Source organism: Hyalella azteca, unplaced genomic scaffold (genome assembly GCF_000764305.2).
Source record: "Hyalella azteca isolate HAZT.00-mixed unplaced genomic scaffold, Hazt_2.0.2 contig3147, whole genome shotgun sequence".
NCBI classification, from domain to species: domain Eukaryota; kingdom Metazoa; phylum Arthropoda; class Malacostraca; order Amphipoda; family Hyalellidae; genus Hyalella; species Hyalella azteca.
Window position 1 is genome coordinate 174,208 of NW_025933399.1, and position 144,179 is coordinate 318,386.

Consider the following 144,179-nt stretch of genomic DNA (forward strand, 5'->3'; position numbering starts at 1 on the left):
GTCGCACATGAGAGCACTCAGCATGCAATAAAAAATCTATGTGATTTATCGCTGCCCAATATCAACAATTAATAGACTTATGGTTTCCGATCAAGTTCGCATTCTTCATCTTCACGCTCAATATGAAAATCATACTCCAGCTTTGTACATCATAACAGGATTTATGCGGCCAAATTGTGAAGATTTTAGGAATATTTTCCCACATCACTTACATAGCAATTATTTCATTCATATTGCAGGTGAATCTCGAAAATTACAACAGAGTCATTCACGGGTGAGAATTGAACTACATGAAATCCATGTAAATATTTGTCTAGTTAAGTAAGAGACTAGCTTTCACATGGATCCTACTTGCCTTATGATCTCTAACAGCAAGGATGCAGAGAAGAAAATACTACGCAAATGCATACGGCAGCGGAAATTACCTAATGCAATTACTATTCTTCGATGAAGACAAAATGCTAATGTGAAGAAATTAAACTAATGCAGTCAGTGAAAAAAATTTCTTCCAAAAAACTCATAAACAATAACCGATCCACTGTCAAAATCACGACGCACGAAAAAAAGTAAAAAAATTAGTACAATTATGGGACATTACACTCATTTTTTAAAGATCATTTAACTGTTACATTACCAAAACACTCTCATTACAGCTCTTTTGATCATTGAGGGATGAGGACTGTTCTTGAACTTCATTCATCTTAGAATTAAGGCAAATTATCAATACGCTGTTTACTTTTCAATTCCGAACAAATTCGTGAAAATCATGATTGATAATACAAATTTCTCGTGAAATTCATATGTAATACGTCTTGCATGAATCATAACATAAGGCATACACTCTTGTTCATGTCTGAGGCATACACTGTTGTTCATGTCTAAAAAACAAACTCAGTATTTTCTCGAGCCGCTGATCGAGGCAAATGCTAACGTAAGCACTGCAATGGCGAGTAATAAATTCCATGTGCGTGACGCGCAGGAATGCAGCGACGTAACGGCTAGGGAACGTGGCTGTGGGGGCACAGCTTGGGTGGAGCTGCGATGCAGGCGGCGGTGGCAGGCTCAGGGTACACTTTAACTGTAAAAATATTATTGCATATAGGAATTCTCAATGAGCAAAGAAAACTGATTGCGATTATACCTTTTTATGTCAAGGCGCAAATTGGTGGGGAGAAATAGTCGTGGTAAAAAGATCACAAAGCCGACGTTGAGGAAGCTAAATTACATATTAAGCAAGAAAATTGATTTTTGGTTTATTTACAGAAAATATGCAAAATCAAGAAAAACGTAACAGTGCATAGTCGTAAAATGACTGAACGCGTACTGAAATATCGTTATGAGTACTGCAATATAAATAATGCAATACCGTGAAGCAACAGCGCACCTACAAAATCAACGGTCATATGAGAGGCAGTGCGTATCGCAGGTCAGCTCTTGGTAGCCGGTAGAAACATCGGCGGATCAGAGGCGGCCGGCGCTAGACCAGCTCGTGGCCATCGATAACCGACTTATGGTGCACTCAGCAACACATCACTCATCTTTAGCAGGGCTCTGAACGCGCCTGATATTCATGTGTATTCATGAGGTCATTATATCGCTGTCGACTTCTGTTTAGCGGGGCATCGGAATGCCATTGAGTGCTTCTTCACAAGAGCGATGCCCGACGAAAAAGCCCAAAATTTACGACCAGCCCCGATGGGCTGTAGCACAGCGGGCTTATAGAGTATAAGGACGATGAGATAAAAATGACGGCCCATTATGAAGTTGCACGACTGTAAGGATCAAAGTGAGCAAAAAATATTAGAGAACCATTGCCCATATTTTTGAAGGTGGAAATAAGTCTGATTGTGAAGCGACTCCGTACTTCGTTTCGCTCGGTTATCTTTACAATGCATCGTCCATGGAGGAGTATGGAGACCATGAATAATGATGCAATGCATCGGGTAACGCAAGGAGGAAAATAACGTAGAATATAGGAACTGGTACACAAAACCAATTAAAATACAATATTTTATATCTATTGTGCAGGTTTTTACTTTTTGGAATATGAAGGCTAAATAGGGAGTAAAGTGGCCGCCTTATTGAATTGAAATGGCCAATCATTGCATTACAGAGAACTGGGTTGAACTGTTCCCCACACTTCCAAATAGAATCTCATTTTGATAGTCATCATTTAAAGTACCGCTTTATTTCAACTGGAATTAGCTCATATTCTTACATATCATCAGTGAAAGTCAGGCTGCGGGAACCAGTGCATATAAGCGAGGAAAATTTAATGAGAAGCGTCAATATTTCTGGAGTTGCGTTTAGCCGCAGGTCTCGCACATGGCTCTGCTACAGGTGACGCAACTGAACAACTTAATGCAGTAAACTGAAAACAATGATAGTAAACAGTCAAATTGAGGAGGATGAGGAGTGAAATGAAGAGTATGATCACCAACTCGGATCACACGATAATAAAAAATGACGATTATTGACGGCTGATCAGGAAAATGGAGGAGCGTGATCAGCAAGCTGAGAAAATCGAAAAGTAAAACTCAACAGCAAGATCAGTAAAATGAAGAAAATGATCCATAAAACTCAAAAGTCACAATGAGCACAGCATTGAAGCAGGACCAGCCTAACTGAAGAAGAATACTCAGGATTATTGCTGAGGTCACCACAGGAGCAGCCCCTGCTCGGCATGGCAGCTCTGCCACACAAGAGAGCGTATCGGCAGCCACGCTCGCCCCATTAGGCCATTAAATTGCAATAAAAAGCAACATTGCAGTGAATGATCCATCAGGTAAAAAAACGTAAAATGCTTCTATGGAATGTCGCCGTCACGCTGAGAACGCCTAACCAAAGAAGGGCCCGCCGTCCACGCGATGCTAAAACTCTTCAAATTGAGCAAACAAAAGAAAAACATTTCTTTCATTATTAGATAACTGCCTATATCTATCCCAAGTGAAAGAAAAAGGCAGTTTTTCCATTCTTTATTCGAGAACTGTGTGAGGCCAATTACCCAGAAAATCGATTTATAGAAGTTGCTATACCGATGATTGAATTTGATTTCTATAATATTGACTTTTTCACTATTAGTATCAGTAAATCAGACCATTGCATGTTTTCAGTGTGTGTGAGAAAATCCAGGGACTACAAATGAAATATCAAACCATTTTCAAACAATCAAAATTGAGCACAAACGGAGTTTCCTCTCAGCTCGACTGTCCCCCTGAGGGTACTGGAGCTTAGAGTAAGTTTCGTACCATGGAGAGTAGGCGTCAAAATGGTAGTACCATGGAGAGTAGGCGTCAAAGCAATAATGTATTCGTACGCGAGTCGTACAACAGGCGCACCGTCAACGTTCATAATGCCATATGATAATTTAAATTAATCAAGTTATATCAAGAAAAATATAGGACGCTTCTGAATGATTCAAAGTAAGTAAGATGAAACTACATCTTATTTACTTTCTTATCACTTACTTATCACACTTAACTTACTTTCTTACTTCTACTTAAGTATAGGTACATCTTATCTTTGAAAGATTGAAAGTAAGATGCTCAACAGGAAAATTATACAATGACGTTTATACGGGATAATTACAAAAATAATGGTGGTCTATGATGTCCGGAAAAAAACTTGAAACGCCGATTAGTGAATGTCAAGTCGATTACTCACTGTTAGTGAGTAACCATCATCACTGTCACAATACTGTGGTTAAAAATTTGATTGATTTCGTAACCTGAAGTTTGTTCTTCAAGTAACATGTTCAAAAATAGAAAAACTACTGAAGAAAAATGTGCAACAACATTGAGATATTAATATCCCTAAGCATTCAATCGTATTAAAAAGCCAGCGTTCATGAGCTGAACCTTCATTTCAAATTGAATTCGGTATTTTTTTTCAACAAGAATTCAAGACTAAGCAGCATGATCGAAATATATTATCCGAAAGAGCAAAAAGAAATTCTTACCCGAGTGCTTTAAACAAATTTTTTTCATTATGATTAGTCTTCTACTAATTTCAGATCAATTTTACAACGCATTGCTAGTGAGTAGAGAAGTCTTCATTTGGGGGGGTGTTTGCATGCACATTTATACTACGCTTGTAAATTATTTTAGTTACGCTTCCGAAAATTCATTTTCTACGTATGGAGTTTCTACCCTTATAGAAAATTTGGATGAATAGCGATATCAGCACAAACTAAAATAAATACAGTTGAATGAGTAAAAAAATTAAGCCCCTACTTTAGGTTTTGAAAAATTCGTTGTTTCCACGGGAATAAAATTAATATACTTCATACATGAGTGTGCTTTCAAAGTTGTAATATAAAAATCAAACGATTATAGCGCTTCTCAGTCTCAAGAGAAGAGATTATCCTTAAGAAAAAAAAAAGGTTCTCACTAGTTCAGCTTCAGTCTTCAGTGCAACGTTATACAGCATTAAATATACAATACTAGGGATACTATTTTTTCTCGGGCTTGCGAACATTAAAACAAAAAAACGTCAAGAACGGCCTTAATTCTGAATAATTAACGAACGACCTAAAACTCGAGAAAATATTACGCTTATATCAGAAGCAGGAAATACACTTCTGACGTGATAAATTGAAAATTTGCACCGAAGAATATTACAGCATTCAAATAGGAAGAGTAAACGCCTGTTCCATTAGGTTTTCGTTAAAAGCCGATCATCTAACCAAGCGCGACCTTTATGAGCACTCGAAACTGTCGTCAGTATCTTGACGCTTGAACGTTCTGAAGACTTGCGGCACCAGCGTCAAATCTGGTCGCGGACTCTTTCATGCTTCAGATTTTTATGCAAAGAGCGAATGAAATAAAATAATATCAATGTTACCAGTACCATCACAGGGTTGTAAGTAAAGGGATAATAGGGTAAAAATATATTCACGTTATCATCTATTGAATGGAACAAGCTTCCAAGGATTCTAAAAAATACGGTATAGGCATCAAATGTTGGATTGGAGACAAACTTCTAAAAAGCCGGACGTGGGAGCATAACATGACTGCATGCCGGCCTATCTATGAGTAACGAGAAGTAATGCGTTTATCATCGGGCATTGCTGATAAAAATAAACGTAGCAATACGTTCACGAGGAGCAGAAACGTCATAGGTATTTTGTCCGCCTTGAGATATCAGCTGTATGATAAGAGAGTGATAAGCTCGATAAGTGAGCGATAAACTCAAAGTGAAGCGTCTGATCGATATATTCTGCTGACATTTTTAAAAAATGCGTGTAAAAAAAAGTAGTAGACAAAAACAACATATTCCCATTCCAACACTCAACTATAAGCCTTCACTACTATAATTGAGCGATAGATATTTATTCATGTTATTAGCGAGTTCATCCACTGAAAATAATACCCAATTACCCATAATATAATACGAGTCGAAGAGGCTAAACGCGATTCAGGCAAGGTATTAAATAGCATGAAATAAGCAATCAGAAATTAAAGGTGCTGCTTCAATTACACGGCTCATTATCACAGTCATTATTGAAATCATTCGCTCATGCGGGAACTACTAAATGATCATGAATTTTAATACAATTACTAATATGATCGAATCATGACCATGTACATTTGTCCTTGATGGCGAGCGTTTGGAATTCAATTATTATTAAATGAAAGAATGGTTGACCATGACCGTGGATGACGACGTTTTAAACTAGCCACAAATGTGTAAGGATGGCAAGCATGTCTCGAGATATAACTCGCTCTTTAATACCTACTATTATAAAGCTTTAGTTCGAAAGCATTTCTATGATCGCAAGTTCCTCGATAACCACAAGTTCTGCGACAGTCTAAATCTCTAAGACAGTCATATCATCAAAACCATAGTTGATAGTCAACATTTATAAAAAAATTATCATCGAAGAAACAATTATCATAAGGCACGGATGGCTGCAATAACTACAGAACAGCACGGAACACAGGCGATGCACAAACCAATTTCACTGCGTAACACCACAACAGCAATAGCAAACATAACATAAAAAGATAACATAAAAAGTTGGTGACAGTGAAAAGAATTAATTGAAGGTGGAGGCCGTTTCCGGCGATGCGCTCACACGTACGATCGCTCACGCACCCTCGCGGTAAAACGTGACAGGCGCCGCGGAGCGACGGTCGGTCCCCGCAATGCATGTAGCTAACCTAGGATGAAGTCTGGATCCTGTTTATAGCCAACATTAAAAGTTATTTTCGCTCTATCAATGTCTTTTGTACTTATAGTTTTCCTTCACTCCCTCCCAACACTCGCCTACTCCTTGCCCTCACCATGTGACCGTGAGGTCACGAGTTCCAGGTGCATACAAGACCGGCACTCACCTGAAGAAGAATAAAAAGCATTAGGATTAGCGTGAAATTAAATTTAATACCGTCTCTAACATATCAATTATGATTAAAAATGAGAACTGTAAAATGATGGTTGTGCCCTTTAGCTAGCTCTGTTAATAGAAGATGAAATATCAGGCTCTAAATTACGATGCTCTAAGGTACAAAAATGACCTCGTTCGAAAAACAAAAAAAGTTTTTGAAAAAATCAAAGCAGACCAAAATATTTGAATGGTTTCGATAAAAATCGTACTTGGTTTGTATGATTAGGAATTAAAATGGAGAAATTCAACGGAACTGCAATAAGCCTAGAGCCATATAATATCAAGGCACAGATTTACAACATCACCAAAGACCAGTTTCTGAGGATTGAGCCAAGTTTCTCATGAAATAAATTATTTTCTACAAGATTATATTGATATAAATGTCAAGTTTCTCATGAAATAAATTATTTTCTACAAGATTATATTGATATAAATGTGCATAGTATTCTCGCATTGAGAACAGGACTGTGTTAGATGGTGTTTGTGTACAAGCGTCGTTGCCATGACAACAGGAAGGGCAGGTAGAGACTATACATGCTGCACTGAATGGCATGTGCCGGGCATGCAAATCTTTTATTCCAACAAGAACGTTGAAAATTCGAACATTCAAGACAAGTAAACTCACTCCTTTATTCCTAATTAACAGTATTCCTAATCGCACGTTCGAACCACTTTGGAAAGATAAATTTTCCCCTGAACAGACAACTATTCCTACGACAGTCGCTCGCTCCTTAGGTGATTTGCATCAATTCTGATTCTCGACAATTGTTCATCAAGACAAGAGGTTGAAAATTAATTTGTGTTGAAATTTGTACAAGACCAGCCATAAAGTAAAACCTGCCATAATAGAACTTCTAAATTGCATCGTTTAAACGTCCAAGCTGCTCAAAATCAGGACGACTTAAGTGCTTATTTAATGTTTCAAATCTATTAAGTCTTGTATAATAATCGCAGAATTAACTAGATCTGTGCGGTTAGATAATGATTTCTACAGAAGTTCTGAACGTACAATGAATAACTACTTAACTAATCTGAATATTTTCTTAATAGCATCTTAAATATACAAAGGAACGTCAAGTTTTAAGCAGTGCGCAAGACAAGATTATTTTCAAAAAGCACCCGACGCGCGTTGTAGGCAGCATCTAAGCGGACGTGAGTGCCATCACTCATTTTGTAGACTAAGGAACCTTAGGAATGGACTAAGTAAGAATAACGATAATAGCAAATGCAACGTTAGGACCATGAAAGAAATATGATCGTTGATAATATTTTCGTAAGTCACAATTTACAGCTGTTGGGAGAACGAGATGAAATTTTAGCAACGACCAGGCACCATATATTAGCAGCTGGCGGGTGAGAACTGGTCTCGAGTGACGTCATCCGACACCAGTCCAGGGGTAGGATCTAATTTACCAGCAACGGTACGGCCCGAATTCAACGCGTATTCCACCCTATTAAATTTCATTATAATTAGCCGTGTACAACACCACCTGATCCCCTCTAACGATATGCACCCACGAGGCCACGTCACCATCGAAAAAGCATCATCATCCTCGATCGTCAACAATAATTAATAAGATTTATGCAGACTAATTTTTCAGCATAAGACACATGCACTTGGTCATTGTACGTTAATAAGTGAATGGGAATTTTTTAATTATCAGTGAAGTGCATTGCCGCAAAACCACACCTGTAACATGCAAATGTCACCGGGACAAAGTATGCAAGTACATTTCAAAATAACATTAAACAATTTTCACAATTCATCATATAATTTGAGTAGGTAAGTGGCTTAATTTTGGCTTGAAATTAAAAGCTTCATATGTAAGATTCCGGATCCAAAGACTCTATACGCTTGAGTTCTCGCAATGATCTCTCACCTCTGATTTCTGGAAATGTCCTTCGCCTGTGCGACAGTAAGATGTCATCTCAATGATATGCCGCGCGTGCAAGACGATACACTGACATGTCACATGTAGGCACAAAGTTATCAGAGTAAAATGTTGTGAATACGGGGCTATATACACACATACACGCATACCAGAGTTTTCAGAGTAACTAGACACAACAAATCTATCCGAGCAAAATGTCGTACGTGCGGAACTATATAAACCATAAACACATGAGTTATCAGAGTGATATGTCGCGTGTACGAGACTAACCACACCAGTTATTCCAAGTCCTGAACGAGTCTATAATACTGAACTTCGTCAGAAACTAGCATTGTTGAGATCGAACACAATGCCAAAGCCTTGAGATGAACAATGCTCGGAATATAAGCGGTACGTTGTTCTCAATGGTCGTATAAAGATTTAGTGTCTTGAACAATACCGAGAAGCCATGCAACTCACTTCCTTCTCCTGCAATTTTAGTTTCAGTATTGTCTGTACTTCGATGCTTTATAAATTCTTTCGACGTCCATGCACTCTTAATCAAAACGTATCTATTTATCACGCATCAAACAAATTATGGTACTTCTATTTAAATTATCACGTATATACTATTGTCCATTAACAATAATCGCTGCACGTAGTGTTACGTAATACATGTTGTTCTGTTTAGCCAAAACAATAATTCTTCTACGGAAATGAATATCTGATTTTTCATTGCTTCCTTTTTTATTTAGGGTGAAAATTTTTTCGGGACATTTTGATACAAAACAATGAATAGCTTAACCATTGTTTCTTATCAATATATAGTGTCTAAATTAGCAAAGCCTCGATAAGTCAAAAACATGCTAATAATACACGATGCGAATGATTCCGCAAGAAGATTTTCAAAGCATCAAGTGCAATAAACGCGCTGCAGAGAACATGAAAACGACGAGCCGGTTTCACATTAATTGATATCAATATTTGAGATGCTCAAAACTCATATCTATGACAACAGTTACATTGTACGGAGCACTTCGTCCAGCTCACTGATAACAATCCCAGAGATAACACACAGCAACAGAAGAAAAAGGAGAGATTGTGAATACAACATACAGCCAAGGATACAAATAAGCTATTCATTTAACGGATTCAGTAGGAATAATAACTTATGGCACATAAGCAACAGTGTTAATTTTTTTCATTGTGAAGTATCAAAATATTACAAACAAACCTAATAAACGCAAGAGTATAGATAATTATACTCCACACTGGTTTTCTTTACGATCAAGCATGCACTAACACGAACACGAGCGATGCAATCACCACTTTAGTTTTCCATGACAGTTTATTTTCAGTTTCTTCAGTTTATTTTCAATATAGCCGGGGCACGGCAGATTCTTAGAATTTTATGGCAGCCGTTTCTATTCATGTTGGCATCAGCCGTTTTTGCTGATGTGTTACGCTTAGAAATGGAATGGCATGGATAACATGAACGAGGTCTGAAAAATCAAGACATCTTTACATCTTTTACAATAAAAACCAATATCTCTGCAAGTTGGTTAATAATTAACAATTGCGAGCGTGAACCGAGGATTCTAGATAATAGTAAAATTCTTGTTTACCAAGAGAATTTCCGCATACGGAATATGTGCCCTGTATATTGAACCCTGGAAAAGTTTACCATAGCGTTAAAAGCAAGAATTTTTTCCGGTCAATACTCTTCCAAAAAATAAATAGAGAATTCACGCTGGAGACGAAGGTGGTATGAGGTGTAAAGCCATAGAAATATGGCCTTCGAGGCGGACAGAGAGCGAGCAGAGTATAGCCAGCAGCGCCAGCACTAAGCGCCCGAAGCAATAGTGACGGGCGTTCTCAGCTGCGCCCGTAGCAATAGTCGCGCAGACGGGAGTTCTCAGCTGCGCCCGTAGCAATAGTCGCGCAGACGGGAGTTCTCAGCTGCGCCCGTAGCAATAGTCGCGCAGACAGGCGTTCTCAGCTGCGCCCGTAGCAATAGTCGCGCAGACGGGAGTTCTCAGCTGCGCCCGTAGCAATAGTCGCGCAGACGGGCATGAACTACTCATAACTTACATGCGATCATGAACGAAGAAGAATTGAACTCCGCGCCCCAAAGCTTATATCAATCGGGCAGTATAAACATAATAAGGGCAGTACAGAACCATGGTTTGTATCAACATGAACGGTTCATATTGAGAGCACAGCATAACATCGGCCCAGGACCTTGGCTGCGGTCAACATGAATGGCATAACATAGCAGCAGCAAAGTATTCTGACTAGTCAACATGAAGGGTTCACATGAAGAGCACAACATAACAGCAGCCCAGTGTTATTACTGGTCAACATGAAGGGTTCATATGAATGGCACAACATAACAGCAGCCCAGGGTTATGGCTAGTCAACATGAAGGGTTCACATGAAGGGCACAACATAACAGCAGCAAAGTATTCTGACTTCTCAACATGAAGGGATCAGATGAAAATCACAACAAAACTTCGGTCCAGGAACGTAAAAAAACTCCTATAAAGGGCACCACATATCAGCAGCCCAGCAGTAGAAGTCTCGACTTAGGGTTGACAGAGCGATGGTCGAGAAGCAGAGTTACTGGAGAAGAGCCACAGAGTTTCCGGCACAGACGAGGCATACCAGGCGGGGGCGGTGCCCCCAACCATCAGGGCGGCCTCGCACTGCATGCCACAAGCGTCCGAAATTATAAGACAAGCTGCAAAGCTGCATGCTTAAACGGCTGCGGAGTTTATCAGCAGTGCCAAAACGTCGTAAGAAACGAAGAAAGTATCTCATCGATGCACTGGTCACGGAAAATGCGCGTACTAGGAGGAGCGTACCTACTATCCCTCAATGAAGATTAATGTTTAAGCATGTGTGGAATTCAGTTATCACGGGAGCTGGTTCATTCATAAGTACAACAAGCAAGAAATAAGCAATGCAAGTTATCGTAAGACAATTACTCCAATGATGCCTTGACCACAACGATCACAATAACAGCATCGAACAACAGCCACACGGAGCACCTAAGTAGCCCCAAGACGGCAGTGCCAGCCCATTCCATGACGTCACACGCCACATCCGGGACATGACTTCACATGCCACTTCCTTAACGTGACGTCACTCACGACTTCCAGGACGTCAGCAGCAATGGCATGAATTCCGCGGCACGCAGCTACACCGGCAGCGGCTGAACGAGTAGACGATGCTGCAACATCAGGAGCAGCAGCAGCAGCAGCAGCTATTAGAGTCGACAGAAAAAGAAGTAATGAAAATTGAAGCAACACCACAAGCAACGGTGAGAACAGCACCAACAGCGACAGGAGCGGTTTCACCAATAGTTTACCTAATAGAAACGGAATGGAAACCTAGTAAGCCAAAGAAGCAGCAAACGGGAGACTGGGAGAGGCTGTCAGTCTCGATAGATCTGATCGAAAGTTCAGTTTTAAGGTTTCCTGTAAGCAAGACACGAACATTACGAAAATCGGTGACTGACCATAATAGTCTAATCTTCAACACCGCCGCTAATATACTATATACTACACTATACAGAGTGGAGGAGCGGCAGCAGAGGCGAGAGAAAGAGCAGTAAAAAGTATATAAATAAAATTACAAATAGAAGCCGCACAAAAAGACGTAGTAGCTAGAAAAGGACAAAAAAAAAGAACCGCAAGAAAAAGGCGTCCGTAACACTGAACCGTTCTCGAAATGCTTCAATTATGCCCACGCTTCGCAGCGTTCCATGATATGTGTGGCAAATTGGCAGCACGCAAGCGACGCTCGTCGCATTCTCACCTCAAGGTCGCAAACAGACTTGACCTAGCGATGTTCTCAGCAGCAATAGACTATAAGGCAGCATGCCTTCAAGTAATATAAATATTTTAGGCAATCGTCAGTAAAATCAAAATTGACTCAGGTTAGAATTGCAAACTAAACTGATCTGTACGAGGGAAAAACCTTAAGAAATAATCGCATTGTGTTCAGTCCAACAACCAAAGTGTCAAGACCCGTCAAGAATTTCCTTCAAGTTCTTCCGATGTTTATGTCCAATGTCAACAGGAGTTTGAGGTTGGCCGGTTCAGTTGTGAAACTGAATCGCAAATAACCGCTGGATCTGAGATGCAGCTCTTATTTCATGGACGAATTATCACCCTTAACTGTTGATTGTTGCTTAAAAGCACACGTAAAGAATTATCGCCATTGGCGATATTATTATTAGAATTATCGCCATTGGCGCATTATCATCATTGGCTGATGTAAATAGGAATTCCTAACTATTTTTTATAGTAGGACCCAGATGTAGCGAGCATAAACGTAAACAATAAGAAATATTTTAGGGGGTAATACATCCGGTCGCTGGTACAAAGGTCGAAATATTTCCGAAACAAGGAACACGTCATCAAATTATGACGCTGGCCAACGTTCCAAGAACATCAAAGGTCCCTTCTAAAAAAGACGTCGGGAGACGCTGGTCGCGTCATGTCGGAATGCAGCGAGCACTCGTAACAGCGCCACGTCACGACCAATCAGCAGCCGCCCTCGCTCAAACCTGGCACTCGGCACCAGCCAGCCAATCAGCGTCCAGCATGACGCGTCCTGAGTCACGACCGTCCCAGCAAAGGGAAACTAGGATAAACAAAGCAATGACTTCCAACAAAACCACAACTCGATCACGTTAGGGGAAGAAATCATGAATGTCCAAAATCGTTCCAGATGAACTGTGAAAATCTTTAAGCAGTTATAAGACCCAGCACAGATGAACGTCTGAATGGCAGGACCAATAATTTAAAGCTGAAACTCGAACACAAAGAGACAATTCAGCTGCTATTGTCCCTGATTATTGTAAGCAAAAAGCCATACTTTTCAGAACTTAGCAAAGATCGACGATGAATTAGAATGAGAGGACACATCTGTACGCGTGAGCTATGATGTGTCCGGCCAAATCCTCTGGCAAGGGGACGACTGCTGAAGGATATATGAGAAGGTGGAGGACCAGAAGGGAAGAAATGCTCCCCCGCACACTCCTATACAATTGACCACTTTCCAATGACATATAAAGCAATCCGTTCACCACGATGAATAATTATGTCATGTATCGTATGTAATCTAATATAGTTTTGTGGCTTTGTGGAAAATAAAAAATAAAGAGAAAAACATTGGCACGATCATCAGATTCGATTCAATTTGAGGCTTAAAAATGAAATGAGAAATCTTTATTAGTAAATTGGTGCAGCGAATTTTTTTCAATTTTAAACATGGGAAAACGTTCACATCAATCGTCAATAAATTCAAAAAGCGCAATTCAAGAGACAAAACACAACTAAACAATGAAAAATGAATATTTAATGTAGTTAAATTGTTTCATTGCACATAAATTCAACTATATATATTTTAAAGGCGAATTGGATTATTTTCCATACGTAGTTACTTTTTCTATGAAAATATAGAACTGTTTCTGCTTTTAGATTCGTCAAAATTTCAATATGTTCAAATTATTTGAGAAATTGAGTTACGTATAGAAAATACAGAATTCAGATGAAAAACTTTTGAATGATTATATTATATTATATTACTTTAATCCCATCTAAAAATACATAATTCGAATTAAAAGAATCGTAGACAGACCAAACTTGGCCTAATTTTGGGCCCTCCACTAAGACACTATACAATGTACACTATACTGTACTATATACTGTATTATTTCTACTTTACTAAACTAAAAGATGTGGCCGACGCCAGCTAACGCGGGCTGGAGTAGCGGCACGAGGCTGGGACGAGAATCGTGCAGACGGAACTGTTGACCAACGAGCACACAATGAAATGAATATGTCTTATTGTCCAAATATTGACACACTTTCTGCACGTAGCCCTGATACACTCTTAGTGCCGCGTCAATATGGGTCAAGATAATCCACATAGCAGATGAGGACAAACAGTGAATTTCGGAGTAAATCACTCATCATTTCATACGAGCCCGAAGAGCGGCATACCGCACATGATATGCGCAGTCAACATTGAGAGCACTTGGGGCCATAGTATAGCGACATTATCGACATATGTAATGGATCTTACCATGTGCATGGGAGACGTTCTGTGCACGCTACTCGTGGTCGAGAGGTGAAACAATCACTATTTTCACGCTCAACTACCATAACCTTTACAAGTGTAACTATAACGATTGTCGAAGGGCTAATAAGTATTATCTAAACTCCAAAACAATGACTATCATGAGCCTAATAATGCTCGTAAAAAGCCCGACAATTATAACTATCAAAGAACCAATATTGCCTATCATAAGGTACAATAAAGTTTAATTAAGGTTAAAATAAGGCTACAAGAAAGCACGGCAGTGCAGGTCAGTCGTTCTCATCACAAGTAACGGAACGCAAGGCGGCGGCGGGAAGCAATGGCGAGAAACGTCCGGCACAGAGGAAACTTGCCCTGAATAATTAGCGTTGTTGTCGTAGGAAGAAAGTCTTGAAGCTAAATTATGTTAGCAGGTGGAAAAATAGCAATAACATGGTTCAAAATGACATTTCTAATTTTTTTTCATTCTCATTTTACACATGAAAAAAATTATTTTCGGTAGCCTATAGAAATGAATGAAATTTTGAGTCTTGTATTTCATCATTATGCATTCTAGTTTAGAAAAAATAGCAACAATTATTTATTATTGTTGGTGACTATTCCAAATCATTAAAAATACTTTTGACCATCCAAACAAAGTCTAAAAATAAATAAAACGGCATTTGTTTTAGAAGAAAACAATCTTTATTGGACCGAGCTGGTTATGCACAGTAGAAAAGCCGACGACCTGACAATAAATAAACACTCAAAAAATCTATGGAACATCAAAAATGAAACAACGAGCCATCCTGCAGCTAGCGATCATTTCCTGTATCAAATAATTTAATTGCTTTCAAATTACCTAAATAAATGTAGGTAATTCATTCAAGTCGGTAGAAAGTAAAAGATTCTTGTCTTGTAGTATACACCAATATTAGCTTGGTGTTTCGCCCTCAGCCTTCTCAAAATTCAATCAATCTAAATTCAAGTAAAATTCTATCAATTCTAAATTAAAGTAAAATTCAATCAATTCGAAATTCGAATAAAATTTCAATGTTTACAGCTAATCTAAAATTAAAATACATCTTGGAATACAACAACTATAGGACGATTTTGTCGTCAAGCTTTGAAAATTAGAGCAAATGCCACAAGCGGAACTTCAATTATCTTCAAGTATATATGCATTGCATGCACGTGGAGAACGAGACTGATAAGCCGTATATACAACGCCACGTGCTCACCAGTTTCCCGCCACACAGCACAGCTACATACAACAAATCAATACGGTCGCAGTTACAACAGCAACACAACAACAGCTGTTGAGGTTACTGGTACATGCGGACCAGCTGCCTCCTCACAACCAGGGTTGTGCTGCTTGTGCATCACACATCGTGCACGTGAACTCGCTTACAATTTACTTGATATCAGGTTGAATCAACTCTGCTGAAGTATACTGAGGAGAGTATGAGCATATTTAATGCAATAAAAACTGGCTTTATTTGGCTAGTGTCCATGGCAATTTATGAACAACTTTCTCTCAGCAATGTAAGGTCTAACGTCTAATGACCTCGCAAGTTCTAGTGTGCAAGCATGAATACGTATTAAACTACGAAAAATATTTATATACCTTATTTCTTGAATTTACTCCAGTCGTTGTTCAGGCATAAATTTTTTCGTATCGCGAATGAATAGATTTGGTTATTAAAATTAAGTAGAAAAACACATTGATATTTCCAGGAGAACTAAAAAACATTGATCTAAGCTGTCAGAGCAAGCTACAGAAGTTTGGAGCTCGCAATAACTAATTGAAGGAATAAATAATTCAAGTAAAGGTCACAGTCTCGCGAGACCAGTGGACCTATTTTTCTCCTTGACACGACGAGTCCGATGATTTGAAAATCACTAATCAAGATGAGTCAACTACGAATAAGAAAGAATCGGGAGTACGTGTTTCCATTCAAAAATAATCACTATACTATAAACTCATTGCTTAGAGAATTTAATATGTCATGCGATTTGGCGAAATATAAACCCAGGTATTATTGTTTAAATCTGTGTCACTGGACGCACTGTGTTCTTTGCACAGCAAAAAATGTGCACAAGTGAGAACGACATCTCACGGCAAAACGCTTCCTTTACTAATGTCATAAATACCGCAGGCCCAACCGTGAACCCTGCGAGCAGAGCATGGAAGACCTAACTCAATATTCTAAACTTATATTTTACAGATACTAAATCAATACAGACAGTTAGTCCAGTGATTTACATCTTAACTTACTTGAGCAATTAAAGAGTGGCAAAAATTTCCGACAAAAAGACGGAGCCGGACCGTTTTAGAGAGGAAATTTGAATGTATATATTTCGCATTATTGTTCAATCGGCGTTCAATTTATATCGTTCAGTCTTTCAGTCTTTGTCGTTTTTCACGGTTATCAGAACGTTTAAGTTTTTGCTCCCTGGTTTCCAGCCAGCGAATCTGATTAGTTGCACATCAATCTACAGAGACATCGTTAGTGCAAAACCAAGCACTTAAATATTTTTTTATATCCAAGGCGACAGGGTCAAATCAACAGTATTAGTTACATCGAGTATCAAATATTCATAAATTTTAGTTAAAAACATCCATTTTTGCTTGACTTCCAGAGAACAAACTTTTCGCAGCACCCAACCGTACATAAAAACGTTCTATTGTGAGCGCTATACATAGCCGCAGACGCCCAGGTTTGGTCAATAGCGAACACAACGCAAGATCAATTGGATAAAAATCGATGCAGAACAATAGCTCATCACGTATGTTTGGGTGCGAGAGTGTGTGCGGTCGATGGGGAACGTGTCGAAGCAAGGGTCAGATATTCCCTTATACAGGGTGTTTGCTGGGCTATTACACCGGATGACCAGATAAAAGCAACCCTCATTAAAACTTGATAGATACATCATATTGATCGCGATGCGGGTAGTCCATAATCGATACCTTCAAGGGTATACATTGAACGGAATAACCCGCATTGACAACAAGCTGGGCATGTATGTTGCAACGGCTGATATTTTACACTTGAAAGAACCATTTTGGTGCAATAAAGCGAAAATCACAATACCAGCAACATTCCATTTATTACTCCGTGAAGTTCAATTTCGATTAGAATGCAATACCGGCATTCTAATTGAGGTTTTGCTTTATTCATCACCTATTAAACCATCAATAAAACAAACACAAGCTCGTCTTGTGTAAATGTGCCCACGACACATTTGTCACAAGAATTCATCAAAACCACAAACTTAAGCCGTAATCACAACAAAGGGTGAAGATATTAAGCATGAACAACTTGCTGAAAAGCTTGGAGATTCTGGAAGGAGAGCAGATAATGTTAAAAAACAGCGCAGGATGAGGCACTTGCGTCTATGCGACCATGCAGGTCAAAAATCGAGAATTTCTCTCCGGCGAACATTCGCGCAACAGACGATCATATAGGCGCGGAGCGCCTACTAAATTACTTACTAAATTACTAAATTAGTCAAGCTTACGCTTATAAGTCGATATTAAATGAGATCGAATTTGGATTGCGTGGCGGAGACGTTGTAATAAAATCGTATTTCCATTGGTTAATCCAAGTTAATAATAAGATCATAAGAGGTACAAGGTTCAAAGTACTGAAAAATATTTTTACAGCTCACTACAGTGATAAACATCGGTCTAAACGACTTGTTCTTCATAAAGAAAGTTTCCAGTTGGATGATACCCGAAGTCTGGCAGTAATATATCTGATGCAGCTTATAATGATCGCTGTAATTTCTGCGAGGCTGGCGATATATACAGTATTCTCAACGGCGCAAGATGCAGCACAGTTTAAGCGTGCATGGGCCATCGACGGTAGCAGCAGTCACAAGACCGAGGTCGGAATATCAGGCCGCAATTACCTGTATCTATGATACACTCATTGGCTTCATAGAAAGAGATGGATTTGCATACGACTTCTTCATTGTTCTCAAATTATACCTTGATTTTTGTGCTATCAGTAGAAAATATCAGCATTTTCAGCCAGTTGATAATGCAGAAAGTGATGCGCTTTTTTTTAAATGTAGGTTTGCTATACAAGAGCGGCATCATGTTTACACCCATGCTACGGTGTTGACCAGCAGCTTCGCTAGGCAGGGACTTGAAGACAGCCAAGTCCGCAGCACTAGGTAATGTTCACCACATGGTAGCGGGGCACTACCCAGCTACATATGCTCCTGCAGGATGGGATAAAGCAATCAAACTTTAACGGTTAAAGCCACTGCACCACGCGCGGCAATAACACATTATTTTCAAAGAATTTTCAATTTGAATTTAATTTCTTATTTCGTTTACTTCAATAAGAAGATAAAACCAACGAAGCAAGAGTCGCACAAATTCAAATTTTTTGTCCACGTTATTTCCGGACAAACACGGCCGTTTTTAAGGGAAGCAACTGGCACCTGAGCCGCACGTCAGTCACTCTCAGTTTCCGCGGCACTCAAGTCCGTGGCGAGTTTTTGCTGTGCGCTCATGCGACGTAACGCCTCGAGGCCTAAAAACCTTGCCTCGTCACGACCGTCGCACAACAAATTGCCTATAACAGCAGCCGCTTGCCTATGCCAGACGTTGGTGCGTGTGTTGCTCTCACACGTAAATTACTTAAACTTTATTCAGTAATATACACCATCCTCACTCACCCATGAAAACTTTTCCTTACTCAGTTGTACACATCAACCCTCTTAGCAGTATACATCACCCCTACTCAACAGCATACATCACATCACTCAGCAGTACGGTATACATCACCTCACTCAGCAATTTACATTACCACACTCAGCAGTGTACATCACCCCACTCAGCAGCACGGTATACATCACCCCACTCAGGCCTCAGCAGTACAATATACATCACCCCCACTCAACAGTACAAATCTGCCCCACTCAGACGCACTAACGCTGAGCCTGATCCATGCGTCAGTCACACAGCCCAGCAGAAGGAGGAAAGACTGCAACAAGGCACGTACGTTACCCCCACCCAACCTTAACCCTCCCTCCACTCGCTGGCACTTGGAACTCTACCGCACTTCCTGTGTGCTGCGAGAGTACCCTGCTCTACCCCTGCTCCCCAGCCCCTCCCTCTGCTGAGAGTATCAACACAATGGGCATCAGACCCGTACCTTCCCGCCTCTTCCGCCTGTCAGCCTCACAGCACCTCTGTTCTACAGTGCTGCCTCCAGAACGCCCTGGTCTCCCTGAGAACCCAATCCTCGTGGATGCGATTGTCCCTGGTAACAAGTTGGCCGGCAAATCGGTGGCCGCTGTTTGGCCAGGGTCCGGAATAGCTGAGATGAGCTCAAGTATATAATAAATTTCGCCTTTCGCGTTTGAATTACAGTTTTGTTTGCGGGTTATGTTTTTCACGGCGAAAAAGCTGTGTCTGTACACAGTTTTTACGTAGAGGGGTTAACATGTAAATCTTTTCTTGCTTACGCCACACTTAATTCAGCTGACAATACGATTCGCATAATTTTTGCACACTTTGCAAGGTATATATTCACTAAAATCTTCATTCCGCTCAGATGTGCTTCAGCAGTTATGTGCAACAAATATTAACATGCCCTACTTCGATACTGGAAGCAGCAGTTTCGTGTGGGGAAAATTATGTGCAAATTACATTTCATTTTAAATAGCTTATAAACTTAGATTTTATAAGTATCAATGTTGGTATAAATTAACAATTTGTTATAAATTATGCACAGTAGGAGCAACAAAATGTATTAAAACGATTCAATCAGATGCAACCATCGTGAACGCTTCTTACGTCGACTGTTATGTCTGCAAATAAAGCCACATAATATAATTCAGAATGATAACACGGCTCAGCTATCAGAACTCGCAAGTGTCAGGCTTAACAATAGTGCATGTCAAAAACGAGCCACACACAATCAGGGAAAAACACATCAGTATTGTGCCGTGAGCCGGAAGATAAAATGCCAGGAGTCCGGAAGTAGAGGCGAATTAATGGTGGAACTCTGTCAACCTGAACCTTGACGCATGCAGATGGCATGCGTTATACTGCACGGCTGAAGCACACGAGACATGCGCCACGATTAGCAGCTTCATGCAATGCATAACTCTTTATATTGTAACAGTTTATTCACTAGAAGTGTTCACATAGAGCTATTAAAATTCATACCATTTCTAACCCAAGACACTGTTCGCTGAATGAGGTAAACATTGTTGTAGTTGCTATTCATGTGAACATCATAGTTAGCGTGCAAGCGTTGCTCAAAGCTGTACTTGTAATGATACTCATTGCAGACCGGTGGTAAAGAATAATGTAGGTTTCACGCCATAAGTATTTAATTTCTATCGTTATTACCATGGGCTGAAGATTAAACATTGCAGATGAATACAGGGTTGTATGAGAGAAAAATATTTCGTATTGCAGGATATAGGTTCATGCGAGAGTTTGATATTTAACTGAACTCTCACGATACGTCACTTACATGGTGACCAGACCATTCCGGGCCCATTGTGGCCGTACACAAAACATGACAGCACAAAAGACGGCTTACAGCGGCCGACCGTTCAGGCCAGCGGTCGAGCAGTGATGCACTCACACACTCTTGCTAACGAACAGAGAATTTTCCTGCATGTCAAAGCTAGCCGCAAAACAATAGCTATAACTTCCTTCCTCATCCAATACACAATACAATCACACAGAGAGACAAATGTTTCAAGTGAACTCGGATACAAAGTCGGTTTTGTGCTCGAGTTTTGGAAGGTTTAAACCGAAATTTCAAATATTCGTGGGGAAGTGATCAATCTACCGCTAACTCGATACAAATTTTACATGAAATAAAGTTAAAAAAGTAAATATATAACCAGTCATCGGCATAAATCATCCATAATTTTATTTTTATGGCAAGCGGCCACGTACAAGGATCCACATTTTTGAGCCAGCGAATTCAAAGCGAAACGTTAGCTGCCTCAACCTATACATAAAGATTTAATTAAAAAATTACTTTATTACTAGCATAGGGCAAAAAATAACAGCCCAATTATAGGGAGCGTGTCATTGATAAATAAAATTGTTCGTCAAACAAAGATCTTCACGGAGATGAGAAATGGGACACCGTCGATGCTAGGGAAAGTTAGGCTTCCCCACGCACGTTTCCCCTCGCTCGCCTCCCCTAAGTTCAGTTTCCTCAACATTTCCCGCCAATTCAAAGTGTCAGGTTGTACAGAGAGTACGGGTTGTTTGTTTCTGTTGGTTACACTCACCATCACGACCAAATTAACTTGATACTTTAATGACGAAAGCGCGTTCAACTCAACGTTTTTGTGATAAACGCACCGAATAAGATTTCACCGTGTACTAAAATAGACGCCTGACAGTTGGACTTCAACTAACTACCGATGACCATAAGATTGGCTTGTTGTTTTAGTTTTAAAATTTCCGGGTCAATAGCGTTTGGAGGACCATGCGAATCGAATATGCATATTTTATGACTGCAGAATCGCAATTGAAAGTATTTCGTTTTAAATCGCAGCTATACGTAGTAGCGTTTTTAGCGGTTTTTCTTGGCGTTTTTAGTCAACGGAAGACCAAAGTTCACACGCACTCCACTCACCTTCATGGCACAGCCAGGCTCAATTGACACCTGTATAACAATGGAGTTTTCTTGTCAAAAAATCAACGAAGAACAAGCGCGTTCTCATAGAAAATTAGAAATTAAACGTAGATAAAAAGGTATGTTGAAGTTCAGTTCAGACATATATTGTCATAAGAATTTTGCGATTAAGTATAATGAAAAAGGGAATGATAGCGCATATATGATACACAACAAAAACTAAACGCTAATGTTTTATGCAATTGAAAAATAATAAGAGTAATACCTACTATCATTATTTAAGCATCCGAATAACGTGCGAATAACTGCTAGGCGTTCGCTATAGCATTAATATGAATTTTTAGTCGGTCCTCAAGCATCCATTCAAAGATAAAGCTAAAGAATAGTAATTTTTATATTTAAGCCATACATATGAACGACATGATGGCATGTAATATTAATTGCATAGAACTCTTTGCCCACCATACAATGTTCATTGCTATACAATGCTGAGAGTTTCTTGTTTGATAATTGCGAGCAGTCGTAAATATAGATCACTGAATGCAGCAAGTACACATATTGAACGGACTAATAACAGTTAGGGCACGACTTGAATACCAGGAAACATAGGCAATTAAGGTAAATACTTTCGAACAAGAGACAGAAAAGGCTACCTTAGTAATGAAAAAACACTCAAGACGACAGAACCTCCTATAGTTCAAACAAGAGAAAGTGTGGGACCTTGAAATAAAGCATGCAGAGCTGCGATAACGAGTAGACACTTATTACGAAGATTACAGGAGACGGAGGCAGGGAGGGAGGAAGGGGCGACCGAAGCCTGAATAAAGAGGTTATTGAGACATTATTATCGGCAGACGCCTCTGCAGTGACGGCTCTATCAGGACAGCTGCGGTGCCTCTGGCGGCTCCAGCCTCGGGACCAACTAACTTGCTCATGAGACGAAGGGACTCGATAATCTTAAGAATTAAATAAGTGAAAATATCGCCCCAAAAAAGAGAGGTAAGACTTCAGAAAAGTTCTAGCTCAAGTTTTAAATTCTATAGAAGGAATAACCTGGCGTTGGCGACGATACCTCTGTGAACGGTATAGATATTGAAATTGAAAATAATTTAGTAAAAGAGAAAGAACAAAGAAATTATTAGGAAATATAATTGTTTCATAGGCATCGGGGACGGCGTTTAGTGTAGGAAACACCTTGTCAAAACGGAGTTCATGGACAAATATGCCATAAGAAATCTCTAAGAGTTGTCTATTCTTATATGAGAAAAAAATGACGGCCATAATTAAAAAAGATAGTCGACTATAATACGACGAAATCGATGTATGAACGATATACTGTTCGCACGTCATTAATAGACAAAAACTCTACCTTATATGATCATCTTGGATTCCTTCATATTGCGACGACATCAGCTCCAACAGGAGTATAGTCAAATGGGGTAAGACAGGATCGCAGGCTTCATGGGGTAAGAAAGGACCAGCCCATGGCGTGCATTCTAATTGCACTGAATCTAATTTGACAAAAGAATATGTTTGAGCAATCATTGCCTGTCATTTCAATGTTTGTTTCAACCCTCTTCTGCAAATAATGAATTTCTGGCTAATTTTTAAAGAAAACCTATGTAAAGAAGGCTCACAAAATAGTTAACCCTGTTTGGGAAATAAGCTCTGTCTAATGACAAAACATTTTTTGGCTTGGTTTGTGAATGTAGGCAGGTAACCTCAAGTAATAAGCAACATTTGAGACATACTAGGCATTCCTACCTTCTACCATCACTGCCTGACATGTATTCTAAAATAGGGTAAAAAAGGACCAGACATGGGGTAAGACGGGACCACTAAATGATCCTGTTTTGCCCCACAAGTGGTCCTGTCTTACCCCACAAATGGTCCTCTCTTACCCTACAGTTTATCAAAAATAGTTTTTAAATGAATATATTATTGTGCTGTACATGGAGTATTTTGATCGAAATTTTTATCTTCTGCTCAAACTTCATTATAACTTGTTAGCTGTTTTAATTAGAGAAATTTAGTGCACTATTTTAAATTGCATCAAAGGGATAGAGAAAATAGGGATGTCTCTTCCCATTAGTGAGCTGCAGAACTATGTGCAACATTGGTTGGGAGAAAAGTCGTTGTGTGAAACATGAAAAATAATTATGATCACAACTCTGTGAGAGGGCATGAGCTATGTTTGAAGAAGCGCACCACAAATGCAGTTAGCAAGAAAACATATGATGTCTGAGACTCAAGTTATTATGCATTGCTTTTATTACCAATTTGATAAATTTTTCAGACAATTACATTATGACACTAATGGAATACGTATACATGAAGCATTTAGCAGTGCTCTACAATGAACCAAAGCCAACCCACTATTACTATGCTTAACAAAGTTTTCTCATAACAAAAACTTCAATGTGACTGATATTAGAGTTGACTTCCTGCAACACAAAACAGTAACAAGTGGTTGTTTAATCAAATAATGTGTTTCTAGATAGATAATATTGAATATCAGATTTGTACTTTCATGAAAAACTTTGTAACATAAGATTTACCTGTTGGTCCTGTCTTACCCCATGCCTGGTCCCATCTTACCCCAGTGGGGTAAGATGGGACCAGCTCACTTTTTTCAATCTGTACAGAAAACTATGTTGAATGCAAAATGTCTGAGTTGTAGCTTAGAAGCCCATTGCATAAATACACCTTGTGATAGGTTTAGGGTTTTTTAGTTATTCATGGTATAGATGCTACAAGCTTGTTAGTGATTTTGGTCCTGTCTTACCCCATCTGACTATATATATATGGTATAAAGCCGGTCTAGTGAACATCATTCATACGTTTTAAATTTTTAAATATGAATGATAAAATTAAATAAATGAATTTAATTTAAATTTAGTTTATTCGTCTAGGGACGACGAATTGCACAAAGATAATTAAGTGAGAATTAATTCATACCTGACGAGCGCCTAAGCAAGCATGAACACCAGTAACTTCTAATCCGACTGAGTTGAGAATAAATGGAAACCAAAGCGTACTAAGAGTACGCTATAAGTGGGTACGTACATATAATGAGGAGTGTGAAGAAAATCTCTTCAATCGACCGCACGAAGAAAGTGTTCCTACAGCTGCGAATAACCTCTGTTCATGCAAACAAGAACAATGAATAAGTTGTTGTTATTCGAGGGTCGAAGTAATGTTGAGTCCCACGCACAGCACGAGAGGTCAGTTTTGAGTGACCGAGAACAAGTCAAATCTCATCTTCACGGAACGCCTACAACTGAATCAGGCCTGTCAATAAGTAAAAACCATGAACCTCTCCGCGTAATGTCCACGACGAATTTCTTTGATCGCGTGTAAAGAAAAGTCCGCGTGTTATCAAGAGCAAAACAAAGCGTAAGAACCATTAAGTGATCCGTCCTTGGAAGCAAGTTAGGACGGGAAAGAACTATATAAAACAACCTGCAATTTTGGATCCACGAGACACTTGCCCAACATAGATTTTAGTGGCATTTATAATTGTTGACTTCCGTGTAAAATTTATAACAGTTAAATGTACTCTTTAAGAAAAAGCTCATAACAGAATACCTATATGAACACAAGCTTCGAGATGAATATGAGCTTTGAGAACTGAATACACGCTTGAATAACAGAATATATTTACACGCTTCGATAATCGTGCCTGCCCAAAAAAATATTTGAACTACTTCAGAATGGACTTGAGTCGAGGTCAAATACATCGACAAAAAAACATACCGACAAAAATGGAATCATTCCTCCCACGCTTCAATGACGCAAAGAATTGTGACACAAGTTGATTTTCTGGTAAGATTTCAGAAGGGCAGCTGCACATCCTTTCCTATATAGGCCAAATAACACGCACTTTCATTGATAGAATCTAGTGGCGATGAGACCTGCATTGTGAAGTTCAAATTGTGACACGAGAGAGCACGCCAAGAAGGACTTGATCAACAATGTCGGTCAGCTTATAACTCATAGGACATCAATGTGTAATGAACTTTTCCTATTCCGGTAGGTATACGCATGGTCAATGACTTCGATCTACCTCAAGTCTGGTACGTAGGTATCTACGCCTTCATTTTTCAGTAAAAAAAAACATTTGTACAGTTGAATCCATTCATATGAATCGGCGAAAATTTTTATAAAAGTTTGACCAGAAAGTATGGTGACTGGAAAAATACCTTTGTGGGTGATATCACCAAGAGAAAGGGTTGAGGGCGCATGGTTATTGTGCAATTCATTCACTCAAGTAGCACTTAAATTCATAGAAATCGTTTTTTTTTTCAATGCTGAATTTCGCCTGCGTGGATAACTCGACACATTGACGACTGTTACAAGCAGTGTCATTCACAAGCAGGAACATCCCTGTTAACGCATGCACACTTTAGACATGGAGGGGTAGACTCATTACCCTATACATGCGGGTAATACTTCATTAGGTTTGTATGCTAACAAGTTATTAACAAGAGTAATATTAGCAATAAATATCACACAGTAATAGTTTACACAGAAATAATTATTAAATTATGCTTTTTCAACAAATTATCATCCCTTGCAAGATACCACAATTAATGCGTGGCGCTAATGACCCACTATACGAATATATATATATATGTAGCTCGAAGCAGTACTAATGTTAATGTGAAGTTGATTATTACCATATTCAGTATTTAGCAATACGCACTGTACTCGTGTAGATATTATAAAGCAGAGCGAACCCTAGCTGCAATGGAGGTCTGGACTTGAAACTAATATGAGCTGCGTCTCAGATCACGCCGGGAACGTAGGCGAACGTGACCAGACTACTAAATAAGTGGCAGGTATTGTAAAGCACGAACACACAACACTAACTTTCAATTCTTCCAACGAACAATACCTCAAATGTTGTCTTCAATAAGGTATGATGAATCAAAATAGGTTAATATGCGTTCTAAGATACGAGATCAACACATCCGATGTAATTTACCATTTTGTTTTACAACTAAGTATTGATTTCTCATTCAAGCAGATTAGATGTAAAATAGAAAATTTTCAGACATATTCGAAGTTGATAAAAAAAAGCGAGGTTCCGACGTTAGCAATCAACTGGGATTCAAACCATGACTTCATTCATGCCAGCAACGCAATGTTCAGCACAACTTCTTGCGAGTTACGATAGTTACAAAATGCAGATAGAAACACTTGTAAATAAACTTAAGACTATATAGAAGCCATAATATAAGTAGTATCTGAGACGCGCAGTCTTCTCTGCAGAGAACTTATAAGAAACGAATGGGAAACCAAAAAATGTCGGTTTGAATAAAAACTTCGGCAGGAGCAATATTTTGTACCAACGAATTAACGTACGTACCAAATTTAGCATATGTGCTAGCCCCCGAAAACACTACGGTATTCCTCTTAGACCAATGCACGACCTGCGCTAAAATCAAGAATAATTTGAGGCGTGAGTTGTAATCCCCATACGATCGCGTCATCTCCATAGCGCCTTACACGAGTGATAACTCATATTCATCGGTTTCAACCGGTAAACATTGAACAGAACACAAAATTAACAGTGGCCAATATTGAAGCACAATAGCGCACTCTCCACCAAACGTTATTTTTATTTAGTATTTTAAACCTACAGAGTAAATGGAAGCATCACCGGGGTCCGCAACCCCGCAGACCGAGTTGCCTTCTAAGGGATGCCTTTCCTGACTTGGTTTTCCATAACTCCACTCGTAAATAATATAGCAGTCTCAAATTTTGTATGTTATTCCAGCTATTTATTTCCAAATGTTTTAGATTAAGATACACAGATAAGCATATAGGAACTTACCTTGGCCGTGGCTTTACAGTAGCGGGTCGTGGCTCGCTGCATGAGGTTCTTCACCAGGAAGTCTCCTTCACCACACGGCACCACCACGCGCACCGCACCGAAGCATACCGTCACCTTCATGGTCGCAACCATCTGGTACCGTGGTCACCACACTACGCCTGGTACCGTGGTCACCACACTATACCTGGTACCGTGGTCACCACATACCTCAACAACACATCACTTCACAGTTGGCCACGGTAACTATGTTTACACAACAGCTCGGCACTTGGGTCTGATGTATCTAGTCCACACACATGTTTGAGGACCTGTGGGTTGATTTCAGAACACCACGTCCGTCGAATAGAAAAATATACACGTTTTATTTTCACGAATAAAAAAATATACACGGTTCCGGAAGATTAATGAAAATTTTTATAAACTTCATAGATTAGATATAACTAAGAAAGAGATGCGAGTGTCATTACTTCACAACACCTGTAAATTTACTCTCAGTGAAAATTCTCAATGCGTTCTGAATATTTATTCATGCCAGTACAGATAATAAAATGCAATGTTATTATCGTGTTTATTTACACGGTCTCAACACACGCGACAGTCACGCGTTAATACGACATTCGTTCAAACTTTCTTGATGGTCTATCAGTTTTTTGTTATGTATGTAGTCGTCTGCCGTTGCACTACCGTACCCAGAATCTTGCTACTTCAAAAATACTTAAAATATACGAGAACACTGCACAAAGAATAAAAATTTTCAGTTGAGAGTCAAGAAAATTCCAATGTTAAACCACACAGGACTTGAAATTATTGTTGCAATTCTTATTTTAGCAGAGAAAAACTATATTAACCTGAATACTGAATAGGTATAAATTACTTGTTGCAGAACAAATCCCGCGCACATTCTATAAAGGGTATAGTCGCCTTACATGTGGTTAAATATTACATGATATTGGAGCATATCTCCTCGAAGCCACCGTCTCTCTGGGAGACGTGCTCCCTGCTCAAACTCATGTCCCTCCACACGCCACTTATCAGTCACTATCACACCTTGTACACAAACGTCCCGCGGCCTATAGCAGCGTAGTCGTCGTTGGGCGAGCGGCATTGCGTGACGGCAAACAATGCTATTGCTATATAATAAAAGCTCGTCAGAAAATAACTTCTGTATCTTCTCATGAAGTCCTTAGTATGGCAGAGTGCATTTTTATCAGAGATTGAGTTTATTAATCGGCTGTAACGCTGGAGCGGTGTCCAGTCTCTCCGTCCATCAGCCGCTAGGTCGACCTCGCCGTCCGGGATGCTGGTCAATAACTACCATGCATCTGTTATTAGTTACACCAGATGCATCACGATGCTGCTGCGCACTTAATTCTTGCTAATGGTATTGGGGCTGAGGCAAACGATGAGGAATTGAACGCATGAACACGCATCCTGCAACGCTCCCTCACACTGCTCATGGCACTGCAGCGCTCCCTCACACTGCTCATGGCACTACAGCGCTCCCTAACACTGCTCATGGCACTACAGCGCTCCCTCACACTGCTCATGGCACTGCACTGCTCCCTCACACTGCTCATGGCACTGCAGCACTTCCTCCCACAACAACTGACGCAATGATGTCACGTCGCACTTTCACTGCTCCAATATCTACCAGCCGGAATTATCGGAGCTAATCGCAGGGCGGGCGTGAGAATGGCAAGACAAGCAGTCTCCATGTCACTACACAAACCAAAGACTGATACCTTCAAGCGGTGGTGAAGTAAGTGGCTTTCAACTTGACGTACACGAGTTTCCGTTCACCAAGTTTCAGATGGTCGAGTTTGAAGTTCTGCTCATCGAAGCTCGAGTTCGTCACGGACCTCTAAATGACTTTAGTTAAGATGCGCATTGTTCAATTATCAAGCGCTGTTAAATAGTATCGCCATCACGTACACTGTTTGAAAAATTACCGTTAAAGGTATTACCGGCGTTTCAGTGGCCGGTAGGCACGTGGAAAGAAACACCGTGTCGCCGTTTTTATTCTAATTTAACACTAGAAATCCTTAAAACATCTGATAAAAACGGCGAAACAGTTTATTTTCACGGGGCCACCGGCCACTAGAATGCCAGTGGGACCGTTTTTTCACCGTTTTTTCTAACAGTGTACAATGCAGCCATAGAATGCGACAAATATCATGCAATTTAGGTTATGACCTTCAAAAGTCGCACCTTCTAAGTTGTCATTTGTTTACGCTCAAGAGCCTTTGCTCGCACAGCAGTGCTAAGAAAAAACACTCACATGAGGAAGAGTGATCAATGAAGCCACGCTCACCCAAACATTTCTCACATTATTCACTGCTGACCTAACAAGGTAAATGACTCATAGGACTTCTTCAACGAAAATAATTTAGCTTATCACGCTTTGACAAGACCAATGCAGCTGCCATTGAGGGGCAAGCGATAACACTTCATGACACTTGTGATTACCTTCATTTCCTTATCGTTCCCATCGATCACGTCAGTGATAATATGCGAGGCATGAGTAGAACTGTGACGTTGCACCGGAGAAAATAATGGACGACGTATTTGAGGTTAACCCACAGCTGCCTTATTTCAGTCAAAGTACTGGTGAGGGTGGAGACGGACTAACGAGAAAATATTCAAGCGGAAAACGCGTAAAAAATATAAATTTAAGGGTAAAGTAAATGAAATGGTGTCCCGGCAAAACGAGTGTCAGATATGTAAATAGTCCTTCAGTGCTCGAAGGTCCTTCGATCACATTAGAGTTTCGTGAAATTTTTGTTACAAGAATGGCTGGTGGTTTAACGGTAATAATTGACATACCGCGTACCCGAACAACAGCAGCAGATTTTTAATAAGTGTTTCGACGCGTCGGTTGATCGGACATAAATATGTTGGTAGAAATATCAGCAGCGACCATATCAACAAGTTGAGCAAAAGCTCCTGAAATCAAACATCTTAGTAAAAACCAGCATTATCCGAGACGTTGCAGAATGTCCAACCCGAGTCTTTATCTCGCGTATTATTCGCAATCTAGTAGACAAGTAGACAATACGCGAACGTCTTACTTCAATTGAAGTGCGTAATCATTTTCCCCTTACACGGAAAATTTTTCCATATTATATGTTATATATATTTTCCATATTATATATGTTTTATATAATTTTTTCCCATATTATATATGTGATTAATTATCTCAGTTCTCAAGGTTATTTCTACAAATTAAAAATAAACGATAGCACACATCGGAGTGCGTTGATCATTTGATTGAAGAAAAAAAAAATTAGAGCTTCGATTTCTTAATGTCATCGCTTAAGGCGCTTATCTCCCTAGACCTCAATTGTGGTGGTGCAATTAGTGATGGCAGAGAAAAAAGTAACAAACAACACAGAATATTTACAACGAAAAAAGTAACAAACAACACAGAATATTTACAACGAACTGAAAACGAAAACGATAAAATTATTTTATTAACCTTAGAAATTATGTTGAATTAAAAATTGTATAATATGTGTTAAGGAATAATTGAGGATACGGAATAATTCGAGCAATACTTGCAGCAATGCAAGCAGAATATTTACAATTTGTACATTGGGTGATGACATGTGGGCGTTCGATTTTCTGCTAGTTTATCATTGAAAAGCCAATTATAAATACTAATTTATAAATACAATACTAATTTTCAAAATTTACACATACATTTTGGTAAGCGGAATAAACGACGAATGTCAAGATAAACCGTACGAAAAAATCACGGTAAACGGTCGAACGGACGAACTGGTAGATAGTAAAGAAGTCAATAACCTGAATAAGCCATGAAAACGATAACCTAATACCTAATAGAGCAAATATCGAACGTGGCCGTGTTAATAGTAAGACTAAATATCACTCTCATCAATTCATATTAAATTTTATTCGATTCATGAAATAAAACTATTATTTCTTTTCTTAATATAACTTGAGCATGACAAGCTAACTTCGGCAACGACTTTCTCGCACGGAGTAGGCAGCGCGGGTGCACAAAAACTTGTTTGCGAAATTGCGGTAATTGGCCGAGCTGGAAGTGATTCCCGAATGTAAACAAACCGTGAATCTTCGATCGATGGTCACAGGAAAGCAATCAATGAAACTACATTTCAAAATAATTTGATAGAACTGAACCCATAGAGGCATAGGGCAGGTAGCCATGTTCATTATCCAGCCTGACTGCCTGAGCCGTCTGACTCGAATCGCAAGCTGCGTTCCAAACAGCAGTGAAAAATTAGAAATTTGCAATAAATTAACAATTCGACATTTGGAATTATATAAATTACAAAACAATTGATGTAACACAAGACTATTATTAAAATAATTTATCAGTATATCAAGTTGCTGAAATCCCAACGTTTCAGGTACTGCACTTCACACCAAGTTGATCGCACCTCCGCCCACCAAAGCTTAGGGGTAACTGCCTAGACTGGAGGTGTGTTTGTGTACGGTAGAGACACCTAGCGGCAGTCTCGTCGAGATCTCTCACAGGTAATCTACTCCCCAAGGCCTTCAAATCATTCAGACAACTAAATTTACAAATGATACACAAGCAAAAAAATTTAGGGTCTAAATTTTTTTCTTCAAAGAGGCGATAAAATGAGAAAACCTATCTATTATAGTCACACCGATGTAGGGAAAACAACAACGACAGAGGTCAATTGAATACAAGTCTCCTTGCAGAATTGAAATCTCCATCGGAAAGACCATTATAGTCATTAGATTACGCGTCAATCTTGATTTTGAGAATTTGCAACATGAAGTATCTGCCGTAATAGCGTGCTATTCTGATACTCATGAGATACTGCTACATATATTATGATATTATATCGAATTTATATTAATCGTAGTGACTGCAAAGTTTCAATTCGAGAAATCGCTTCTGAAATGACAAGGTTCTACGTTTTGTACTTGTGTATAGCGTGCGGTTTGCAACCAAGTGCGATTAATAGGAGTCCGCCGCTGATTGAGGAGAAAAAAAGATTTGGTGCGGAGGGAGCTGAAATTATATAACAAACTGAAACGTTTTAATAGCAAATTTGCATTAAATTTAAGACTGCGCACTCTATTTTTTTTATTCAGGCAAACTGCTGACTAAATACAGAACCATTAGTTCACTGGGACTAAAAAATGAACTATTTTGAAGCAAAATTTTTACATGTATCGAAATGGATATTTAACACTAAATATATATTAAAAAATCAATCAATAGTTCAATATTTTACAATCAATGGTATATTTTGGTGAACAGTCGATTGAAATATTTGTACAAAGCAATTATAATTAGGTGTTTTTTAAAAACCTTTTATGGACATTTTGACTTGATTTTCTACTGTTTTTCAAAGCAATTTTGACTACATGGCAATAAAATGCAACAAGCTGTTTGAGTTATGTTTATTCAATCATACCATGTAATTATTATTCCATTTGTTCCTTTAATTTACATAATAAAAAAAATTCCACGCCTTAAAATTTATTCTAGCTGAACTTCCCTTAATATTGTGACTAATTATGTTCTGTATGGACAGTATATAGTTTTTAAAATCACTTATCTTTCGTTAAAAGAGATTCAGCACATTACTATTACACATTTCAAGGTTCAGCACATCACTTGTGTATCATATTTTATGTGTTAATTGGTTCTCCTTCAGGTATTCCAACTCATTCTGGTATTCATCATTATATCTCATCCAGGTATTCACTAACAGCGATGATGCCAGCTGTGGCTGACATTATTAGCTGATCATCCAGTGCTACGGTCAGAATAGAATAGAATAGAAGTGTCGGCATTGAAGAAATAGGCTCGTATGGCCTGTTGCCGATTCTTGAACTTTTCGTGACTTGATTCACAAGGGATCCGGTCTTTGGAACCCGATCTTTCCATAACTGACGATTGATTGAGATAGCTGCTAAACTTATTGCCTGGTCCGTAATTTGCTAGGCATTTTAAGACTGAACATATGCTCCTGCATAGCTTCATCTAGTCTGTTTTTGAAGATGTTCATACTCGGAGCGTCAACGATGCTATCAGGGAGGCTGTTCCACATGTCGGTGACTCGATGCGAGAAGAAATGTTGTCGCATGGATGTGATCCAACGCTGTTTTTTAGTTTATAGCCGTGACCCCTGGTGTTGTTTCTTGTTTCAAATTCTAGTAATCCTTCTGGGACCTTGTATAAGCCATGAGTATACTTGTATACTTCAATGAGGTCACCACGCAGACGTCGATAACTGAGGCTTGGAAGGCTAATCTTTCCTCATACAGGACTTGCCTTCCAAGCCCGGAACTATCCCTGTTGCGCGTCTTTGAACACTCTTTACTAAATTTTTGTCCTTTTCAAATTTCGGTGACCACACGACGTTTCCAAACTCTAGGTTCGGGCGCACGCCAGCAACAAACAACTGCTTCATCGCTTTTGCATCTAGGAACTCGAAAGAGCGCCTGATCAGTCCAAGTCGTTTATTGGCTTTATTAACTTGACCTTCAATATGCGTAGAAAATTTCAACTCATTGTCGATATTAATTCCTATATTTCCATTGTCGACTTCGACATCATCACTCTGTCGTTGCAACCGTGTCTTCTCATGCTGTAATCTTGCTGTTCATTATTCTTGCCAAGGTGGATAACTTTACATTTATCAGCGTTAAAACGCAGCTGTCATCGGCCCAGTCAACCAGCCTGTCAAGATCACCTTGCAACTGTACTTTTTGCGACGTATTCCTCACTGTATTATAAACTTTTTTGTCGTCAGCATACATCAAGCAAACGCTAGACACAGCTTCTGGCAGATCGTTTATAAACGCAACGAATAGAATAGGCTCGAGAACACTTTCTTGCGGGCACGCCGCTGCGCACTGAAGCCCATTGACCCCATTCTGATACGGACCAATTAATACTGACACGTTGCCGCCTCCCTACTAGAAAATCTCTGATCCATTTGAATACATTACTCTCAATTCCCAAAGACTTCAATTTACGCAACAACCGCTCATGTGGGACACTGTCAAATGCCTTGGCAAAATCGAGGTACACTGCATCTACTGGCTCCCTTTCGTCCAGCAGGCGGGTCCATTCGTTCAGAGTCGACAAGAGGTTAGTGGTGCAGGATCTCCCGGCAATAAAGCCACGTTGACAGTCTGATATTAGATTATTAGCAGTCAAATGATCTATCAATCGATCCCTCACAACAGATTCCATTACCTTGAAAACGACACTTGTCAAACTGAAAGGGCGATAGTTGCCCGGGCAGCTTTTGTCACCTTTTTTGAACAATGGTGTCACTTGAGCTTCTTTCCAGTCAGCCGGCAACATTACCAAAGATGATATCAAGGTCATACCAATGATGATATCGTATTATTGTGTTGCCTTGCATATCAGCTTTCAACTTAGAAATATATCAATTTTATCCGGTTTTACATATAACTTTAGAGTTAGGTTTTCCCTAGTTAGAATTAAAGGTTTAGTTGAGAAATATAACGTAATTCGAAATTTCTCAATTTATTTCTAAAAAACTGAGAACAGATTGATTTTCAAACGATTTCTCGACGCGGAAATTTGAGTCAAATTATAAAATATATCGCGAACGAACATAAGTCATCGGGAACGGAATTCTAACTACGATAGCTGGCGGAAATTCCTACATTAATATTTTGTGATCGCCTGGTCCATTCACTTAATTAACACTCCGTTGGTAAATAATTACTTTCGTAACGATAAAAACACGAAATTTGTACTTGCTGTCACGATCAACGTACATTAAAAGGTCGTTTCCTTAAAGAGGGTAACGCTTGTCAGAGGTTCTTGGCATTCCAAAAATTCATTAAATTGTATGTATATGTGAGGAAGAAGTCATTGAAGGTTACGCATGTAATTTTTGATGGTCTATCATTTGTTATTTAAAATTCAGTCTTTTTAGGATTTGAACACCATACTTTATATGTTTTAAATAACTTAATTTTTTAGGTATTTGTAAACGTATCTGTGAGGGTTCAAGATAATTTGGCTCAATTTCATATAGAAAAGAGGCAATCTTTATTTTTGATGCAACGTCTTCGCGCTGTGATTTATAAGTTTTGCCCAATGGTTCATATCCATGCTCGCTCTTCTCAAAACAAAGGTCTATGGCTCATTTATACTTAGGTTTAACGAAAGTAAATCCGAGTACTGATTTTAACGGTGCTGTATACTTAGCAAGCGATCATGACGCTGCCTCAAAATGTTTCTCAATAAATGTACCTTCTGTATCGGGTTATTTACTTTGCGTATCGAGCGTATACGCGATGCGGTAGGATGCACTCAGACGAGAATAGCGACCAACCTCACGAATGACTAATGAGGCTTCGCCAAGAAAAGTACAAGAATCGGCGACAGGCCTATCCAGGCCTATATTTCAATGCCGAAGATACTATACCACTATGCTATACTATACTATACTATACTAGCTGAATCTTAAAGGTTTCCCACGATCTCTTTTGAGATCATCGATCATTTCTATAGAAGCTGTTGACGTAGATGTTTTGAACTGAAGAGGTTTGATTACTTCATTTCAGGTGCATAATAGAATATGAAGTGTGAGAAAATTTATCCATGAATTAAGATTCTGTTAATTCAAGCGATACTGAAAAATTAACAATAGTTTTTAAGTATGAACAATTGTTCAATCTTGTTTTGGAGCAATCACAATCCCGTTTGACGCAACTGTTACCGTTAGTAAAGCGTTGAACAGTAATTGATTTGGATTGCCTTAAAACTCATATGTAAATATCTAGCAAGTTATAGTGCGTTTTCACCTTTAAGTTTTCTTTTAATAAAAAAGCTGTCTTTACCTAATTAACAACGAAGCCATTTATTCACAAGACACTCCTGTGAGTGCTTCGAGTTTAGAGCGCTAAGTGAAAAAATATAACAGTAAAAAACGAATTACAGCTCTTGCAGGATTGAGAATAAATGGCTGTTGTGGATAAATTATTTCGTTTTATCCACGTCAAGATCGGTGATTAGTCAAAGTTATGCGTGGAAAATATGCAATGAAAAGTAGTCCGTGAGAATCGTTCCGGAAATTCCAACCAAAAACGCCAGTGTTATTTAAAAATGGTTAAAAATATTAATAACGTAGAATAATTTTTCATCAGTGGTAATGGCAATTGTAGTCACTACAAGTCTGGGTTCAGTCATAGTTGAACTATATAAGGTTGGCCCATGGTTGAACTATATCATGAGAAGAAACTCTTCACCAAAGCACGCGACGTCTGCACAGCTCGCGGCTTTCATGAGCTGATATTATAGGTATATGGTTGAACTATTATATAAGGTTGATCCACGAGAAGTTCCGTCTTTCAGTTCAGCTTTCTTGTTTCATCACTGAAATCGAGAAACGTTAACAAACCCGTCGTTCCCATGACGTATTTTTTGACTGGTTTGATCGCATTTCGGTGATTGGTTAATGCCCGTGACGTCACTGAGATCATTTCCATGACGGATTGGTTGACTGGTTTGATCGCATTTCGGTGATTGGTTAATGCCCGTGACGTCACTGATCTCAGTAACGTCACAGACGAACAACGAACTCCATCTGCAAAAATGAGCCAAGTTTTAGCATTTAGCCAGTGCCCAGCCGCCGCAGAAGGGAGCGCAGCCGTGCACCACCAATTTTGTGCACCAATAAGCCCTGAATCGAACGCTTTGGATCTCTCCGGATATCCACCAATCAGCCGTGCACCACTCGGCTTTGTCCTCCTCCGGCCTTGACCACCACCTGCCGTGCACCACCAGGCCGCGGATCGAATCTGACTTCCGGGAATCATTAAATTACGTAATTTTACGTTCACCGTAAGGTTAGGTTTCAGATAGCATTGTTCTGTTCCAAAATTTATCGTCCTTCGACAAGTGGCCGTTCGACAGAGGGCTGGTTCGACCCACGGCCTAGATACGGACGGCTTGAAGTGTTGAAGGCTACGTTCCGGAAGGCAGGAATCATGCTGGTCCATTACATCCTTTGGGGTCCTTTACGACACCTGAAAAAGAGAAAGTCAGTTGCGTTCACGGCGAAAGCACGTGTGTTATATTGCGTTCTCTAAAGTAACCGGTGATTCATTGTGAGCCAAACTTAATACTTATCATATCCACACCTAATAAATATAATTTTCAGTGAATTCAGCCTGCTCCTGGAAAAACTCAACTGGCTTTCTCCCTCAGACTCAGAGGTTTGTCAGTCCTTTTTTTTTTTATTTTATTTATTATTATTTTTTTTTTCTTCTCTTAATCTTTGTTTCCTTTCTTTTTGCTCTTATTTCTTTGTTTTTTTTTTCTCTTTCTGAATTTATTTGTTGGTACTTGGTACTTGGTAGTTGGTTGTTGTCTTGTTGACTTTTGTCAAGCCGACCTTGTCCGTCCTTGGTCTGACTGTCTGACATGGAAGAGTCCAGCTGTCTTACTGGCTCAGGCTTTGGCCCGCCCATCACGCCCGGAGCTGGAGAATTGAAAGATGGTAAATCTGGCAATGGTACTGGTCATGAGAAAGTGAATTTGCAAGTGGATGGTGATGATCTAATCAGTGATGCCATTTTTATGGAGGAATCTGACTGTGAAAGCCTGATTGCAGCAACCCTGAACCCAATGCCCTTGGCTATGGAGGCTTGTAGTTTTGGTCAAAAACGCAGAAATCGGGAAAAGAGTTAAGAGCGGATCAACTGAGAGTCTTGGTGGTGGGAGGGCTAAGCGCCCAGCTCCAGCTGTGCACAGACAGCAAAATTTGTTGAATAGTGCTTCCAGTCAGGCCATTGAGACCAACCTAGCAAATGTGAAACTACCAGTCAATGCCACCTAGTCTGGAAAAGTCCTATTTTTGTCTGAAATATCGCGGCTCTAAACCTCTAATATCATATAATTTCAGTAGGTATGAAATCTCGCGGCTCGAATGTCATAAATTTTTGTTTGATTGAAAAATCGCGGTTTGCACTTCGCGAACATGTCATTTCATAAAATTTTCAACTTTCGCAATCCGCATTGCTTTACCGTTTCCGCCAAAAATATCTTGCAGAAAAAACATAAACATCGTAATGTAAACAAATAAACAAAACGTTTGTTGAAGATCGCGCATNACTTTACACTGACCAGAGGAGGGAGTTTCGCTCAAGTTTGGAAGCTTTATCATTACCTTGGACACTCATCTCGGCTCTTGGTGGGGGAGATATCCCACAACGACGAAGAACTGCTGTAATACGTCATCTTGGACAATACCTGCTGAGATGCAGCATGGTGAATACCCTTTGAACACCCTTTGAAAATACTCAGTGCCTAATTCTCTTGTCTCTTCTACACAATAATCACCGGTTGGTGAGCAACAGAAACCCAAATTGAAAGTAAAGTGGCAAGATAATACAAGTTTTCAACAAAGAGTTGTGCTCAGGCTGGGAGGTGTTATATATTCATACCCGAAGTCTTAAAATCAATTATAAAAAAAAGACACCTGAAAAAAGACATCATCATCATCACCATTACATCCAGGGCAGTTGTGGTCTTCGACAGGCGACCCGCCCAGAAGATATGTTGGTCTGAATTTTAGGGTAACGGTTGACAACGGATGTGTGTAAGTTTTTCTGCCCATTTATCGATGTGTGACGACGAATATTTAATTGAGATTATTGCATTGATAGTTTAATTTTGCATTGCTTTAATAGTTGAATCCGTCAAATTACGCATAAAACGGATAAAATGCCCAAACGCAGGAAAAAGGAACAAGGGGATGCTGCTTCAGTATCATCTGACTGCTCCGAGACTAAGGGTACGCACACAGTGGATGTGGAAGCAGGTTTGCCCGCGCGGGCAACCTGCTCCAACCTGCCACAAGAATGAACATAGGTCATAGGATAATAATGTAAGTGTTCACAGTGAAAACCTGTATGAATAGGCTTCTGTATTCTATGGTTTCAGGCGCCAGCCTGAGCAGGTAGGTAACCAGCACGCTGGCAATCTGCTTTCACTGTGTGCATACCCTAACCCTCACTCTCTAAGCCTAATCTCTCTGCAAGTGCAATGCCAACCTGGTCTCAAATGCCGCCTCTCAGCCTCAATGACACTGTCACTCCTACCTAGTACAGAGGTTGAGGTACTGATGACATGGACGACTTACATGTTAATGACACAGATACATAAATAATCAATGTGCAATTCTATAGGTTATTCAAAAGAACCTGGTCTTATGTCATTTTGAACCGATCAACGCTTCTTTACGGATCGATCGTAAAACACACCTGACACCTTCACCGGCAAAAGCTTTCACACTTCTGAAGAGAGGTGAGCTGACAGCTACACTGGCCGTGGGTGGGCCTTATTTGAATTTGAATGCATGCATCGATTTGAAATCCCATACGCATAGTATATATACCAAGTCATAGAGCCTAAATTTTTAATATCTATGTAAAAAATGTACGTTTCTGCATGGATTATAATGCTGTTAACATTAACAAACTTTGAATTATCTCTGATGCAAGAAATACTTGCTTAAATAATTTTATTTTCAATATAAGCGACTGGATGCAACAATCGGTTCGCAAGAACCAACATAGCCCTGAGCCCCTGAACAACAGTAATTTCAACTGATGTTAATTTCTAAATTAAAATGTATTTAGCCAGTATTTCTTGTATCAGAGATACTTTCAAGTATTTCAATGCTAACAGCATCAAAATCCACGCAGTCTGTGACGCAGAAACGTAAACTTTTAATAGGTTTTACACTGAAATTTACGCTCCTAGTCCAAAGAACTGAGACCGATTTCAAATCAAAAATGACTAAATTGAATCCATCGCGCTTTCTGGCACCTTCTCTCACAGCTGATTGCAGTTGCAGTGCATTTTTTTAGCTTAAGTTGCCAATACGTATTTAATGTAGTTTTCCGTAGTTCCGTTGGTACAAAACTTACAGAACAACGTTGAATTATTGATCGCTAATTTCTTGCATTAGGTTAATTTTTAAGATTCAAATTAATCATAGAAGTTGTATCTCCATGATTCCATGCTGAATTAATATTACGAATAGAAGGTTCACATACAGGCTACAGTGATACAGATGCTAGCGCTTGCAGCGGCAATAAAATGAACTACTTTATTCTTAAGTATATTTACTATAATAATAACAATATATTATTCTGCTAACTGCTTAGGCACAGTCTCTCAAAATGTTCCAGCATATTTTCCATTACTAATTATTTACATTTATTTGTTTGTGGTGCAGCAAAATATTGCATTTTTTGTCACAGTTGATGTACCACGTGTTCTTGTGTTGTCTGACTTCACCGCAGGGGTGCCAAGCTAGCTGAGCTGTAAATAAACAAATGAAAAATGACCAACAAATGGCGCTTCTACTAGCTTCGATCGGTACAAAACTAATAAAAGTATTTAGAATTATTGATTGATAATTTCTTGCTTGAGTAAATCATTATGATTTAATTTCATCCTAGAATTTGTAGTGTGTATTTCCATGTTCTTCCACTCTTTATTTTCTTCCTTTATTTTTTTTTCATCCACACTTCTTGTCTCCTTAATTTTTTTTTTGACACAACTAACCCTTTACGCCCTGGCATGATGAATTCGTCACACCAGGGACTAGCTACCTTTTCCAACAATTTCACATTTTCTGTCATTTTTTCGAAAAATTTACATGAATAAAAAAAGTCTTAGATTTATTTTTTACATATGTGTACCAAGTTTCAAAGTTATCTGTCAGTAAATAACCGAAATATAATTTCCAATTTCCAATGGCAATGTCCAATTTCTTATGGAAATTCTATTTTGGTTATTTACTAACAGATAACTTTGAAAGTTGTTACACGTATGTAAAAGATGAATCTAAGACTTTTTTGTTCGTAGGAATTTTTCGAAAAAAGTGAAAGAAATTCTTAGAGTGAATTCTTAGAAAACTGCCAAAAAGGGGGTACTGTAGAAATCTATCTCCTATGATTTTCAAGCTACAACATCGAGACGCATATCATTCGGTGCGTAAGGACCATATCTATCAATTGGTCCTTGCTGTTTTTCGAAATTCTAATTTTTGTGGGTGGGGTGGGCATTTTTCAAAAAAAAATTATTTTTCCCCCACCCTTTCGAATTTCCCCTCCCCTTTTTTCAAAATATTTTCAAAACTTTAACGAAATTGAAAAAAAAGCTTTGACCAATCTCTAGATCTTTTATTTGTGAATCTAATGGTTTATTACTCATTGCTGTAGCTTAAAAACTCTGGGAGGAAATAGGTTTGCAGTGACAATAAGTGTGAATGTTCAGTAGAGCGCGACAAAGTCCCGAGTGCCTTGAAATAGGCATTCAAGGTGACATGGATGCAAGACTAGACATTACTGGAGCCAAAATTCAGTCAAGGATAGTGGGAACGACTGCATGAGCACCATCCTACACGACAGCAGCCGGGTAACTAAAGATCAGCGTCTTCAGGTTGCATATTTATGTGCCCAACCAGTAATTTTCGCCTATATTAAATGTGAAAGAACTCCCCCACCCCTAACACTTTCACGAACTGTCGTCAAGGCATAAATCAACGTTCAGAAATGATTTTGGTACCATTGGATAGGTCAGAATGTCAGCTTCGAAGTGAGACTTAAAACCGAAAAAGTGAATTTTACGATTTTTGTCCCAGAAATTCGGGGCGTAAAGGGTTAATCGTATTCGTAGTAAAATTATACTTCGTTATAAATATTAAATTTTAAACGTTTTTTTTAGAATTCTTAACTTTGAATTTAACTTTAAATAAATAAGTTATCTTTTTTTTTCTTTATCTAAAATTCTGGTCACGTGATTCCTGTAATTTTGGAACACACTTACATGGCCTAGGCAATACGCATATCGCATGATGTCGGCCATGGCTTTAGAAATGCCGTGTGGCATCATTATAAATTTTTAATATCTTAATGTAGAAATAGAAAGATAATAATAGAATAGAAAGCTATTCTTTTTATTAGAATAGAAAGCTTTTATTATTAATAGAAAGCGCGTCGGCGAGTGGCAGGAATTTCTCCCTGTCCCTGATGAACCTCAACTCCTCAAGCATCGTGTCCAGGTCCCACCGTCCCGGCCTTCATACTCCCTGTTGAAGAGGACAAATGTAAGTGCAAACATACTGGGAAAATGTTGCTTAAGGATTGAGAACCGCGAGGCTTCCAATAAGGTCATTTTTATTTTATTTCTCTATCAGGCTCCTGACGCTCTTCACAAATTAGGGTTGACTTTAGACCAGTTGTAAATGAGACTTTCTTAATTTGAAGCTAAACCAATTATGTATTAAGAAAGGGTGGAGAGGACTAATGAGAACTAACGTTTAAAAAGTAATTGCAGATGATCTGCGGGACGAGGTGCCTCAGTCGCCGTTGGGGCAAGCATCATGGTCGCCACACCACCACCCCCCTGTCGGGTCGGTGGCACCCGTGCCTCTGCGACCTTCCTACCGCAACACCCCCCCCCCAGCTCAGCCGGACCGGGCGATGCTTCTGCAAACCGATAAGTACTCAATAAAATTCCCTGCCACCATGGATACATTTGACTGATTTGAGGGCTTCCTGCCTAGGCTGGGAAGCAATAATAACCTTCTGAATGCCATTGATCAATTTGAATCTCAGCAACACGCATCCATGCAAACCCCTAATCATCCTGACTCCAACAATAAAGTAATTATCATAGAACCTGTTGCAGATCCTGATGGCCTTGGTGCTCGCCCATTGAGTAAGTTCTTCTCTAATGATATTGCTATTAGCACAGCTCTGGCTAAATCACCATTTGGTCAAGTGGGTATTAGCCACTTCTCTAAGAACTCCAGACGCCAGCTCCTTATGGTGACAGTGAAAGAGGATGCCCCTAATGATCTGACTCAACTTCTATGCATAACTAAACTTGGCTCATGGAGTGTGAAGTGTCGTCTTCCTTTGAACCAGACAATGTGTTCTGGAGTCATTGGACCATTTGGGGAGAACATATCTGATGAGGAACTAACAGCTGCTCTTAAGGAATCAGGGCACAAGGATGTGAGCGCAGAGCAAATACTGAAAGGAAAACAAGAAACTTGGACTTCCATGTTCAAGATCAATTTCCCCTCCAGGGCTCTAGCACTTTACCCGCATACCTCTATGTTGGATATCAGCGGTTCAAAGTTAACCCTTTTGTGGCTGACCCATGGCAGTGCTACAAGTGTCAAAACTTTGGGCACAACGCCTCTAGCTGCAAAGGCCCTCCACGATGTGTAGCTTGTAGTAGCGCCCATAGCGTAAAGGATTGCCACCACAATGGGAGCCCAGTCAGCCCACGCTGCTGTAACTGTGGTGGTCCACACACAGCCAACTATGGTGGCTGCCCTTGGATGAAACAGGCAAAGCAGCCAGCAAGTGGAAAAAACTCGCTCATGCTCTAAAATGTCTTACAGAGAGGCCTTAAAACTAGTCAAAGCTTCTGCTCCACAAAACTCAATTCAGCAGCTAGGTTTGTCAGCCTCAAGGACATTCAACATGTCCTCCACCCCTGCAAACCAAAATGTAAAACTCATGAGCAAAGTCACTGGTCCTGCCATCTGTACTGTGGGTACACAGACTGACAGACCTCAGATGTGCAGATAGGGCCAACCCTACAGAATGTCCCAGTGAACTACTTTATTGAACTACTCTCCAAGTTGCTGTCCTTATGTAAACCAAATGACAATACTGACTTTCTTTCTGTAGCTACCAAACTCACCAGAGATACCCTCCACCTTGAACAACCCTCTGGCATCTAGACAGAGCTGGATTCTACTCAGAAATCCAGTCATGGACCCTACCATAGCTTGGACAAGGTACCACTATTGGATCTCCCCCTCAGCTCAGCAGATGAGGCAGTGACTGAAGCCCTGTTACAGCCATCACCTGTGCTGGGAGCCTGTCCATGTTGTAGGACTGTAGCAATGAATGGGAAAAACCCAGGGATGGAGGCAGCATCAATGGATGAGGTTCCCCTTTTGAAACGTCCCTTTGTCATCGCAGAAGAAGATATGTCTGAAGCCACGATTCAGCCATCACCTGTGTTAGGAGCTCCTCTACATTGTGTGACTGCAGCTGTATATGGTAAAAGCCCAGGAACAGACCCACGGGCCTTGAGGGAAAGAAGCAATCACCACCCATTGGAAGGTAAGATTAAGCCAACCCCAACAACTAAAAATGCACATATTACACAATCTTCAAAATGTCCATCCAAAAAGAAATAAAAGTACTTCAGTCAGTTCAGTGGAACTGTCACAGCCTCCGAAACAAGCTGAGCAATTCCAAACTACACCTTTACACTACTAAGCCAGTAAGCCACACATTGTTTGCCTGACAGAGACTTGGCTTGCCACATCATATGAACCCTGCTTTATAAACTATACAGCCATTTACAAGCATAGAAATGCCAACCATGCAGGTGGTGGTCTTGCTATCCTTGTCCGCAGCGATGTTCCTTTTACTGGCCTTGCAATAAATCCCTTTAACCAAGGTAAACTAAAATTTTTAGGGCCAACTGTTTTTCTGCAAGGAAATAAACCCATGTCAGTTCTCAACATCTACAACCCAAATGAAACTGTGACCCACCAAGAATTCACACACTACTTTGATCAACTGGCACCCTCTTGCGTCATTGTTGGTGACTTCAATGCTCATAACCTCCTATGGGAGCCTGGCAAGGTAGCTAATGCAACAGGTTGAAATTTGAGTCAGTTCTTGCAAAACCATCCATAGCTCTACTAACCCCATCTCTGCCTACCTACTTCAGCATTTATCACAACTCCTTCTCAACACTGGATCTAACCTTCATAGCTGCTGACCTTGTCACTTTATCAACAATTTACACTGTGGATGACATGGGTAGTGACCACTATCCAGTGGTCACCTGCATTGGAATTGAAGCCTCCACTGTGCAATACCAGACACGTCCCTCCTGGATGTTTGGTGATGGGTCTTGGGCTGCCTGGTCTGCTGCTCTCACTTAGCAAGGCATACATCCAGACAACAACATAGAGGCAAGCAATCACAACATTACTCATGCAATAATTTCAGCAAGCTTGCAGTCTTTTCCTAAGACAAAAGAGATCATCACTCCACGCTTTAAGCCTTTAACAAACCCTGGTGGAATCAAGCATGTGCTGATGCAGTGGAGGCCAAACGAGCTGCTAAGCGTGCCCTGATTGCAATCCCATCTCAAGCAAACTTAATTAATTTCAAGCGCTGCAAGGCAGTTATCAAGAGGGAGGTCAAGCTTGCAAAAAAAGCTTCCTGGACTAAGTACTGCAGCTCCATAACCTCAGATACCCCTATTTCAGAAATATGGCATAAAATAAAGCAACTACAAACACCTTTCCAAAGAAAAACTCAGCCCTTCATTTTGTCAGACTCCTCAATAATTTCTGATTCCCCATCCAAAGCTAATGCACTAGCCTCCCATTATGAAGAAGTGCTATCATCGCCTGTGCCAGTTCCTTATCCAAGATTTGTAACCCTTCCACTAGCAATAGCCCTGAACGAGGAAGTTAATTCCTCCTAAATGCTCCATTTTCAGCTGCACAAAATGGATTCTTGCATACATTCGCTGAGGAGCACATCCCTTGGCTCTGATCAGGTGCACAACCAACACCTTGTTCATCTCCCTCTAGATTTCTGCATCTGGCTGATAGGGATATTCAATCAAAGTCTGGAAACTGGCACTATTCCACAAATTTGGAAGGAAGCAGTGGTCATCCCCATACCTAAACCTGGCAAACCACTCACATGCACTTCCTCCTACAGACCTATTTCCCTTCTGTCGTGCATTGGAAAGCTAATGGAGTCAATGATAAACAAACGTCTCACTTCCTTGAGCGGGAGCAGGCCCTGCGCCCTTCCCAAGGGGGATTTCGTTGCCATATGTCGGCGATTGATCAGGTAGCCAGACTGGAAGCTGCTATCCATCGTGCTCTCCACACAAGGTCTGCATTGCTAGTCTGTTTTGTAGATCTTAGCAGTGCTTTTGATGGGGTGTGGCATACAGGCCTCCTTTATAAACTTAGTTGCTGTGGAGTACAAGGCTCACTTTTGAGATGGTTTCATGCCTATTTGAGTGAAAGGACCTTTAAAGTCTTCTTTGAAGGAGAATACTCCTCCTCTAGACCTATCAAAATCCAGGGTACCTCAAGGTGCAATACTTTCCCCAACTTTGTTTAATGTGATGATGAATGACAGGCCCTCTACTCATGGAGTCTCAGTTGCTGAGTATGCTGATGAAATCACATTTTTTGTTAGTCACCCAAACATCCAAGTAGCCACTAATTTACTTCAAGCACAAATAGATTCATTTGTAGACTGGACACTCAGATGGGGTTTAAAATTAAATCAGGAAAAAAACAAAATTATGTGCTTCACCACCAAAAAAGTTTGCACTCTTCTCATCCGAGCCAATGGACACAATCTAGAATTTGTTCAGCAACACAGGTACCTTGGTGTTGTGCTGGATGCACCTTGCCTCAGATGGAGGCCTCATATAGAAATACTGAAAACGTCATGCTTGCCAGTACTCAATCTTCTGAAATCCATATCCCACAGGCATTGGGGTGCTGATTGTCAGACACTTGTAAAGCTCTACTCCATAGCAAGCTTGATTATGCCTCTCCATTCTATGCATCAGCAGCGCAATCGCACCTATCCAAACTGAACGTGCTCCAAAACAGTAGCCTCAGAATTGCTACAGGCTGTAGAAAAACTACTCCAATCACTACCTTAGAAATTGAAACAAATATTCCTCCCCTTAAAATCCATAGAGATCAATCAATGTGCAGATATTATTCCAGGCTACGGCAGCTCCCTAAGTGCCCAGCCACCAACGAGCTCATCCTTGCCAGGCACTCCTGTCCAGAAAATGCGCCCTGCTCCTTTGTTCTCCATACCAGGGGCAATATTCAGCAGCATTGGCCTCCCTTGTCCGCGCTTCATTGCATCCCCTTTGATTTCACCTCTGCCTCCATGGTTCAATGTTGACAATAATATTTTCACCAATTTTGACAGCATCCCAAAGTCATCCCTCTCACCTGCTGCCATCACGCAAATGTTTCATGATCTTTCCCAAAATAAGTACTGTACGCAAACTGTGTGGCTGCCTACACAGATGGGTCACGAGTAGAAGAACCCACATGCTCCACATCTGCTGCTGTGGTAGTCCCATCCAGGGGAGTTTCTCTCAACTGGAAGCTCTGCCCGGAAGTACAAGTATTGGAATCAGAACTATTTGCTATACAGGAGGCTCTCACTTGGGCCCAAAATAACCTTCTTTTGGATGAAAAATTTGTTATTTTTACTGATTCACAAAGCTCATTGTTTCTGATTAAAAATAGGAAACCTTAACACGACTTGCCGCTGGTTTTTAAAATTCAAGCCAAACTGTTGTCACTGAATTCTTCCCATGCAACGATGCTCCAGTTTATTCCCAGCCACTGTGGAATACTTGGAAATGAAGCAGCAGATCTTGCTGCCCAAGAAGCACACACCCTCCCATATCGTACATTGACCACCCCGAGCAAGGAGGAGTTGGTGAGATCGATAGATGATGCAATCTCTGTTAGTTGGTGCACATCATGGCATCAGGAAATGAGAAGATCTGGAAAGGGGCTCTTCATTGCTCAGGTTAAGGACAATCTAGGCACATGGCCGTGGGCCTCACACCCAAATCAGGCAATTGAGACAGCTGTAGCTTGCCTACGTACGGGTCATGCTGGTGTCCAATCACACCTGGCTTGTTTTGGCTTGGCTCCTAATCCACTCTGCCCCTGTGGCTCTATGGAAACCATTTACCACCTTATTTTTGAATGCACAAATCATTCTGTGGCCCGCACTCAAATGTTACATAAGCTGGCAGTACTTAATGTCACCCCAACTTGAAAAATCTCTTGGGAGGAGGCGCCTTCCCACTGACAACCCAGTCAGCAATTGTTGAAGCTCTTGCCTCATTCCTCTGCTCCTCGCATGTAATAAACTCCATCTGATAACCATTCATCTGTTAACATTATGGTAAATGTAGTTACTACCGTAGACAAATTAACACTAACATATGTTGGAACTAACCTAGATCAATTCATATCTCCCCCTCAGACTGCCATTTTTGCAGTCCCTGGCAACCAGCAGCATTCTCAGCAGTTTTCCAAGGTATTTTTGTTCTGTCTGTCTGCCTCATGTAAGGAATGCTGCTGATTCCAACTTTTCATATCATGACCCCCTAATTCCTTCACAACCCTGCCTAGACACCACCACAACACCACCCTCATCACCACACCACACCACCCTCACTCCACATCACCACCATCATTCACTTGGCTGGCAGCAGCATGAATGATGGAACTGAATGCTAATAGCAGTGTTAGCATTGATTAGGCCATTAAAGATACACCTGTTACTGATTCTAAACATCACAGATAAAATTCTGTTCAGACCTTAACCTTCCATATGTAAGGTTCAATAACTCCATAATAACTACAAAACTTTCAATCTTGCTATAAATTTGTGGTGCAGTTTATTTAAAAATATATTATTTCTATTGAAGGCTGGCATTCTGGCAACAAAAGTGCTGTGATTACTTGACGGGCTTTTATGTTACACATTTGAGGCTTGTTAGGTATTGTTTTGATTGTGAATTTTATCTTTCCAGTTTTATTGAATTTTATTTTTATCTATGATCTATCAAAAGGTTACATAAAAAATTCCATAAAAAGCAAAAATACAGTTTTACAATTTTACAGAATTTATCAATATGTAGCTGTTAAAATTGTATTCTATGCATTTAAATGAATGTAAGTATCATAGCTAGTTGCTAATTTTCTAACAGAGTACTGTTTTGCCATGGCATGGCTTTGGCTGTAGTGCCAACTGCCTTAGTTTGCCTACATCTCATAAAAATATACATTGATACAGGCATGGAATATAAATACCTTTTGAGCCTCAACTAGAGCTTTCCCGCCATTTTTGGAGCCATAAGATTCCCCCAATATAAATTACCTACTATCTTGTTGTTTACTAAAATGCCCAAATTGGCAGCAAAATTCCAAATATATTGATAATTCGTCACTTTGGAGCTGCAAGATTTTTGTAGTAAATAGGAAAATTCCAATCCTGCCCTGATGCCATTAAAATAAGATCCTTAAGTATAGACTCTTATACTTCTTAGCCCTAAAGACCTAAAACTAATTGATATTCAATGCAAGATCTGTGCAGTTTATACATAAAAGGTTTGGAGTGATGTAGTAATATTTAGAAATTGGGTTACATACTAGTTGTTTTCAGTGATAAATAAAAATGCATTGCCTTATATTTAAAAATTGCTAAAGCTCTATGTGACTCTGTTCCATTTGATGCACAGTTTGCAACCAATAATTGTTGAAATGTTTAATTAAATAGCCCATTTTTTATTTCAGATATATCTAGAACTGTTTTTGACACTTAAGACAACTATTGTTGAAAAATCAAATAATGATTGAATTTTCTACAGATATAATTCTGAATAAAAACTTCCCAAAACTATGTATATTTTGTCACTGTCTAATAGTTTTCATTTAATATATTGTAAAATCTTTAGTTAGATTGCTACCTCCGTCATGCAGCTATTGCGGCTTTTATACAGACGACCTTTGCCTACTATTTTGAGTTTTGTATTATTACTTTGGGTGTTTGTTTCAAGTGGGCTCTACCAGCATTTTTTTGCACTATCATTTAAAACTGAGTATAAACACTGGGGCCCAAATATGCCTTTACAGCCGCTTATACAGCAAATCAAGGAGAAAATCCCACCTGATATTTTGCCTGTTAATGAATTTAAACACAAATTCATCTATGATAACAAGCAAAAGTGTGAAGTGAGAGATAAAAGTGAACCTATCACATTTTTATTACTAGTTAAGAGTGCATTGAAGAATTTCAATGTCAGAGATGTGATTCGTCAAACTTGGGGATCAGAACAGAGATTCTCAGATGTGATAATAAGAACTGTGTTCCTTTTGGGTGTTGAGCCTGACGCCCAACACTTGCAAAGACGTTTGATGCAAGAAAATTCTCAACATAAAGATATCATTCAAGCTGATTTTATTGATGAATATTTCAACAACACCATAAAAACTATGATGGGTCATCATTGGGCTTATCACAACTGTCCTGATGCCAAGTATTTCTTTTATGTTGACGATGATTATTATGTATCTACAAGAAATACATTACGCTTCTTAAAAGACCCAATGAATTACCCTAAATATTTGTACAGCTTCATTATAAATACTGATAAGCACTCTCAAGAAGACCTTTATGCAGGCTATGTTTTCCCTTCTTCTCGCCCCAAGCGTTGGGTGCTTAGCAAGTGGTATGTGTCTTTGGAGGAATACCCATATTCTCACTACCCTGCCTACATCACGGCTGGAGCATATATATTGTCAAGAAAGTCCCTAGAAACTCTCTATTTTGCGGAACTCTATACAAAATTTTTCAGGTGAGACAATCTTTAGGCATGCAAATGTAGGAAAAACATTTTAACCTTGAGCTTAATTAATGTGAACCCTAATATTGTACGTTATAAATGTACCTTTAACTTTGGTTGTTGAGCATAACATTCAACAGCCCTAACTTAAAAGTGTTATATACTTCTTTGAAGTGGCTAAATGCTTCATTTGTACATGGATTATGATTACTTTTTATTTCTCAGGTTTGATGACATCTTCATGGGTATGTGTGCCAAGAAAGGCAACTTGCACTTGCTGCACCAAGAAGAATTCCACTACCACAAGAAGACATATAGCATTGAGGGCTACAAATTCACCATAGCATCCCATGGTTTTAAGGACCCTGATGAGATGCACAGGATTTGGGAGGAGCAGCGTTCTGTGGGAAATGCCTAAGCTATTGTTTATTCCCTGTAGCCCAGAATTGTTCTAAAATAATTATTTATTATTTTAAATTTATTTGAAATATAGCTGCTACTCAAATCTCCTACTATGATGATGCCAGAGCCATCAAATTTTTGTTAGATCAGACTTGGAGTTTTTGTTTCTGATGTGCAGCTCCTAAATTTATGACATTCCAATATTTATTTTGTATATTATTTATTAGATATATTCGTTCTGTTCTCTGAACTTCTCTCCATTTTGTCACCACATTGTAAGACATGGCAATTCCCTGCACTGACTTTAGTCAGTGCAGGGAATTCAGTCAGTGCACTGACTTTAGTCAGTGCAGGCCTTTTATGGCCTTAGCTTACATTCTTTGCTTTCTCCGCACAAGACTTGATACCATATGAAATGTGATCAATTCTATTTGAAAAAATAACTTTATAACTTTTCAATCTTGGCTAAAAAATGAAATATATAAAACAACACCTAATGAATTAAACAATTAAACATAATCACATTTATGTTGAGGAAAGCTACCTGGATGGAGAATTTGAAGAGTGACTCTGTAAATAATTGGCAGTGTTATCCTGTGCTGATGACAAATGTGATTCACTATTTCCTGCTATTACTTGCTGCAGATGATCTCCTTGCTCAAGTATTCTATGATTAAGAATGTATAAATATAAATTATGAACCAAATTAAGCATTAAAATCAAATCGAATAACATTTGAAAGACATCATTTCAAATATGAGTTCATATTCCTTGATAGCTTATTTATGTGTGGATGCAGTTTTTTGTGTGTAAGGTGTAAGGTATATTTTTCCATATCTTTCTGTTGAATCAATTCCTTCTAAAGAATCACTTTTGAAACATGTGCATTTCTTGATGTATTTTTAATGAGAAATTATATTGGAATTACCGTAACATTTTCAAGTATATGGGTATTGGGATGCTGATGCTTCCTTGATGCGTACAAACGTCTTTAAATACTGTTTCATTTTTACTGGTTAGTATTTGCAGCTATAATTTATAATAACGTATTTAATTTTTGACTAGTCCTTATACTGTATAGTGTATATACTAGTCAATTTTGTTCATGTTAGTCTGTAGAGAATTTATTCCTGCTACATTGCCATAACAGCTTCTACATTCCGTTTAGCATTCCCTTTGATAATTTGATTCTACCCACACATTTCATTATGCGCATTTTCATAATGATATCACATAATATATTGTATAACTTGTATAACATATCGTATAACATATTTTTCATATTATTATATTATGTCAAGTTAAATCTTAATGTTTTTTCGGATTTGATGTTCTTCAAAGTCATACAACTTGCTTGCCTACGACGTTCTCGGCAATTGGTTGTGCGTGACCGTGTCATTCTGCCTCTAATTTAATCATATGATTACGAAATTATTTCAAGAAAAGCAATGAGGTGGTCGTATTAGTTGGTAGAGATTTGTCTGTGTTTTTTAAGCAGGTTTCATTGAGGACCAGAGAATTTGCTTTACTGGTAATTTTTTTTTCAATAAATCAAACAATATTTTTCGTTTACACTGGTGAATCAAAAATCGGATTTACCAGCGATTGATTGATGATTGATTGATACATTTGAAACGTTGTTGATGAAATAAAAATTTCCATCGGTACCCTTATTTTTGATTTAACAGTACTAACGAAAAATGTTGTCCGATATATTGAAAAAAAACTGAGAAGAAAATTGTCAATAAAAAAATTCTGTGATCTTCATTGAAATCTGCATAAATGAACAAATTCTGCTAACCTACGGTTTACTAATTTGTGTGTGTAATTTTTTTTATCATTTTTGCTCGTAGAGATTGTAAAACGAGTGATAATAATTTGACTATTACGTTTAAAACACTAGCATACTTGCGATGAATTTATTCTTTAAACCTAGTAGAGATTGATTCTCTTTGATCTTCAAATTGAAGAAAAACTTCAGATGAAGGATGAATATTTCTAGGAATCCAATTCCTATGTTGCCCATCGTAAATAATTGTTTGAATTTGGAACGTATTTTCAAATCAATTTGTGGTTTAGATAACAAAATCACAGTCTGATACTCCTCGTGATTCATGTCGAATTCAATTGAGATGTTTCCATTTAGTTAATTCTAATTATAATTTAGTTAATAGTTAATTCTTTGGCAGCAAATGAGCGTACCTGTCTAATTGCTATTCATGTAGTTTTAAACAAAATCATAGTCTGATACATCATACTCCTCGTAATTGATGTCGAATTCAATTGAGGTGTTTTTATTTAGTTAATTCTATGGCAGCGAATGAGCGTACCCGTCTAATTGCTATTCATGTAGTTTTAATTTTTGTCATAGCATATTTTAAAGTATTTGTCAATATATATGGCAAATATCGTCGCTGTGATAGTTCATATTGGCCGTGTTTGCCTTTGCAATTGAGTTACCGATGTTGAATTTATTTATTATTTTCGTACTGATCAATGACGAAAAACCATCCAACTCCTTTGACTATCTGCTTCCGAGCAAAACCTCTAAGGTCTGAGCTAAAGCTCGTCAAAAGCACGAATGAAAAATAAACCAGGAGTACGCCGACTTTAAAAGTAACCACACTAATCCATTTATTTATTTTGGAATTGAATAGCCATAGAGTTACCGCGGTTGTAACGCTCCTGGCTCACCGAGATTGTGCTGCTTCAGAGTGATTTAATGTTCTTCCTAAATCACCTTGCACATGTTATTTAAAATCATCATGTGATAGAACTTCATTGAATACAAGCCTTGTCAGCAAAAATTGTTATTATTTTCACTTATCAATGTTTTAGTGATACTTGAAGCAGTTATTTATACGAAGGATAGTCGAATGTTCCTATTTTGTTACCCGTTTTGTATTTTTTTTAGTATTTTAAATGATTTGATAAATACGATCCCCCTTGTTATTAACTTATTATTTGGATGAAAAAGAGAAAGCACTGTAAACGCTTGAGTACTTCTACGTCATCAAGCGAACGAGTTGTCTTTTAATTTACTTGTCTTCTCGTTTTAAATTGTTAGCGTTTTCTTATTAGAGTTTGATGCTTATCCTATTATTGAAAGTCAAATTTGGGCTATTTATAGGTGTAAATCAGATTTTGCTCCGTTGCGTGATTAATTTTAGGTTTTCATGTTAACGTTATATCGTGTGGCGTGTTTGGGATTGGTATTAAATAGTACAGTTTGACATTTTTATGTAGCTATCTCCTGTGATTAAATGATGTGAAAACCATGAATTTTTTTTCTAAGCCCAACTTTTGTACATAAAAGTATCGAAATGCGATAACCCTCGGAAATTCTTTGTTTAACCTATGAGCATTTTTCTTGATAGTGTCTTCATGTGATGCTAGCATTTTTTATCTCGGGTGACTGCAAATGTTAGTAAAACCGAAGGTTAGACTGAATTTCTAACCAACGTTTAAGAGTGAAGTCGATAATTTATATTGCCAGTCGACCTCTTGACTGACCTTAAGGCTTCTTTGTGATTACCAAACTTGTTATAGGCTATGTCACGTAATTATCTTAGTTAATCAATTATTAATTGTTTTAATTATCATGGTATCTTGGAGCGTTACAAGTTGTTCATTCGCACGGCTGGGCACGTGTACAATGACATACGCAAGAATGAAAGGATGTCATGTCTGTGGATTGGTCCTTTATAAATGAATTTATATATTGATTGATTATGCGGTAAGTAAATAATCCTTTGTGCAATGCTACTGATATTATTGATTTAATAAATTATTATTGCATTTCAGTATTTATTTAAAACTAACTTCGAACTAAATAAGCATTTGCGCATCATTTTTCATCGGCAGAAAAAAATTTCTGATTGAAATTAGAATAATATTTTTTGGGGCTACCGAGTATCTGCTTTTGAAAATTTGTTTCCTAAAATGTCGTCAAGCAAGATGATAAATATCTTGCATTCTGTCTGTGAAAACGACCAGTCAAACCATAACAAACCCGTAGAGACACGTCATTGATTTGTCTCTCGTAGTCGTAGACTCATAAAATTTCGAACATTCAAAACCTAAATAATTGGATAGGATTTGAGTGGACCGTATCGAAAATTCGTGATATTTATATATGATTAGAATGCTATGTTTCAGGTAGCATAAATGGTTTTAAACTAAAGGTTCTGTTTACTGTTTTTGCATAAAAATGTCAAGGTCAGCGTCCAGTTTAAGGAAGTTAATACATCAAATCAGTCATTTATTATTCGCTAAGAACTTTGTTGTGTCACTAAAATTTATGCTGCTATTGATATTTACTTGTTGTGAATTAAACAATCCCATATGGGATTTTTAATTTGGCTTAATGGCCATCAAATATTTCTCTGAAAATAAAGTGTGGGTGCATCTTCTGCCTATGATTTTCATCACTGTGATGTAAGTATGGGTTGAACATTCAGTCAATTAATGAAATTTATGTAAATAAAAAGATTTTATTGCAAAGATGACAGAGCAAAGCTGAGAAATTTTTAGACTTGCCCTTTTTGTGTTTTTGAGCTTCATAATTATAACTGCAGGATTGGGAAATTAACTAGCTACCTACTTAGTGAAATCTTATTAGGCTATTCTTGTATCCTTGGGGTTTTTCTTGTATTCTTGTGTGCTTATTCTTGAAAAGTCCTTCAAACTCAAGGTGAATTTTTTTTTATCTATTTGGATTTGGAAATAGAATCTTTCAAGCCAATTGTGCACTTCTGTTGATAATCGGATAAGCAGGTTATTCATCTAGCAAGTAAAGTAGGTAGGTATAGCTGGAAAATCCCATCTCCAAAAAAGAAGAAGAAAGCTTGAAGAAATGGAATCATGGCCCAGATATGGAATTCATGGCTCAAAGAAATAGAATCATGGCTGGCAAACCCATAAAAAAACAGCTTGAAAAATCCAGATGCGGCTTGCCAAGTAGATATATTCCATGCCATGCTTGCAATGCATAATATGAAAGGAATGAGTAGAATACTAGAATTGGCCAGAATATCATATTTTTTGTCCAATTCATGGTCATGATGGTTGGCTTCTGTAAGTTTTGTACAATTTGTCCTTTTCATGCTTTTGGGCCTGACTAGCTATGAGACATTGAGACTATGAGTAGCAATGTAGCATAGTGGCAAAGAAAAAATTTTTTTTTGCCCTTCCTAAATTTCATTTTCAAGTCCTACAAGTTGACCAGTAAGTATATTGGATACCTCATAGGGTAAACGCGGTATATTCCGACACTTTAAGGACGCATCGAGAAATGAAAAACTATAATAAAAACCGTATGCGTTACGTAAGTTCTGTTGCCTCCACATGACTCTCAAAACACTTCACTACGCGTCAGCAACGATGAAACGTCACAAAATGTTGCCATATTTATTAAAAAGCCTTTAGAATGGAAACCTACCAAATCCCTATATTCCGTCACTTTGTGTGGCAACATCCGACACGTGGTGAGTCGTATTGCGTCAGCGCTTCAAATTTAACTGATACGTATTGCCGACATCCACGTGTTTGAATTCCGTTTGCTGTGTGAGCTGTATTGGGATACAACACGGCTTTGAATTAGAACACTAATGAATATTGAACACTACTTAATTACGTTTTAATTAACAGCTATTAGGCTTTTAATTAAGCAAATTTTAATTTTTGTACAAAGCTTTGAATGATCTGTGTGTGTCCAATTCAAGTTGTGTCGGAATTAGTTTTCATGTGTCTAAATCCATTTCTCAACTTCATCATCTATTAATTTATTTACGACTTGAAATAAATTCAGCGAATACAAGTATACTTAAAGGATTCCTAATACATTCACAGACATATTTAAAAGTCTCAAACCATAATATTCTTCCTATAAAAACAGTTATTCACTATTTGGTAGAGCAAGGTCAACTGTCAAATTTGACGCATTTTTTGATGATCTCACCAGGTGGCATGCATTGTCTCTCTTTGGATCTCAATATTTTCCCGCTAGATGGCCAAGACCTAGTGTTTTGGCAGTATTTTGAGGCGCAAATGTATGACGTCACCATTTCAACCATCAACAAACGCATGGAACTAAAACAAAGCTTAATATAAAGGAAAAGCTGGAGAGGTGACGGAATTACCTACGATGTCGGAATATACCGCGTTTACCCTAAGTAGATCTAGAAATGAAAAATGGGCTGATTCCAAAAAAATCTCTAGTTAGCCACTATGAATTTAGCATACCAGTAAGTGAGTAAAGTATCATGAATATTGGATTATAGCATTATCATATAATAATATATATATAATGGTTGTATATATAATATATATATAATAATATATATAATATCATTATATATAATATATATATAATGAATAAAATTTTGACTCAATCTGGATATAGTAAGTGAAGTGGCTGCTGAAAATCTTGCATTTGCCGCTATGACTTGCTAATGTCTGAGGAGTCTATCTAATATTTGACATGCTTTTCTGAAATTCACTTCTAAAATGATTTTTTCATGGGCCATTTTGATAAATTGCATGCAAAAATTTGCCATTTTTCTTATTTTCTATTGAAGATTGGAAATGGCCATGGAAATAGGTGAAATTGTCTACAAAACTATGAACATCTTTTGGGGTGGATTTTATTTTGGGTTAGTCAACCATATAATTAAGATACCTTTAATAAATGCTGATAATGCTGATGTTCTGTATGTATAAATAATATATGGGAGCAGATTTTTTATTTCCTGCCTTTCAAAAATTTATTCCAATGGAAGTGCATTTTAGCATGAAAATTTGATCATGCACTTACATTAACTATATAAGAGCATAAGATAGGAGTTGATTCATTTAGTTGGAATTTTTTGGCTCCAAAAATGGTGAGAAAGTTCCAGCTACAGCTCAAGCACTTGTATTACATAGCTGGTTATAGGCACGTGCCATTCTTTGATTGTGACTTCTATCTTCAGCATCCCAAAAAGTCCAGATTCTTTTACATTCACTTTAAAATAGGGCCAAGCATAGCATAGTGGTAAATGAGACTTCTCAGTTGCTGTTCATTTGAAAACAATCGCCAACTTGTCAAAGTTCAAAAAATTTAATTTTCATTTAAATATTATGGCCCTGAATGATACAGAAACACTTGTGTTCATTGACAATTTTACACAATACTCTTGACTAATTTCCTCAGTACAAATTAAGAAAAAGGGCACTTTTTTTGCTCATGATTTTTGAGAATTGGCATTAAAACATTTTTTTGAGTGGTGTTTTTTGGAAATTTCTGCCTATCATTCCATTTTGCAAAGCAGGTATGGACAAGGCCTACACACAATAAGTAAAATGAATGCCTTACAGACTGCTGTTGCGGGCTTTTTTGTCTGAAAATTATTTCATGAAAAGATTTCCAAACCTTATGGGTGTGGACATGTCTTTTTAATCAATAGTTATTGATAAAATTGTTAAAGGGATTTGGCATCATCATTTGGACTCATTTTACAGATGATTTTTGCCCCATTTTTCAGTTATATGAGAGTCACTTTTATGAGCAATGTTTTAAATAAGTTATACAAAAGAATCCTGCAACAGCTTAGTGAACTAAAAAAGAATGACAAGTAAATAATCTCATTTATATATCAATTTACTGTATAAAACTTCTTCTATATTACAGAGTCATCAATGGGCAGCTGCGCTTGGTTGAATGTGCTCCCTCGTTAATGAAACAAGATGAAGCTCACAGTGCCCAATATAGAAAAAATATCATAACCAATTCTGAGCCTGATGTGGGACTAGGTTCTGCTCCAAATCATGATGAATATGTCATCAAAAACATTCAAGAGCCTCAACAAAAATCTTCCAACTCTGAGAGTGGTGCAGCTCTTGAAGGTTCAGATAACCATGTCACAAAATCTGAAATAGCATATATTATTCTTCCCAATGCCCATGATGATCAAAACAGTAACATCAGTCCCACCAAAGTTATGGAGAATAATTTCAATGAAGGAAGTGAGTTGGAGAGTGTATATGAACTACCAAAAACATCCTCTCCAGTAAATGTGGTCACAGAGGCTCTGAAAAAGCTTGGCTTAGATATATCTTCTGCAAATATCAATGAATATATCAATCAACATGGACCAAGCGATACAACTGCAGTTGAGTCAGCTTCTTCTGAACAAAATAATGCTGCACAAGATGACAGCTTCGCAGGAGAAGATGTGAGGAGCAAAGCAGTTGAGCAAGCTTTGGTTCATGCTGTAAACAATGAAATATCTAGAACAAACGAACCGACAGATGTTCTGGCTATAGCCAGGGATAAAGAAGATGCGACTTCTAATGAATCTAATGTGAAATTTGTGTCCCAGCCTCAAGTCACTGTAGAGCAAGAGTTTGTTGTTGAAGAAAAAATCTCCACTGCAGGCTCCACCAATGAGTCTTCTTATGTTATTGATGAGGTAAGATTTCAATAATTTTCCTCACGTTATGTAAGAAATAGGACTCGTACAACCACAATTGTGTGTTGCGTTTATCATTTGAACGATGCATGATGTTGGCACCCGCTAACTCCCGCATTAACGTACTAGCTGCTAGCAGTATTGATGTGTGCTGTTAACACGACGAAGTCCGTCATTATTCGATTCATTTCATTCATGTTCTCACGTTTCATTTTTCAGGCTCGTGACCATGAAGAATATAAAGAACAAGAGGTTGGCAGGGATAAAAATTACCAGCTACCGGACAACCTACACAAATATATCGCTGGTTTTGAGAGCCTTGAATCTCTAGAGGCGACTTCGACCTACGACTACGAGACCGTCGAGACTCGACCAGATGCTGACTACAGTATTCCTGCTGGTGACACACAAACTGACAGCGAGCAGCGTGAAGTCGAGACGCATCCTGAGGAGGGGTGAGTACTCTTTTCTGCATGTCTGTATTGAGTGTGCTTCATTATGTCTAATTTGCTCCAGCTTTTCCGTATAGCTCTAAAACTCTTGTGATGTTAGTGTACTAGAATTATCAATTCTATCTCGTATTATGCATATTACGAGATAGATTTTATTATTCTGTTCTGGGAGTGTTAGGAAATAGATTTGTTTGCGTAGTAATCGAGTTTATATATTCTTGACATTTAGTCTTCTCTAGTGATTAGTTGCTAAGGATAAATGCGGTTAGGTTAGGCGCCTTCTTTGTTCTTTGCGATTTCAAAATGTTTTTTTATACATACGTTTCACATCCGGTGAGTAACCCCAGTTAAGTTTTACGCAGTTACAAGTAAAATACATAAATATAGTACATAAACAGTACAGCATATACATATATTTACAACGATATGCTGCTTTTCAGGCCCGCTTATTCCAACGCCTTCACATATCACTGGTATCCGGCATGCAAATTAGCACTCGAATTATTCTATTTATTATGCATGAAAATTAGCTCTCATGTGTTCTGTCTCATAATTTGAGGTCCCGTGTAAAGCTTTATGTCAGTGATCGAGGGTTTGAAAAATACCGTCCCACGGTCCCTGATCGATCTTCACACTCTTATGTGTGAATGTAAGTCCAGCGCTTCGTGCTGCATCCCGCTCATGCTGCCCTATAGCTTTGAGTAAACTCTACTTTGGGGCGGTGAGGCGTTGATCAATATTGTTGATCACAGCTGATCAATATTTTAGTTTTCGACAGGAGCATCAGGGCGCGAAAAGAGATGTCTGATTACCACCAGACCACCAGGCCTATCAGGTCTAGTACAGTTTAGTGTTCAATTTTCGAGACCCTGACCCAACAAGAAATTTGCTTGGCCAACGATCCATTTAAATCCTGCCGATGCCGCTCTCCACCGACTTTTAGAAGCTGAAGATTACAACAGCCGCAATTTAAACGCAAATTCTTCGATTTATTATTTTTGTATAGCCACTCCAATTAGTTTCTTGTGCTTCTCTGAATTAGTTATTAATGAACTAGTTTCTCTCGTATTTCTTAACGCAGTAATTAAGTCACTGCGTTTCACGATCTACAATCCATGCAACATTAACTTTATTAATGCGAGCATTCTTGAACGTCAGTGTCCTAATTTATTCAAAAGAGTAGGAATACAAATTGCATCTATCGCAAAAAGAGTAGGATTACAAATTGCATCTATCGAAAACCGGGTAATGATTTAAATATTCAAGCTAACGGAATTTAAAATGTTTCCTGCTCATAGATGTTCGAAAAGCAATAATTTTGTGGCACACACTCCTGCTGACACTCGAAAGGTTTATGAGCGCAATTGGTGCCGTCTGCCATCACAGCTGCAGTCCATACGCAGGAAGTATCTCAGTCAGAATGAATGTCGACCTAAAAATCGAATTACCTCTGTTTATTACCAATACCATGCTGTTAGAATTCTCCCTCTTATTTTCTGACCAAAATGTTTATATAATCTATCACAATCTGCATTTTCCTGAGAGAATACTCTAATAAATACGGTTGCGAGGGCGTATTATCGTGATTGTGTTCTGAGGGCCATGAGTCACTTATCTAGATCAACTTCTGAATTAAAAACAAAACATTCGTATATACTATATCACCAGATCACAGCGTCGCCTTCCCGACCGCTCCGAACTTGTCCTGCATCTGCTCAGTGCTAATGAAATTTGGTGTCACTCAGTGACCTCACGGTTCTCGGCAACGTTTATTTTTTTGCTTGCGTCTTTTACTCCAGGCTTAACTGAAACTGCGACTTTTTGCCTAAACCACATCTATCCAGTCTGTTGTGTTATGGAACTCTAAGGTTATCGTTATTGAAACTTTTATATACTATTTATTTCCGTATTCACTATAGAGGTCATGACGATCAGTCGCACGTGCATCTGTGCTATCATTTTTGTGCGTCACATCTGACGTGTAATATGACGTCATGCCTCATCGAAAGGTCTTGCTCTAGCCCAGTGTAAACGACCATATTTTAGGCTCTCTTGTGCATTGATTCATCCACCGAGAAAATACCTGGTTATATTTTATTCCAATAACGTTCGAAAGTTGGTGGATTCTGTCATTGTTATAACATCCACAGCTACTTGCGCAACTTGCATTGTATCTTTAATTCTGTATTGTGTTGAACCCTTTGCTGTTGAAATCATCGAATTATAGGTCGTAGTTTTGTTGACGCGATTCTTTTTTTCGTTTTGTTAACACGATTATTTTTTCGTTGTCGCTTGTATTCTGGTTTAACCTTCCCCCTCAGGAGGGTCTTCTGACGCGTGTCTGTGCTCGTCAGAAGCCCTGTGGGATTTCGCGCTCTTATATGGGGATTGTTCCTGAGCGCCCCATCGCTGAGCTCGCGGTGTCTGACTGCGGGTCTCAGTTGTAGGGTTAAGTTATTATGTAGGTAGGATTCCTTACATTAAGTTATTATGTAGGTAGAATTCCTTACATTTCCCTTCTCTGTCTCTATCGTGCGGGCGGCCGACGTCCCGTGTAAGCGACCTCTTGTTCGAGTGTCTTAGTTTCTGTTGCTTTTCACCTGTCCCTCCTTGTCATTTCCTCACATTGAGATGCTAACCCTGCTGCCTTCGAGCCAGCTTCAGCGGGCTGGACAATTGAGATCTTCCGCCCCTTGTGGGTGATGAATAATTTTTGATTTGAGAATATTTCGATAACTGAGACCTGCCACCTCTTTAGTGATGTTCATCTTCACTTTCGGTGCGAGATTGCTAAACAGCTGAAGCGTTAGTAAACATTTGGCCACTTAACTAACTGGTTTAACCTCAAGACGATTATGGCTCTCGGTCTAATTTCTGAGTCAGATTGTTTTCATAAACAACAGCATTTAGGATGCGAGCAAGGTATGAAATTAATACACTCATATTATTGCAAGTAAGGTATTTTAGTTTTTGCTGTGCATTGGAAAAACTGACAATCCTGTTTGTATGTCATCAGGTTAATTTCTTCTTATCTAATTTTTAAATTAACTGTGCAAACAGATGTGCTAACTATTCTAGAGAATTAATCTATGCTATGATTATTCACATGAATGTGGATAAAATGTTCGTGCCAAAAATTCACGAGGTTAATTATTTTTTAATTCGCTGTAAAAACGAAAGATATGATCTTCGTATGAAATGCAGAGCCTGACATCACTTGACCGGAGATATTTGCCCACGTTGCAGTAGCTGTGAAGTGAAACTCGACTTCGAGTACCTATATGATAAGTAACCAGTTCGATGAACTGTTACATATTCTCATGTTATTGTAGCAATACGGAAAATCTAACTACTCGTGAATTAACGGTCTTGGTAAAGAATGTTTAAATTATATTAAATTTTACAGAAAGTCTTTGTGTTTCAAAGTATAGCTTAAATATCCATGCTGACCAACCATTCTCGGTAGATCAACGAAAATTTCATGCAGAACACCAGGAAACAGTTCGGTTGCTATTATCCGTAATTATCCTGAATACAGTGCAAAATACAAATAATAACGTATAATAACGTTTCTTCAACCTTTTTTGACACATGATATGCATTTTGAACGAACAGAAATTCCTGTTGACTTGTGGTGCGTGTAGCTTGCAGTTGGTTGTGGGAATTACTGTTTCTTCTCCATCTATATCCTTAAAAAAGAGCTGTTCAAGAGAGGCCTTGTTTAGGTTGGCAAGCTGACATGTGTGCTTCTGTCAGTCGCAGCCATGACCGATCACATCGTCTGCCAAAAACTGACACTTCAGGGCTCGGAACTAACACTTTATGACCGTGACCATCGTCTTCCGTCTTATTCGTTTCCCACTTCTTCTATAAGCATGTAAAGTAACGCTCGTTTGTAAAACAATCGCAAATAGTTAATTCATTGCTGTAAAAACATTTTTGTTGCATTGAACGGTTATTATAAATGAAATATTTTTGTATGCCACCCTCAGCGTGAAACAAACGTGACTGGTGTTAGTTTCACATTTGACGGAGTGCGAAACATGCAGGTCGGCTTATAAAACATGCTGCGTTGCCAAAAAATTATGAGGAAATTTTTATACTGAACTTCATGAATAGTCAGTCTTGGGTCTTCCATCGTCCCTGATTCATTGTACTTACACCTGCAGCTTCGACTAGATAGTCATGGACAACGTTGATTCAAAACATTGAAAGGGTTTCGAAACTAGAATGTGTGCGTGAGCAGAGAGCAACGTATAGGCGACGTTCTTGGAAGAAATTCTATTGATTTTGTTATCATTGACTGTTGGGGAAAAACTTTATCTATGCCCGATGTGTGTGTGTGAAGCCGCAGATGCTTCTTCATTCAAAAACGGACTCATCTGACGAGAATGCTTAGAATTTTCTCGAATGAGATCGTTGTCACCTGACTATTTCTTGGCCAGGAAAAAAAGTAATACAATTCAATTAAGAGTGTTTGATTCGCTCTCATAGGTGTGATGCGTTTATTTCTATTAAAATTGACACAACTGCTACTCTATGATTAAATTTGCAGGCAGGATTATTTAAGCATGTGTGCAATAATTGCTTAAGAGTTACTTCCTGAACCGCCGGCAAACAATTTGAATTGACGTCTTCGCGGTCGACATTTTGTCACCCGAAATGATCACCAATACTGAAATCGTTGGAAAAGTTCTTCTATGCATTTGGCCAAAGTGCCAATTCGACATTGAAATTAATTTTCCTGTATAAAAATTCATCTGAAAATAGGTTACTTTAGGTCGTTGCAGTAAGACAGTTACTGAAACGGCACGGTTTTTGCATGTAGTACGTGTCAGTCGTGGCACCGCATGTAGGTGTGTAAGTAGGTGCAGTATGAGTTGTATGTATTATGCACGTGTACATGTTGACAACATGCCGAAACTGCATACAATTTTTCATCTTGTGATATTAACAGAAGTTTATGTCCAATGTCAACGATGTTGTGTAAATGAGTTTCATTTGATAGTGTACAATTTTTCTTAGGCTAACGAGTGATGCACGTTTGACTATGTTAACATAGCTCGTTTCTATGCAGATGTTCAAACATGCGCTTCATCACCCCCAGACGACATGTGTCTTATAGGTGTACAGAGCTGCTGTTGTTATCTTATATCATATATAACTTAACTGTTTATACAGATGGGCCGCCGCACTTCAGTGTTTCCTGACGCTGCTCTCCTATAAGCAGCTGCAGAAGAAAATTCTACCACACTGCCTTATTAAACTGTGGAAGCTAGTTCTAATGCTATGCGATAGAAATCACCTGTTCTATGCAAAATGCAATGTGCGGAATAATACTTTTCGGTTCGAAAGCATATAATTTACAATGGATATGAAAATTAAGGGTGGAATATCATCTGTGTTAGTATATTAAATTAATTTGATTGAAAGCCGCGCAATGCTTGCTAAAAGAAGAACTAACAAACATCAGACATGGTAGTGGTTTATTATCTAGGTGACTTGATAGAATATATAAACAATTAAACATGCTTGAATTTGAAATAATCGTTTTCGTATGAAACGGAAATGGCTGAAGAATATTTCACATTTTGTGATGCTATACTGGTACTGCGTTGGTGTGTGTAAGGCGAGAATATGCCAACGGTTTAGGGAAAGCATGTGGCGTTTGTGGTGGTGATGGTGGTGTATGCTAGACTTACGCCACGTATGGTCAACACCACCACCCGCATCACCACCACGGCCGGCATCATGTAGCTGATGCAAGAGTTTGCTTAATAGCCTGCTAGGAATATAGTGGAATTATCGGCACCTAATCAACCGCCTCTATTCGCTTCTTGCAAAGTCTAATCGCTTTCTCTGCTTCGTTTATTCGACTAATTAATCATGGACGTTGTGCGCTTTAATGAAAATCTACATACATTTCACCAACCGATGTCTCGTATGACCCTCGGAACAATGCACATAAGACATGCATGGCGTCGTCATGCATATATTTCATTGTACCAAATGCCTGTAATGCTTTCCTTTGATTTCGCTGAGTGTCTTTGGCCTTGTATGCTGCACGTTTACAGGTGTACAAATGCCTTGCCTGTGTTTAGGTATGTGAAGTCAAGTTTACGTTAATTCTAATCATTATGCAAGGTCATCCTGATAACAATAAATTCGATCTTGTTATCATGATGGTTTCAGTGTAATCTTAACGCAGTGAGGATGAAAGTATCAGCGAGTCGGCCAGTTGAACGCAATATAAATGGCTCGAGCGAAATTAAATTCCTTCTGTCATGGAAAATAGTACTGATATACTTTTTGACAGCGCCAGCAATCTATTTTGATGACAATTCCACTCTTTCTATAATTTCAAAGTATCTGCTACTAATGTTGGTCAACATTGTTTTGGTTCAGACGGCAGCACGCAGCATATCCTCGATCCTCGTCCTCGTATTCAGTGGCGCTCAGGGCGCCGTTGAGTGAGGTAGTGATGTGTGAACGCTGAACTTGAGATCGTTTTGGCGCCACAACCACCGGTGTGAATTTTTTTTTTCTGATAGACAAGCTTCTAATTAGGAACTCGTAAGCCAGCTTTTTTAGATGGGTGTCTAGTCCCGTTTTCCGAGATATGTTTTTGAATCATTTGCGTTCGCTTTCTGAAGTTATTTCATTGTATCATTCATTACCAATTTACATTATATTTGTATTATGAAATGTTTTTTTTACGTAAGCTCATCCCTTCTATGGATTGTAATCGTTAAAGGAATATTCAAGGATGTATTAGCGAGAGATACCTAACTTTGGTCAGAGCATCTGCATATAGAGCTCAAGTGTAGACATTGTGTAGTAAAATAGTATATACCTGTAGCCTTGTCCGCTGTAATTACTAGCGGTTGAACAAAATTTGCCTCTAGTGGATGTGTAACTATGAATGACAACTATGGTAGGTCACCAATAGGTCGAACTTGCGATCACCGTTTGGATGTTTGAAATTATGGATCCTGTCAGTGCACCGAGTGTTTACAAGGGAGTAGAATACCGCAAGTCTGTGCCGTGCATTCGGTAGTAAACCTCTGGTCACACGTCATATCAATTGACCAGGTGTAGTTTTTAATTTCAGAAATTAACTCTTCAGGAACTTCATGCGCGAGTTTTATATAGAGCTTTTATATTGTTACTTACAATCTATTCTTGCGCTATCTGCCTCATGATACACGCAAAATTTCGATGATTATTTTGATAGCTGTGGGGATGTTTTAATCTACAATCGGCTGTGATGAGTTCAAGAGTGAAGTGAAGATTGTAAAAAATGTAATTGAAAATGCAGTTGATTATTGTCAACAATGTCATCTATGTTTATCCGAACATTTTGTTCGCTGGGTGTCGCAGAACAATTAATATTCTGACCTGCGTAAATACTCTAACAGATTTTAAACGTCGTCACACGGCTTTTAATTTAAGTCGACGTCTCGTCGTTTCTGAACATCTCATTTGTTGTGAATTTTTAATGGTTGATCTATAGTGTCATATTTTTGTGAAAATTTATGAACTGTTCACCGAGGCACAAAAACACGTGTGAAAAACCGTACTGCGAGGCAAACAGCTCCAACGGTCATTTCTGTTGTTGTATGTGGCGCCTTGTCATTGATGAATTAAAATCGGAGTGGGCCGTGTATTCTGGGACACCTAAAAACCAATGTTATTTAAACTTTTTTCAGGTTGAGAAACTTTAGCTTAATATTCATAAAGATAAGCACAGGATGAAGATAAATCTCTTGTACATTGACTGAAGCTTTCTCGTATATCATATCATCTAAGCAATTGCGATTTCGTTGATGCGCACACCGAACTCACTTGTAAATTCTTGGGCAAAGCTCTGTAAGAATAAAGCGCGGTGAAAATAAAGCGCGCCAGAACTGTGGTGTAGTGCGCCGTCCCTGAGTTATCTGACCGAGCCGCTTGCTATGCTCTTGTCAAAGTGTGGACAGAATGCGACGTTTTGCATGAAGAGAGCGCGACGCGCGGGCAGTCGGGGCGTGCGGTCGCTCCCGTACCTGCAGGAGCAACGGGCCTGGGGGACAGCCTTCTTGCAAGGACTTGGCACCGCAGCCTTCGACTTGGGGGTCATCATCATTATATTTTAGTGAGTAGTACTCGTATGTGTCGTAAGCACCATTATGTTTTATTGAGTGAAACCTTATGTCTGAGAGCATCGTAATGTTGTAATTAGTGAAAAGCCTATACTGTGGAGCAACGTATTATTGTAGTGAGTGTAACACGTGTGTTGTAGAGTATGATAATATCTGTGGTGAGGTGACCCCTGACTTAATAATTTCTTAGTAACATAATGAGTGATAACATAATATTTCATTCGTATAACCCAGTTCGCTCGTTGTGATGTAAAGAATAACTACGGCTCTGTCTCAGCACTCGGTTAATTATATATCGGAAAACAGTGGAACATCTAGTTCCTAAGTAAAAGTCGGAAAATAACTGCTGTGGACAGTTCACGTCGCATTTCTTATGTTAATAATAGCTCGCGAAGCTGTCAAGCAAGACACAAGCTCTGCCGCCCTGCCCACTCGTATGTATGCTACCGCTGTTGTCCACATACACGGCGTCTCTGCAGCTCCCAGGGCCTCTTTAGAGCTTGCCAAGGTCACGCTTGCACTGCGTCTTTAGTTGTGGTGTGCAGCATCCAATGTCGGGATCTCGTCTCAGATCACCTTGGCAACATGGACAACACCAACTTTGTTGACAAAAATGGAGATTTTTTTTCACTGGCTGGTTGCTCAAGAGGTTTACCTTGAACATAACCTGCGTTAACCGATACAAGTTGATGCGGGCGAATGCGTCCTCTGGTCGCTAATGCCATTCTTAGCTAAATGAGTAGATTATATTTACTTCAGACAATCGAATCTTAATTTAATTTGGTTTGTGTATATATAGTCTATAGAATGATAGAGTAGCATTAGTCTCCCTCTTTTGTGCACGCTCAAATAAATTCAGACCAAATTGGGAGTGTCTTTGAGTTTTCTAAATCTGCATTCCCGTAATGTTAAGAATTACAGCAGGTTTGAGTAGTAACATTACGAGTAGTAATGTTTAATTAGAGTAGTAACATTACGTAACATTACAGCGGCAAGCACGGTTTTGGCCGCATATTGACTGCTGAACTCCTGCCTCACTCTTGGCTACTCCGTTCTCGTCTTGTCTGTACGATGAATGGAGTACAAACAACAGAAGAAAATCCTGCTCGAATAACAAAATAGAACAATATACGCAATAAGTTATATTACAACCCAATAACGAACGTATGTGCAATCCAATAACATTTTGTATGTGCTTGCGTTGTTCACTGAAGGCAAAAATTTTTATCATTTGTATTGGGAACCGAGCCCAAAGTTGTGTAATTGACTAGTTGTACTGTCGTTATGGATGATTTTGCCTTGCAGAGGATATGGGATGCTTACATGCATCAAACGCAAGGTCGCGAAAAAATGCACCTGCATGTGAAGGTTTTTTTTTTTTGTCGGTCAATACTCACTTCGTTAATGCAGTAGAAACGACGACTATTGAAATTCCAATAATATTTTGAAATACGTAATTATGTTCTACCTGTATATGCATGCAAGACTTCCTTCAGTAATAAATAAATTGAAATATTCGGATTTTTGATGGATCGACGTTCAAAGTTTTACTTGGCGCTGGTGGAGAATTCTGTATTTTTTTGTCATCTCACAAGAACGTGAACGAGCGTGACTCGTTATTGTGGTTTCTGTGAAGGGCTCCCCCTGCTTTGCCAAGCGTTCTCTTTCGCAATTGACATTGTTAAAAGCTCGCGGTCTTTTGTGACACTAGTTCGTTTGCACGCTTCGTTGATTTAAGTCTTACACCAAGCACGTGACGTCTCCTCGGCGTTGTCTGCATTCTCTTCTGCAAGAATGCAGTTCATGTGCATTCTTCTCTGCAATTCTACTCTAAAATTCACGATCATGCAATTCTACTCTAAATTCTAGCTTTTTTGCTCAGCGGTCGTTTTTTTCTGTTTTCCAGTTCATATTTCACAATTTCTGCACCGCATTTGACGGGTCTATTTTTTATGTAATTGCTTTATCAGGTGATCAAAGCCTGTTGCACGCAGCGCTCTGCCAATTCTCGCGCACTTTCTGTGGGGGAATTTTTGTCCTCCGAAAAGTTATCGGCCCTGACGACCGATTCGGCCATGTCAGTCAAGCTCTACTGATTTTTTTGTTGGTTCGCTCCATTAAACTCGAATTTGTTGGCATTTATTGTATTCAACTTTGGTGGTGTGTGTCTACTAATCATTCGTGATTTTGTTAATACGAGTTGTATTGAGAGACCTATTAATTTCCCATATATTGGTTGTTATTGACTTAATAGTAATTTTTATGACACAAGAGTGTGTCTTTAAAAATATGACTTTTTGTTAGTTCTTTGACTGAGGACGCATCTGGTTTGTCTTGGTTTGCGCCAGCGCCACAACCTGTCTTAGATAACAAAAATTCTTAACTTCTTACTGCATTTATATCTCTCTTATTGGACATCAACTCAGTTCAGTCTCGTTGTGCTTTGTCGCTCGAAATATTTTTCCGTACTGATTTGCTCCTAGTGTTATTAACTGCTATCTATCCTATTTGATTTTAGCACTCTAAATAAATTATGTTGTACGTTTATTTTAAAGTGGCAGAATCACGGCAACTTTCACTCGTTGATAGCTCAAATAACACCGGAAAAGCACAAAAATTTATTTATTTAAGATTAAATAAATTATTTGTATTGAAAATTTTAATATGTACCTGCTAATATTTGAAAGTGCACTAGAAATTTCGACCGCATTGCATCCTTTGCATTCTAACGTAAATCACAGCTGCAAAATAAGGAGATCGTGACGGGAAAATCCGTCACGTGAGTTGTTGCGACACTCAACACATGCAGCGGCAGTGCAGCTGTGGCGACACCTGTGTACACTGGACGCAGTTAGCGGGCATGTGGCGCCACGATATGGCTTCGCGATGCCCACACATGCTCGTGACATTTTGTCATTTTTTATAAAAATTGATTTCGTTATACTCATGCGCATTGATTATACTCGTGCAATAAGATACTTCAAGGCATCATTTTTTCATCGTATTAGTTTGACTGGTTTCCTTTTGCGATACGGTTCTGAAAACATAAATTACGTTACTACTTTTTTTATCGTAAAATTTGTACGTTTGTTCCGTTTTGATTGTTGTATTCATGTATAGTACTCTTTTGAAATTAATGTTTGGCTCAATACTATAGTCTCTGGAAACGACTCGATCATGTTGGGGTGTTATAAACCTTATATACGGTTTATTGTCCTTACTTCAAATTTGCACGTCTTCTTGCGTAATTCATTCCGGGTTCCGGCGTTGTTGATTGTAAAAGCCATGTGAGATGAGTTCGCATATCTACGATGCTTAACTTTTACGGATTAAATTCGACGAATATTGGCTGAAAAATTTTGTGAAACCGTCATGAATTTTGTACACTTGTCCCCTGAGCTACGAAATGTTTTGGCGCGAGTATTTAAGTCTAATGTATTACCTGAAACATGTTAATATTCAGTAGAATCATTTGAATGAGAATTTCATTATTGGTTTCCATTGAAAATATTCTGGTAGCATTTAATTCATAGGTCTTGCTTATCCCTGATCAGCTGAATGTGATTACCAGCCAATCTCATCATCAATGAATTCATTAGTTATTCACTCAGTCATCGATCAATGGCGGTATGCAGATTTTCTCAACTCAGTCGAATATTCCAACATTATCGAATAACGAACTGTGTTTTCACGAGGTTTCTTGGCTGGCCAATTGTCCTCCTGATTTTAAGCCAATATTCTATAACAGATACGTCGATGACACCTTTCTAATTTTTAAACATATTTTTGTGCTTTCAATTGTACTAATTTGTGACTTTCTATGTAAATTATAGATTCTACGAACTGACGATGGAGCTGGACTCCGAAACGTTTTCCATAAAGATATGAACATTTGTGGTTTAATCCTTGCTTTTAAATTTTTGGTTAATATGCGATTTAAGCAAATAAGTGACATCAATTCTTTAGAACGAACTATGTATTGCAAAGCTCATTTTCTCAAGAATGTTTAATTTTCTAGGATTGTCGAATAGCGAACTATGTATTGCAGAGCCTGTTGCCAGCTGAATTGAAAGTTGTGCTGGTTATCTGTTTTAATCTTTTATTCTCATATTGTGATCACGGAACGTTTAATTGGCTCGATCCTGTAACGCCGCGCTCTGCCAAACCCACCGCCGGCCTCACTCACAGCCTGGCTATCTTGTTTTGATGCTTCTTAGCTATGATTGTGTCTATAGTAAAGATTACACAACGACTCGGTGCGTGTTACCTCTACGACGTAAATTTGCTTTAAGTGCGTATCGAGCAGTTCTCGTTTACACTCATTCGAAAATATCGCAGCCATTTATTTCGATACTGGTCTGTTACAAGGTTGCGTGACCTATACGTTGTTTGCAAAGTATGCACATCAGAAAGATGACAGCGTAAAGGGTTTTCAACAGAATCGCTCAGGTATGCAGCATACGAATTTATTTTTTTGGTCACTCAGATATCTGCACATTGCAAGCCACACGTGCTGGACGCAAGTGAGACACACACTTGTACGATCTATTTGGTCATATTACGTAGACCGTATCCATATGTGCTGAGCGCGACTGATGTAAAAGCTTTATAGGAAGTGACAACATGTTTGCACCTTATTTTAATAACTCAATAAAAGTATTCTGTTGAAACGTTCTGCTTTTCGTGTTCTCGTGACACAACCAATTATATTTTATAAATTTTTATACTTATACATTCTCATATCATTAGAAATTTTCACATATGCACGTTGTTTTAATTGCACAATACAACCTTATCATGCTATGTGAGATTGCATAAACTACCGCTATACGTGATTGCATAAACTACCACTAATAGGATTAATTGGAAAATACCGTGCCCTGTTCGTTCAATTACCAAGTTTCATTCCACTAGTCACATACTTTCCAGGTGTAGATTCTTCGATTATCTAGCCTCTATGCCTTTTAATCGCCTATAAAATGATGTTTATTTTATACCATAGCTATATCAGTATATATTATATAATTATACATAATATAATTATTATAAATTATAATTGTCTCTAGATGCTTCTTATCCAACGGTGTGGTCTTCCCTGCAACGCCATGCACCGAGTGGGAAAAAGCTCCAAATGAATGTCCTTGTCTTGATAATCCTGCGTACAAATATGCTATGGTGATGCAGCATGTAATCAACCTTGTCGTCCTTACCACTAAATAGTTTGATTTTTAGTTTCACTATTGATACTACAAACATTTTATTTATGCTAAAAGCAATTAATCTGGCAAAAGCTGGGATTTATGATTTGAATGCTTGTGCCTTATGGCCTAACTATCTGCTTATTATATATTTCTTTTCATATATACGTGCCGTGAAAAGTAATCAGCAGATTAGTTTATACCTATTTTCGATGAGATGTGATGTCGAGATTTATCTTCAAATTTGTTAAATCCAATATTTGTTTCCCTTCATTAGATATAAAATATGAATCAATTTTTGTCTGCGTAGGGATGTAAGATTCGTACATTTCTTGCACGCTGCATCTATAAAATGCTGAAATTTTTTACTCGGAAAATATAAAGAAGACGTTGGGGGAGCTGTCATATTATGTATTATGTGCTAAGAAATTATTCAAAAGAGTTCATAGCATTTGATTTCTTTTAATGCAGCCATAATATGGAAATCAACCCTTTTAATTGTTGTCAATTTTAGGCGTCGATTTTTCAAATCAGACTCGTGCCCGAATTACTAGGCACATTTAGTCTCACATCCGTAATCAAACACAGTTACTCTCAGCGAGACTCGCTGCCTCGTTGCTTCCGCATCTGCATATATGGCTTCTACGTAGCTGTCGAGCTACTATTTAATGCTTAAAATCGAACTGGACATGCGCATGATTTCTCTGAATGGCTGTTCGTTTGGCACACGTGCACCTGGTGAAGCCCTATGTTCTGTCGTACTGCATTTTGCCAAGCTTCACTTTTCCACGTTTAAATTTTACCTAATCTTCTGTAAGAGGCTTTCAGCCTGTAAATCGATGCCCTACCTTGCCCACGTAAAAAATTACAGTTTATAAAACTTTTATGCGTCATTTTTGAACTTCAATTCAATGTGCATAATAGTATTTTTGGTTGCTGAAATAATTTAGTAAATTCACAGCAATTCTGTAACTTTTAATAAGCTTCCATTGAGGTTGAACCCTATAGACTCATCAAAGTGTTGAGTGCGAGCCACAAACATCATATGCAAATTCTTTTCTGAGTGTTTTAGACTCGCTGTGTTTTACAGCGTTACTGACCAAACAGTCTGCGAAACGGTGGGCTTGGCGACCTCATCTGTCTATTTGCGCTGTGCCTTGTGAAGTTCAATTGGATCCTTACTTGGATACGCTTATGAAACCGTGATTGTTTTGGCTGTTGTATAATCTTCGAAAAGTAGTCCACTTAATCCAACTATATTAAAAATCCACTTTTGAACCAACACTCATTGCATACTGCAAACAACAATACTTGCGTATATTCTATGTCTTGAAAACTTTTTGTGAACAATTTTCCCAAGAATATGACGACACGAGTTTTTGGTTAATATTTATAATATGACAACTAAATTTTATATTAAAATTCATAATATGACAATTAGACTTTATTACGCAGCATTGTCTTTTCTGAGCAGAAGCAACACGTGCTCACAACTTCAATCTAATAAAAATTCACTTATCCTGCAGTATCGCTCAAGTGTCCCGCCTGTTGGACGATGCGGCCCTCACTTCACGCTCGCCGAGGATGCCATCCTCGAGTTCCTTCTTCCCGCTGTTCGCAGAAGATGGTTCAGCAAACTCTGTCCGGTCGGGACAGGACTTTGGTAACAGAAGTTTTATTGAGACAGAACAGTGGGACGGCGGCACGATGACGCTAGACACGGCTTCTTTCCCTGCGGTGGAGATAACAAAAGATTCATCTTATGGCAAAACTAAGCCTAATGGCCATGGAAGTTATGATCAAGTCCAAAATCCTAGCGAGGATAAAGGCTTCGATGGGAAGCCGAAAATCATTGTAGACGAAAAAACGACATACGTTGCTGGGGCCAAAAGCAGAGAAGAAGATGAGAGAAATTTAGATGGTAGAGAAATAAACACTTTTCTAGATGAAGGTGCTAGGCTTACTAATGCTCAAATCGAGTCAAGCATTATAGATAAGTTATCATTAGGCAATGCTGTAGATGACATTGAACAGCTTGTAGGAAATCATAAGAGCATAAGTGCTACTCCAACCTTTAAAAATGATTTGTATGAAAATACATTAATTATTTCTGCGGACGGTTCGGATCCCGCCGTAATTTCTGGTCGTGACGCAACTGAGGATGTTTTAGTAGGAAAGCGAAATACCAAAAATGAATATGATGTCGTGTACGAAACTCAACACCCAGGTAGTATCTCTATTTTAACAACCCCGGTTGAGGAGAAGCTGCAGCTAAGCGATACCTCTATACTAAGTGATAGTCCAGATTCAGAACCCGGAATTCGTATTGGTTCCGACTCTTTCAAAGATTTCTCCTTTCATAAAACTGATTCGCCTGCAGATGAGGCAGTTGAAATCATCGTCAAGAATGGCAGTGAACAAGTTACTGAAGTTCACGGTCATGGTGCTGTGATTGCCGATGCTATTCGTGATGATGTTACCCAGAAATTTGGTAAAGAAGGGCAGATTCATTTCAACGAAGATTCATTAATTGATGTTGAGTCTATTGCGAACGAAAACTTACAATATCCCGGTATTATAACTGAATCTACCGTAACTTCTTCTAATGAGTCAGTCTCCAGTAACGATCAAATTATCGAGGGAAACATTCAAGTGAATTCGACAGTTTCAGAGGCTCCTCCCCTCCCGAGCTTCAGATCAATGTTTGGAAACATTTCTGATGATTTACTAAGGAATCAAACACACGAGGACAAGGTTCGTTTTATCAATACGAATATCGATGAAATCGAGACTAAAAGTAATGCTAGCAAAGTGTCGAATGAAAGTCTCACAAATTCTGAACAGAAAAACGAAGAAAGCAATGAATCTACCGAAGTTCATGGATTGTCAAGAAATGATAATGAAGTAGAAATGAATGCAAATGAATCTAAGAGCTTAACAGAGGACGAAAAGTCTCTGCAAGACGGAGGGACGGTCATCGATGCAAGTGAGGAGAGCGATGTAGAAAAAACCACGGAAGGAAAACCGAAAGACTCCATTGAAACTTACAGCCAGTTTGCTGAGAGAGTTGCTATGGAACAGATGAACGATGGTGAGTTTATCACCCTCTATCATTATGTTCAAGTAATTGAATTAAATAGTGTTCAATTAATAAACTAAATGATATGAAACTAGAATGGCTTGAGAATATTTTATTCAAATCATATTTGTTTATATCAAAAATTGGTGATTTGTAATGGTGAATAGGTATACATGGAATGGGATTTAACAATTACAGGGATGGACCTATGCCACTTTAAAATATTACTATATCGGAACGTCACGCAGTTTATGTTAACCAGTTTGATTAATTTGATGAGATGTTTACCCAAGCTTGATGTCGTAGCAGGGAATGGGCAGAGCGGCAGCGCTACTGGTGCAGGTGGCAGCGCCGTCTCTCCTAAGGTGCCGCGCGTCAACCCCGGCAAGAAGTACAGCAAGAATTACGCGGCGCCGGACTGCGGCAGCAAACTGCTTGCTGCTAACCCTGAGGCCCAGCACGCCGGCAGTGTTAGTGCCTTATTCGTCACTAATGATATTAATTACCTCGAGTAATTGATCAATGGTGTCCAAACTTAACATGGCTTTATAGCTTTCTTATGATAATACTTGATTATACTCGTGATGCTGAGTATTGTCTGCCTATTGTATTCAATTTTGTTAAGCTTGGATTCTCGGTTTTGCTTGCCTATGATTTTGGTATTTTATTTTCGCTTTTATGTTTCAAATCATGATTATACTTACGTACACAAAGTTGTCTCGTATAATCGAACAAGCTTGAGTGAGAAATTGGTATCATCTCATTTTGTCTTCTATTGGAAATCATCTGAACAGGTACCGTCGAACGCTAGTTTTTGTGTTTTACCTTTTCCGTAATTGTAAATTAAACGTGGATCTATCAATTTCCAAAATTAAAAATTTTATTGTGATGGTGGGTACATTTGAAGATTTTTATTATTATTTTGTTTATGTATTGCAGGTGATCAAAAGGGATCGAGATGAATACCTCCTGAATGACTGCAAGAGCAAAACTTGGTTCATTGTTGAGCTCTGCGAGAGCATCCGACCGAGCAGGGTAGGTGCTTCACGATGCTTCTGCTGTCCCATTATTTAAGTGGGCATCTATGATGTCCAGATTTTAATGGTGTTGACTCGTATTGCAATTTCAACAATAATAAGTAGTGATCTCACGCCTCCAGTCGATACACGTCATTTAATTTTTATCTAATTGGAAAATATTAACTCATACCGTGAATAACCAAGCTTCACTCACTTTGAAGCGAATGAAAGACGTTGAAACCAAAAATAAAATTTTAGCGAACATCGATTTCTGTAACCAATCCGTAACCGTAACTAATTTGGGTACTTTCAAGTAGTTGGAAATCAAAGCGTTATGTATGATATGTAAACATTTCTTAAATTATTAATTAATAATAATATCTGTGCAGTTCGAGATAGCAAACTTTGAGCTGTTCAGCAACCTGCCGAAGGACGTGGTAGTTTATGGCAGTCAGCGCTACCCTTCCCGTGACTGGACGCTGCTAGGGGAGTACGTGGCCGAGCCCTCCAACCGCGGGGTCCAGGCCTTCCCAGTCACAACTGAACCCTTCTTCAAGTACATCAAGGTTGGTCAAAATTTGGCTGTTATGTTATTCTGTCCTGTCTGCGAGCTGTCGCATCAGCCGAGGCTCCGCATAAAGACCTACAGTGATCGCTACTACTTGCGTTTACTGTATAGCAACTCTATAACTCAAAAATCGTCAAAAGGCACTTGTAGAAGTTCCAGTTTAATAACTTTATTCAAGGAGCTGGTAGACAAAGATTGATACAATTTGGCACAGATTGACACAAGTTGAAATAGATTTATAATTTGCAGGTTTGTCTACGCTCACAGATTCAGGATTCGCTTATTGGACTTTGGGACTAATATCTAACGTAAATCTGGTAGCAATTACTTTACAAGATTAAAGATTGCATATCACAAGTGAGATATCATGTCCTTTATTCAGAGCCACGTGCCTCCATCAACTGACTACTCTAGCTACGTTCCCACCAACAACTCACATTTCGTGTTTACTAGCTTGAGCAAGAAGAATAAGTACAGATAACAAGGAAACTGGCTTTTTAAACCATACCGTACCAATTTCGTAAAAAAACTATTTTATAGCTACTAGCCTCGTCGAAATAAGCGATAATAGACTCACTAGACTTGTGCACAATTAAAGGATGAATGGGCGGAAGATCATGTGGTTTCTCGGAAAGTATTACCTTCAAATTCATCAAAACTTGTTATGGTACTCGCTGGTACTTGCATAATTCTGACAAACTTGGACGATATGACTCTGAACAGTGAACACCATTTGTTGCCTGCTTTTCACATTGCTTTCTTTACTATGTACTTTATTTCTATTACTATCACAGGTGGAAATTTTATCGCACTACGGCACAGAATATTATTGTCCCATATCGCTGTTTGAAGTCTACGGCGTTTCCGAGTTTGAGGTGATCGATTCTTTGGAGGACGGCAGCGAGGAACTCGAAGAGGAGCATGTCGAACAGACACCACCTAAGAAAGAAGAAAATAAAGGTTAGTGCGTAATTGTAATGAAGTTCGCATTTCAAATTAAATTCTATGTAGAAGCGTTATGAAATTGAAACCAAAACATTTTTGTAATCAAGGCCTTGAATAAATTACTTGAAAATCGTTTTGTTAATATGATTTGGTTGTATTACAGAGCACAGCATGCTGCCTACGGTGCTGCGATCGATGCTATACAACGTGCTAGGAGCGCTCAACAAAGCTCCTTTCTTCAGCATCGCGAGTAAGAGCAACCAGACCCCAACTGTAGACGAGTGCACCTCCCTGGACCCACGCTACAAAATAGATGAGAAAAAGTGCAGCCTGGCGCCTACCATCAACTGGCACCTCGGCTGCTACGATACTGAGTATAGGTACCTCCTTAAAATGTCTCTCATAAGCAGCACTGTTCAGAGCCGCGAGTTCTGCAAGTCGCTGGTGGATAATTTGTGTACTGAGAAAGGCAACGAGGAAATGAAGGAAGACGAGATCAGGGAAGGCAAACATCTGTTGAGCGGAAATCAAGTTGATTTAAACTATGCATGCAGCAAGGAAGCATGTGGCAATCACTATGTCTGTGTGATGCTTTGCTCCCATCATCTCTTGGCGATGTGCCATATAAAACACTTCAATCTTGCCACTTCTGCGGCTACAACAAATTCTTCCGTCCCATGTGAAAGCGCTAATGTACCCAACAATAGATCTGTGAACGGTAAAACTACAGATATTCCGGGCTTGATTTCGTCCAATTTTGAAATCAAAGATTCCGTTATTGATAAGACAAACGGTAAAAATAATTCGAGGGCTAAAGATCTCAAGGACAGCAAGAATAAAAGTCACCAACATTGCTCCAAGACGAATACGAACCAAAGTAGTGATGTTAAAGAAGAATCTGTTTATACAGAAACTCTCAATGAGGCTAACGTGAGCAGTGATAGTAATGTGACATTTGATGGAGAAGCTGTCGAGGAAGCAGAAATTGGTTTCATTTCTGATGATAAGAATAAAAAGTCATCTGGGAAGAAAGAAAAGAAAGTGGAAGGTTCCAGCTCTGATAAAAAGCAAACAAAAAGCGAATCAAAACGTGATTCATCTGTGGATTCTAAGCACAATGGCAATGGGCATCGCAACGGTGACAATGGGTCGAAAAACGGTAACGGATCTCCATTACCAACAGTGGAGCAAGATCCTCCTACTGTTATAAAAGACGGAAACGGAGGTAACGTGGCCGCTGCTCCCGTCAACAAAGAATCCGTCGTGGTTCGACTGTCGAATAAAATTAAGGTTCGTTTCTTTCGAGGCGCGATTTTTTGGTTAATTGTTATTGTTCATCAAAAAGTAATTTGTTCTTGACTAGCCTGAAACTCTATTGCTGTACCAAAGCGAATAAAACCAATGTTTTTACCACCATAGTTTGTACCTAATTCCTATCTATCCGAAGTCGTAAACTGAATATATGAGGTGATTATTCTCATGCCTCACTTACATTAAGAACTCATGATGCTTAGCTTAATGCTGGTCTCGCCGACTGTTGGCACAAATATTTGCCATTCAAGCACGAAATTGTTGTTATATCCCAGGTGCTGGAGCACAACCTATCCATCAACTCGCAGTACCTGGAGGAACTGAGTCAGCGCTACAAGCAACAGATGGAGGAGATGCAGATGCAGTTCAGCGCTGCCGTGGCTGCTCTGAACGCAACTCGGCCACCGCTGCCTCAGCACGACAGCCAACACGAGCTGGTGCAGCAGCAGATGTCCGAGCTGCAACTGCAGATGCAGCAGCTCGCTCAGGTTAAGAGCTCATCATATTCAAGGCTATTTAATTACTGAGACATTTTTGAGATTCAAAATGTTTTAATACGAGTCCTCCGGTTTTCAACTTTCATTTGTTTTCTTTGCGATTGCTTATATTTTCGTTGACGTTTGATTTTCACTTTCCATCATCTCACGCGGTTATCCGATTATTATTTTAATGATGCTGTCGTTGACAGATGGTGTCTCAGCTTGCCATCGAGCAGGAAACTTTCTCTTCAAGCGTCGTCCAACAACATCTTTTCCTGATGTTCGTTGAGGTAACATTACTACTCATCACATTCATCATCTGCATGCGACGTCAGCGGCGACAAATGAGTGACCATTTGCTCGTCAGATCTCCCAGTGAACTGCCTTTCAGCTCTCATGAGGCGCTGCATTTCAGGCCAGACTCGCCTCGCTCATGCCAGCAGCAGACACCAAGTTTGAATCAGAAGCACGATCATTTCTTGGCGCTGCAATGGGCTAAGAAGGACGAGGTGGAAGCTGCTCGTGTCTTGTCTATAGGCTCCTTTGAGAAGAAATCTATGGCGTTAGCTAAGAAGGCTTTGACGAACACCATTCAAAGGAGTGGTTCAGTCGACGATAGAAGTAAACGTAGGAGGAAGAGAGACCGACGCGCTAGCATGCATAATCTCAACGTGGCTGGTGAGTTGATTTCTAAAGCACCTGTTTTGTAATGGACTTATTCTAACTCGGCTTCAAATTTTATCTTCATCTAGTGTTTCTTTGTTCTGTAACGTCGTAATTTCCACCCTCGTTATCTGTTAAGTTCTGCATTTAGTAGCATATGATTAGTTCTATAATGAATACATTAGGGGTTTTTGATCTGAAGTCCTAGTAATTGTTGCCGATAAACAATTTGAGTTTAGTAGCACTAGGCACTTGATTAGATTTTATTTCAGTTTATGTATGAATTTTATTTATTGGACGCCTTCTAAGGCGTTTTAATTATAATAATAGATATCAACAGTTCGTTGTTATGATCGAATTTCTCAGAAAGTACAACGAAAAGTTTCCTGTCGAATTTCACTTGAAATATATGTTTGCAAAAATTTTCACTTCCATGTTCTCTGCGCAGGTCCCTTTCGAGACTTGCTGCGGGATGAATCCTGTGCTCCTTCAGCTAAACGAAAAAAGAAGAATAAAGCAAAATCTACACACGATCCTTCATGTCATAAAATCGAAGCGTCACTATCGAATGATGTAGGTTCAATTGTGAAAGGAACTACGGAAGTTAGTTATTCAACAGAAAAACAAGTTTCAGACGATAAAATGTTAATGAACTCTCAGGAGTCGTGGACGTCAAAAGTTGAAGGGCAAAGTTCATCGCCTTTGAAGACTTCATGTTTTGACTGGATTTGTGAGAGCAACAAATGCGGCTCGAGTAAGGCACTAAACCTTCCGGGCGAAAACTCTTTTACAAATTTATACATTGCAGTTGAAGATAGTGCAATTTTAGCTGAAGCTCTAGAAGTGGCACTCAAGCAGGGTAAGAAAGTCAGCAAAGAAACTCTCACTCGCTTATTACTTGCTAAAATGAGCAATGAGAAACGGATTAAACTTGCAAAGGAAACCAGGCGAGAAGCTAACAGAAGAAAAAGCCTAAACAAATCTAGTGCCGGCGTACTTTTCTCTTGCGAAACTCACCTAGACAAGAAAACAGGCTGCAATAGACCGTCTGAGGCGCCTAGTGTAGGCACGGATGACTGCAGCGTTCAACATTTGAAGACAAATCACCGCGGAGATTCCAAGAAAAGCTATAACGACAGTTGTAATGCAACAGTTTTACCTCGTCCAGCTAATTCATGCCATCCAGGCATAGGCATTGATAATCATTTGATGAGAATCAGTGAATGCTCCGATTCGTCAGCAATGCTTAACGCCAGCTTCGATGCTGAACTGTTGAGCGATTCTTCAGAGTCACCGCTTCACGCGGCTGTCTCCAGGAGGCTTTCATCTACGGACTCTTCACTCGCCACTCTTAGCTCTGTGACTGAAACGATTCGTGATGCTGATCTTGAGGCCTTTTCGACTGCTTTATCAGAAATGCATCCAGTTAAAAATGATGTTTTGCATCCACCTCAGAAATTAAACGCTGGGGAATGTCTCGTCAATCCAAGCAACGCGGCAGCTATGAATGGACAACGCAAGGCAATGTCCATCACTAATGGAGATGGTCGGCATCGCCATAATAGCCAAGTCAACGGGTTCACAGATCATGATTTACCAGCAGCGTCCGTTAATATGAACGCTCATCAGCCAGCCGCATCAAAAGAGAGAAAATTAAGTAGAGATAAAGCTCAAATCGAAACCCAGAACTCGAAGAAAAATCTAGCACACAAACGAACTGGTAGTGATGGAAATATATTTTGTAAAAAGAAATCGCACTCATCAGCACAGCACACAAAAACTACAAGTTTCAGTGCAAGTGATAGAAAGAAAAACAGGAAACTGAAACGCAACTCAGGCTATGGCAGCGTAGACGACAGCATCTCATGGCAGAAAGAGAGTTTATTTACCAGTCACGATACGCCCAAGATGGGAAGTTGCGGCCACTTGGCCTGCAATGTGTGGGGAGGAGAAGATGCCTTTAGCTCCTCACGACGCGGGGATGACTGCAAGAGCTCCATACGAGCGGGCGACGTACGCCACAGGATCGTGCAGCAGGAAGAGGAAGGCGAGCGGTGACCGACAACCTGCGACGGCGGCCGCTGTGCGCTGTGTGCGCGTCTTCGTTGCGTCATCGCGACTACGGCCGTTGCTTTTCTCTTCTACTGCCTCGTTTAAACGGCTCATATTTTTGCCCCTTCGGTTGATCTTGAGATACATTCGAGTTGTCCTTGGTAGCGGCGTTCTTTTATTTCTTCTTTATTTCCTCTCGTCTGTCACGTCACTCGAGTTATCCTCTCGCGGGTGTCATTTCTGGATGGCTATCTTGTTTCATTTAGTCATTTTTTTAGTTACTCGTCACTTGTGTTCCGACAACTACTATCTTCATCATTAGCGACTATTATGGCAACGACCTGCCCATACTTCTCAATTTGTGATTCGTATTTTGCTCGGAAACCTTCAATTTTTTTCCAATCCGCCTCCAATCAGGGCGCAATTTATACTTACGTAGAGAGTGTCATTTCTCGATTATTTTCGTTGCCCAAATTATTCAGGATACGCTTCTTGTGCGAAGTTTTCGCAAGTCTTTCTTTACTCGTCATTAACTCTAATTACACTTCCGGAATTGTCGAAAGCACGCTTCTAAACCTCGATTTAGTTTAAAGTTTTTCATGTCCAGAGTCAATTTTCTATCAATATAAAACAGATTTTGGGCGCGAGATTTTGTCGTGAGATTTTAAGTCTAAAGATTAGGTTGGTTATGCTCGCTGATGAATTGGCATCATTAAGAGCATTTATCAGTCTACGAGAGTAAGTCTTTCTGAAACCAGTTATCTTGAGCGAGGTTACGTGCCTGATGCAACATGACCTTATTTGGACCAAACTCTACTTCATTCGTGGGCTCTTCCACCTACTCGCACGTTTCGCTCTACTCCATTCATTTGTAGTTCATGCGAAGTTCATGCTCACCTTCCCTCAATGGAATGTTGTTCGAGGATGAAACGACCTGCATTATATCACGTCTATTATCTTCTTTGTATTGCAAGTAGCCGTACACAGCTTAATTTCTGGTGATTGCCCAGCTGCTACCTCGCGATTTTCAAGGTGCGATGCGACTATTATTTCACTGTTAAGCTTCACCTCCAGTTTATTGGACGCATGACTTGAAATGTTTCTGAAGGTTTTTCTTCTTGTAACTATGTGATAGTGTATGTAGAGATTATTTATCACTATATCTTATTTTCAAGTATCATGGTGCTATGACGTCAGAGGGCTTTCCACTCTTCGTAAATTATGAGATATGTAAGATATAGACAAGAACGTTGTTGTATTATTAAGGAAGGCACTCCGTATGATGGAAATCTCAACGAGTGAAGCAAGTTGTTGATTTTCTCTTTTCATGTGAAGAAAGAAAAATTTATGAGTTACCCATGGAGAGAAGTCGCTTCGCTATTAGGAGGCTTTATAATTGTAATTTCACTGCGATCCTTCTTCAGAGGAGCTTGCCGTGAACGGAATCTTTAACTGACACTCTTGCGAATCTAATAAATTTGAGGAGAAAAAATATCGATTACAAGGAAAAATATTAATTGTGCTGCTCAGCAAATCTTCATCAAGATTAAATTATTTCAATTTGTGTTTTAGAGCTTACATATTTTGTTGTTGTATTGTAATTTGCAAATAGTGTAATAAAATGATAGATTTTATGCATGTATTCAGCGCCGAGGATCCCACATTAAAATTCACCAAACGCTAAGCCGCTTGGTGAAACGAATATGTGGTGAAAGATGTAGTACTCGTAAATAAGTGCATAACATGACCAATAACGACATTCTTAACTTTCCCACAATACCGAAGATATTACATCTGTGTGAAGCACTATTTGCTGGTCCTACTCATTTTTTTACTTGTCGAGGCATCTCGAATGAATTATTTTTTTCGCATTTTTTTAATCTGCGCGAAAGTGATCACATCCTTAAAGGATCTCAAAAATTCCATATCGCACGCTTAGTAATTGATTATAAGTTTGCTCTTATCTATTTGGTTACTGCGTTGTTTAGTTTTATTTGGATGAAAAATATTACCTGATAGAGGACGAACCTCCTTCGATGTTTCATTTCGCTCACATAGTATATTATGATTTATGAACGCTACTGTCGTGTGTCTGTGTTAGAATTACTAAGCAAGCAATTGACGTACTGTACTTATTTACATTCCCTAGTCATTTCTTATGTTAGTTTTTTTTCCATGTCCACTTCATAGCCAAAATGCGAGCACCCTTTACTTGCTGCTGATTTTGTTTGCTCTTCATGAGAAGCATTTCGGCATTTTCTTGGTGGTGCTGTGAAAATTACTCCGGGAGATAGTGTGTTCTAAGTACCTATTGACCTTCTCCTTTTTACGGAGTGTGGGGCAGCGATATTTATGTCAGGCGTGAACAAATGATGTGAATGCATTTAACAAGTTGACGATATTAAGCCATTCGGAAATAGATAAAATGGGATTCATAAAGCATGAATTTGTAATGTGTATTTGTGGACTACGGCTGTTTGACAGCGCGCGTTTCCTATAGGAAACTGAACAAAAGTGATAGGAATTATACCAGGATCCAATGAGATAATCTAATCTAATAAATTAGTTTATTTTAGCATTAGGGCACAATAAGTTATGTGTTCACAGGCAATTATTCGAGGAAGGCATTTGTGTGGCGAGTATCTAGCATTAGAGCAGAGAATGCATTATCGTAGCTAAGCGTGTTATGTTTCCTGCTTTGTCTTGTCATTACTAAAACATTTCGTTGGCTAGACCCTCGTTCACAGAATAATTTTTTATAAAATATTCATTTATTTTCATTTCAGGTCATCACTACTATATTTATTTTTTAATAAACTTGACCATGTTGATACGTTTTCATTCTCAAACTATTTTTGGGCAATTAATTTTTCTACAAATTAGCAGCAAACTATTTGAAACATCCCTCCTTGAAAGTTAAATTTCAAAAATCTTATACTTAGTTCTACGCTACTTAGTTCAGTTTTCAACAATTATATTACAAACGGCGGATGATAAACCCCTTCAAGACTGCATTTAAATGCAAGTTACTACTACTACTATACATTTCATATATCGACCACTTTGACAGAGCTCACTCGTAGCGCTACCACGATAACTTCAAAGAAGTGGTCCCGCTATCGCGAAACACAGATAACCGACGTATCATCGAACTCGAAGACGGCAGGAGTATGTATTTCGAAGAAAAATCGATAGTTTATTACTAGGTCTGCTCAAGTTTATTTTCATCTCGTGGAATCCTGCCATTGAACAATACAAACGTTCATACCAAACCTTATCCTGCCAAATATGTCAACCCGTCTCTATTATATTGCAGCCTTCAAATTTAAGTCCGCTAATTTATCTATATACTTATTGATAACTTTATACCGAAAGCATTGAACACAAGCAAGAAAAAAGAAGCAAAGCAGTAACAAAAAGCTGCGTTATCTGAGTGGCACTTACCTGAAGTATGTGACGCAAGTCGACGATTTTATCACGGCTACACCGGCTAAGTGTTTTCACGGTTTCCAAGAAACTGTCGCGCAAGCTCTACTGTGAGCTGCAGATTGAGTGCGTGGAAGACCAGAGAACTCTTGCTTCTCTCTGAAATATAGTTTTCGCTGGTAAATGAAAGTCTTCACGCAGATTCTCAGAAACGGTAAAATCATAGACAGTTCCTGCTAGGCATTGAAGTTGTACATCAAATAAATAATTCATATGTAAACAAATTCGCGACAGATTGTTTCATAAAAAAATTGTGAATGGCTATTCATTGCGCAGTGATCCAAGACAACAATGAAGTATTTCTGAAATACTGTTACTCGGCCCCCTCTGAGTTTTCCAGGGCACCCAAGTGGCAATTATTCGAGAAATAAACTAAATGTTAATCAATCGATTGGTCCCGGAAATCGATTGAAGAGTTTAGATAATCGTCCCTATACTATCACAAGGTTTCTGACGAAATCCAGATAGCGGCAGAAACTGCTGGCCATGTCGTAACCCTTACTAAAAACCAATTTAAGCCTTGAAGATGGTAAACAAATGATATACGAATAAACGGAATAATCAGGAAACTTCATACAGCCACTCGAATCGTCGTATATGTAAAGCTCAATATTTATTGATCCTAAATTGCTTAAATTTTTGATCGATGAAAGTCTTTACTTTTTCGAACAAATCATGTTCGATTTTTTTTCTACCAACTAAGTGTTAGTATCCACAATTGTTTACAACACAAATATTTACATCGAGATAATTTTTACTTAATTTCCTACCTACGTTACAATCTTACTAGAGCATTCGATAGGCCTTTCGACGGTTCGGTGGCCAGTACAGGCATAAATTGGTGTATAGCGAGCGGAATAATTTACGTGAGATGCACGTCGAGTTGGAAAAGAAACAACGGATGGACATAACATCATACACATGTGTCAATGACGATAGTCGGCAGCTGCTTACGAACGTGGCAGCTGTGCGATGACAATATTGCGGCTTCGAAACGGGAACGTTTGCTCGCACACAAGTCATCTTAAAGACTTGCCTGGATTTTCAAAATTGCCTAAGCCGCTTCATAAAGCCTATCTTTAAACATAGCTAACAGCAATGCATTTTCAAACAATTGCTAATGACGAAAATCAACACCCGGACAAACAATTTGCAGAGCAATGCCATGGCAGCCATGCATAATCACGAGAATAAGCATGGCAATTTGTGAAAATATATCCCACTACATAACAAAGAAAATAGTTATATTATCAGCAATTCGATGATTGATGTACGCCTTTGAAGATTTCCGTTGAGGGATGCAATGAAGGTACAAAAAGAAAAGACGTAAAATTTGCAAGAAGTCGTGTACAAGAATTTCCTACTCGCAAATTGCAACCTCTATATTGCATGGTCTACTACCCTAGTAAACTGACTCATCTTAACGTAACACAGTTACAGCCTATTGAAGGACTAACAATTCGATGTGATAACCTGTTCCGTACGTCATAAACTGAAATACATGAATAGATCTCTAAATTAATCTATATTTATGCACCAAAGACAACTTAATTATGTTTAATTAATTTTCTCTTAACTACACGACATTACATTAGTGGAATTTATTCGACACCTCTGTCCCTTTCCATATGAACATTACCTGCAACAATAAATTGATGAAAATTTTATTTTAATAATAAATCTGTAAGCACTGGTTAAAAACTTTAGGTCTCTGTTGATTGAATATTTTAATGTTGTTTGGTATCTGACATTGGATCATTTGAAATAAATCCGTAGAAGTTTCACCTGCAAAGTTTGAATCGTATTCTTTTTTTTCTAATTTTGTCTTCTGCACCACGAAAGTAGAGATAAACTGGATAAATTTAGTTTTGTTGCAAACCAGAGTTGTTGGCGCAAAAAAGTTACTATTAACACACCTAGTGTTCCGCCAAGAACGTTTCGCTATTCAAATTGTTGAAGCGACTCATAAACCGCAGCCGCCTCTCGTTTTGCTACATGCATTGTTAGGCTGTTGGAACGGACGATGAATTCAGGGGATATATTACTCAAGGAAACAAAACTACTTAACCGTTCATTACAATACTAATACTTTACATTACTTGTTCATGGGATGTGAACTAATTGAATTTTATGTACAAAATGAGGCTTGTCTCTATTTATTAGACATTCGTATCCAGTTCCAGAAGCATACAGCTTACCTCTTTGTCCACGATTTCAACTGAACTTTGTCTTTCAAAGGATGATTCCAACTTTGTCTACCGTCGTTAATGGTCGTGGTATCGAAAGCCTAGTAACGAGAGTTACCGTCAGCTAGACGAAGGATTACCTCCTTTTCGTTAATCTATTCGTACGCAAACATGATTACCATCTATATGTACCATTGTTAAGCGGTCCAGTTGAGCAACGAACAACATTTCACTCCTATAAAAAAAGTTAAAGGGCATTGAAGCTACGAAATAAAAAGTTATTTGATTTCTCTTATACGAATAATATTTTTTAATGCACCTGTGTATTTTGATCGATAATTAAAATAATAGAAGCCCTCTCAGTGTTTAAGTTTGTAGTTGTAGAATAGGGGTAACGAAAGATTTCGTCACACACTGACGGGAGTTCTACTCCAATAGCCATAATTCTGGCAGCTAAATTCGTATCTGAATTAAATAATTAAATAGCTTTATTTAAAGCAGCCTCTCCCTCGCGTTAGCCAATGAAATCATCAAAAACCTGCTTGATATGATTTTCTAATTTTAAAAGCATTTTATGCGGATGCAGATTAAATTTAAATTCTTAGCCCTTAAAATTTTCAACCTATTCGATGTATAGCACTTGAAACTTTGTTAATTCGGAATCTAACTGAAGACGTGATACAGGCATTCCTACATGGACTTCTTCAGAGAATACCGACGGAATTTGGGAGACGTTGATGAAGAGCGAGGTGCATCAAAAAGATTAAAATATAAATATATCAACGATGACGGCATGATGCAATGATGTGCGACTGTATACGTGTGAACTGTTATTGCTCTGACTCTTCTTCTCAGAAGTGTTAGGTTCTAAGCTATGTGGCAATTTCAGTGGCATATGTGTTAAATATATATGCGTTAAATGTACCTAGCTGTAGGAGACAATTTTGAGTACTCTCTCAATGAGATATCTTTAGCCGATAACGAAACTATCGAACGACGGATATAAATTAGTAATTTCAGGGATGCCGAGAAATAGATGCAATCATTAATTTTTATAAAACGAGATATTACAAAATATTTCCAGCTCCGTTAAATTGTAGGACTTTAATTTTATTTATTCGAGTCTATTAAAGGAGAGTCAAACATCAGCTCAGCCGGCGAGCGCTATTCTAGGCCGTGACCAGCGCATGAAGAATGGAGAGGCCGTTCTGCTCCTGCAGGCCAATATTGGACGCCTGCTTGCAGGCACATGGGCGAATACTTGGCGTCTGAAGGAAGTGAATATTGGACGCTTGCATGCAGCCGTACAGGCCAATATAATTCTGCAAGATAATTTAACAAGGTTACCCATTCATCAATCAAATTCAATCAAATACGCATTACATTACATTCGTCAATCAAATACGCATTGGAAATTATTTCATAAATCAAACTTATAGTGTGAACAAGACGAAGAGAATACTAAATTCGTTTAAGGTATGAATTTTAATTACCATATACTCAATTTTGGATTTATATCATTTCGATATTCCGTGCACTTTGCCTTTATAATTACTTTTCCTTTGTGCACGGCGGAATTCATGCACAGTCTTCCGAGTAAATCATACATTCAAATATTCATTCCCTATGGAATTACCCAAATCACAGGACTATATATAATTAACTAACTTGTATGGTTCCCATGCTATTCAGGAGCAGTCGTCCCACTGTGCGCAGTTATATGAGTGTTTCTTCTCACCCCTCAATTTACAGTCTCAGGTTGACTCGTCTTCCAATCCTGCCCATCATCTTTACTCGATCACGGCGCGATGTACAGCGACACAATGCTACGGATATTGGCTAGCGCATTGTAACTATAGTGCTCCCCTTGTAACCATTAATCCAGACTCCGCTTGATTTGTGGATCTAATACAACCGTTGTATAAATTATATCTCAACAATGATTTTGCGTCACAAGCAGGTAACAAGATAGATGTTCTAGAAAGCAGTTAAAGCCCGTTTCAAGTTAATGATCAGTTGACGTCTGTAAATAAATATTCAAGCTTTACTAATCAGAAATTTTAGTTCAGCATAGCAGAAGAGATGCAAAATCGATGCATTCGTTTCTATTCTTCTGAAAGTCATTACTTTATACAACATTCAAGCTAGAAATAGGCAAACTTTCAATGTTAAAATTCTAGAAGCATTTTTTTAATACTGCACATCATAATTCACTTCACAAATCAACTGCCAATATCGCCGCTGCATTACAAAAACTACTCATATTGATCAACGCAATTCATTGCCCTAATAACTTTGCAAGATGCTGGGCATCGGAAAGGGAATTTAAATACCTCGCACAACTTAAGGACAGGCGCACGTGATACGGCAATGAACACACGTTGTAAGACATTTTTGACAGTAGCACAGCTAATAGTTTGGAAGAAACTAATAGTATTCTGTGTGAAACAGCGAGCCTCACCAGCACATGAAGCGGGTACTCTGCCATAGCACTAGTATTCATTGTATTTCATAAATAGTTATTATGCAACGCTTCACTCCATCCACACACTCGACCAGCAAACCGTCAAATTTTATAGAAAATCGTAAATTCGACAATCAATCACAATTCAGGTACTAAAATGAACCGCCCGTAAGGACATCCGTGAAACTTCTAATTAATAATGTCGAAGCTATGATTGTGAACACTTGAGTTCGTGCGATTCGTAGTACGGAACTGCAATGTTCAGGACCGAAACCAAGGATGGAAAACATGCGAAGAAGGAAAGTATATTAATGCCATTATTGTACACATCAACTGAAAACGGTATTCATGGTATAAACCAGTGGTTCCCAAAGTGGGCGATATCGCCCCCCTAGGGGCGATGAAAAGTTTTTGGGGGGCGGTAGGGAAGAAGAGGGCGGTTGGGGGGCGATAGGGGGGCGACAATCCGAAGTCAAAGTCAGAAGTTAAAAAGTTTGTTTGACGATTTGTACACAACACGTGCAGCACATGACTCCCAGCGATGGTTTTGTCACACAGATCTGTTTTAGCCTCTCCTGGGTTTACGTCTCGACGGTCTGGGACAAATTAACGGCCGGACTCGCGTCCGGTCTCACGNAGACCGGCGGGAGTGTGGCCGGCCGACCGTGACGCGCCTTTGACTCACATCAGCCAGCGTCAGACCGGCGGGAGTGTGGCCGGCCGACCGTGACGCGCCTTTGACTAACATTAGCCAGCGTCAGACCGGCGGGAGTGTGGCCGGCCGACCGTGACGCGCCTTTGACTAACATCAGCCAGCGTCAGACCGCCGGGAGTGACGACCCCTGCGCGGCCGTCATGGGAAGCCAGGGGCGGCTGTGGTATGTGAAGCATGCAGTCAACTTCTGTAACCCAGGGTGACGGGGTGGGGGAAGGGTTCCCGGAACCGGGCGATTGGAATGAAACTTGTGCTCACAGAATTGCGCTTACACACGTCGCGAGAATGCTATGGTCTGCCAGAATAGGTGTGCCTAAGCCACCAAGCACACCGCAAAATTTATGTTGGTGGCATTAGCCTTTAGCCCCACGACCCATAGCAACAATAAGAAGACCCAGACGATACAAGAAAAAATATAACTCAGTACTCACTTCAGTGAGTGACAGAGAGCGAATTTTCTCGTTGACGAAAAGTCACGTACGGACAGACAGACGGACGGACGAACGGATGGACATGGCGAGCACAATAGTGAATTTTTTCCATAAGTGAGAAAATGCGCTAAAAAGTGAGTGAAACCCATGGAAACTATTAACAAATAATGGCTTTATTCAAATGTTAATATTCCTATTTCATTTCATTTTCTTATTTCTCTTAATTATATATACTGAAGTGTAGCATTATAATGAATAGGTTTCACTAACTCGCTTCACAAAGCTTTCAGACAAGTCGAATTAATTTTTAGAAAGTTGGAAGATGAAAGCCTGATTCAATTCAACACCTCACTTAATTCAGTCTTATACTGCTATTTGAAAAAATTTTCTGTAACCCACATGAATAAAGTGCGAAGAGTAATGGTCATAATACAGATGCAAGTGAATAAAATGCACACAAACGTTTCAAATTTACCTCGTTGCACGAGGTTATTTTTATTTTCTGCTAATAAAAGTGCGTAAAATAGAAACTGTTGCCACTAGAGTAGAGCAATTGCACAAACTAAACCTGCTGCCAAATATGAGGACGAGAGCGTCGGTCTGACCGCGAGGGCGCACGTATAGAGAAGGTCACCTTCTAGACACTGACCTGCAGCAGGGCCGAGGGTAATGACCTGCAGCAGGGCTGAGGGTAATGACCTGCAGCAGGGCTGAGGGTAATGACCTGCAGCAGGGCTGAGGGTAATGACCTGCGGCAGGGCTGAGGGTAATGACCTGCAGGAGGGTTGAGGGCAATGGCCTGCGGCAGCAAAATGCACATCCAATATAGGCATGAATAGACAACATATATGATGCTGGAGGCAATAGCAACAACTATGCCTCGACTACAAGTTTCCATAATCCACATTTGATCTCTAAAGTATTCAAAGCTTCAGTGGGAAAATCTCTTTACTGCACTAATTTACAAACTGCACCGAAATGGGTGCTTAAATTTCAGACATCGCTGAATTGATCAAAAACTGATCAGGCGCCTAGACGTGAGTGCCGAGCAGTCTAACTTGTGCGCTAGGCGATCTGTGAAAACGATACATTTGGGTAAATGATGGATATTTGAATCTGGAACAAAACTTACTTCGTTACTGAAGTGATTTTAAGTATAACTTTAGTATATCCTTGGTAAAAATACAGGGTATAGGACTATAGGTTAATTTTGCAACTGTATCGAGAAAACGAACAAAATTCATTATTAGGCCTTTTGCGTTTGATCAGATTTTTAGGGTTTTCGGAATCAAACACAAAGTCATAATAACCAAATTTCATGAAAAAAAAAACTAAAAATGTAAGCTTATTACGGAAGCCTCAGTCTATGACGTGAGTTCAACCATTACCAAAGGTCACAATAACAACTATGATATAAATGCAAGATCGTGTGATCATGAGTCCGATACAAGATCCGATGGACAGCTCTTATTCCGTGCGTGATGTGGAGCTGTGTGTGTGGGTTGTGTGTGCTGTGTGTGGGTTGTGTGTGCTGTGTGTGGGTTGTGTGTGCTGTGTGTGGGTTGTGTGTGCTGTGTGTGAGTTGTGTGTGCTGTGTTTGGCTGCTTTTTTTCGTGGGTGTTGTGGGGACTGTAGCAGCTGGGAGTAGTGATAGTGAATTGAATGCTGGGGACTGGGGTACTACTGAGGGAGTTGTAGGCACTGTTTGTGCTGTAGGGGCTGTAGGCAGTGCAGTGAGGGCTGTTGGTGCTGTGGCTGCTGTGGTGTCAGCATCTTTTCAGCAGTCGGGAGAGCACCAGGAGCGTTCATCTTCACCGTGTCCCACAAGGCCATAAATATACCTCGTAAGCCGTCCTCCTAACTTTAGCCAGCTTAAACTAAAAGATCTTAACTCTAATAAAATTTCTGCGTTAAATATTTATCTGTTATAATATCTGTGCTGTGATTGTGAAGCTGCAATTACCGTGAAGAGAGGTTTCTCTCTGAGATTTCTGAATAGGATTGACGTGAAATTATCCATTAACATTACTATATGAACTAAAACTATTGCTGTAGGTTTCAGCAGTTAGCATAATCCTTTATACCTAATATTGTGAATAAGGTTGCTTTATGAGGTTCGTGAGAAACGTAATTGTAATAGCTCGTGAAATTCGCGATATGCCGAGCGATTGTAACACATTTCCCCCGCCACTTCAAAGCTTGTCTTATTTTGGACAGACACGTCTTTAAAAAAAAACCTTAACTCCAAAAAGGCTAAAAGTCCAATTTCCGATACGGCAAGTGTACATGTTACGACTCGGTGTTGGCAAACTGTATCCCGTGACACCTGTCACTGCATGTCATGTCTTGCCATTCACAGCACTTGCTACCTCGCACCCAGCATGTGGACGATCGACAACCACAAACACCTCATTATCGCGCTTCCTGTGATGACAATGTTTGAATTTGAGTACCTGACTCAGCATATGAACAATGGATCAATTAATAGCAGCGTTTAAATATAGAGCACTGCAGGTGAAGAGAATTTGCAAGTCATTTTTAACGATTACAGGCTGCGGTCCAAAGAATCGTTTGCCCTAAAGGCTCAAACGGTCACGTAACGACCGACTGATAGCAGATGCTTCTATTCTATTGAGAAACAATTCGACATGATAATTTCTACTCTCCTATTCTGTACAATTCGTCCAAAGATTTATTTTCTGGCGGCACGGATCAATATTAAACTGCACTCATTTCGTTTTGTTACTTCTTAAATTGTGCTCACCCAGTACTGTATTTGTTGAGCTGCACTCGCCCAGTATTAGTATTGCTGTTTGTTGAACTGCAGTCGTCTATTTTTAGCGCATTTTCTCATTTATGAAAAAAAAAAACGCTATTGTGCTCGCCATGTCTGTCTGTCCGTCTGTCTATCTGACTGTCCGTCCGTCCGTCCGTCCGTGACTTCACGTTTTCGTCGACGAGAAAATGAGCTCTCTGTCACTCAGTGCAGTGAGTACTGAGTTATATTTTTGTTATTTGTTGAAGTGCAATCGATAATTTTGCCATCTGTTGAACTCTGTTGAACTGCAATCGTTGATTTTCGCTACTTGTAGAACTACCAGCAGTTTCACAATACACAGCTGGCGTTTGGAACCACAGCTGGACAACCGTCACCTTCATTCCCCGACTTAATTCGTGCGCATTCTCAGTTTCCCGGTAACACTTAGTCTGATCTCAGCAGAATTCATAGCTTGTGTTTTTCCTTGTTCTCATCATTTAAATATTCATTTACCGTATCCCGTTGCTCTTTGAGAGCATGTCGTCCCTTCTCGCGAATATACGGGTAAAATCAACTTCGTCGTCTTGCTTTGATCAAGTTAGTTTACAGCCGTTGGCGCTTTCGACTTCGCTAATGAAGCACTCGGCTTATATGGAATAGCAACTTTGAGGAGCGGACGGAGCGAGTCTTGAATCAACTGCATTGCAATTTAGCTAAATCAATTTGGTCATAGGAACCGTAATCCGCTCATCATGCCTTGAACCTTGGTATTAGAAGTACTGTCTTTCAAGGTGTACAAGCAACCATACAGGGTGTACCACAACACCCAGAAAAGTAATATACCAACCAAGAATTGAACCTATTGGGTAAATTTATTTAATTTAAATGTTTCGATGCTCTTGATTACTTTACAATTTTAGCACAGCCGCAGCCTCGATTGAACGAGCCTTTAGCACAGAAAAGGTTCTTCTTATACGATATCTGAAGCCAATAAATTACCAATTAAGTCATACTTACATCGTTGCTTACAATATTACACATGAACTACATACGAAAACCAAGACAAGCATTCTTAGTTGGGCGTTCATAATTAATTGTTAATTGGCCTCTGAAAACTCAATGGTTGTCCGAGTAGACAACGACTCTGTGTAAAATCACTGAAGAGCTCCCGATAACCTATTGTCGAACTTCTGTGAGGGAATGAGGAGAGGTAGAGGAATGGGAAAGTGAGGTAGAGGAATGAGAAAGCGATGTAGAGTAATAAAAAGGTGAGGTAAAGTAAAAAAAAGGTGGGTAGATGAATAAGAAGGCGAGTAAGAGGAATGAGAAGGTGAGATAGAGGAATGAGAAGGCGAGGTAGAAGAATGAGAAGGCAAGGTAGAGGAATGAGAAAGTGAGATAGAGGAATGAGAAGGCGAGGTAGAGGAATGAGAAAGTGAGGTAGAGGAATGAGAAAGCGAGATAGAGGAATGAGAAGGCGAGGTAGAGGAAGAGGTAGAGGAATGAGAAGGTGAGTTAGAGGAATAAGAAGGCGAGGTAGAGGAATGAGAAAGTGAGGTAGAAGAATGAGAAGGTGAGGTAGAGGAAGCGTGAAGAGAAACACTAGCCACTAGCCAGAGAGCTGGGCAGATAGGAACAAATGTTAGTTCCGTAAGAGGACACGAAAATGGACTGGAGGAGAAGGTGGTTCCTTCAGTAGACGATGTAGATTGTTTAGAGTGGGCGATGAGACTGAGAGATGTTGATGCCCCAAACTCCCATTATAGGTAGTTAATTAAATTCAACACGCAAGCGCGCGAAGTTTCCCAATCTATTTTGCATTGAGCGTGAGATGCAGCAATACTCATTCAAAGGATTCTTAAGAAGAACAATCATAACGTATAACTTATTATCTTGCACATATCAACAAACCTTTGAACATTTCAATATTTTAGCAATCGTTCACATATATGTACTTTTTTCCGCAAATCCACGTTTTGGACACGTAATCTGTGAGATAGCAAATTAGCTTTTATAAGTGCATTTATTCCCATGATTGGCGAGCCTTGTTCTACAGAACGTGACGCGAGAGTGAGAGGAAGGAAATTCGTCGTCCTAGAGCACGCAAAGCTAGAGAGAGAGGGGGGGAGGAGGGTAAAGGGGCCGTGAGGGGTATTGTCTGTGGGAATGCGTGAGGTTGGCAGCGCTAGGGACCAGACAGGAAGCCGGGTCTGGGAGGGCCTTACGAACTAAACGCAGTGCAACGCTACGTTCACGTCCACCAACCCGTTCTGCGCTATTACGTTTCCAGCGAGTTATGTCTTACAAAAATAATCAAGTATAAATCTCATTAGACAGTTTAGTACAGAAAGGTAGCCAGAAAGAGACACATGAAAGTATATAGCAAGTAAAGTTGCAGGGTGTGGCCGGGAGGTGTGAGCGATACATTGTGGCACGGCGCACGCCGCTCGGTTGTCTGCCCTGACTCACTCAGACCAAACGCTGCGGCAGCCAACCCTTGAGCTCAGCGCGCTCACTGTGCTTCATTCACGAGTGCACCTTGAAAATGTCATTTTTTTATCCTTAATACTGTTAGAATATTCAATTACCGTGGCATTGAGAAGCAATGTATGTACATCTTCTGCATTAGTGCCCGACCATCTTGCAGAACTTTAATCAATAGTTTGCCTTGAGAATATTCTGCAAATGTTTCAAGGATATTGTTTGTTGATAGGGAACCAAGGTTTCTCGGCATTGTGCTGATGATTGAATGATTTCTCAAATAAACAGCTCTCGGATCTGTTATCTCTTACTGCGCTTGAATTTTGGACCACACGAAGAGCTGGCTAGCCTCACACCTTAGTCTTGTCTACCTGAACTGTAAATAAATTGAAATTTCTGTAATGGCATGCAGAAAAATTCGTTCATAGTCGTCAAAAATACTTTTATTCACTCTCTCACCTAACTAATTTTTCCAGAATGTGGTTCGCATGTTATCAGCACCGGCATTGGGCGGTGTCATCGTGCGCTGGACCATATATTACAGACTTGCTTCAGGAATACTGATGCAAAAAATATACAAGAATGTGGCGTTAACGGCACAAATCATCTAGCTTAAAAAAATGCACAGGCTGACGACCTCAGCGAGGAGCGCGACAAGGCCATCCTTGTCGTGCCCGGCGGTGAATCTTGGCAGGCATGAGTTGGCCGACGATAAGCCGACCAAGATTTACAATTATCAAAGTGCACAGAAATTCAATAAGCACCAAATGAAACACAAAATAAACATTGACACACTAAATAGAAGCCCTCAACTGCAATATTCATGTTTTGATCGTTGATCAATACCGTTGGACTACTAAGGCTTCTAAAGTGACGGTTCATTTGTTCACTTGTGATGATCGACGTTATCTCGTTAACCGTTAACGTTTAACGTAACGAGTAGTTACGTTGAATCAACTCAATGAGAAAATCCAGCGCATGAATAAGTTAGTTCAACGAATTTAAAAGCAAAGAAAACGCCGAGAAAATTCACCATATCGATATTGAAAACGTTTGAATCGCTAGGTTTTTATATTTTTATATTCTTGTCGTACCCCTAGGACCAAGTTGTTCCAATCTAGTCCTGTTTTTTCGCTATAATGTTAGGTCTTGTTTAGGTTTTATGTCTGTCTTCGAATTTTGACTTATAAAATTGTTTTATTCATTTTTAGTTTAGTGGAAGTGATGATGGAGCTGGACTCCGAAACGTTTTCAATATCGATATGGTGAATTTTCTTGGCGTTTTCTTTGATTTTAAATTATTTGTGAACTTGCTATATAAGCAGACTGAAAATATAAGTACTTAGTTCAACGAAATTAAAACGAAATATAAAGTATTTATTGAGTGATGTCACTAAGTAAACAGCTGAAAATTTTGAATCGACACGTTAGAAATTGAGCGCTAATCAATGTTTGATTGCTTTCAATTTTCAACAATATACCGGATTGCCTCTCTGCTGATGTGCACTTCAACGGTAGGATAGGAGGCTAGGCACGACTAGTATGATATTTGGATGATATTCGCTGTCCAACAATCATATACCTTCAGGAAAAGTGAATTTGAAAATTAAACCTTTCCCCGTATGGAAAAACATTTAAAAGTTATGGAGGTGAACTATTCAAATGTGCAACAAATCGCTCAATTCGCCGAGCAAGCATTTTTAAATTCCAAGTCCACGACTAATCAAATTCTTTCTAAAACGCGATTGATTAAAGTTTCTTGCAGAAAGACTTTCAATTGAGTTGGATGATTTTGTTGTTCTCATATCAGCGTCACCGCAAAAACTTTTGAATTATTTTATTGAAGCATTTTTATGACATCGCAGTTGCTTCAATGCTATTTAGGCATGAGGGGTTTTGGCTTTATTAATTACTATTAGTTTCAGAATACACATTGCTAAATAAATCCTTCAGAATTCTATTGTGATGCCAGATTTTAATTGAAGATAAAGATCGTTAAGTTCTGCGGTTAAATTAACTTGCTTCTTTCGTCACCACACGGAACCGAAATAACAATCTAACTAGCTAATCCAGTGCACTTGGACAACGGCATTACTCAAAAAAATACAATAATTTTGCACCGCCACTTCACAAGAATGTTCTGTAAAAATACCTTTTTCCATGTCATGGAGTTCATTAAAAAAATGCTCCTGCTTTGGTGCATAGTTTAAGTGCAATAGTGCATGGCTTAGGTGTATAGTGCGCACGGTGCGCTGCTGCTGAGTCAGGCCGAGCGCAAGCAAAAAGCATTCCGGATGCTCATCATTAATTAAGCATGCGCTTACGCTGCGCAATTACGAGTTGTCTCCATGCATGCAATGCGCCAATGACAGGAAGTGCTTAATGCGCCTGAAAAAAACAGACGGAGTGTAATCTTTCCTCCCGGCTTCACAGATTAATTGACAGCTGGAAATGAGGCATTTTTCTTCACACGTAAAATATTTATTATCATCAAATTAATAACCCATTGCATCAAATCAATAACCCAATGCAAAATCAAAAGTGCATATTTATTCAAAGCTTGAATACTAGTGGAGAAAATACGTGTACTGTTCCGATTTTAGTATTTCGATGCGGCAAACGAATATATAAGAAAAATGTTACCGAATAGCATCCGGCCAAGCCAGCCTTCATAAAAAAGCTGAGAAGCTGAGGCTCCCTTGTTTTTTTTCCATATGATTTTTGACTTATAGCACGGAAGTCGCATACATGGAAGTCGCATATATGTCCGACCAGCCGGAAGACACCAATTAACGTAAAAAGAAGTGGCGTATTTTTTCTAGTTTCTAGATAAACCTGCGACATGTATTAAGATGCAATCATGGCTTAATTGAGCATATTGATAATAATAGCGCTTCTTGCAGCGCATTCAAGTAATTACGTAGTAAAAACATGTAATTATCTGATCCAACAACAGAAATAATGACTATATCGAATCATTAAACTTTGACCAAACCTTTGATCACCAAGAAACCTTTCCTTATATTCAGATCAGACTTTCGAAGAGTGAATTCTATGTTTATTTCACTTTTTATTTCTCTCAAAAGGTAGCAAAAAAATTTATTTATGGAGTTCTAAATGCCAGTGAACTGAACCGCTGAAAAGTTCATTAAAACCATAGATGAATGACTAATTAACATCACAGTCATTAATTGCCCTGTATCATTCAACTACCACCTAATTCATGCTTAGTTGCTAGTAAGGAGTCCGCATGGTTTCAGCTAATGGGAAAAGAATGCATTAATCGGGTAAAGAAAGCGTACTGAACAGAGGTTGAATTAAGATATAATGAAATAGAAAAGTTAAGACACCGCAGCTTGAGGGTTTCTGCAATCTTCCCAGCAAAATTTAAATCCAATGTTTCTTGTCACCGCTGCATCCATAGTTGCTCATGTCTCATCGCGGTATTCAATGTATTAACTCTGTGCAAGTCTCAAGGGATGCATTGCAGATTCACTAGACATTCAAAGTTTACATGTAATATTCGGACTTTCTTTTCAAATTAAATGGATGGTTAATTATAGCGACGCGCGCAGCGCTGGTTCGGTTAATTAAGCGAATGTGCTACCATCTCGTCGACAGAGCAATGAATCGGAATGAAACATATTCATGAAGTAAAAGAACAAATACTTAAATGAACTGATTAAGCAATTATGTACAACGCAATTAAGGCGCTCAATATTACCGAGGTAGCATGCGAATAACACTCGAACCAAAACGTCCCAACAAATGACAAATGCAGATTCCAAATTTCTTTAGTAAAGTAATTTTTGGGCTCAGAATTACAGAACTCACGAGATTAAATGCGCCTGGTGGAGCTGAGGGAGTTTTTATAAGGATATGACAGACCGCTCGGGCCCCATGGGAAGTCCGTCCAATCAATATATAGCTAAAGCCTGGACGAGTTTTTCCTCGCGTCCCCTCTTCAATGTGGCGGATGAGCGTACAGCACTGGACAGTATATATTGTGCAGGCAATTCTGTTGCTCCACTATAATAAATTATATGCTAGTGAATATTGAGTATCAAACCTCCCCAGGTGCAATTATCATAAAAGCGTAGTTGCAAGTTAATTCAATAATATTTGAAGCGAATATAAATTATCGCTATATGAAAGGGATCGCACAAGTGTTGTAACTCTAGAAACTTTCTCTGAAAACGTGTACGCAAAATAGAAACTGATGTGGAACATACAGTGATGCACGAAAAATAGTTTGAAATAGGTGTGAAAAATGGATTCTTTCCGACTCTTATTTACGGAATTTTTCATTTTTTTCTGTTACTCAACTACATGCATGATTTTTAGATATCACATTGTTAAATTCGTGAATATGAAAGTACCTTATTTGAAAATGGCATCTTAGAATATTTGAGGTTATACAATAGGAACAATTCAAATGTAATTTACTCCTAAAAATATATTCTTTTCTTCAACTCCTTTTCATTTGGCTTTAGTCTAAAATCCAGTGATAATTTTTGATACGTTATTGCTTATTATACTTGCTCCTGTGCCGACCTCTAATAATCAATATTCCATGACTACAATACCTCATGCAGAGTGAAACGTACATATATTGAAGTGACGCAGTCGGTTACACTCTAAAAAATGTCCAATACAGCCATTTGCGAATGAGAAATTGAAGCAGATGTTGATGTAACTGCATCTCTGGCTTTGAGGTAATCCACCAAATCCTCAGTTAGGTTATAGCTATGGGTGATGCTTACCAATTTAGTGCTGCTTTAGCATTTGTTAATCCATTACTTCTGCTCGAGTGGATTAAGGGATCGGCTGGACGACTTTTTAGTGAATCATTGCTGATGGCTAGGATGTTGTTAGGGCTGCTTTGTTTTTTTACATCCAGGATCTATTACATAGAGGATAATGCCGTCACTTTTTAGGATCTTTGTGAATTTAAAACAACGGTGCAGCTGCATTGATTGTTTTCAAAATATTTTACTTTAATTGTTGAAGGCTGTGAAGATGGGGGAAGAGTATGGGTCAAACAGCCTCGATCATAGGAGTATATATATATGAGGAAATTTAACACTTCATTAGAGTCCGTGGTTTCTTCACTCGGTGGCAATGACAAGTGTAAATAGCAAGCACCTTCATGGGTCGAACTCATTACTCCATATGCGGCAGGTATACTGTGTCGGGAGCTCCGGTGCCGAGGGGGCGGAAGGCCCTGCGCCAGGACACAACTTATTTGAGCTCGGTTCCAATCATCCATAATAAGATCGTTTGTTCTACTATGAATTTTCCTATAATTTTATAGAAATTCCCCAAACTCAAACTGTTGAGTATCTGATTCGTAATATTCAAAATAACGAGATTTGCTTGAAGTCTGATCAATTTATCCTCCATGCATGACATTCCCTACACACACATTAACTTAGAAATATCAAATGACCAGTGGCTTCCAGACATATGGTGGCCACCGATAACACGCCCATATTTCCCATGAGTGTATACGCTCTTGGACATCGGATATATCTCTCCCTGCAAGCATAGCATGGGTGCCGGGTAAAATATTCATCGATTTTTGCGTATCAATTTCTCACTCAAAGAGAACTGGACTGGAGGCGACTCGCTGTTTGCTGCACTTCTACAGATTCAATTACACATGAAGCTGGCAGAGACCGTAATTATGTTCACACAATCCTGTATCGCTGCATATATATACTTAGCGTTTCATAAACACTTCGCGTTCTACAGATTCGATTACACATGAAGCTAGAAGAGACCGTAATTATGTTCACACAATCCTGTATCGCTGCATATATATACTTAGCGTTTCATAAACACTTGTGATCGCGACATGTCTCCATGCTCAGCTACTTTTGTCTTCACATATTAGGGCTGCGGTGTTTGCTATATTTTGTCAAACCGACATCGCAAGTGGCGCGTTGCAGCGTCCTCGTTCATCGTAATTCAATAATACGATCGTTGCCGAGGGAGAGACTGCATTAAATGTATGCAGCGGCCGACACAGCGCGATCTCTGCTTATATAGTCGCTCAGTGAGCTGTGGCAGTCATGTTCTTGTCTAAATGTTGCTTTGTTTGTCTTTGGGTTTTGACTTTTGTTTCCATAATACGAGTATGCTTTTTGTTCCGACATTAGATAGCTTGAATATCAATCTTTTTCTTTTCAATTTTCCAGATATATAACAACTTTGACATAAAATTAATAGATAATCTGAAGTTAAATTGGTTTTTATGTCATTTAAAAAAGGAACAACAATACTCCTGCCACTACCGAGATGTCGTGTCCGTTTGAGTGGAATAACGCCTGCATGGATAAAAATAACATCATTTGTGATGAGTGATTATCACAAACATTGCATAGACAACACCAGTATTTCTTTACTTATTATAGCAATAAATGTAACAAGCTTCAGCAGCAACACGTCAGGATTTGGCAAGACCACCATCACTTGCATCACCACCGCAGCCGGCAGGAAGGAGGGGGCTGCGTTCCCTTTAAAGCGGTGGGCATCGTCTGGATCACCGCCCCCCTACCCGCAAACACACACACGCACACACACACTCACACACGTGTGTACAACTCACGTACAGCGCTCTCACCTTTAAGCTTCCCCCAAACGTGACGCACACACAACGCCCGACCGTCGGAGGCGCCCCACACCAGGCGAGAACTTCTGCAGGGCAGAGAAGGTAGGAACTTCTGCCGGGCAGAGAAGGTAGCAACTTCTGCAGGGCAGAGAAGGTAGGAACTTCTGCAGGGCAGAGAAGGTAGCAACTTCTGCAGGGCAGAGAAGGTAGCGACTTCTGCAGGGCAGAGAAGGTAGCAACTTCTGCAGGGCAGAGAAGGTAGCAACTTCTGCAGGGCAGAGAAGGTAGCGACTTCTGCAGGGCAGAGAAGGTAGCGACTTCTGCATGGCAGAGAAGGTAGCAACTTCTGCAGGGCAGAGAAGGTAGCGACTTCTGCAGGGCAGAGAAGGTAGCGACTTCTGCATGGCAGAGAAGGTAGGCTGTGCGTGAGTGAGAACGCTGAAGCCCTGAAAAATTATCCTTCATCGACCCATGCAGCGCTACATTGCGGAACGAAGTTAGCATTTCTTAAAAAAAAATTTCAGGGATGAATAAAAATTATACTAAAACTCCTTTACATGTGCCCATAATGAAATAGATTTCTCAAATCGTAATTACGTGGGCTGTCAGGTAAAGAAACAGTTCTCTTATTCACGGAATGCAGCATATATAAAATTGCCCCGATGGCTAACATGTAAAGAACAATTTGTCAGCAGTAACGAATAACACCTCAATGCATTATCCAATAAACGTTGTTGAACCGCTGTATTTTATAGTTCTTGCATGTTGTACTATCGCGTTAATGTTATCGTTTTATTATTGTATAATTATATCAATTATTATTGTAAAATTATATCATACGGGGAGCGAGAACCACTCGCACAGAGAATCTAATTTGCTGTCACGCACCTGAGTGCTGGAGAGCCAGCACGAAGGTGATTAGGGCCACAGACTATAAGGTGATTAAATCCTGTTAATGAGTTACTTGCTAGCATCAGTTGAATGGCTGAACTAAGCTAGGTGTTAAGGGTTAAGACCCGAAGGAGTTCAGTAACACTTGCTGGGGCGTCAAACGAAACGGCAGACAAAGCTGTTCGTGTAGTAGAAACAACAGAAGCTATTGCAGACAAAGCTGTTCTCGAAGTGTGAACAGTTTATTCCTACGTTGACGCAGCGGTGACGTTCCATAATTCGTCTATAGCCCATAATTATGAGCTAATTCGTGTATGCCCCATAATTATGAGTTAATTCGTGTATACCTCATAATTATGAGCTAATTCGTGTATGCCCCATAATTATGAGTTATTTCGTGTATACCTCATAATTATGAGTTATTTCGTGTATACCTCATAATTATAAGTTAGTTCGTGTATACCTCATAATTATAAGTTAGTTCGTGTATACCTCATAATTACAAGTTAGTTCGTGTATACCTCATAATTATGAGTTAATTCGTGTATACCTCATAATTATGAGTTAATTCATGTATACCTCATAATTATGAGTTAATTCGTGTATACCTCATAATTATGAGTTAATTCGTGTATACCTCATAATTATAAGTCAATTCGTGTATACCTCATAATTATAAGTTCGCTGCAGAAGGTATAAGAGAACACGCGTGCCTCACGTGATGCGAGTTGTGCACGTGGTCAGGCCTGTGCACCGGATACGTCGCCGTGTGTCGTGTTTGTGTGATGTACGTGAGTGCTGTGTGCATGTATGTGTGTCTGTGTGTACGTGTATTAGTGCAGCTGCTTCCGTATACGCAAGGCTTAACATCGCATACTATATATTTGTTACATGTACAGGGTACATGATACCCCAGTGTGTGAGTGTGTGTGTGTGTGTGTGAAGTGTGTGTGAAGTGCTCGTGTGTGGAGTTTTCGTGTGCCAGTGAAGCAGCTATGAACTGTCACAACTAATGAATTTAAAACACTAATGCACAAAATGCCGAATTTGAATATTTCAATGGTAAACTAGTTGAATCGAATCATCAAACACTCATTAATGTTTTACATTAATTTCAAGTACCTATACTTTGTATGAACGTAATGAAGTTGTCTCGCGTTGGCCAATGACTCGCTTATCTCAGGAGTTTCATGAATGTGATGCATGAATTCCTACAACTGAAGCTAGGCGAATGTTTAGGAAAAGCTTTGAGAACTGTTGGGATGGAACTATTGGGAGTAACGCGATAAAACATAGCAAACAATGCAAGGTGCATCTCCGCATACTGTGAAAAACGCATTTTTTCACAAAGCAACTAGTTACAAAACAACTATTGGTTGGAAAGGATTTTTTACCAACATTAGTTTCGGTTTTCGTCATCCGATCACCGAGACCCAAAAAATTCAGCTTTGTGAAAGCCAATGGGAAATTCCCTTACCATCAAAAGCCCAGCGAACGGAAACGTGCGGAGAAGAGTTCAAGAATAGAACGTGAACGAGTCGGTAAAAAATATCACGGCGACGCGTGTTCTGCAAAGCCAGACTCAGCGCGTCCGTAACCAATTCTGGCTTTCTAATGGGACTTCCCCGTCTGTACTCTGAGCTTAATGTCTGTGACTGAACTAAAAAACTTCATTCAACGGTAAATGAAGTCTTTTCAGCAATTCAGATTCAACGCTGCTCACCACGGTGACGAGTTGAAGAGAAATTCCCAGTAACGGGATATTATCCAGCGGTCTGATCTCCAGCAGCATCTTAGTCATGATATAGTACCATCGAATTATACGATAATCACTTATGTATGATCGATCATCACAATGAAGCATAGATCATCATGATGAACGACAGATCATCACAATGAGCGGCATATCATCACAATGAACCATTGTGATGATGAATCTACACAGTAATCACTCTGCACTCTGTCTGCAGTCCAGCGTATAGTATGATTCATCTCCTCAGCACTGCATGCAGCTCTCACTCGCTTCAACGTAAATTGAAGTTATTCGCAAGAAATTTGCAGTGAAATTTATATTCTCAAGCAATCATCGTCATTTAATTCACGGGTAAAAACCCGTATGCTACCGAGCTGCAAGGTTTAGTTGACTTCAATAACCTATTGTCACGGGGATATATTTTGTTACGGCGGGAGATTCTGAACAAGCGCGCAATGACACTTAGATGAACAGCCGTACCAGAACCTACAGCTGTAACAGAACCTACAGCTGTACCAGAACCTACAGCTGTACCAGAACCTACAGCTGTACCAGATCCTACAGCTGTAACAGAACCTACAGCTGTACCAGAACCTACAATCCACCGCATGCTTCACGGCGCACTGCATCCTACCGCCTCCACCGCATGCTTCACGGCGCACTGCATCCTACCGCCTCCACTGCATGCTTCACTGCATTAACATGCACTTCTCTATGCATTTCCACGCATTTCTACAAGAATTTCCATGCATTTTCGCGCAGAGGCCTAAGCATAACCCAAATGCATTTGAGGGGCTCCATTGCGCATTTCATGTTTTTGTCACTTTCGTAATTCGCATTGCGAATCCAGGAGAGCGAACGTCTCGTCTCCTCGCACAATAAGTATAAGGTTCTCGGCGCGGCAATGAAAATTCCTGTCGCATGTCTGCAACCTTCTTCAAGAGCAATTATGGCCATGGCCGCACTGCCGCCTCTCACGTTGTCGAGATGGCAATTGTTTCATATGGATTTTCCGCATCAATCATTGAATTCAGTCTTGGCAACAGAAACCAACGTTCAGTAGCAATATCCTAAGTGTTCTCTATAGATTTTGAACGGTGCTCCGACATCAGTTATTTGTTGGCTTGCCACGAAACCTCGATGGGGAACTGGTGATAATTTCCTGATGTCATTTTCGAGTAGCGACGGCAAGCAACACCGTATATAAGCTATACTGTGTTGCATAGGTTGACAGTTACCTTGTAACAATCCAGGACAACCACCACCAAGAGGTAGGATGTAATGCCTTGCAATTAGAATGAACAGGTGACAAACAATTAGTTATGCCTTCACTCAGAGAAATAAGTAAGACTTAGTTTAATTAACGACGCATTTTTTGTGATTTTATGATCGAGTCGTTCTGACCTAGTTGGGCACGGAAAAAATTCGCATAGCACGTCCGCTCACTGCATGGTCGCGCTGTGGGAAAGAAAGTGTGTCACTATTTGGACAATGTGACCCATTTATTTGTCTGAGTAATGATACGCTCATTACTCCGTTTCTTCAGGAATAACGCATTGAATTTTCACTTAATGCAATGGTGGATTTCGTCCAAGCTCACAGTGTTTCTCCAACCATATACTCTGCAAATTTCTGGAATGCATTTATCTTCATCCAATTTAATGCTTGTGGTGAGAAGATTGTAATGAGTTTAGCAAGCTGCTGAGTCACGAGACTCGTTCAACGATACAGAGCCGATCCAGTCACTCTATATACATTGAAGAATAACAGGCGCTGCAAGTACAGACACACCATCTGGTGGCATGCATGGCTATCATCTGTTACCATTGTTATGGATATGACACAGGAAATAACTCACACAAGAAGACAAAAAGCGAAAACTGTAATTTATAATTACCGTATTTCATGCTTAATCCTGTTGAACGCAGTAAAGGAATATTAGTTTAAAGTAAAATTTAAAGTCTCATTATTTGAATAAGTGATGTATGAATAAAAGAAAAAAAACGAAAAAAACGAAATAACGATTGAAGTTTGAATAAAAGAAAAAAAAATTCTATCGTCCACAATCACTAACCCTGTGAATGATGGTTATCATATTTGAACTAAAATCGAAGAATATCCGTGGCGAAAATTAATTGTCAATTTTATATTTTAATTAATAAATGGCTAAGCACCACTCATACATTTCAATTATGGACCTAAAATTGGGTTAATGTTAACTCGACAGGCCAGCCATGCATAACAACCCACCAGTCATGGCTGATCAATTGTCAGACATAAGCTCGTCACGATTCGCTACAGCCAAATAATTACTGATAATATAAAGATCGGGCAACAAGGAATGGTTCCTAAATATCGTTTAACCGAAATATTTGCTGTTCAGCTCTTTTTATTTGTGATAGCATTCAAAGATTGTACAATTTATTCCGCTCAAGTAATATATTGAAGGTAAGACGATAAAAGCTAGCTGTTGGAAACAAATGATAACAGCCTAGGGGGCCATAATCACAAACTTCTTACGGCCGGGAAATCATACCATATGTTCATCTAAGTTCATCTGTTACTTGCACGGTAAAAAAACAGCAATGAAATTTAATGCCAACATTAATACAGGCAAAAATAAACCAAGTCAATCCTCGTCAGGCTGCATATAATTATACAACGTTACAATCGTACAGTTGTCTTATATGCAGTCTGATAATTAGTACTCATGAATCATGCACATTAATTACAGCGCAAGCACATCAAGTACCAGAAGTTTTTTCTTCATAGCCTCCGAGCGGCAAATGAACGAATGAGGATTGCGATCGCCATGCAAACGAGCGTAATAAGACTTACGAGATATTTTGCATTCCGGAAGAAAGTACAAAAAATGGCGTTCAGGAAAGTACAAGAAAACATACTATGTTCTGAAAGTTGAATCCACCCGCTCAACTCGTGCGTGTTGTATAGTCTAGGTAGCACACACGCGGTTATTTATAAATCACTTCAGCACAAGTTTTTGCCCTAAATTCCTGGGGCTTGTGTGAATTAGAGAAGAATGTCCACAGCTTGGGGAATCTGAGTGCAACGCTATACTCCGAGCACGAGGGCTGCTTCACAGAAAGCCCATCTTCAAATAAAGTACGCAGTCAAGTGCTGAGAATAATTCACGGAGGAGTGAATTATTTACATGTCAATGTTGGCTTCAAAAGGAGAAGAAACAGCGAATTTTCAGAGGCTCTAAGTAAACTGAAGCTACGACGTGAGTTCTACGATTAATGAGGAGGACTAAATTATGTGTAAACTTCAACCTCTGCCAAGAAGTGTTTATATTCTCAAACTATTTATACTATTAATGTCTTACTTTACCCCAGGGAATGCATTAATTCAACGAGCTACATCTCAACTCATTTATTTCTCCTTAAATTGCAGAGTTTATAGCAGCACATGCGGCATGCAAACAACAACGCACCAGACAGCACATATTGATCATCGACGCTGATTCTGTAGACTCGCATTCAAGGGCGAGCTACAATTGCTTCGAGGACGATCTTCTTGTGGCGCTCGACGCCGCCTTTAGGATCTTGTGGCGCGTGAGGCGCTCGACGCCACATTTAGGACCTTGACGCGCGTGAGGCGCTCGACGCCACATTTTAGGATCTTGTGGCGCACGAGGTGTTCGAAGCCACATTTAGGATCTTGTGGCGCGTGAGGTGCTCGACGCCACATTTAGGACCTTGACGCGCGTGAGGCGCTCGACGCCACATTTTAGGATCTTGTGGCGCATGAGGTGCTCGACGCCACATTTAGGATCTTGTGGCGCGTGAGGCGCTCGACGCCACATTTAGGATCTTGTGGCTCGACGCCACCGCCCCAACGCCATCGCGAGATCTCGAGGCACTTGATGCGTCATTTATCTGGACGTGGTGCGGGCGCACGATCTTCACCAGCTGGACATCATTCGGTGAGAAGCGCGCGACGCCGCCACTGACCTAGCAGATATTCTGCTCCATCCCAGCACGATGGTGCACAATATAGCTCTCCAAAAGTTAAAGATAATTTTATTAGCGAGACAAGAAGACAGAGTTATGTATAAGGCACGACTGACTAGTACACGTAACAGGTACATACTGTACATGCATGTTGAAGTTCACGCGTCTGAGATCGCCTGATAATTAGAGCGTTCATGTCTGCAACTCAAAACGAAAGTCACTCAAACTTAAAAAGGTGAACTTTGTTTCTTCAAGTGAGAGTTTCTCGTCCACGTTCGCGACTCGTGCAATTGCAACAAAAGACGATGTTGAACAGCAAGCAATTAACGCAGTCAATGTCGGATAAATAAAAAAATTCTCTTCTCATTCCAATATTCGTTGAACGTTTGCATTTGAAATCGTGTGGTCTGTAGAGACCTTCGTGGTGGGGATGGCATCATTCAAACGATGCCGTGCAAATGCTGAGTAACTATATAGGACATAAGTATAGAGCTAAGCGACCGTGTCTAATAATAGCGTTGTGCTTGTCAGAAAATTGCGACCCCAGCCAGCCTTGCTTGACACTGCAAGCACCAACAAGACATTCACAGCCCACACCGCTAACTGCTGCTTGAGAATAGCACCGTTATAAGCAATGCGTTTGAACATTAGTTTCGGTGTGTGCATGAAGCCCTTTACTGCTGTGCTTGTAACCCTTTACTGCCATATGTGAAGCCCTTTATACTGCTGTGCTTTTGACCCTTAACTGCCATGTGTTAAGCTCTTTACTGCAGGGCGTTGAACCCTCGAACACAGTATTTATGGCCCTTTACTGCCTTGCGTTGAACGTTTAAGCCTCGAAGTCAGTGTGATAAGCCCTTTACTGCCGGGTGTTACCCTTGAACCAGGGACGTACAGCCTTTTACTGCTGGGCGTTAAACCCTTGAACACGGTGCTCAACACTATACCTTGACTGCAGTGCTTTAAACCTTTATCGCGGTATGTGCAGCCCTTTACTACCGTGCTGGTAACCCTATATTGCGGTGTTCGGAGCGTTTTACTGAAGTGAGGTGAACCCTCTCTCACGATGCGTGTAGTCCTGTAATTTTCACTTCGGCGCTTCGGGTCCTTAGCCATTTATCCATGCTTGTTCAACCAATCATTGCGTGTATTTACCAGTTAATCACATCGTGTCTTGCCCCTCAGCAAAGATCACAAGGAAGTTCACAAGCAACAGAAGGTTCTGTTGGCAAGAGGGAATCCCTGTAGGAGGCCAGGCCTCAACAGGCGGAAGCCCTACACAGACAACGCGGAAGTCTTCGTCTCGGCAACGAGATCTGCTAAGACTGCCGTTACAAAACTTGATTTACAATCCGAAATTAACGGCATAAAAACAAATCCAGGAAAAAGCTACACAAAATTATCGCGAGGAAACATCACACTATGGATAAATATCGGAGGGATGCATCTCAAGATGAAACGGACTCGGAAGAAGGCATCGCGTGATGAAATTAACGCTAATTACTTAATTCCTGGCATGGAGTTCCAGGCAGTAAAGAATGATAAGAATGATAGAGATGCCATAAACTGCAATATCCATTCGATAGCACGTTAGTGACTGTGATGATGGCTCGTGATAAAAGATAGCGGTGGTAAATATAACGATACATGTTGAGTAGCTGTGGCTGTAACGGCATGCAGTATAACATCTGTGCATCATTAAGAACAGCTGTGACAGTAGTAGAACCGGGCACAAACAACAACACCAGGAGAAGCAACACCCATAACAACAGCAGCAGTAACTTATGATGCACGACGGCAGCAAAAGTAACTCTGGCAGAAATAACAGCAATAATACGACAACAACAATAACGTGACTGGTAGGAGAGTGAGGAGCAGGAGGCGAGGGGGAGAGAGGGTTAGAGTGGGGAATGATGGGGGGGAGGCATGGACAAAGCCCAGGGGGAGAGGAATGGGATTTAGGTGAGGGAGGGGGATGAGGGGAAGTGAAGGGAGGGGTAGGGGGATGGGACATGAGCGTTTGAGGCCCCTGAGGGGCGACCCTGTGTGATGCCCTCACGTACACAGCCGCCGTTGTTGTTATTGCTGCCGTCGTTATTGCTGCTGCTGCTGTTATTCCTAACGCGGCTGTTATTGCTGCTGCTGTTCCTGCTGTGGCTGTGACTATTGCCGCTGCTATTCTAGTCACTGCTTACTGCTGTTGCTGTTACTCTTATTAATCCTACTGACACTGGTGCAGTAGCAGTATAGTAGCTTGCTATTATTTATACCCGCTTTGTCATTACTTTTGCTTGGTATAACTCATAGTTGTCTCGCCGCAGAGATTTGGGTTTCGTGGCCAAATAGGCAGTTATTTGTGTTGGCGTTGAATTGATCGATGTTGTTGACGACATCAAATTAATGTCAGTTACTCAACACAATCATTGATGGCATTATTATTGCTAATGCTGGCATGCATTTTGTTCTTGTGTTACTGCCAACACAATGGCTGCTTTGCTGGTGCTATTGTTGGCAATTGTAGCAGCAAGGCAATTGTAGCGGCAAGGCAATTGTAGCGGCATGGCAATTGTAGCGGCAAGGCAATTGTAGCATCATGTCAATTGCAGCAGCATGGCAATTGTAGCAGCATGGCAATTGTAGCAGCATGGCAATTGTAGCAGCATGGCAATTGTAGCAGCATGGCAATTGTAGCAGCATGCTACCAAATAAGCGCGGGCAGTGTGGTTATAAAGTGTACAGCACTACACCGAAACACACAAGTGAGCCTAGCATGTATAGATGCATGCTGTGTGCATAGCATGTATAGATACATGCTGTGAGCCTAACATGTCATGTATAGATACATGTCGTGTGCATAGCAGCCTGTAAATACAACGGCGTACTGTGAATAATATCCGCATATTAATCCATAACCTATATCTAAAAGATTCAAAAAAAAATTCAAACGCATCGTGGTAATAAGGAATTGAATAGGGAATTATGTACTTAATCAGGATACAATTTTACATGGATATAAAGGAAGGTAATAATAAGATCAGAAAATAATATTTTTTAGTCTCGAAAATAGTGTCCTTTGAGGCATACACGAAGGCGACCACCCGCATCAGGCATCGCGAAATCCAAGATGGCGGCCAAGACTCATCTTTAGTGACGCCGCGAGCTCATGCGGAATGGCATATAAATCAAGATTTTATTTCATAAAAATCCAGCTCGAATCAATTTAATGGACCGTTTGCATTATTTCACGCGCTTATATGTCGGATTCCTTAAGCCTTACAAAAATCTAAATCGAGTAGAAGACTAGGACATTTTCGGAGGATGGTCTAGTGCACAGAATTCTTCAAATAAATTGAAGAGAAATGAAGTCATTTTTCCTACTTCTGATTGCATCTCTGAGTTAAGACTTAAGGGAGTCAGAATGTGAACAGATTCTAGCTTCTTTTATTCCAACTTGGAGACTAAGTAATTCTTTTTAGTTTAACTAAGCCATTTTTTCTTGTTCTGAAAGTTATAGTTAGGAAAACCATCACCAAGGAAATGTATTCGCAACTCAACAATGTAGGTAATTTTAGTACTAACCACGCAATATACAAATAGATCATGTATTGTAGGCTAGCTACATTTCTAGTTAACAAGCGTCTGGCAGCGTTACCAGATTAAAGGCCACATGTGGAACTCTTACCTGAGATAGCGACACTCGCCGGCATCCGTCAGGCAGGTCGAGATTACAGAAGTATGAGTCATTTGCAAAGCAGACAGGTTTAAGGTTAGCAAGCATTGAGGATCAGCAGAGCAGCGCGAACGAGAGAGAGGGAACCGAGGGGAGTTGGACGAGCAAGGATGGATCGAGCTGTTTCTGCGAGGGGTCAATGACACACGTGCCACTCCCACCCCTTCTCACCGGTGTCTGCTGAGCCCTCCTCACGCCCACCGCGCTCCACCTTTCGTCTGGGCCAGCCGCCTATTTCGCTCGCTGCTGCCAAACGAACGAAGAGCGTCACACCTATTCACATAAATTCGAGTTAAAGAGCTCGGTTTATGTGCAATACAATGTAGTGGGTGACAGCTATAGTAAATTCAATTTTAAAGATTAATGACATTAGTTATAAAGGGATCAAACAGATCATTGCAGGCTAGTTAATAGATACTTTGTGCGAGAGTGAAAGCAGAGAAGGAATGCGACACGACATGTTTTTTTTACGAGCCAACGCGATTAACTTCTCAGAGTGAGAGAGTTCCCGACATTGATTTTAGCATCAAAAACACATTAAGTATATAAAAAATCAAATCTACAGTTGATTTCATTGTACTATCTATAAAATTTTACGTAGAATGTTACTGAGAAACTTTAATCACAACGACAGGAGGAATTCGTACGACAATTTACTGACGAAAAAGCTTGCCAGGCGTACAAAGAGATCAATAGGCCTTCTTCAATCTATTCTCATAGCCTGACAAGTTTAAAACTATTACTGCTTTTGAATAAAGCTATCGGCTCCTTACATAATTTTCATTAATTGCCAAATGGCTTTGAAAACGTTTAAACATACCGGAGCCGTTGAACGTTCATCTGTCAGAGTCAGACGACAGCTGGTCGCGAAACACAACTATGCCGGCTAGCAAGATCATGCTCTTTTGGAAGTACAAAAAATCATGGAAAATTTCATTTGCGAAACCTCAAATCAAAGTCTAAATTCTACTGCACATTTCAAGTATTACCTTTCTCTGTAGGAGAGTTGAAATTGTTTTCCGAATACAATTTTTTGTTGTGCTCCACGTGTAAGTTTTGGTGGCAGCGACTCGTCAGTCTTCGCATCCGTCCGCCGCTACAAAATTATCCTTACCAGGAATTTCCTTGAACACAAACAGCTGCTGCTTAGCTTGTACTTCTTAGAACTGTTTAGGCGTCACACAACGAGCTGAAAGAAAATAATTACACGCGTTTTGAGCAGCAAGTTTTGTTTTAGCTCAAAAAATCGGGTAATGCGGATTAGAGTTTAACCGAACTCCTCATGGTAGCCATTTGTCATTGCGTATATTAATTTTGGCAAGTATCACTGCATTAAATTTTCAGAAAAAAAAAAATTCTTTGGTCCAACCAAAATTCAACCACATTTGTTCGAGTTCAACTTTATGCACTCACACGAGTGTAGAGATATAAATTATTACCGACAGTAGTTAATATTTTAGTCAATATTGATGAATGTTTATTATCGCACATACAAGATCCGTGGTTGTTTAGGTTAGGCAAGAGGACGCTGAATAGAACATCCGGCTGGCGGTGCAGTGTTTGTGCTATTGACATTCCTATGAATGCTTTGTAGCAGCAACTCATTCACTAGCTTCATGTGTGTGTGTTCTTATGTGTCTTCATGAACATGTGTACGTGTACATGTAAGCGTGTGTAACTATGTACCATTTTGTTTCTTATGAGAGAGGGTATTTTATGAATTTGTACGTGATCGGCTTTGGAAGGATTACATATTTGTAAATGAATTTCAAAATATTTTAAATTGCGGTGATCTATGAGACAATTAATTTTTGCAGCATAACCTAAATTATGTATTAAGCAGCTATACACATAACACAGAGTGACGTCCACACAGCCTGACTGATAAGCCTGCCATAGAAGAGAGTGATGCGCACTCCTCCTTCACACTTCGTGTCTGGTGTTGTGGTGCACACGCACCACAATCTGAGCACCATATGCCTGTGTTGTGGTGCACACGCACCACAATCTGAGCACCATATGCCTGTGTTGTGGTGCACACGCACCACAATCTCAGCACCACGTGTCTGGTGTTGTGGTGCACCTAGCTGCACCACAATCTGAGCACCACATGCCTGGTGTTGTGGTGCACACGCACCACAATCTCAGCACCACGTGCCTGTGTTGTGGTGCACCTGCACCACAATCTCAGCACCACATGCCTGGTGTTGTGGTGCAATAAATTAAACATATATAATGGAACTCAGGCAGGTTTGAGTTTGGAGAAAAGTCTTGACTTTCAGGTACATTTTTTAAACATTCTCCGTCAGACCACAAGTTCTTGATACCACTTGAAAACTGCAATTGTAATATTGAATATTTATTGGCCATGAATTGCTATGACGTCAGCAAACATATCCTCGATCCATCTGAATTGATGTGAGATACCATTCAATTGTGAATTGTTATTGAGGTAAGGATAACTGATTCATTTAAAAAAGAATGGTTCTAAATAATTTAAAGGGTTCAATTCATTGATTCCCAGATAAGGGAAATTAGCCTTTATCTTTTTCCATTATTATTTCCACATCCTTTACAGACACGAGTACAAAACATGCCCGCTCACTATTCTGATCTAATAATATTCTTCACGTACACCCATGCATGTGCACGTGTAGCGATTTAATTGAAATTTGATTAATTAATTAGGTGAGTAATTATTTGCTAACATACGAATAATTGACGGGAAAGTTTTTCACCAATATTTGGCACGAAGCAGAAACGCTACTCTCGTCAATACCTACGTTTATAGGCAAGCTGCTACGTGCTATCTTGTAATGCATGGGATTTGACTGGGCACCGAAAAACATTACATTATCGCCCAATTTTTAGTTTAAGATAGACAAAAATCACACTCAGATGATGCACCCACTTCGAAATGTCAATTAGAGAAATCATATTCCAACTGCAGTATCTTCTCATGTCTGCCTTATGACCTTATGATGAGTTCGGGACTTCCTAGTCCCCGGTCACGCTGATGCGCCGCCTTCGTCGTCCTCCGTCTCCGAGTCTTCGTCGGATGTAACGTTGGACGTGTTCCGTGCTATCTTGCCGAAGTGGTCCGATAAATGACTCCCGACTTCACTCTGCACAGCTTGAGGTTTATTGCTTATACAATGAGTGAATTTTAGAGATGTGTGCTTGAAACGGATGATATCCGACAACTGTAGTAATTTCGCAATTTAATGTGTAAATTTATTGTGCTTATATAGAACTTTGTGTATACTGCAAGTGTTGTCACAGGGTATCTCTGCACGACAGACCTCTTAGGTGCGGCATCTCTAGCCCCACATATTTCAGGTCTCGACCCTGAAGTGGGTTTGAGGGTGGCAGTTTCAGGACAGCAAAAAGCTTCTGAAGATATGCAATGAGCAGGATAAAAGAGTTCTATCACAGCAACCAATGCAGGGCAGGATTTACTAGCACAAACTGCTAAGGAAATACTGTCTCATTATTCGTCTAATAGAGCTTACATTATGTCTCGGATTAATTATCGGATTAATTAAATATATAAATAAATATATTAAATTATATTATATATATATATATTATATATATTAATTAAATATATCATGAATAATAATTAATAAAATATAGAACATAGTATATACTTTTCGGTAGACGAGGACCTTCACCGAGTCCATAGTCTGAGGCGATCAATTATCGCATGCACTTCACTGATAACGTTTCAGTATAACTGCATTGATCGTACAAATGCAGCTTCTAACTTTGAATGGGAAAAGCTATCTAGGCAAACATCGCAATCGGGTTCATCGTCTTCAATTTAATTATCTCAAGGAAATTTTAATTTATACACACAATTTCCCCACTGTTTTCCTATTGGTTGCCCATGACGTGCTCACTCGAGGCTAGTGAAAAAATTAGCTACTCATGTCAGCCTCGCAGGCATTTTGTGGAGTAGTATAGGAGTGAGATCCATACCTTATTAATAATAATAATTTATATTTAATAATAATTATTAATAAAGGGGACATGTTCAGTGTTCAGGCAAATATGCATGTTGTATGTCACATGTACCTTCAAGTACATGTGAGATATTTAGACCAATACGAGGGATTTCAAATCAAGATTATTTTATTTTGAAAGGTTCATATGTTGTATTTTAGGTATAATGATTGAATTTTCATTAGCTTTGATGATTGAATTGTAATGTTGAATGAATATGGTAGGATGCAACTATAAAAATGTCAGGTTTTATTGCCAATTTACAACTGTTTTCACATGCGATCGACGGGAAAATCGATGTCGTTTGTTCTATCTTAGAAAAAAAAGTAATGAAGCTGAGAGCAATTTTAAAAGAGATAATAAGATACTAAATACTTTAATAAATGCGATGTACGTAAAAGAATTATCTCATGGGTATTCTATTCAAATTGTATTAATTTTAAATGAAGTTTCCTAATTAAAATTTAAACTTTCCAGTGTTTGGGTCACGTCAGTTTATAGTCGTAATTTGTAATGCACACGTTAATGTCAGTGGTAGTACAAGTAATATTTTTTTGAAAAACAATATTTTGCCTTCGTTTGTTGTTCATCATACAGCTTTTATGCTCATTTGAACTCTGCTCCAGAAATTGAATCTTGAATAAAACGACTGAAAGTGTTCCTGGAACTTGAACTAAAAGTTGAACTGAAGCTCACTGGATAAAACAGATTTTCTCAGTGGATGAAGCAGCTTTTCTCACTGGATGAAACAGATTTTATCACTAGATGAAGCAGCTTTTCTCGGTGGATGAAGCCGCTTTTCTCGGTGGATGAAGCAGCTTTTCTCACTGGATGAAGCAGCTTTTTTCACTGGATGAAGCAGATTTTCTCACTGGATGAAGCAGCTTTTCTCACCTAGAAACAGTCATTTGAAGCAGAGCTGTGCTGGGAAAAGGAGTCTGGGAGGAGGCGGAGGGGTGTGATCGGCTTGGAGGGGGGGGGGTTGGCCTGAAGTCGAACAAATGCTCCGGTGCCAAGTGTCGTCGTGCGCTCTCCAATACGACACGAGCTACCCATACTGTCCGAGAAAACGTGTTCATGGTGCGTTTGTAATCAAACATTATATGCAAAGTGCATTGTTTTTTAGTGTTTGCAAATTTTTGTACGGTTTCAATGCCTGATTTTCATCGCTTACAAAAAAATTAGGATGGTCTGGAGGCGGCAATGTGTAGATTTGGCACGCACGCTGTGCGGTGCCAAATAGTGCCACATGTGCGGCACTCCTGCGGGCCTCGCGCTGCTACATTTGGCACTGTGTTGCCATGTGAATTGATATGAGTCATTAAGACGCACATTTCCGTTATCAAGAGGCAATTAGGATGTGAAAAAGCGCCGTACACAAGCTTGTAGGTGACCGTGTGCACCGTGGAACGACAGAACCTTGATCTATTGCGAGTAAATTAGAGTATCATCACGTCGAAGATGATGGTGGCAATGTGAGATGCCTGCCGATCTTCCGTCTGAAAATCACTCACTGTAACTAGGGCGGTTATTAGGCCTGTCAGGCCTATCTCGAGTGTTGAACTAGGGATGGAAAGATAGGCAGAGCGACAGAAAGTCGGGAGAAGAGAGTGGGAGACGGGAAACGGAGAGAAGCAAAGCCAGAGAGCAGCTATGCCCGCGTGGACTTTGTCCGACGATGCTGCTCACTTGTGCCGTCTGGCGAGCACATCAAACTCATTCTCTATCAACACAGTCACATCAATCTCCATCAAAAACATCACGCCGAGTCAAAGCCTAACTCTCCATCAAAAACATCACGCTATGTCACGGAAAAGTTGTCTACCGCAACCGTCCCACGCACACGTTACAGATAGACATCGTATTGACAGTCATATTTCCATGTTGATATTTTTTTTACATAATATCGGCGCCGTTGGAATTGTCGATGATGGGCCAACATGGTTTACGTGTCATCGCGAGTCTTTGTGATGCCCTGCGTCAACTCACAACCCCGGTAAGGTCTAACCAACTAAAAATCACAAGAAGAGTATAAAAAAAACGATTCTATAGCGATTTCTGCGATGATTGCTGGTACTAGGTTGGTTGACGAAGTTTGAAAGTTGGATGGAAATTCTCGATCAATCAGGAATGTGATTCTGTCAACTGAGGTTAGGGGCCTTCTTCATTATTGGGCCTTCTTCATTACTAGCAGCAGCAACAGCACAAGCAGCGACAGCGACACTGGCAGAAGCATCACCATCACCAACTCGAACTAGAGCACCAGAACAAGTAGGAACACCGGCAGCAGCAACAGTAACAGAAGCTAAACCCCCTAGCAGTAGCACATCCAGCATCAGCAGCACCGGCAGCAACAAGGTTACGAGCTGGGGAGCAGAGGTCGTGCTGCTGTTGCTTCGAGGCTCCCTGCTTTCGCATCAATATCCACTGACCGCGCTCCCTGCTCCTCAATATCGCATTGGCAAATATTTCAGAGTTGCAATACGTCAGCAGCACCCTAGCATCTTGGTATTTCAACCTCTCGGTCTGCTGACATCTCTGCATTTCAAATTATGTCAATTTTAACTTCTCTCCATTTAACCACACATAAAACATGAATTCCAATATCTCAAATTTATCAACGTGACCACAACTTGAATTTACATCAGCTCTATGAAGCTTGGACATTGGTACACGAACCGAGTTTCAGAAGCTCGCAGGTGAGTTCAATTAAGCAGCATTTGCTGCTCTGCTGCAGTTCACACATCGTAGAAGAACAACACCTAGGCAAATGCCCCGGCTCGATGGTTTTTGGAATTGCTGTTTAAGAGAGCACATCAAATGCGATTACTTTGCGTGTAATTACAAAGAATGTCTTAGTAAGTTAGCATATACTCTCTAGGAAGCAACGGCTCGTCTGTTGGTAAGCCATGCATGCAAGTGATGAATTATCGCATTCGATTGTTCGGTTTGGTGAACGGCGATGCCTCGTCAGTAACCTTGAAGCAAGCACGGTGTCGACACCATGAAGGTGCAGCAAGCACACTATCTGCTGTGGGAGTTGCTGCATCAACTGCGTGCTGCAAGCAGGGTAGGAAATGTCAGTCGACAGCCCAAATACCTACGCAGTGACTGCATGCTGCGCACAAAGAATGATCTTTGGCCATGTGGACTAAGTCCCGAGTTAGAAACTTCTTGGTAGCTTTAGCACAGCGAGACGCTCGACTGCGCGACGGCTTTAGGGGCCAAACTTCTTGCGGACGGTTTGCTTGCAGACTAATTCAGCCGTGGCCTTGCGCAACCCAGCCTGTGGAGCGTTGCCAGTTGATGTTACTTACGCGGTGAGTGTGAGAGGACATGATGGTGATAACGGCTGATGTCGTGCTTTGTTACAGGTGCTATGTCTCGAATTTGTCATAATAAACACATTATCATTCATGTATTCCGGTCTGATATTCCATTATTAGGAAAGGGTAAAGAAAAGCATCAAGGAAATTCAATTCAATAGCACTTAACATTCATTAGAGATGTGGATGAGGATTCTAAAGTCTAATCAGCTCCAGTATGATATAATATTTGTATGTAATGAATCTTGTGTATAAATCTAGTCCATCTCATGTTAATGGCATTAGTCTAATCGTGAGGATCTTTCATTTAATCATGATGTATCCACACTCAGAGCCCCTGACTACGTATTAATTCTAGTATTCTCGATGCTGCTCTCTTGCATGACAAAAAGCAACTGAGGATAAACTAGCAAAAGTTCAACTAAATCAAAGTGAGTTGCTAGCCTGGTTCTCTACTCTCTTTATTTGCTCTCTTCACGTGCTTTGATGCAGCGACCACAAGCATGAGCCGTCTCCATCTTGACGCGTTCTGCAGCAAGCAACGGCAAACATTTTGCCGCAAGCATTGAATTTTAAATTCGTGGAATAGTGAATATATTTCTATTAAAATTTGTAAGATGTTTTCGGATCTCATGTCGAGGGGGCGGAACATATTTAATCTGTAATTATGCATAGTGTACTGTATAGGGCTATGTGTACATGTATAAATTTTAAATTGCATATAGATTCGACTGAAGGCATTTTCTCTGAGGCGTTAATGACTTTCATGAATTTGCGATCGAAGTGAGTGGAAAAATTCTGGATGAGGCATCAAAGATGTAATTTAATATCATTGTCTAGGATGATATTAATTCTACTGATCTTTAATTAGATTGTTACATTGGTTACAGTTTTGTTTATTTTTCTTGTAATGGAAATAGACCGCTGGATGTCCTGAAGGTATTAACGCGGTGTCTATCTCGATAAACTTCTGTAAATGTTGTGGGCATCCAGTGGATATTATAGCTCGGCTTATGAGAGGATATACATTTGGTATTTGTATGAGTCGCATGCGCAAATCCGTAAAAATCAAGGCAACAAATGTGTACATATACATACAGTATAGCCATTCGAACTTAAAGATATTCGCAGGAATGGCACGGTCGGCTCCCCGTAACAGGCCTCCCGATATGCCCCCCATGGGCCCTCAGCCGCCGGGCCCCCAACCGAACCCCACACTCCCCTAACCTACAAACCTCCTTCATTCTGCTAGTTAAATCATAATTTGAATACTTGTTAATTCGTTTTTCTCTGTGTTTACATATTCATGTCGTCTTTTACCTCATCTCCTCCGTTTGTTTACATCCAGTTCTCCTTTTCTTCACCTTCTCTTCTCGTTACGCTTTGGTCTTCAACTTTCGTTGTTTAGTTACCCTTCTCTCCATATTTACCCCATATTCACCCCTTTTCAACCCCTCTTCTCCCCTTATTTACCCTTTCCTTCTTCTCTTGCCGTTCCATCAGCTGCACCTGCCGGGCCCCTCTCCCCCTCCTCCCCCTTGTGGGGGTTGCAGTGGGGTTCAACCCGCTCCCCTTGTCCTCCTCCACGCTTGTTCTCATTTGTTGTCCTCACTCCTCCTTCTCCACGATTGTTCTCATTTGTTGTCCTCACTCCTCCGTCTCCACGCTTGTTCTCATTTGTTGTCCTCACTCCTCCGTCTCCACGCTTGTTCTCATTTGTTGTCCTCACTCCTTCTCCACTCTTGTTCTCATTTGTTGTCATCACGAACACAAGTGACAGCAAAACCACACAAAACATTCAAAGTGAAGCATATTTTTCTTCATTGATTCTAATTGCTAGAACTCATTGAAATTGAAGTCACAATTGTTGCTCTAAGCCCCTATATGAATGCTGGTAAATTTCAAATGCGTACTTGCGATAATAAAATATACGAGAGAATATTTACCACAGTCTTAAGCATCAGTTTTTTATTCATTAATTAGATGACGCCGCGAGATAGGGTGCAATAGGGAGAAGGAAATGTAATTAATCTTGAAAATTTATCTATAAGGCTTGATTATTTATCTATATCGATGATAAAGGCTTCAATATCGATTGATAAATATTGAATATTGATCGGTAATGCTTGTATACTGATTGGTATGTTATTATTAGTAAGGGCTATTAGTAAGGAATAATAATAATATTTCCCAATATTTTAAAATAATAAATCCTGGAACATGTGTCCGTCCTAATGAGTGTTCTCATTAACGACCAGCATATGTTGCGCCACACAATCTATTGTGTTGAATATGTATACTTGTATTATTGACATGTCGTCTCGTGTATTATGTATACTTGTATTATTGTCATCTCGTCTCATGTATCATCTTAACGTGTATTAATGTGTATTATCTCAACATGTATATATTAATGTGTTTTATCATAACACGTATTATTTTAATGTGGGTATTATCTTAATGTGTATTATCTTAACGTGGGTAGGTATTATCTTAATAAACACGTGTGTATCATCTTAATAACACGTGTGTGTTATCTTAATAACACGTGTGTGTTATCTTAATAACACGTGTGTGTTATCTTAATAACACATGTGTGTTATCTCAATAACACGTGTGTGTTATCTTAATAACGCGTGTGTGTTATTTTAATAACACGTGTGTGTTATCTTAATAAGGTTTGAGGGGGTTATATAAGGAGAACTTTAGGTTGGTGTATCAAACCTACGTAAGATGATGTATGGGAGAATGATGTATGGAAGACTGATTCATGGAAGGATGATGTATGAACATTGTATGCAGACCAGGCCTAATAGGATAGTGTATGCAGATGTATTCCTAATAAGTACTTAGCTGTAAGATAACGTAAGCTGTGAGATAAAGTTGGTCGGAATAACATGGCTGGCGAAAGAGGCCTAATGTCTCTGCTGCTTCTCAAGGCTGGAAAATTTCGTGCGTGAAATATAAGTGGATAACAGAATGCACGCAGTTGTAGCATTCAAAACACGCAATTGTAGCAGTCAAAACACGCAGTTGTAGCAGTCAAAACACGCAGTAGTAGCAGTCAAAACACGCAGTTGTAGCAGAGAAAACACGCAGTTGTAGCAGAGAAAACACGCAGTTGTAGCATTCAAAACACGCAATTGTAGCAGTCAAAACACGCAGTTGTAGCAGTCAAAGCACACAGTTAATGTATCAGTCAAAACACGCAGTTAATGTATCAGTCAAAACACGCAGTTAATGTCGCAGGAAAAACACGCAGTTGTAGCTGTCAAAACACGCACTTGTTGCAGTCAAAACACACAGTTAATGTACCAGTCAAAACACGCAGTTAATGTCCCAGTAAAAACATGCAGTTGGAGCAGTCAATACAAGCAGTTGTACCAGTCAAAACACGCATTTGGAGCAGTCAAAACGCGTAGTTTTCAGCCAGAACGCACAATTGGAGCGGTAGATAGCATTCAATAGTTTGCCGTTCACAGAAACATTAAACGATCAGTTAGATTTAAAATTATATGGTCGGTAATACATTAAATTATTTTTTCATTCTCCTAATATAAAGTTTGATGTAGACACAAGCTGGTCCAGTTCAACTGGCCTGGATTAGAGCTGCCTGGTGTGTCTGGTTTAGATTATTATATTGTTTATTTTTTACTGGCTTACGCAATGTTGATGATGTGATGATATTGATTTTAATGACGCGAATTACTCTGGTTACATTGTTTTTATAAGAATCTTTCAGTTTTACTAGCTGGAATAGAGATGTTTTACTGGCTGAAATGTACAGCATTTTTACTGGCATAGATATAGCAGTAAAGGTTTTATTGTCTAAGATTAAAGCTGTATTCTTTTCCGAGGCTAGAACAGCTTTAGTCACTAGAAGGACTGCGCTAGTTGAGCAGGCTTGAATAGGTACGACCTCCACTGGCTTAGAGGACACCAGTAGAAAATTTTTTAAATACGACCTAGAGTAAGACTGGTTTATAAATCGAGCTCCAGTTAAGAATATTTTACTGCTCGCAGGTCAGTATAAATGTATGCAATTTTAAAAAGATTCTTACACTTTTATTTTTGCCCGAACCAACGCATGCAAGGAAAGTATTCGGCACCGGCAGCGTTGCGGCAGTCACATGCCAGACGTGGTCGTTCCTGACGTACGACAAGACTCAAGTCTGACAGTTTCCTTACAATCGCTCACAAATATCGATTGTAGTCTTTGTTTATTACAGTTTATACTGCCTTTACTGATAATATGCTTTTCTAGTATAATGGGTGTGTGGAAACGAGATGAAACTGGAAATTTGTTGTCCTCGTAATCCGTCGCAGTTTTGTTCTCGTGAAGCCTGAGGAGAGACCGGCTACATTTCGATTGTGATTACTGATTAGTCCTATTGATGATGTGGATTTAGAACTGCATTTTCCGTGCCCAATTTAAAATTATTTTTATGTTTTCCCCCCGACTTGTAATTGAGCAACCTACCATATTTCTTCACTCCTATTGGTCATCTGAGCAATGACATGGTAAATTCGGGGATACCATGAGTGGGTTTCAGACCTGTGACGTCACAGCCGGATAGGCCTCTCATTGGCGTTCACCACATGACAACTTGCGTCGTGATTGGTCGGGCTCGAGTGGATCAGCTGATCGGCCGCCGGTGCCGAGGAGAAGGTTCATTTCTCGCAGTCGGAGAAGAGCCTCTGAAGAGGAAAGTCGCATTTGTTTGGGGTCTCGGCCATGCTAGGACTTTGCCTTGGACATCGCCTTCCAGATGTTCTCCAAGGGCTCTAACTTCCATGGAAATGTTTAGGACCTACTAAGGGAACTAGAAATTTTCATCGTACCTGCTTTTGTTTCTGATTGAATGGCTGGCAGCCATAGGATGTGTCTTGTGGAACTAGTCAGTTATGACTATGTATGAGCTAAAATCACTGCGTGTGGAAACCTTAGTTAGAGCTAATTTTTGATGTGGTGAAGTCGTACTCTTGCTTTCTTGCATGAATTCTCATTAGATGAATGGTGGATTACAATATATTGTTTATTTATTTAATAAACGTGAAAAATTCCTACAAAAAAAATGCGTCCACTCGTTTTGCGAGTTCTGCCACTCACATATGACCGCCAGATAATTGGTAAGTGGAGGTAACGCTTTTACTTTCTATTTTTCTTTATAATTATTTGACAAAATTTGCCTATCGGACTTATGCATTGCATTGGAATATGGTTTGTCAATTAAGAGGTACTCCGCATAGTGTTGCGCCTTTGTAGCCTTATGCCGTTTTTGGTTATTTCGTCTGGCACGGTCTGGGGGTGGGAGCAACGTGAAATAAGCCTTCAATTTCAAGCTGTCACTTGCCAAGGACTGGCGCTGCCCATTGAAAAGCTTCTTATTGACGATGCATGTCCAGTATCATAATGATTGCTGGTTGTTCAGACACTACCGAAGATTTTGGTCGAGAAGTCGAAGTCCTTGCAAAGTCTCTTAATAATATTGTGCTCCCGAATTCGAAATTTCCTCCTGTTTGAGCTGTGTTTCCGTGCTACTTGTTGACGTAGCTGTCAAAGCAAGGCATTGTGACGTTAAAAACTCCACGGTAATTCTGCTCCGTGTATGGTATACCGGCTGAGTGGCTATCAAGCATGAAGTTCGTGGTTGTCAACTTGTCGCTGGTCGATTGCTTTATTGTAAGCATGACCAGATGATTTATGATCAGTAGTTAATGTGACACGTCCAAGATTGTCCAGAATAATGTGCGAAATACATGACGATTGTCCGCATAATTATTCAAGCCGAAGTGGTCGGCACTGGACGCCATCGGAGCTGATGAGTTAGCAACTTAGCGGCGCCACTAAACGCTACTGACGCCCGCTGCGCAGTTCTCTTATAATGGTACCTGAGAAACTCCTGGAAATATAGAAGTTGTTGTCACGGTCGTTGTGTTCCAAGAGCTTATGCTTCATCAGTTCGCGTTTCAACAAACCGTGTTCCAAACTTCAAAGTGCACGTGTTTCAACACGTGTGGCGATCAGCTGTCTAACGTGTTCGTGTATATGAGCACGTCGATTTGTGCAAGCAGTGGTAGACAAGCGTTGGCTCAGTTTTCGTCTTTTTTGGTAATTTTGGATTTCAATACGTGTTTAAATACGGGCTGTTAATGCGTATTTAGAACGTTTTTTGTACTTTTACTTTCAGATCTTTAGTTGAGTGGTGGCTTTATTTGAATTAACTCGAAATTAGGCTTTTTATCTACAAATTGAAAGTGCATAAATGGTGCACTGCGTCAAACTCCTAATTTGCCGATTTTGATTTGGGGTTCTATGACCAGTCTGGGCAAATCTGGTAGACCGCGCGATGACGATGACGAATAAGGTGTTTCAATTATTATTTTTATAATGATTGATAGACCATCAATCTATGGTGGATAAGGTGGTGATCATGGTGGATCATGTTGTAGTTTTGGTCGAGCAAGTGTGGCATAAAGTAGTGGGACTGAAATTTCATAGTCTTCTTAGTCATGTGATTGTGAAGTTATATAGGTACATCATGTGGTAGCCCCTGTGTCGTTAGTGACACTTGATGTCAAATTTGCTCGGAGAAAGAACTCTCTCGCAAGGATTCAATTCAGTGCAATGGTCCGGTACAGAAATAAGTTTTTAGTTCACAATTCACTGGGATTTATATACACCTTATTATGGATTACTATGGACGAGCGGGGCTGGATGCAAACTTGTGGTTCCAAGTTATCCTATAGTTCAATGGTAGACACAGGATGTTATCGCTCGGTACTGCTGGCCAAGCTATTGTTATGCTAATTTTCCCTCTGATTCAAACCATTTGAGACAAGTAGTGTATTCTCTTCAACGGCTTTCAGCATCTATGCAGTACAAAGTTTTTTTTTCTAGGTGATGAGCAAAGTCGTTTTAACATTGCTTGTTGTATGAAACGCAACTCCAAAAATTTCCAGGCTTACTATTGAACAATTAACTTTATTGTAGCTACGTTTCCATCGAAAGTTCAGTTTCCAATTTATTGGTATTTGCCGACATCTTTTGCCAGGCTTACAAACGCTCATTTCGTTCCAGCTATCAATCGTGACGGCGACCTGATTACTGCAGTTGGATGTTAAGCTTTAATTATTCAATCACGTTTTCTTGTGAAAAGAATTTCAGTGAAAATTTTGCTGATGTTATTTGATATTTCTATCCAAACTTAATATGTTATCATTTTACTTGACAATAATGTATTTTTAAACGATATAAACTCCCAAGATTTGTGCTGTAAAACGTGAATTGATATATTTTGTTTGCAGTGTTTAATTTGAAGTGGAATATCAGCATGTAGTGTTAGGATTATCTTTTTTTTGGTATTTTCTTTGTTATGATGCTGAAGGCTAAAAAAGTGCGGAAATCGAAGTCTATGCGTTTCTAAGAAATGAATATCTATAATAACTGAATCCTCGAAACATTTCTGAACCCGAGCTGTGTTGCCCACACTGCCGTGTGAAGGGCCTCGTGCTGCGGTGCTGTCTTGACTAAACGAAGCGTCGAAGCGATCGTGTGCTATTCCTGCTATGTGTCGTGAACTTAGAATCGGAAAAATCACACTGTAAAATTCTTCGCCGTCCTCTTGCCAGTTTCTCGTTTGTTTTTTCACGCTTGGAATATCTTTTACTTCGAATCAATTTTGCATTTTCTGAAGCACGGTCCCATGCAGACACGATGCGGGAAGAACGGTTGGCCGTGGCATGACTTGCAATTTCGCCCGTGCGTGTAATCTGAGAATTGCGGCTGTCGTGAAATCGTGGCGTTGAGAAAATGTTTGAATTTTACGTCGCCTCAAAAACTGAAGCAAGAACACAACCGTTCTTTGTTACACTCGAGCTTCAGCTCTCAGTCCTCACAGGACTTTTTTGCCACATCCATTTGACCTAGGGGTCAAAAGCGAGCTATATTTCATGTATTCCATGATACAAACGCATGATGGTGCATCTCACTAAATTTCTCACACTCTTATTTCCTTTATTTCCCCCTTCGGAAGAGTGCACTGGTAACATTTTACGAGCGCTGCCTCCCCTTCACTCCCCATCGAAGAAGCGCGCTGCGGTCGCTGCGTCTGCGCCTGCCTTCCGCTTTACTTCGTGTCTAGACACCCTAACCCATTAACTCCCCCTCGCCAGCCCCTCACCGCCTCCCCCCTACCGTCTTTCCCTAGACACTCCCCACTTGATTCCCCTTCCCCACCTCACATGACGGTTTCCGTGTCTGAAACACTTGCCGCTGGCCTTCCTAAATGGCTATCGGAACTGAAATATCAATTGGTCTGATGGCGTGCGTCGTTATTTTCTTGGGATATGGAGATGAGGAGAGCATCATCGTCTTGCACCTGAAGCCATGTCCAACAACGTGTAGTTGTTGGGCTTCCAATAGCTCGTCGTTAGAAATTTCTCCTGTAACCTGCAAATCTCGATCTTGTTGATGGATAGAAGGGTTGAGATTTTATGACTGGCCCTGTAGCGTTTGTGGTATGAAAACCCAAGCCCATATGCCACTAAACTATTTTGATTGTCGATTGATGATCGTGGAACTAGAGTTTGAAATCATCGTAGAATGCTATGATCTCTTGATGGCTTCCAATTACATGCTTACTGTTATACACATCCTATAGTTAGAAGTGTACCAGATGCATCGTTAGAGCTAGACCTAATTATCCTTCGAGGGAAGTGGTGAGGTTTGGGTAACCAGTCAACCAGTGAGCTGGCTAAATCTTAGTTAAGCTGACAAATTAACTTGGCTGTTGCCAGTTAGTACTGCTATTCTTTCACGTGGTACGCTATGGTGATCATCGTTTGTAATCATGACGAGCTCCTGTGACCAAGGAACTTACGAGCGGCGACAGGGCTTGAGCTTCTCAGTCGTTGATGTCGGCAGTCGTGGTCGTTGATTTGATTCAATTAAGGTGGAAGTGAAGTTTCACGCATCGTATTGGACTTGCTTTTGTTCACCATATTGCTTTCCGTGCACTGTATGGTCTATCCACAGTATATATCCAGCTTACTGTATGAGACTCGCTTCTTCCCTTATATCTTGCTGTGGTTTATGGACGTTAACTTAACTTTCATTTTGGTTTTTCTTTCTCTACTCCTTTGTTGTCTGCCATTTTATTGTTCGCAATGAGCGTGTGCCTTCACCAGCCTTGATTTATTTGAGTGTCCATGAGATGTTTGGGTTTTGTTCGTTTGTTTCTCTATGTTAGTTAATTATTTTAATAAAAATGTTGAATGTTATTTTGGAGTGAAATTCACGTCACTTATACTCACTAATAAGTTTGCGAAAATTCTGCTTATGAACCCGTTCTATTAACGAATCCTTTATGGAAGGTACTGGAGATACAGCATTTGTGAACTAAAATTCTAGGTTTAAATTGTCATTGAAGCTCTGGAGTTGATTGCTTTACGGTACTTGTTTTCATTTTAGAATTTTCTCTTATGATTCCGAAAAACAAATTGGTTCAGATTGTTAAAGCAGCCATATTTTTCACGATACTAATTAAAATCTTATAGCAAAATTTTTGTTTCGAGTGTTGGTTATAAGGCTATAAGGGCTGTAATTGCGGTAAAACTCACAACCTCTTTCTTACCCCAGAATGCCGTGGATGGAGCAGCACAGCTTTTCTGTGGTCGAGTATCCATGCGTCGGCTGCCTAATGTGAGTCTGCAACTCAAGAAGATGTATTTCCAAATCTACGAGTTTTTATTCTGTGCATTTCCTCACCAGAGATATGCGAGAGAATTGAGTTTAGAATTCTTTATTGGGCAAAAATAATGATATCTCCTAATGAGATCGACTTGCGTAATGCTTTTTTTTTTGTGTTGAAAAGACGAGACAAAAATTTACATGAAAACCTCAGGTTGTATACTTACCGCATTTCTTATGTATACTTCATGATCTATTTTCTACTCATCATGACATTAAACTTGATATACGAGGCTTGTGGATGTGGTGGCGTGGCTGAAGTTGAAGCAGCCTCTAATGGTCGAATATAAGGGATGACGACGTGTTGGCGTGTCGATGCGACGTGTTGGCGTGTCGATGCGACGTGTTGGCGTGTCGATGCGACGTGTTGGCGTGTCGGTGCGACGTGTTGGCGTGTCGATGCTTGCTGATCAGCCTTGGACGAGGCAACTTAACCTTCAGCTGCAGCGTCCCCACAAGAATGCTGAATGTCGACTGCCAAGTGGGGAGACCTGCGCTGTGTTAGTGCGTGCACTCAGAGTAATGTGGAGCTTTTGTCCAAATAGCGATGCGATTTTTTCATTTGAGTCATCCAGACCCAGTTAAGCCCGGAAAAATAGCGTGTCAGTGCTATGAAGAAGTGTCACACTATCTGGATAATATGACACGTACATTTTTCTGAGTGTGAGTACCGCCTGCCGTTTTTTCGACCAGCTGTCATGCGGAGCCTCACAAGAGGTGTAAGAGGACGACTTTTTTGAGAGGCTATTGTTAGCTCGACCTTTCTTCATTATTGTGCGTTTTTTTTATTTAGCTATGATACGTGATTTTTTTGCAATTTTTTACTTTTGGTTGTTCAAGTATTCTCGTTTCCCACTGAACTTTTTTAGTACGTACTTTTTCACAGTTTTTTCTACATGGTTATTCTTTAAAAGTTATTTTTGCTCCACATTGCTCTGTTTGGCCATATTATTTAATGAAGAAATTTTCTGGTCATATGTACACGTCACTATAATTTGATAGTTATTTTACTGTGACAGATTGTAAATGAAAATTTTCGATTGTCATGTTTGAATGCCAATTTTAAGCTAAAACCTTAGATTGACTTGGCAATTTTTTCAACAGCAATTTTATTCGTGGCTTCTGTACGGACGACAATTATTGAAGAATCAGTTGCTATAAGTTGATCTTATTGCCTTGCTAATAAAAATATTTATGATTTGTAACCCCGACAATCACTGATGGCTTTTAAAGGTAAATCCATCAATCACAAGCAAAGAAATCAGCCGCTTCGAGTACTTAGGCCGCTACGTGTAGTTGAGCGAGTTTTGATAGTACTTGTCTTGGTACGACGACCCCGACGATGAAGAGTGTACATGGCTCGGGCCCCGCGGTGCTTCACAGGTACTTCGGACTGTACTACTGTTCAGGTACCTGATGTAGCGCGCGGGGAACGGGCCAACTGCTGCGCCCCAAGTGCTGTGCCCCAAGTGCTACGTTCCAACTGCTGCGCCCCAACTGCCATACCATCCAACTGCTGCGCCGATGCAAGAAAAGGAAATCAACAGAAAACTTGTGCCACGCTTCAGCTCCGACAAGGAAAAAGCCGCCGAGTAAACGAAGTCATTCGGGAAGCTCCGATGAGGGATTAATGTGGTAAAATCTTAACTGAACTGAAAACGGAGAAGTGAAACAATTTCAGAAATGTCGTGAGGAATTACATGAATGTTGAAGATGAAGGTACATGAGGAAATAATGTGTAGAAACAAAATATTTTTGAAAACAATCCTGTGAAGTGCCAGACAAAACATTGTGGTTTGATTAAGTAAAATTAGGAATTTTTAAGGACTGTGAGCCTTGAAAGCACCTTATTTATTATCTCCTGAACTCTCCTGATTGTGTGAAAACTTCTTATTTATTAAGAGCTCCAATCAGCCTCCAAATATGCATCAGGCTTTCATTGATTCATTTGTTATTCGTAGTTAAACTGTCAGGTATTCTCATCTGTTATTCATCTCGTTTTGAATACCAGAATCTTCTTGACAATCTCGAGTTGCAGTGAACTCTGTAACCTCAACACGACAGGGGTAGCCTCGAGCGGTAGCCTCTCATGTGGCTCTCGGCCTTGAGTCTAAAGGATGGCACATCGTTGGTTATCTTTTTAGTAACATCAAACCTAGTTTTTTTTAAGTTGTGGAGATTCGTAAGAAAAGTTTTGCAAGGATTCAACGAATCCCCAGGTAGGTTGAGTGATCTTAAATCTGCAGTTAAAACGAATATTCTCAGTTGTTTCTTTTCAGAAGACTAAATCTGTTGCAATTTAAGAGGAGAGACTCGTTCTCTTGGCGGTGCTAGACGAGAAAATGCCCAATGGCTTCCCACAACCGTGAACTGCTAGAAGGAATGGATGAATTTCCTAGTGAATGTGGTCTCGTACAATCTTTGTGGTCCCATGCAATCAGTGTGGTCTCGTGCGATCTGTGTGGTCCAAAGCAATTTGTGTGGCCAGACTGTACCCCCCTATCCCCGCGTGTGAGGACAGTTCGTCATTGGGACTCAATACGACGATGACGTGGCAGCGTCTCTAATTTTGTCCTGATGTGAATAGAAACTGTGATGAGAGTTTTACGCATGACTGGGGGGCCATGTGTAGGGGCGTGTGCCATGTGAGAACCATGTGAGAAGCTTTGTGTAGAGACGTGTGAGGAACTGTGTGCTTTGTGAGAGGTCATGTGTAGGGGCAAGTGCCATGTGAGAAGCTATGTGTAGGGACGTGTGAGGAACTGTGTGAGGGGCCATGTGTAGGGGCGTGTGCCGTGTGAGGGGCCATGTGTAGGGGCGTGTGCCGTGTGAGGGGCCATGTGCAGGGGCGTATGCCGTGTGAGGGGCCATGTGTAGGGGCGTGTGACGTGTGCCGTGTGAGGGGCCATGTGTAGGGACGTGTGCCGTGTGAGGGGCCATGTGTAGGTGCGTGTGCCGTGTGAGGGGCCATGCGTAGGTGCGTGTGCCGTGTGAGGGGCCATGTGCATGGAGCTACCCACTCTGTGGGGAGCTAGAGGCGGTTATGTGTTCATGTGGGGAGGAGGGGACAGGAGGATCAAATAAGGAGCCTGGCACAGCGGCTCTAGATATATCGACAGCAGCTGCCTCTCTCACTCTCACAATTCCCCTAACTCTTCTTACACCTTTTTTCACAAATCTCCAATCTCTCCTTCCACTCACGCACTTTCTCTCAATTCCCGATACTCTCCTCGTGCACTTTCTCACAATTCCCCAATCTCTTCGCTCTCAACCTCATACTATCTCATAATTCCCTAAGCTCTCACTCTATCACACTCGCCCAACTTTTTTCCACAATCTCCTACCTTCACTCTAATCTTTTGCAGAGCGACTGTACTTCCTTTTGCCGCTTCAGTTTGTTCCATCTCTTCTCTACTGTCAGAGAAGAACTGTTTGATCAACTGATTGTTTACTCATCTGTTTGTTGATATATGTCTGTTTGTTTGTTTGAAGTCGATGGTTGTCAGTCGTACATTGTACCTACTGAACGAAATGAAACCTTTCAACGTTCCAATATTTGCTGCATGCTGCTGTCATTTTCGTGAATTCTTACATTTTTAGAGAGTTGCGAATCTTAAGTTTGTAGAGCGATTAGATTATGTTGAGTGAAGAGGAGTGTGATTCACTGTCTGATTATCAATTCTGCATCGGTGATTAGTTCCTAGGACTCGACTCTAAACAACTTGATTAAAATAGATTTTTGTGTCTAAAACATTCTGATGGAAGGGTTTTCTTCAAATATTGGACTGTAATTACGCAGTTAGGTGAACGTATTCACAATACATTTTTGAAATGTTATTCGATCATACCCACTGCAACATCTTATTAACAACGTCAGCCTATTAAGATCTATCATCCCACGGCCTTGCAGCATCGCTCATGCTTCGGGCTGACCACAAATTAAGTATCATTAGTATTGTCTTCTGGTCGGTGATGTCAGATCAATTTCTTGTTTTTTTTTTCTTTGTCTATTTGTTCATCTAACTTCTTATAGATGATGCTTTTCCTGATGCTGATCAGACGTCCTTAATATAATTTACTGTAGTTGAAGTCAATAAGAAATTTATTGGTTCAAAACTTCTGGTATTGAATTATAGACGACGAAACTTATGCCAGAAACTAGCAAGTATTTTCAAGCTAGTAAAGGCTGGTTGTCTTAGTGCAGCGAAGTCTGAGAGCGAGGTATTCGCTACCATCATGTGAAATCCTCGATCGGTCCGAAGCTCGGCCAGTCGCTATATACTCGAGCTTGTAGTCTTTGTAATATTACATCCTATCTAATCCTTTTTTGCGGCAACGGGCGGCTTTCAGGTGGCAGAGGAATGGCCAGCGGTCGGCTAGAACTACTAATTGGATACGGCCGACCATTGGCTATGTATCATTCCTCGTCTGGCATTGAGTTTTCCCTCATACCTTCCACAACGCCTTCATTTGAGCAGTTGTGTACGGGATTTCCACTCCACATGAGGATATGCTCGTATATAGCTAGTTTTTGCCTGCAAATATCTACGAAATGGAGGATGGTTTACATGGATATTTAACACCGATCGATAGAGAATAACTAGTACTACTTCCTTATGTCTCACTAATTTAAGCAAGTTGTACGTAAAATGAACAGCGTTGTAAAAAATTTTCCTCCATCATAACTGATCTACAAAGTTTACATATTTTTTGTTTCTTTAGGGATATTGCAATTGAATAGCTGAATAGGCGTGAAAAAGTTCAGATTGATATTTCATTTACAAGCGGCAGATTGATATTTCATATACAAGCGGCAGATTGATATTTCATATACAAGCGGAGTTCTGATGAGTCGACTTAGTGATAGAATCACGTTGGGCACCAGCCAAGCCTGTCTAAAGGTTCGCGGTTCTCGACCTGAACCTTGAGGAGTTCATTATTTCCGGTAATGAATTTGAGGCGAATTCTCCCCTCTGTTGGTTTAGGTGCTAGCCTCGTCCTGCGTAATGAGGCAGATGCGTCTGGCGAGGGCTCAGCTTATTTTGGGCGTTACGCCGTGGCGCCGCCGTGGTAGGCCTAATGATTATCTAAACACAACGTAACCCGTGGTGTTGATGGTAACGTTATTGTACTGTTAGTGTTGTAACGTTGTAATGTTGCTATGGTGATGTTACATTGTCCTGTATATAAAACGACGCGCGCCCGATCGAGCTGTGTTGTTACGAACTACTAGTCCTGACGGTATTTACTATACTATACTGTATATGGTACTATAATAATCTATAGATCCGGATGAATTTGTACCTCCACGACTCGTTTGTTAAACATTAGAGTTAGAATTTAAATTCTTTGACCAGTACGAGTACCACAGAAAAAAATCCTTGCAAATAACAAATTGCAGAAAACTTTTGAAGTAATAATGAAGGTTGCTCGGAGGCAAAATTGAAATTACAATATTTCTCATCGAAAATTGCCTCCAGAACAGTTCCTTCATATTCTGCAGATCTTGCTCAGAGCGACGTTAAGAAATGAGGGATTGAGAACTTGAGAAGCCATATCTGACGGGAGCGAACTGTCCATACCTCTTTGTTGATAGCTTTAATCTCTAGAATTAATGAATGTATAAATTTTCTACGAAGTTGTTAAAGCGTTGAAGCTGTTGTTATAACAGTCGAGTCCGATCGCCGCCAAGTCTTGGTCGTTATTGAGGTTGATGCTGGGTCTGTTGTTAGATATTTTACTGTTGTTGGCGCAAGGTCTTAAGTTAATTTGCTCTTTATGAGAAATGTTTTATTGCAGTTGATGCGTGGTCTGTATCACTGTTATTGTGAGATCTGTTATTGCTGTTATAACGCGACAACTCCCTGTATAGGCTGATGCAATCGAGTGATTGTGTGATAACATTCCCCGTAATTATTGCTCAAGCTCTGCCAAATATTTGCAAGCATCGATGTTGTAAATTTCTTCCCCAATGCCGACCCAGAAAGTGGCGAGGAACTGATTGAAATTCAACGCATTTTCTGAAAGATTTGGCATTGAATTCTACCACGAAGAGGACAACAGAAGGGTTTTACTTGTGTCTTCGATTAACAGTGTATTTTTTTTGCAGGCATCCCAAGCATATAACATAATTGGACTTATTTAATTGATTATTAAGTATAAATAACAATTATTTATTTGAAACCCGAATTAATTGCATTGTTAACTTGCTTCCTTGTCAAACCTATTGCTGAATTTTGTTGCTTTTACACGCCAACTAACCGCCTCCTTGATTTTTTTGTTCGTGAAATTACCCATTCACCATTCACGGCCACCATCCACCACAGGAAGATCGTGCCATCATCATCAATCACCTGGATTGATATCTGATCGTCGTTCATCTCGTGGATCGTTGACGTCATTTATCTTCTGGATCACTGATGGATCGTGTACATCGTATGGCCTCTTCTCAGTCCCGTACTCATTGTACTTCATCAGGTGCTCGGTGAAACGATCCCGGCATCTGCTGGAGTACACTTAATACGAGGATCATTTGCTTCTTCAACATCATTTCTCCGACCATTCTTCTCAAATTGGATCATCAAGACGTACCACTTGGATCGTTCCAAGACCATCTTCAGACATCGCAGAAATCTGTTATCTCTTTGCTCCTCGACTGAGCGTAAGTATTTAGTTTTATTTTTGTACCGCACGCTGGCGGCGCTGAGTTGACCAGAAACACCTTGAACTTGTGTAATAATTTTCTTGTACCAAAAAAAATGAGACTAATTTGGTTTTATTTTTCAACACAAGGGACCCAGACTGGCGAGTAATTCCCATTGCAATGGTAATTTCGTCAACAAAGTATAATTTTTTTTTACTTAGTAAGGATGACTGACGAGAATTTTGTTCTTTTTTACTCACTGGCGAGGTGATGAAGTGAGCTATTCATCATGTAAACCTCACGTCTGAATGGTTCGCATGCACGAGTTTTTTTCTTCTAGTTTTTATCCTCCCTGGCATATCCCTGAACCTAAAGATGTGCAATTTTTTCTACAGGATTAATAGTTGAAATAAGAAATGAAGACTAGATGGATGAGCGAGACAGCTCCGGTATATTGGATTGTGGTAATTACAGAGAACCTCGACAGACCACACCGTGGCTCAGACAAACCAAGTAACGTATACGCCATATTGGCCCTTTGAGTTCGAACGGCCATCTCACATCTGGTGGCCTCGTATGAAAATCGCAGCCGAGTTATTGACGGCCTACCAAGCTTCCTATTATCGCCTGTAAATCAACTAAAGAACGTTTGAAATGTTTAAATCAAGCGTTAAAATTAAGATTGCATTTGGTTGACTTACTGGATCATCTGCTGCATGATTATAGCAAGTGGCAGCGAGGCGTTCCGAGAAGTGCCGTGTGTTTACTCGGTTGCTATCAACATCTGCTGCGCGTGACGGATGCTAACTCTTCTCAGATCATAAAAGCTTTATTCTTTTTTGATGTTCCAACTTGATATAATAGAAAATAAGATATTATCTTTGAATTGTTATATGTTAGAATATTTAATTGAAAAAATATAATGAGGGATTCTCTATAGATAGGGTCGGTGCTTTGTGTGCGTATTGTATGCACAGGTGGTGCTGGCACGACACGCGTATTAAATGCAACACATGGTCTAGTGATGCTTTAAATCTATTCGGTAGGAAAGTTTTTGCCGCTAGTGCTTTCGATTTAACATTAATTTTTTCTCTAATTTTTACAGAAGCTTTGGTCTTCAAATTATTGCAGTGTCAGCGCTCTAAAAACAAGAATTACTCCGAGGTTCGATCTTGGGGTAACGGTCTTCCCCCACCAAAATCTGCAATCAACGCAACTGGGGGCGCGACGACCGCGAGTTGAAGGGTTGCACTGAAACGACTTCGATGTGCGACTGAACTTTCGATCGTCGAGTTCTTTACCATCGAAAGAAAATACTTGCAGGCTGGACGCGATGTTTTACTAATTGAAGTGCAGATAATTGCTCTTTTTGATTCACGTATTGCAGACTGCCATCGCTTCAGCGGCTAGGAATACCTGCCGGGGGGGAAGAGACGGCCGATTTCTAAGGCGGCTCTCCAGCGTGGCCTGGGACTGCTACGTCCGAGACACCGACCATGGATACCAATTAGTTATGCTATGCGTGTGTCGGGGGATACCCTGCGTGTTGCTCACTATATTTAGGCGTACGCTGCTGTGAATCATTTTAACACTTTTTTCTTAACTTATTTCTCTACTAAAATCATTTCATTTTACTTCAAATACACACGCCCGTACGCACCTAACAAGACCGGACGAGTTTAAGACACGTTACGTTCACGCGCAGTCATCAGGGCACGTGAGATTATCGACCTGATTTCTATGGCCTCCACCCACTGCGATGCCCGTGTACACATCAAAACGAAACGCTCGAAAATGAATCTTGAGATCAGAAATAGTGTAATTGCTACTAGTTTAACTAATAAACTCAATTGAAAGCCTTTATAAACTTTTTTCACTTTTTCAGATGTGATTGTATTGGTGTGGAATAGTGTGGTCATAATCATCTATATAGCAGTGTTTGAATCAATTAACCTAGGTATGCCATTCGATTAAGATCTACACATGGGGTGAAACTTGCCGTTTATTTAACGGATCGATTCCTAAATAAATGTTTTTTATCATATTCTTAGTGCAGCCCACAGCTCTAGTTAAATCCAGTATTGGAAACTACTCAAAATGGCGGAAGCCGCAACGATTGCTACTCTGCCGTGCACAAACGAACCATTTACGGGGATGGTACTTAGCATTTTTTAGCATTCCACTGAGAGACCTGTACCCTAAAGACTGATTGGTGTGATGTGTGCATAATCTTATCACTAGTTGGTGAGATGGTATTGCTGTATCATCTTATCACTAGTTGATGTGATGTCTGTATCATCTTATCACTAGTTGGTGTGATGGTGTTGCTGTATCATCTTATCACTAGTTGGTGTGATGTGTGCATCATCTTATCACTAGTTGGTGTGATGTCTGCATCATCTTATCACTAGTTGGTGTGATGTCTGCATCATCTTATCACTAGTTGGTGTGATGGTATTGCTGTATCATCTTATCACTAGTTGATGTGATGTGTGCATCATCTTAATCATCTTATCACCAGTTGGTGTGATGTCTGTATCATCTTATCACCAGTTTGTGTGATGTCTGCATCATCTTATCACTAGTTGGTGTGATACCTGCATCATCTTATCACTAAATTTGAATGTGAACGGTAAAATGTTTGAGTCTAAATAATAGCCTTCAGAACGTGAAGGTTTACTTGTTAAAAACTGGTGGTCATGGTTAACGTGTTAACATCAAAGGTTATCACCTTCAATGCCGAATTTCATCCATGGTTGTAGCTCCCAGTTAATCCTGTAGATAAATAACCTTTAATAGAACATTGCTGCAAAAGTTTTCGATAGAATACTCATTGCAAATCAGTAGCCTTTGATTTTTTGCATGAATAAATGTATTTATCTTTATTCTAATCACTTCTCGTAGAGAATCGAGTGATCTTTAACTTAATCTCGATTCAACTCTTTTGAACAACTTGAGCGAGATTATACCCCGGTTATATATAGTTCACTATCGGTCATGCTGATTGAATTAAATGTCCCGTTCACTAGCTGACTTTTCCGTGTCTAGGCCATCATTATTTATTTTTAGGGCCTCTAGGCCTCTATTTCATTTTTAGTCATTAAAATTCGTTTTTTTTTGTAATCCTTCTATCCTTGCTAAAGCAAATTCAAAGGTTGGTTTGTCATTCGATTTTATTCTGCGTTTAATTAATGATCAATCGTTGTATTAATTTATTCAACACTAAATGCTAATTAATTTTTATTTATTCAACACTAAATGCTAATTAATCTCACAGCCAACCAGCGTGGGTTGCAAATATTTGCACTCTACAATCTGAAGTAGTATAAATTTCTATCTGAGTCTAATAATTCTTATAGGTCTAAGTATAATAATTCAGAACTGTCGTGTGGTGGACGCCGTGTGGTGGACGCCGTGTGGTGGACGCCGTGTGGTGGACGCCGTGTGGTGGACGCCGTGTAGTGGACACCGTGTGGTGGACACCGTGTGGTGGACGCCGTGTGGTGGGGCGGCGGTTGGCGGGACGGCGGGTCGGAGTCTCGCCCGCCGTCGGTTGTAGTCGCGGTATTTCCGACCGCCGCGGCGCTCTGATGCCGCCGAGAATTGGTCGGGTGGAGGGGCGCTTTGTTTGGTTATTGTGGGCGCTGCTATAACTGTGTCTGCGGCTCATCGTCTGACATCTTCTTAGTCAGACACCGTCTGACCAAGTCTGACACCGTCTGACCAAGTCTGACACCGTCTGACCAAGTCTGACACCACCTGACTAAGTCTGACACCACCTGACTAAGTCTGACACCACCTGACTAAGTCAGACACCGTCAGTCTTAGCATTACGTGGTCGACACTCCGTCGTGGGGTTTGGAACTATCACGTTGGGTTGATGGGTTTAGATTTGATCCTTCACCGAGCTACGCAGGACGACTACATTGTCCCTTCGTCAGACATGACGATTCTTCCTGTTCTTCGTCGCACAGCAACGAACAAAGTTCGTCGGTCTCGTCATCGCCGCAGCGGAGGTCGAATACCGCCACAATCTGTATATAAAAAGCGCATTTTAAGCGCGCTGGGCCTCGCTACGTGGATTTTATGGTGCATATGTGGTATCCTGAACCCGTGATTAAAGTTAACTCTGACCTAATGATTGAGTTTGAGGTTACGGTAATGGTGGGCGTCATATCGGCGGGCGGTTAGCTCCAGTTCCGGCCCCGCAACCCAAATTCGAAGCAACAAACGCTTAATTCCTTCCAGGCCCGCAAGGTCGAAAGGACGAACGTTTCCTTGTCTGCTGCAGTCAGTCCATAAGCGGGCAAAAACTTCTATAAATAGTAATTTACCATCTAAAAATTCATTATTGGTAATTACCGATGATAAATATTGATGCTGATTATTGAGCAAGTAGTGAGAGATTTATTAACTGTAAATTTTGTTATAAGAAAATAAACGCAGGAGAGAAACAACCGCGATTAAGAAATGACTAAACAGTTCACTGTCGAATACAATTTTCTTGCTGTTAATCGAAAAATCTGAAATTTTGCTAATAACTCATAGGTAATTAATATACTGAATATTGATCATTTAAAATTAACCTACCAAGTAGAGAAGCAAAGGTTAGAGTTTGCACAGCAAGTCGTCGTGAGGTATGAGTATACGCTGCCTTGTGTGAGGAATGTGATGAGAGGAATGACACATGCCACGGCATGTGATGAGAGCAATGACACATGCCACGGCATGTGATGAAATGAATGACACATGCCACGGCATGTGATGAAAGGAATGACACATGCCACGGCATGTGATGAAAGGAATGACACATGCCACGGCATGTGATGTGGTGAGCTCTTAAACACAAGGAATAATAATTCATGAATCATAGCAGCTAAAGTCAGACATGAGT

General features: G+C 39.8%; 2 protein-coding genes and 1 long non-coding RNA gene across 6 annotated transcripts; 2 read left to right on the forward strand and 1 right to left on the reverse strand.

Moving 5' to 3' along the window:
• Positions 1 to 50,113: 50,113 nt before the first annotated feature.
• Positions 50,114 to 54,999, forward strand: LOC108665864 (beta-1,3-galactosyltransferase brn). The gene is made up of 2 exons (XM_018152673.2): positions 50,114 to 51,331; positions 51,545 to 54,999. The coding sequence occupies exons 1-2, from the start codon at positions 50,451 to 50,453 to the stop codon at positions 51,735 to 51,737; spliced, it is 1,074 nt and encodes a 357-aa protein (XP_018008162.1). The 5' UTR covers positions 50,114 to 50,450; the 3' UTR covers positions 51,738 to 54,999.
• Positions 55,000 to 55,437: 438 nt separating this feature from the next.
• Positions 55,438 to 85,387, forward strand: LOC108665857. Of its 4 annotated transcripts, none has more exons than XM_047885818.1 (12): positions 55,438 to 55,457; positions 59,391 to 60,171; positions 60,391 to 60,626; positions 75,489 to 77,053; positions 77,348 to 77,511; positions 77,981 to 78,076; positions 78,450 to 78,626; positions 79,423 to 79,588; positions 79,737 to 80,863; positions 81,160 to 81,372; positions 81,573 to 82,041; positions 82,475 to 85,387. In XM_047885818.1, exons 1-12 carry the CDS (start codon positions 55,453 to 55,455, stop codon positions 84,082 to 84,084), a joined length of 6,609 nt encoding a protein of 2,202 aa, XP_047741774.1. In that variant the 5' UTR covers positions 55,438 to 55,452; the 3' UTR covers positions 84,085 to 85,387. The 4 variants fall into 4 exon arrangements, with proteins under 4 accessions (XP_047741774.1, XP_018008153.1, XP_047741773.1 ...); XM_018152664.2 differs by lacking the exon at positions 55,438 to 55,457 and adding an exon at positions 55,704 to 56,158; XM_047885817.1 differs by lacking the exon at positions 55,438 to 55,457 and adding an exon at positions 55,704 to 56,158 and having other exon boundaries at positions 77,351 to 77,511.
• LOC125179614 lies at positions 78,782 to 115,739 on the reverse strand. Its single transcript, XR_007157329.1, has 3 exons — positions 115,513 to 115,739; positions 87,523 to 87,663; positions 78,782 to 79,567 (listed from the first exon to the last, which is right to left on the reverse strand). It is a non-coding gene; the product is annotated as an uncharacterized LOC125179614 (long non-coding RNA).
• Positions 115,740 to 144,179: the final 28,440 nt, after the last annotated feature.

Bases quoted from the DNA above. Each gene is read 5' to 3' on its own strand.
- LOC108665864 (XM_018152673.2), top strand. From the start codon at position 50,451: ATGCAGCTATTGCGGCTTTTATACAGACGACCTTTGCCTACTATTTTG. The intron at 51,332-51,544 runs GTGAGACAATCT...TTTATTTCTCAG, and splicing joins CTCTATACAAAATTTTTCAG to GTTTGATGACATCTTCATGG.
- LOC108665857 (XM_018152664.2), top strand. From the start codon at position 56,088: ATGGCCATCAAATATTTCTCTGAAAATAAAGTGTGGGTGCATCTTCTG. The intron at 78,627-79,422 runs GTTGGTCAAAAT...TTACTATCACAG, and splicing joins CCTTCTTCAAGTACATCAAG to GTGGAAATTTTATCGCACTA. The intron at 80,864-81,159 runs GTTCGTTTCTTT...GTTATATCCCAG, and splicing joins GACTGTCGAATAAAATTAAG to GTGCTGGAGCACAACCTATC.